Below are 144,179 nucleotides of genomic sequence, written 5' to 3'. Positions count from 1 at the left end.
CTGGATTGCAAATAGCATCTTTTATCCTTTAAAGGAGCAGTGGAATGTCCGCATAAACCTAAATTCAATAGCTACTCTGAAAAAGTGTATATTTAATCAGACTGTTTCTCTGACTTCATTCCTCTTGCTTCATTTCTCTGACTTCATTACTTAACATATACGGTTCTTCATTCTTTAATCCCTTTGTTGCTCACAGTAGGAAATGCAAACAATTAAGGTGTATTTATATTTGCATTCAAGGTTTTAATAGGCTTCTAGTTTTAATGCTACTATAAAATGTCAGACTTGATTCGCCTCAATGAGTGAAATCAACCCTACGTTAATTATAATCAATTGAATTCACATTTCCTGCGACTCCAGGACAAATATTTTTCTCCAGTGAAAAACGGTCTGAAATGAACATCCTCTCTCAGCAGGATGAAATCCCACATGAAAACGTTACAGTTGACCTAAATAAGGCCCATTCAGTTGGGTTGATTTGGGCTGGCTAAGTTCATCTGATTGGTTGTCAGATAGCCACATTCTTTCCCTGAACACCGCAGCCCTCCCTGTTTCTCTCTCACACACAACACACAAGTTTGTTGTTCTATCCTTCTGAGGACCTGAAAGCTAACCGTGACCTGTATGTTCCCTATCCCCTAGTTCATACCCTAACCTTAACCTAATTCTAACATCAGAAACTTAACTTTTATACCCAACTTAACCTAGCTCAACACTTAACCCTCAATAATCTCCCTAGCAGGGACTGTCCAAAACAAAACAAGCCACAGACAGACAAATTGTCTACAACGACACAGTAACTCTCAAGTCAACTGTCTTTTCAGGTTAGCGGGAATAAATGGGAGGGAGGGAGAAGGAGGTGTAAGGACAGAGAGACCAGGAGGAGATGGAGGGTGAGGAAGAGGGACAGAAATTATGTGAGACAGCTTTGAAAATAGACTGACAGTCACAAACAGGTCTGCAATTCGCTAAGCCCCTAATTTAAACAAACACGAGGACCTAAGAGCTGGGCTACAAATATACACAAATACAGGACTCAAGTAGAGTCTCTGGAACACCAGGACGTTTGTGGTTTAGCTGTACAAAACACACACTCAAGGTGCTCTATCGGTCTAAAGACTCAGTAGACTCTCTGAAGTAGAAGAAGGTTCGTGGTTTAGCTGTACAAAAAAGTTTAAACACTGAAAGGGAAGTATGGCTTCAACAGCTAATCAACAACATCGGCAACATTCTTTGGGGAAAATATTCCACACAACAAATTTTGTTACCAAAATAGTTGGGTCTATGTGGGACGCTAAACCAGTGGAAATGTTGGTACAACTCAAATCTTCTGCACTTGACATTAACGACTTAAAAAAGAAAATTGGCCATGCACTGTCAGGACAGTGATGCGTGGCAATCGAAGAGAACACATCGGAACCATGGCGACAGGGGTTAGGAGCCCCTCAGCATTTTACATGAATCTAGAACAAGTGGGCCATTGTCTGCCTTTCAGAGAGTTTGTATTAGTTTGTCTTCGTGGTGTGAGTGAAGGCATCATTCATCTATAACGCATGTTTGAACTGCGCATTAACGTGACATTGGCACCACCAAACTGGTTGTCTGCCAGTGGGTGTGGAATTTGTTAACCGACAAGCCGTGACAGAAGCCTCAAAGAAGTACAGTTACTGATGGATCATATGATGAGTTGAAAATGTTTCCCCAGTCAGTCTGTTTATTTAATAGTTAGATTATCCTTGTTTTTCCGATTCTCAGGGATGTTTTCCATTCGCGCTTTCTCCTTGGAAGTCTGGGCATCCCTGCTTAGACTGCTGCCCCCGCGACCCGGCCCCGGATTAAGCGGAAGATGATGCGATGCGATGCGATGCTTTCTCCTTGTTAGTCGCTATTTTACAGGTTACATTGTAAAACACTACAAATAACGTAAAGCATTTTCCCATCAATTATTATTTTTTTATTTTTATAAAACACCCGTATTTAATTCTAGAATATATATTTTAAGATTAATCAATTATAAACAGCTGTTTGTGGTAGACCTGACTGGATGCCCATAGCTAACAAATGCAGTTTCCTTTACTGCTTTACTGGCTGCCTCTGTCAGATCTGGTTGCATCACTGATTCAGTGACTAACTGACTGACTGATTCAGTGACTAACTGACTGACTTACTGATTCAGTGACTAACTGACTGACTGATTCAGTGTCTGATTGATTGACTGACTGATTCAGTGACTAACTGATTGACTGACTGATTCAGTGACTAACTAACTGACTGACTGACTGATTCAGTGACTGACTTACTGATTAGCTAAATAGTTAGCTGACTGACTGACTGACTGGATGCTAACCGCCTTGCTGGCTGACTAACAGACAAGTTTGCTTGTTGACAAATTAACACTCTAGCTTGCTAACTGGCTGGCTGGTTGACTGGCTGACTAACTAACTGCTGACTAACTTACGGCTGACTAACTAACAGCCAGCCAGTTAATCAGCCAGCCAGCTAGCCAGTTAATGAGAAAGAAGAGTGAGAGAAAAGAGTGAGAGAAACTGGAGACAGGAAGAGACATAGAGAGACAGTTGATGGTGAAGGGGCCCTTGGAGGGTGAGCACATCTGAGTGCATTAACACGCACACACACACACACACACACACACACACACACACACACAACCATTCTCACACACACACACACACACACACACACACAACCATTCTCACACACACACACACACACACACACACAACCATTCTCACACACACACACACACAACCATTCTCACACACACACACACACACACACACACACACACAACCATTCTCACACACACACACACACACACACACACACAACCATTCTCACACACACACACACACAACCATTCTCACACACACACACACACACACACACAACCATTCTCACACACACACACACACAACCATTCTCACACACACACACACACACACACACAACCATTCTCACACACACACACACACAACCATTCTCACACACACACACACACACACACACAACCATTCTCACACACACACACACACACACACAACCATTCTCACGCACACACACACACACACACAACCATTCTCACACACACACACACACAACCATTCTCACGCACACACACACACACACACAACCATTCTCAAGGTCACACACACGCACACACACACACACACAACCATTCTCAAGGTCACACACACGCACACACACACACACACACAACCATTCTCAAGGTCACACACACGCACACACACACACACACAACCATTCTCAAGGTCACACACACGCACACACACACACACACAACCATTCTCAAGGTCACACACACGCACACACACACACACAACCATTCTCAAGGTCACACACACGCACACACACACAACCATTCTCAAGGTCACACACACGCACACACACAACCATTCTCAAGGGGACACACACACACACAACCATTCTCAAGGTCACACACACGCACACACACACACACACAACCATTCTCAAGGGGACACACACACACACAACCATTCTCACGGTCACACACACACACAACCATTCTCACGGTCACACACACACACAACCATTCTCACGGTCACACACACGCACACACAACCATTCTTACGGTCACACACACACAGTGGTGATAACAGTGATTCAGACTAAAGACATGTTATCAAGGCCACCCACAGCCACCAGATGGAAACCACTGGAGGGAAAGACAGAGAGGGAGAGGAAGAGGGGGAGGAAGAGGGGGAGGAAGAGGGAGAGGGAGACGGAGAGGGAGAGGGAGAGTGGGAGGAAGAGGGAGAGATAGAGGAAGAGGGAGAGAAAGAGGAAGAGGAAGAGGGAGAGAAAGAGGAAGAGGAGAGGGGGAGAAAGAGGAAGAGGGGAGGAAGAGGGAGAGAAAGAGGGGGAGGAAGAGGGAGAGATAGAGGGGGAGGAAGAGGGAGAAAAAGATAGGGAGAGGAAGAGGGTGAAGAGAGAGGAAGAGCAGAAGGGAGATGGGGAGGAAGAGGGAGGGACGTGTGTTTTAGTTATTTTATTTGTGAATATTGATTTATGTTTTATATTGATCTATAAACGATATAAGCTGCTGTAAAAGGCCAGAAGAAAACAGGACTCTGATGACATATCTGATTTGTCTTTGTGACATGAGATGAGCTACAACTTTGTAAAATTGGTGAGTCACAGAAATGGGACATTGATTTTCCTCTCCTTCTGAATATGTAGGAAAGAAAAGTAAAAAAACAGGGAAAAAATGCAGAAGTCTCTGAGGTCATGGTCTTAAAATAAAATAATATTCTGAAAATAATTATAATTTCCTCATAATTTAAAATGGATAAATAACATGCTAGCCTCATTTGCAATAATAAGGAAAAAATAACAGTTTTCCTGTTTTCCCAATTTTGTCTCGAGCCAAAATGTCACTACAGATGAATTTAATAGGATGAGTAATGAGTTCTGGAATTGAAACTGCAAAGTGAAAACTAAATCAGAGATTCCCCTCGTGTTCCTGTTTTTCATTTGATTACTTCTTTCTCCCTAACTCTCCCTCGCTTTGCTTTCTCCGCCTCTTTTTTTGTCTGTCTGTCTCTTGCTTTCTGTCTTCCTGTTTCCAGTCGGACTCGTAACTTGTCGGGTTCCCCCAGACCTCGCACTGTGAAGAAGGTTCACTTCATCAAGAACATGAGACAGTACGACACAAGAGGCAGCAGGTAAGACAGAACACTGAACCTCTTCCTGGGTCCTAATCACTTCCTGTGTTCCCGTCTTACCCCATCACTTCCTGTGTTCCTGTCTTACCCTCGTACCAAGATGATCATCTCCCCATATTAAAATAGGAGCATCCACATAGAAAATCTATGATTTGTAAATTATTTTCATTATTTTTCTATTAATTTAATCCAGTCCGATTGTTGGAATCCTGAAGACAATATTTGCAAAGATGAACACTGAGATAGAACCCTAATAAATTACCTTTTTGGTTTCCCTGTGCCTTTTTTACCGGGCATTGTACATGTAACCCAAAACAGTTCCACATGGAACTTAAAACATTTCTCCAGTTCTTCCACAGGGACAGACAAAGAACGCTGAAAGAATTAAACCCACACACACACACACCCCCCCCACACACACACACACATCCACACACACCCACACACACACCCACACACACACCCACACACACACACACCCACACACACCCATACACACAAACACACCCCCACACACACACACACACACACCCCCACACACACACACACACACCCCCACACACACACACACAATCACAGACGCATATAAACCAACAGAAAACAAGACCAGAGTTATGCAACAACACATACTGGCTATCTGGAATCACAGTGCCTGTTTCCCCTCCAGCACTACACACCCACACATGCACAAACAAACCCCCCCACACACACACAAACACCCCCCCACACACACACACACACACACACACAAACACCCCCCCATACACACACAGACACAGAAATACACACACACAAATATTTGGCTGGACAGGACCTGTTATCAACACAGCAGGCTGTCTTTGCTGTCTTTGTTTTCACTGTTTTCAACTCTGTCCCATCCCTGCGGGGCTCGGTTCTGGGGGTTGTAGTTCAACTCTGTACCAATCCCTGCAGGACTCGGTTATGGGGGTTGTAGTTCAACTCTGTCCCATCCCTGCAGGACTCGGTTCTGGGGGTTGTAGTTCAACTCTGTCTCATCCCTGCGGGGCTCGGTTCTGGGGGTTGTAGTTCAACTCTGTACCAATCCCTGCAGGACTCGGTTCTGGGGGTTGTAGTTCAACTCTGTCAAATCAGTGTGTGAGGTCAAACTGCCTCGACCAGCAACCTCCGTTTAGGTATCCTAACAACCTGAGGTGGACTCTACAGCACAGGGGCCGACTGGCTGGTTGACTGGCTGGGTGGTTGACTGGCTGGCTGGTTGACTGACTGGCTGGTTGACTGACTGGGTGGGTGGGTGGGTGGCTGGTTGACTGGCTGGGTGGTTGACTGGCTGGCTGGTTGACTGGCTGGCTGGTTGACTGACTGGGTGGGTGGGTGGGTGGCTGGTTGACTGGCTGGGTGGTTGACTGGCTGGCTGGTTGACTGGCTGGCTGGTTGACTGGCTGGCTGGTTGACTGACTGGCTGGTTGACTGACTGGGTGGGTGGGTGGGTGGCTGGTTGACTGACTGGCTGGTTGACTGACTGGCTGGTTGACTGACTGGCTGGTTGACTGGCTGGTTGACTGACTGGCTCCCTCCCTTCCTAATGTTTTTCTTGTTCATTTCCAGGATCGTGTTGATCTGTGCGAAGCGATCTCTGTGTGCAGCCTTCTCAGTTCTGCCCTATGGAGAGAGCTTTCACATCAGGTAAAGTAGAACTCCTTCACTCCTCCTTCACTCCATCATTCCATCAATCCTTCCCTCCATCACTCCTTCCCTCCATCATTCCATCACTCCTTCCCTCCATCATTCCATCAATCCTTCCCTCCATCACTCCTTCCCTCCATCATTCCATCACTCCTTTCCTCCATCATTCCATCACCCCTTCCCTCCATCATTCCATCAATCCTTCCCTCCATCACTCCTTCCCTCCATCATTCCATCACTCCTTCCCTCCATCATTCCATCACTCCTTCCCTCCATCATTCCATCACTCCTTCCCTCCATCATTCCATCACTCCTTCCCTCCATCATTCCATCACTCCTTCACTCCAGCACTCAAACACTCTTTACCTCCATCACTCCTTCCCTCAATCATTCCATTCCTCCTTCACTCCATCACTCCTGGATGTGGCGTAGACATGATTTGACTCATCCTGTGTAACTGAAAGTTGTCCAGAAGTTTGTCCTGTGAGTAATCTGTCCATTCTGTCTCTGTCGCCCTTTCTCACATTCCTTTAATCACAGCTAGTCTGATCCTCACCCATCCTCACCCATCCTCCCTCCTCTCACCCCTCCTCACCCTGTCTGTATGTGGTCAGGCCAGTAACATCCCCATCCCTATGTCACGTCCACACACACACACACACAAACACACACACAACTACAAGGTCTCAGTGTCATGTATTTCTCCATGAAGCAGATTTTTCTCAGGCTATTTCTCAGTTGGAAGTTGTTTTTCCCACGTTCCCCGGTCTGCTTAGTCTGCCACACAATGGGCCCTTGAGGCACACACACTGTATACCCACCACACACACACACACACACACACACACACACACACACACACACACACACTGTATACACACACACACTCACTGTATACACACCACACACACACACACACACTGTATACCCACCACACACACACACACACACACACACACACTGTATACACACACACACACACACTGTATACACACACACACACACACACTGTATACACACCACACACACACACACACACTGTATACACACACACACACACACTGTATACCCACCACACACACACACACACACACACACTGTATACACACCACACACACACACACACACACTGTATACACACCACACACACACACACACTGTATACACACACACACACACTGTATACCCACCACACACACACACACACACACACACACTGTATACACACACACACACACACACACTGTATACACACCACGCACACACACTGTATACACACACACACACACACACACACTGTATACCCACCACACACACACACACACACACACACACTGTATACACACACACACTGTATACACACCACACACACACACACTGTATACACACACACACACACACTGTATACACACCACACACACACACACAGTATACACACACACACACACTGTATACACACACCACTCATACACACATCCCCACACTGTATACACACACACACTGTATACACACACCACTCACACACACACATGCACACATACCCCACACAAGGTGTATACACACACACAGAAACACGGAGGGGAAGTGGGATGACATCTGGCCAGCTGAGAGCGGAGACGAACAAATGTGTTGGTTCATTCATTTCAGTCAATCATCCTGACTTGATCAAACAGAGGAGCTTTTATGTTTGCTGTCCCAGAAAGTGACATCCAGGATGAGAGAGAAGGGAGAGAGAGAGGGGAGAGAGAGAGAGGGGAGAGAGAGAGAGGGGAGAGAGAGGGGAGAGAGAGAGGGGAGAGAGAAGAGAGGGGGAAGAGAGAGGCAGAGTAATTTGTGGCAGACATGTTTTCTGTTGCTGAGTTCCTGAGAGACAGACAGTATTGTACTCGGTCTACTGCCTCTCACAGATGAGTCAAACTAGTCTGTAGTAGACGTTTTCCACTGAAGAATGAGAACCTGCTAGGAGCTCTTCTTCCCAGTTGTTCCTACTGCACAGGCATTGTTGAGGCTGTCATCTCCAGACCTCACTGAGCCCCTCTCTGGAGACCCACTCCTTGATCTCAGCTATCACTGACTGTTAAATGGAATGGCACAGCTGAGTATCTGAGTGGATCTCATCTCTATTCTCCTCATCCTGCACATCTCACATTCCCTCCTTTTTTCCTTTTTCTTTTTTTTATCCTTGAGGTAATTTGACCAAAAACATTCTCATTTACAGCAACGACCTACAGGCAATTCCAGGGTTAACTGCTCGGAGATGGGTCACCAGATGTTTTTTCACATTCACACCTCAGGGACTCATCCTTGCAATCTTTAGGTTACTGATCAGATGCTGTAACCACTTGGCCAACCAGCTGTCCACCTCTTCTCCTGCTCTATAACATTATAACATTGTCTCTTACACTCCGCTGTCCTAACCCCCCCCCCCCCCGCTCTCTCTTTGTAGTGAGCCCAGGCTGGACAGGCGCAGACATTCCTCAGGGAACATCTCCACCACTCTGGAGATGCTACCAGGCCTGGAGGGGTTTGAACTGGAGGCCTACGGAAAGGTGCAGTGGACACACAGGACACACCCCTGTCTGTGCTACCTGTCAGCTTTTGGTTATTTCATTTATTAATGATTGATTGAATGTTTCTTTAGTCAATGGTATGAGATAGAGCCTTTCCCAACAGGTACCTTTAATTGCACTAGCTGTACAGATTGGTTGGTTAGTTGATTGGTTGATTGATTGATTGAGTGGTTGGTTGTTTGGTTAGTTGATTAAGTGGTTGGTTGGTATGTTAATTGAGTGGTTGGTTGGTTGGTTAGTTAATTATGTGGTTAGTCGGTTGGTTATTTGATTGGTTGGTCGGTTGGTTGGTTGGTCTGTTGGTTTGTTGGTAAGTTGATTGAGTGGTTGGTTATTTGATTGGTTGGTTGGTTGGTTGGTCTGTTGGTTAGTTGATTGAGTGGTTGGTTAGTTGATTGGTTGGTTGGTTGGTTGGTCGGTTGGTTTGTTGATTGGTTGGTTGATTGAGTGGTTGGTTGGTTAGTTCATTAAGTGGTTAGTGAGTTGGTTATTTGATTGGTTGGTCGGTTGGTTGGTCTGTTGGTTAGTTGATTGAGTGGTTGGTTGGTTAGTTGATTGGTTGGTTGGTTGGTCGGTTGGTTTGTTGATTGATTGGTTAGTTGGTTGGTCGGTTGGTTGGTTGATCGGTTAAGTGATTGGCTGTTCTTTCCATGACCCACATTACCATGTTAGCTGTCTTTCACCTGCCTGGGGTTATTGTCCAGGGGGGGTTGAACCCTAAAGCAGATCAGCCTCACCGTCAGAGATCCTCTGGAACTACTCCTGAGTACAGAATGAAACAACGTTCTCAGGGCAGGCCTGGCTTGATTGTGTCAATTTTAGCTTTTAAGTTATCTCAAACCTTTGTCCTGACCTTAACCTCTTTGTACTTACCTGTCCTGTTAACATTCATAATGGATTTCATCAACGTTATTGTCCTAGAAACATTCGCTGAATGAGAATGTCTCTGGTGCAGGCTACACAGTGCCCCGAGGGACATTTCCCACAGTCAGGGCAGCGGGGCTGTTGATGGCTTTCAGGTCACTGTTCATGACCCAGCCAACTTAGTGGGAACGCTCTGTTTCCCAATGGCACTGATTCTCCTCGCTGTGGTGTCCTAAAGGGCGTTGTTTTGATAGGCCTCGATCAAGACGTTCTCTAGCAGTTGGATAATGTATGTTCCCTGATGTTCTCCCTGCACAGTTCCGTAGCCAGCTGTCCCTTCCTTTAGAAACGACAGACACAGACTCTGACCTGATCCGACCCTGCTTTACTTCCCTGTACCAATAGCAAAGCATAAATAATATGCTTCTTGGTGGGTTGGTTGATTGGATTATCTTTGTCCATAGACGGTGTCATACGCCCAGTTTCTGTACCCAACCAACGCCCTGGTCCGGCAGAAGACCCCATCTGTGGACCACACCCTCCAGGTGCAACCCACACAGGTGAACCGGACCAGTACTCTTCCCAGAAACTACACCCCGTCCAGGCTGAGCAGCAATGTGGGACTGGACCTGGGTAAGTCCTGGCTCTGACCCCTGACCTTAACCCCTGACCCTTCTGACCCTACCCAAAGAAACAACATGTCATCCAGGCTCATCTCTGGCTTTAAAGCCACTAGATTCCACCTCCTTTTACAGTGTTCTGTAGTTGTCAGGACCAGGAAGTACTACAGCAGAAATAGTGTTTCATATCATTTCTCTCCGATCCTCTGGCTTCCTCGTCCTTCGACAATACTTAACTAAACTTCTCCATTTAATCTAAATAGAAGGCTTTAGAAACCAGGCTCAAACCAAGCTAGGAACTTTGAAAGTTTCTTGGCCAAACTGACTTTGAGGAGTAGTTTGGCCTTGTCTTGTCGTATTCGACTAGTCTAGTATGCATCCTTGATCTCTGGGACCAATCTGTGACTCCTGTGACATTGTACAGCTCTCGAATGCCACTACAGTGTGAGGAGGTAACCGAGGAGATGACGCAAGGCATGCTGGGAGCCCAAAGGTGTCATTCACCTACCTGTTCGCTCGGTTTGTGGCACATAGTAACTGTCAGTTTGATCTTGAATGCACAGACTACACTCACCTAAAGGATTATTAGGAACACCATACTAATACTGTGTTTGACCCCCTTTCGCCTTCAGAACTGCCTTAATTCTACGTGGCATTGATTCAACAAGGTGCTGAAAGCATTCTTTAGAAATGTTGGCCCATATTTATAGGATAGCATCTTGCAGTTGATGGAGATTTGTGGGATGCACATCCAGGGCACGAAGCTCCCGTTCCACCACATCCCAAAGATGCTCTATTGGGTTGAGATCTGGTGACTGTGGGGGCCATTTCAGTACAGTGAACTCATTGTCAATTTCAAATGATTCGAGCTTTGTGACATGGTGCATTATCCTGCTGGAAGTAGCCATCAGAGGATGGGTACATGGTGGTCATAAAGGGATGGACATGGTCAGAAACAATGCTCAGTTAGGCCGTGGCATTTAAACGATGCCCAATTGGCACTAAGGGGCCTAAAGTGTGCCAAGAAAACATCCCCACACCATTACACCACCAGCAGCCTGCACAGTGGTAACAAGGCATGATGGATCCATGTTCTCATTCTGTTTACGTTAAATTCTGACTCTACCATCTGAATGTCTCAACAGAAATCGAGACTCATCAGACCAGGCAACATTCTTCCAGTCTTCAACTGTCCAATTTTGGTGAGCTTGTGCAAATTGTAGCCTCTTTTTCCTATTTGTAGTGGAGATGAGTGGTACCCGGTGGGGTCTTCTGCTGTTGTAGCCCATCCGCCTCAAGGTGCGTGTTGTGGCTTCACAAATGCTTTGCTGCATACCTCGGTTGTAACGAGTGGTTATTTCAGACAAAGTTGCTCTTCTATCAGCTTGAATCAGTCGGCCCATTCTCCTCTGACCTCTAGCATCAACAAGGCATTTTCGCCCCCAGGACTGCCGCATACTGGATGTTTGTCCCTTTTCACACCGTTCTTTGTAAACCCTAGAAATGGTTGTGCGTGAAAATCCCAGTAACTGAGCAGATTGTGAAATACTCAGACCGGCCCGTCTGGCACCAACAACCATGCCACGCTCAAAATTGCTTAAATCACCTTTCTTTCCCATTCTGACATTCAGTTTGGAGTTCAGGAGATTGTCTTGACCAGGACCACACCCCTAAATGCATTAAAGCAACTGCCATGTGATTGGTTGATAGATAATTGCTTTAGAAATGTAACAGGTGTTCCTAATAATCCTTTAGGTGAGTGTATGACAATAATTACTCATCACATTGTCTTGAACTGGTGGTTACAAATCAGCAGTGGTACCCCTATTGTATTAAATGAATACAGGGAAACACTGGCAGTTATTGATGTTCTGTGGACCGCACCTGGTATATAGACACTGTCCTAAACTGTACTGAACTGTACTCTACTTTACTGAACTGTACTCTACTGTTATGAACTGTACAGAACTGTACTGTACTGTACTCTACTGAACTGTACTCTACTTTACTGAACTGTACTCTACTGTAATGAACTGTACAGAACTGTACTGTACTGTAATGAACTGAACTGTACTTTACTGATCTGTACTCATCTTTACTGAACTGTACTCTACTGTACTAAACTGTACTCTACTAAACTACTGAACTGCACTCTACTGTACCGAAATGAACTCTACTGTACTGTTTCTAATCTTGTATAAATGTTTACTTGTGTGTGTGTATCCTTGTCTATGATTATAATGGGATCGTTGTGTAATGCCATGCATTAGCTATTATGACAGAACTACATTTAATCAATGTGCATCCATCTTTCTGTTTGTATTAGTGTGTTTGTTTGTGTATTAATGTGTGTGCGTGTGTGTGCATTCATGTTTGTGTGTGTGTGTGTGTGTATTAACGTTTTTGTCCATTAATGTTTGTGTGTGTGTATATTAACGTGTGTGTGTTCCCCAGGTCTGGATGATTCATCAGACTATGACCCCAACCTTCTGAGTGACCCCCAGTGGCCCTGTGGGAAACACAAGAGAGTGCTGATTTTTGCTTCATATATGGTAAGACACGGAACTGCCCTGTTGGACATCCCCCTCCCACATGACCCATGACCTTCCACTAAAAAGAGTGTCTGGGTATGGCAATGACTCAACATTATTCAGGTCAGCCAAAGAAAACAAATGTTGATTGAGTGGCAATTTGCTGTATTTTGGACCACTCAATAAACCCAAGCCTCCTAGACCAGTTGTTGAATAATGTGGAGATTAAGCAGCTTGATGGGACTAAACAGTATTATCCCGGATGGCAGCTGACATGACAGAAACACAGAGATCCAACAGTCACTGAGAGAGGGAGAGGACCCTGTGGTGAGGGGGTCCTACAGACCACACCAAAATCTGTTGTATGGCACCTATAGCACCAGGAGTGAGAGAGAGAGAGAGAGAGGGAGGGAGTGAGAGATGAAAGGAGAGTGGGAGTGAGAGGGACTGAGAGAGAGGTAGTGAGAGAGGGAGGGAGGGAGTGAGAGGGACTGAGAGACAGGGAGGGAGTGAGAGAGGGGGAGTGAGAGGGTGAGAAAGAAAGAGGGAGTGAGAGGGTGAGAGAGAAGGAGGGAGTGAGAGACAGGGAGGGAGAGAGAGGGAGGGAGAGGGTGAGAGAGAGAGAGAGAGTGAGAGATGAAAGGAGAGAGGGAGAACAAGAGAGGGAGGGAGTGAGAGTGACAGGGGGTGAGAGGGAGGAGGGAGGGGAGAAGGAGAGGAGTTTTTTTAGCTGTGTATTTGACACTTCACTCTCCCTGCCTGATGACTGTGCTTTTGTTTTCTGCGTATTTCAGTCTGACATTCCTTCCATTATATTCATTTAGGTGACATGAAAATGAAGGGTGTTCATTAGTGATTACAAGTCATCTCTAATCAGAGGATCAATGCCACATTCTTGTTTCTGGGACCAATCAGACAACTTAGTTGTTTGTGACTCCTTGTTTGGACGGATTGAGGTGTTTATGTAGTCAGGAAAACACTCCCCGTCTTATCTATCCAAGACACATTTTCATATCCAAATCTCTTTCAATACCTCCCTGTCCACATGATTTTATCTTGACTTTGATAAATACACACTCTCTCAGACACACACACTCTCTCAGACACACACACTCTCTCAGACACATACACACACACACTTTCTCAGACACATATACACACACTCTTTCAGACACATAGACACACTCTCTCAGACACACTTACACACACTCTCACACAGGAAGTCATTATCCCACAGGCATGGGGTCAGGATTTAGGCTTATCCATTTACTGCGCTGAATTAAAAAGATTGCCTGTATACACACACACACACACACAACCGTGTCCTGTACCAGATTGAGAGAGTGACGTCACCATGACGGCAGAGAGCTTTGTCACTGAGAAGCGGTAACTTTCACACTTCTCTAACTGGCTCAGGGACCAGCTAGCTGTCAGGCTGAGAGACAATTCCCCTTCCCATTCCAGTCCATCCAGGAAGTGCAGTGAAATTCCATTTGCAGGTTCTATCCTCTTCAGTGCACATCTACCATACATGTTGGAAACATTGAATTAGGAATTTTAGTTCAGTGAACTTTTTGAAATGACTGGAATTTAATTTACACTTTCTCTTCTCCGTCTAAATATACATGCAACACACTCAGAGTACAGAAAGACATTTGTACGTTTTATACAAACCTTGTCCATGTATTTCATTTTGCCAATGAGAAATCTCTTTAGTGCAGGGACAGTACAGTGCAGGGAACCAGGCATATAAACCAGGAACCTGGTTGCCCCCTGCTGCAGATTGACCAGCATACATCCATCCTGTTCAGTATTCTGTACTGGGTCAAAGTCTTGGGATACCACAGGACACTTTAGTAAACTGAACTGGGATTGGCCGGAACTGGCGACGTCCCCAGATCACGGCTGCTATAGTCCGTCTGTAAAATTGGCCGGAGTTGTGCGTTCCAAGACATCGTTCTACACACCACTGTTGGACTGCGCTGTTCTACGTCTGTCTGTTAGCACTGTTCTAGATGTTCTACGTCTGTCTGTGGCCTGTCTGTTAGCAATGTTCTAGATGTTCTCTGTCTGTGGCCTGTCTGTTAGCACCGTTCTAGATGTTCTCTGTCTGTGGCCTGTCTGTTAGCACCATTCTAGATGTTCTACGTCTGTCTGTTAGCACCGTTCTAGGTGTTCTCTAGAACAGTGACTCGACGATTGGAAAAAAGGAGGTTGGAAGAAAAGTGCTAAAAATAGCCAATAATATTTGAAACAACGAGACAGAGTACCAGCACTAAAATCATATTCACTTAAATATTTACACGGTGTGTGTGTGTGCATCTGGATTTTATTATTTGAAAAAGTAACACCAGTCTGTCTTATCGAGTTCCATATATTCTGAGGAAGTATGGGCCTACGTTCTGTCACTGTTCATTTGACCAGAATACACACAGCAAAAAGGAACAATGACATGGTCTTACTTTCTAGGGACATCCTACCGACAATTATTTTTGCTTGCAGTACATAGTGTACCCTCCAGGGGTACTGATACCCTCCAGGGGTACTGATACCCTCCAGGGGTACTGATACCCTCCAGGCGTACTGATACCCTCCAGGGGTACTGATACCCTCCAGGCGTACTGATACCCTCCAGGGGTACTGATACCCTCCAGCCGTACTGATACCCTCCAGGCGTACTGATACCCTCCAGGGGTACTGATACTGCTGTTTACATGTAATTTAGGGACCGGCTGGTCGTGGTGTCAAATCTGAAGTTGATAAATATTTTCCCTCCCCCTAGACGACGGTGATTGAGTATGTGAAGCCGTCTGATCTGAAGAAGGACATGAACGAGACTTTTAAAGAGAAGTTTCCACACGTCAAGCTGACACTCAGCAAGATCCGGAGGTACGCCACTGGTGTGCGTGAGTGCCTGTGTGACTGTGTACAACACACGTTTAGTCTTTCTGCTTATCCTAACACCTCTCTTTCTCTTCTGTTTCTCTTCTTCCCTCTCTTCCTCTCCTCCTGCCTCTTTCTGCCTCTTCCTGTCTCTTCCTCTCCTCCAGTCTGAAGAGGGAGATGCGTTTGGTGGGTGATGACTGTGGCCTGCAGGCGGTGACTGTGGCCATGGCCTTTGTTTACTTTGAGAAGCTGGTCCTTCAAGGGCGACTCAACAAACACAACAGGAAGTTGGTGTCGGCAGCCTGTGTGCTCCTCGCCGCTAAGATCAGCAGCGACCTCAAGAAGCAGGATGTCACTCTACTCATAGATGTACTCATCCTTCACATTCTGCACTTTGTTTTTCGTATGAATTGTTTTGTTATTCCAGTTGGTTTAGCTGAAAACCCAAAGGGCTGTATAATGAAATAGGTCAGGTCTCATGGATTATTCACAAATTTAAGAGACCACTCCATCTGATCTAACTCCTCGTCTTCCTCTTCTCTGTTGTCTTCGCCTACAGAAGTTGGAGGAGCGTTTCCGTATCAGTCGACGGGACTTGATCCCGTTTGAGTTCACCATCCTCGTTGCCCTGGAGATGGCTCTCTACATGCCGGAGAGTGCCATCATGCCACACTACCGTCGTCTGGTTCAGAAGAACTAAGACCACACCCCCAAATCAGCAGGACTAAGAGCACACCCCCAAATCAACAGGACTAAGACCACACCCCCAAATCAGCACAACTAAGACCACACCCCCAAATCAGCACAACTAAGACCACACCCCCAAATCAGCAGGACTAAGACCACACCCCCAAATCAGCAGGACTAAGACCACACCCCCAAATCAGCAGGACTAAGAGCACACCCCCAAATCAACAGGTCTAAGACCACACCCCCAAATCAGCAGGACTAAGACCACACCCCCACATCAGCAGGACTAAGACCACACCCCCAAATCAGCAGGACTAAGACCACACCCCCAAATCAGCACAACTAAGACCACACCCCCAAATCAGCAGGACTAAGACCACACCCCCAAATCAGCAGGACTAAGAGCACACCCCCAAATCAGCAGGACTAAGAGCACACCCCCAAATCAACAGGACTAAGACCACACCCCCAAATCAGCAGGACTAAGACCACACCCCTAAATCAGCAGGACTAAGACCACACCCCCAAATCAGCACAACTAAGACCACACCCCCAAATCAGCAGGACTAAGACCACACCCCCAAATCAGCAGGACTAAGAGCACACCCCCAAATCAGCAGGACTAAGAGCACACCCCCAAATCAACAGGACTAAGACCACACCCCCACATCAGCAGGACTAAGACCACACCCCCAAATCAGCAGGACTAAGACCACACCCCCAAATCAGCACAACTAAGACCACACCCCCAAATCAGCAGGACTAAGACCACACCCCCAAATCAGCAGGACTAAGAGCACACCCCCAAATCAGCAGGACTAAGAGCACACCCCCAAATCAACAGGACTAAGACCACACCCCCAAATCAGCAGGACTAAGACCACACCCCTAAATCAGCAGGACTAAGACCACACCCCCAAATCAGCAGGACTAAGAGCACACCCCCAAATCAACAGGACTAAGACCACACCCCCAAATCAGCAGGACTAAGACCACACCCCCAAATCAGCAGGACTAAGACCACACCCCTAAATCAGCAGGACTAAGACCACACCCCCAAATCAGCAGGACTAAGACCACACCCCCAAATCAGCAGGACTAAGACCACATCCCTGCTCCTAACCATCTTTTGCTCACATGAGGAATTGGGACATATGCTATTTAATCCCATCAACTACAAGTTCTTCAGTCTTGCTTTACTTATAGTGGAATCCATTCGTTCTTTCTAAACATCTTAAACCTGTCTGTTGCCATGCATCCAATTTCCACTAGGGTGTGCTAAAGTTAAGCAGTTAATGTGAAGTCAGTTACTTTCTCCTGGGAATACTGCTAAGGCCTGATTCACACTATGGGCCTGAATCAGAATGTCCATTCCGCCTGGCTCAGATGTATTCTTCTCACGTGGTCCTTTTAGGAACCTGTTTTGCTCAATAGTGTGAATCAGGCTTTCAAACTGCAACGGCATGGATCTCCTGTTTCACTTATCTGCCAGTATCTTAGAGACACTGAGTTACACCACCAAAAAAATGCCATGACCTTTATTTATCTAACATTTTGAATATATTTTTTTAATATTTATTGTATTTAATCGCAACTTAAGGGATATTTATATTATAACCAACCAAAACCATTTAAATATTTTGCACTGCCTTGTAGCCCGACTCCAGGCCTTAGCCTAGCCCTCTATTCCAGCATTATACCCAAGTACCCGTTAGTGAGGTAGTGTGTCCCAAACGCCACCCTATTCCATTTTTAGTGCACTACTTTCAACCACACGCAAAGGCACTATCAGGGAATAGGGTGGCTTTTGGGACTGAGCCGAGACCCTCGTTTCCATGTGTGATATTCCATTTCAGCTGTTACTGTATGAATATAGAGTGATGAAGAGGATGACTGTCGTGATCTTCCACACCCTTTGCACGGAGAAACAAAATGCACAGATGTATTACTGAATCACACTCTATGTTAGAGAATACGTATGTACTGATCCAAGCACATTTCATGGTGCTTCTCAATCGTGATCCGACTTCTTCCTGTTCAACCTTGTGTTTGTAATGTTTGCCGATCGTTACGTGCATTTGAACGTGCCACTGTGTAGCTTAGTTAGTGTTGTGTCGCCCCAAAAACTAGTACACTATGAAGAGAATATGGTGTCATTTGGGAGTCCCATGTCAGTGTGTGTGTTAGATTTAAATGTGTTTATATACTTCAACAGTTTGTAATAGTTTGTCTTTTTGATATCCCTCTCCGACACAGTACAAAGCCACGAAGGGGCTGTATAGAACTATTTATTTATCAATATATATTTTTGTTTTCCATTTAAATATGCTTTTTTAACTTTTTGTTTAGCCTGTCACAGTGTCATAGCAAATGTGTTTATAACTGTGTGTTTATTGTTATAGCACCGTTAGGAACACTGTGATGTTATAAGGCTTCGCATGGATTACACTGTTTGTAAGACAGATGGGGACTATAATTACTTCTAATGTCTTTCCACTGGTACATTTGGCCCCTTGTGTTGTGAATCACAATTCAGCCGTTTTTGTGTTGTGAATCACAATTCAGGCGTTTTTGTGTTGTGAATCACAATTCAGGCGTTTTTGTGTTGTGAATCACAATTCAGGCGTTTTTGTGTTGTGAATCACAATTCAGGCGTTTTTGTGTTGTGAATCACAATTTAGGCCTTTTTGTGTTGTGAATCACAATTCAGTCCTTTTTGTGTTGTGAATCAAAATTTCAAGCATTTTTGTGTTTTTAATGAGAATTTAGGCCATGGTACAGTTTTGTCTTTGTGTCATTATCCTTAAAACGCATAAGGTGAAAATAATCCTAAATTTGAATTTAGTTGAAACAGTATGGTTGATTTCTTTTGACATGACATTGCTGGTTTGTTACACTTAATGTCTGCCTGACTGTCTGAGGTGGTTCAATTCATATAACTACATCCGTGTCGTATCGGATGTAAAGAGGGCCATGGGAAAACAGAACGACAAATGTTGATGCCACTGCCACACTGAATGCCAATGGACACTGTTGGCACCTAGCGCCATCTTGTGGGAAGAAAAGCAATAACAGTAAGAATTGAAATCTTCAGACTTGAGGACACTCAGAATGGACTCACGTCTATATAACATTATTAGTATTTTTTTATTGTGTCACGTCGTCTCACAGCAGTCTCAAAAAGGCCCAGAGGGGACCAAGTGCCTGAGGAGTATGACAGCATGTCTCTAAAACGTTTTGTATGTATGTATAAATGATTTATGTCCTACCGCCAACGCGTGACAACAATCACAAAAGACTGTCCACAAATGCTGTGTATCCAACTGTAAATCTCTCCTCAAAGTGGGCTAGTTTTGTTTTGTCACTTTAAAACACATACATTGTCCTGGCAAAATTGTTATCTTTGACTGAAGTGGCAGCCCATGATGCTTCCCCGGCCCAGATAACCCCTGAGACTGAACTCTGGTTTAGACAGAGACGCTATGGTCCTGATCGACTGCAGAGTGACCAGTCTAGTGACCTTTTTTCCCAAATAAATATTCAGTGTCACACATTGCTATGTACTTTCTATGGGCGTGTGAAAATACCATACTCAAACCTACATACTAGAGTGTTTTTACAAAAAATTACATTATAATTAGTAAGTAGCAGTATTGTATAGCATTTTCCAAACTATAGACTGGGGGCCAGACTGGTCCATGTGTTGCTGCCGTGACAGTTCCATAAGGAGTGGGACAGAAGAGAGAGGCTTGGGTCGTTTCCATGAATCAGTCAAAGGAGTCCTATAATTTGACTCTGGTGCGAAATGCCTCAGGTGGCAAAATTCTGTTAACATTGCAGAAATTCTACATTTAAAAAGAAAAAGAGTTGCAGTAAATCTCTGAGTCTTCGGAATAGATTTTCTTCAGAGCCAGGGAATTTTGGGAAAATAACCGGAATGTTGTAGCTTAACATACAACTGACCCAACTCTGAAGGGACTGTTTCTAGCAGCAACTGGGCATAAGTTATATTACTATATAATGTATTTCTAGTAGCTTGAGGACCACAGGGGGGAGCAACATGGATGACTTAAGCCAGGTGAAATACTGTTAATGGAGGACAGTGTTCACATTTGTCATCCCCTAAACGTCATTCATTTTAATGTTTTACTCTTTGAAATGACGTTGGGTCTGTGTTCGTCCGTGCTGTAAATCCAGTGGGCGGCCCCAATTGCATCCTATTCCCTATATGGTCCACAAAAAGCCCCTTGGGTCTTTCCAAAGAAGTGTACTATCAAGGAAATGTGGTGGCTACCATTTGGGCCCTGGGACCTCTTGTGTCACCTCTTGTGACTTCCTGTCTGCTGTGTGGACTTCCTGTCTGCTATGTGACTAGAAAACTGTTGTTGTGTTTTTCAATTGCAGAAAGAAATACACAATATATATTTTCTGACCCATGTCAATGTATGTGCTGTTTTCTTATTCAAAGTTCTCTTACTTTATACATATTTGAACGCATGGATGTTTGAGATAAATTCCACTCACATTCATTGATAAAAGTAACCAAGTTGAACACCAAAAAATAACTTTGAATTTCTGTAAAATTTTGTGGTTTCCACAAATGGTTTAAATTTCCCTTTATCCTCCCATAACATTAGAATCGGGTGTTTCAAAACATTTGCAAATCATTAGAGAGTAACTTGCGAGGATCCAACCTTCCACATAGAAACTTCTGCTTTGGTCTTAACCAAAACAAAACAAATGTAAAGTAGCCTACAGGTTGACAAGCCTCTGTTCTAACACAATCCTCTTATTCAGCCTTATGGTAACACATAAGACACATCAGTTTGAGAGGCTATTGGTGCCCATCAGTCTGAGAGGCTATTGATGCCCATCAGTCTGAGAGGGGTTACGAATTCCAAGGAACTGACTAGTAGATTATCAACAAATAGAGAAAATTCCAGACCACTGGCAAACTATATATGACAGGTTGTCCCACCAAATTTAGCCTAAGAACTGACCTTAACAAGCTCATAGATCACCGCCGTTTGCCAGAGAACAATCAAAACTATTGGAACAATGTGATCTGGAAAGACAAGTCAAAGGTGGAGTTGTTTGGCCGTAATGCTGGTGAAAATGACATGCTGCCTTTGAACAGAAGTGACCCAATTTCAGCCCATTCTGGTAGTCCTGTCGATCTTAACAAATGCTTCAGAGGAGGTTCAATAGCCCTGTGAAACCAAAGATCCACCAATATATTCTACTGTGTGTATGGGCATTTCTTCTGTTCATGCATTTTCATTTTCTACACAAAAATAACTCCTGGTGAGCCTGGTCACAGAGACAAATGTAGACATCTGGAGCTTAATAAACAGCGCTTACATGATCAGGAACACAGATGTCACAAAACAGCAGGTGTCAGTGCTCTGAATGAGGGAGAATCTATACAAGGTTGAGATTTTTGGTTTTATTTCAAATTGTACCTCAAAGGTTTGATTTCTCTGATATTTTGAGTGTTACATTAAGCTGATGAGCAACATTTTTACACAGGAGGCCAATAGTCATGGAGTTCACTGTATATTGTATATTAATAACATCATGACACAACAGATACTGTGAACTGCATACAAACAAACACAAACTGTATACAAACAAACATAAACTGTAAACTGCATACAAACAAACACAAACTGTAAACTGCATACAAACAAACACAAAACACAAACTGTAAACTGCATACAAACAAACACAAAACACAAACAGTAAACTGTATATAAACAAACAAACTGTATACAAACAAACACAAACAATGCCTATAACACTGGGGGAAGCCTGAAAAAGAGGATTGTGTTAAAACAGAGGCTTGTCAACCTGTAAGCTACTTTACATTTATTTTATTGGTCACATACCTGCAATTGAATAAAATGCCTCCTTTGTGTTTCAAGATGACCAGGGAAAGTGATGAAAATATTTAGGTGCTGCTTTAGAGCAAAGCATACCTTTATTTCCTGGCATGCAGTTGCCTTCGCAAGACCTTCTGCATCACCAACACGGTACAAGAATGTCCCACATGCAAAGAAACGCTGAGCTACAGTATGCAGACAGACTGAACGCTGGTCAAGGCTTGGCTACGTTGAGTGTGCTTCCATATGCGCGGTTCCAGCAGACTGCATAGGTAAACTTTGCTGAACCTGTACCTCTCCTACAGATACTCATTCTAGCCCAGTGGAGAACTTCTGTCTCTGAAGACCCTTGGGGCTGGTGGGGTAAATGCTTTTTGTAGAATCTGAGCACCTTCATCCACGGGGTTGTTGAAGAATGGACATGCAATATTTGGTTCCAACTGGCTGGTCTTTAGATACATTGCTTATACAGCGCTGGAAAAAATGAAGTGACCACTGCAAAATTATCAGTTTCTCTGGTTTTACTATCCATAGATATGTTTTTTATATAATTTTTCTTTTATTCTATAAACTACTGACAACATAACTCCCAAATTCCAAATAAAAATAAAAATATTGTCATTTAGAGCATTTATTTGTAGAAAACAACAACTGGTAAAAATAACCAAAATAATATGCACTGTTTTCAGACCACAAATAATGCAAAGAAATCAAATTAATATTCATTTACAAACAACAAAATACTAATGTTTTAACCTAGGAATAGTTAAAAAAATCTATATTTGGTGGAATAACCCTGATTTTCAATCACAGCTTTCATGCGTCTTGGCATGCCCTCCACCAGTCTGTCACATTGCTGTTGGGTGACTTTATGCCACTCCTGGCACAAAAATTCAAGTAGCTTGGCTTTGTTTGATGGCTTGTGACCATCCATCTTCCTCTTGATCAAAGAGGAGCCTGTTTTGAACGGTCCTCACTGTGCACTTCACCCCAGCTGCTGTTTGCCATTCTTTTTGTAGGTCACTTGATGTCTTCCTATGGTTGTTGAGTGATATTTGAATGTGTTTTGACGGTCATCTCGGTCAGTGGACAGTCGTTTTTGCCCTCTGCCAGTCTGTAGCTTTGTTGTCCCCAATGTCTGTTACTTGACCTTGTTCTTATGAACTGCCGTCTTTGAAATTTTCAGGATGGAAGCAATCTGACTCTCATTGTATCCCTCTGCCAGTAAAGCCAGAATTGAACCCTTCTTTTCCTCACTCGAAACTTTTCTTTACAACTTGTTTGTCATGCTGAATAGTTTCTTTTTATTCAAATTACCTTTGAGGTACTACTTGCACTGTTTTTGCCATCCAGCTGGTCCTATTGCAAGAGGATAGTGATGACCACAGCAGTGGTTTTTAGACTTTTCCTTGTTAAATTAGATTTGGTTCAGGTAATCACCTAATCAGTACATCATTAAGTGAAATGAGGTGTGCCTGTGTTGGAATTTAACAGACACTGGAATGGAATGGCTGCCATACATAAGAAAAATTAGGAGTGGTCTCTTAATATCTTCCAGAGTTGTGTAGGCTAAATCTCAAATTGCATACTTGCATACTATATAATATGCCAGATTAGTATATATAGCTTTGGCAGTGTAAAGTTTGTTTTCAGTCTCGCTAGCAATTGTTCAATTCTCTTAACTATTCTAAGCAGTAAGATACTAGTATTACTGACTTATAAAGAAAGTGAAAGTGGTAAGACATGCTTTTCTTAACTTGTTTATTTTTAGTGAAATGTTCTTTGGAACTAAATTAAACACATCAATAGTCTGAATTTAGTTTCGGAACACAGACAGGACAAAAGTGATGCGAGCGAGAAAATACACAGAGCGTTTTTTGGGCATTCTGTTTCTGCCTGTTGGGCATTCCTTGAAACACGGCTAAATTAAGCTTGAAAGTTAACCTGCGAGGGAGCAGTTTAGTTCAGATGTTACTTTGGTTACTGAGCAGGGACTCCTATAAGCCACAGGAATGGATAGGAACTCTCACTTAAATTAGCCAGAATTTTCCTTTATCTGCCTTGATGGAATAACCCCTGGACCTTATTGAGGCCTCTGTATATCTAAGATGCCTTATCTTGGGCAGTTTAGATAAGGAGGCAAAGAAAGAGGAGGTGAAGAGAGAGGAGGTGAAGAGAGAGGAGGCGAGACATTTGAAATTGAGAAAAAGGTCCATTTAATATTCAAAATGTAATTATCATTTCCAAACAACTGAGCAACCCCAACGAACTTTAGACAAGGTTAGAAAATTAACCCGGTCTCAAATCAACTTCTGATACAGATTGGATAAAAAATGGGTTAGGTCTATAATCTTTTTTTAAAAGCAGAAAACCGTTCAGTCATAAACTTAAACTTTTCCATATTAAGATATTCAACCACTGAAGATATATACAACTATATACTCAAACACACAATAACCAGATATTTTCTTCCTCAATATGACAATAGAAAAATATCTAAAAAACAAGAAGGTAATGTAAATTAAGTTGAGAATATCTCTAGAATTCGGCTACAGCACAGGGTATCAACCCAGAGGGCTGGGTCATGAGATGTACATCATACAGGGAATAGCCCTCTACAATCCTTTAGTACGAGGACAGGAAGCAGAAACTAGGCAGTGGGCTACTCTTTCACACAGTGGCAGCCCACATTAATTGTTTCAAGACAACGGCAAACTACCTGTTGGCCTCCACATTGTTTTTTGTAAAATACGTAGATGCTGTACTGAATCGGCGTTGCTTTCAGGCCCTTGATTTCCTTGTGCCCATTACAACCCAAGCAGACAACACTTTTGATGACATGTGGTTGTCTGGTGTCATCTTCAGTTCGTCTGAAATAGAAACAATCTAAAATTAGGGAAACAACATCCAGCATTCCAGACACGACTGCCCAGGAAGTCCTGACAGGTGCATTATTTCCAGTGCAGGACTTAGTCATGGCTGGTCTTGGTTGCACACTCTATAATTCTATAGGGAGTCGATGGAGAAGTTCCAGTTCTGTTATTTTACCTCGTGCCACATAACCAGACCTGTTTAAAGGACCTTTAACCCCCCCCCCCCCCCCCCCACACACACACAAATATTTTCCCTGTTTTTCTCCCCTCCCAGTGAGCACCTACGGCTTTGCCTGATTGTATCAATGCCCAGTCAAAGATCGTAGATCCCCCAAGAAAACATTTAGCATGACACTCGTTCTGAGGCACCAAAGCAACATGAGCTCCGTAGGCAACAACAGTAACTGGTAACGGGCACAGCCCCATTCAGGCCCTATGTGATTGGATGGTGGTCTGAGGGCTACTCACGTCACATTCCACTGAGCCAGGGGGATTTTTTTGGTCTTCATTTCTTGAGGTATCAGTTGCATCACCATCAGGTTTGTATTGTTGGGCATCTTACGGCACGTAAGACAGCAGGAGTGATGGCCCTGAACTGAGCTCAGCAGAAATGCCAGCAACAACCCCTACATTCACAAAACAGGCAACTCCGTTAGATCCAGAGCAGGAACAGCCACAGCCATAGAGTATAACTGCGCGGTTATTGGACAGTGGACTGTGGCAAAACACCAAAATCCCATTCACCACAACCCATTCACCAAATCCTAATTGCCTAGGGTACTCACCTGCAAAATGATGATCATCTTCATGTTGAGACCCGAAGCAGTGTCTTCTCAGTCCTTCCGTAGCAATTAAAAGGATTTTTGTTCAGATACTTCAGCTGCTGTTGCTTTTATTGACTTTGAGTTCTGGTTAGTTTAGTCTCCTGCAGATTCATACCTGACTATGCTTTCAAATCACTCATAAATAGTGGATGGACGTTACGTCATACAGAACCGCCTCCACAAATCAGCTATCTGATCAGCTCTCTCCATGACCACAACATATTTGCATAATTCTGTCCAATGTGGTCTCTTTATTATTTAAACTGGAGGTAAATCATGTACAGTATTTATTAGAAAAATGCTATTGAATCCTGATTGTGAATTTATTCATTTTTATTTATTTATAAGACATTTCAAATGGAGTATTATGTATTTTACTATGGTAGTAGTTTTCATATACAACGCAAGAGCAGTCAGTAAGCTGAAGGTTGGGGGAACCTTACAGTAAAGGATCTGACGGTTTGTTTCGTTTTTCTGTGCAGCTTAGTTTAGTGCACAGGTGAATGTCATCTCTCTAACCAGGTACAATGGGGAGAACAAGTATTTGATACACTGCCGATTTTGCAGGTTTTCCTACTTACAAAGCATGTAGAGGTCTGTAATTTTGATCATAGGTACAGTTCAACTGTGAGAGACGGAATCTTATTTTGCATGACATAAGTATTTGATCACCTACCAACCAGTGAGAATTCCATCTCTCACAGACCTGTTAGTTTTTCTTTAAGAAGCCCCCCTGTTCTCCACTCATTACCTGTATTAACTGCACCTGTTTGAACTTGTTACCTGTATAAAAGACACCTGTCCACACACTCAATCAAACAGACTCCAACCTCTCCACAATGGCCAAGACCAGAGAGCTGTGTAAGGACATCAGGGATTAAATTGTAGACCTGCACAAGCTTGGATGGGCTACAGGACAATAGGCAAGCAGCTTGGTGAGAAGGCAACAACTGTTGGTGCAATTATTAAGGAATGGAAGAAGTTCAAGATGACATTAATCTCCCTCGGTCTAGGGCTCCATGCAAGATCTCACCTCGTGGGGCATCAATGATCATGAGGAAGGTGACGGATCAGCCCAGAACTACACGGCAGGACCTGGTCAATGACCTGAAGAGAGCTGGGACCACAGTCTCAAAGAAAACCATTAGTAACACACCATCATGGTTTTAATTCCTGCAGCGCACGCAAGGTCCCCCTGCTCAAGCCAGCGCATGTCCAGGCCCGTCTGAAGTTTGCCAATGATCTGGATGATCCAGAGGAGGAATGGGAGAAGGTCATGTGGTCTGACGAGACAAAAATAGAGCTTTTTGGTCTAAACTCCACTCGCCGTGTTTGGAGGAAGAAGAAGGATGAGTACAACCCCAAGAACACCATCCCAACCGTGAAGCATGGAGGTGGAAACATCATTCTTTGGGGATGCTTTTCTGCAAAGGGGACAGGACGACTGCACCGTATTGAGGGGAGGATGGATGGGGCCATGTATCGCGAGATCTTGGCCAACAACCTCCTTCCCTCAGTAAGAGCATTGAAGATGGGTCGTAGCTGGGTCTTCCAGCATGACAACGACCCGAAACACACAACCAGGGCAACTAAGAAGCGGCTCCGTAAGAAGCATCTCTAGGTCCTGGAGTGGCCTAGCCAGTCTCCAGACCTGAACCCAATAGATCTTTGGAGGGAGCTGAAAGTCCATATTGCCCAGCGACAGCCCCGAAACCTGAAGGATCTGGAGAAGGTCTGTATTGAGGAGTGGGCCAAAATCCCTGCTGCAGTGTGTGCAAACCTGGTCAAGAACTACAGGAAACGTATGATCTCTGTAATTGCAAACAAAGGTTTCTGTACCAAATATTAAGATATGCTTTTCTGATGTATCAAATTCTTATGTCATGCAATAAAATGCAAATTAATTACTTAAAAATCATACAATGTGATTTTCTGGATTTTTGTTTTAGATTCTGTCACTTCCAGTTTAAGAGTACCTATGATAAAAATTACAGATTTCTAAGTGGGAAAACCTGCAAAATTGGCAGTGTATCAAATACTTGTTCTCTCCACTGTACAACCTATAGGGGTGAATCAAGTTCTGGAGATTGGTTGCAACCATGCCAAAACTTATGAATAATAGATGACAGAAAGTGGCCTTTGCGTTTGAACACTGTTTCTTAATTCACCTGGGGAGTGTTGCTGACGTGCTATTCCTTTAAATATTCCTTGACAGAGTATCCATGTCCAGAAGGAACTGTCCACCAAAGTCATTGAAGAACAGTTGGATGTGGTCTTATAATCAGTTACAATAACCCTTTCTAACTTATGACAACACTAAGCCAATATAATGTAATAATGTATTGATCTATCATACAAACACAAAAGCAGTGTTGTTTCCTGGTTCCCGCTCCTTTCAATCTTCTTTGTCCAGCAACGGACTGCTCAAAGGGCTAATCTGGCAAATGACCGACGGGCTGGGCCATCAACAGCACACTGGGGCTGTTTATACCGTACATGTTTTCTTGTGCAAAATTATACTTATTTCTGCAAATATTGGGGGGGGGCTTCCACGTAAAGGTGAAACGGACCCTGCATGGTCTTGTGTTCTCGGGAAAAACAAATGAGCCAGCGTGTAGGAAAGTTTTGGGCCAATCCATTGTCCGGGCCTGCTCCTGTCTTTCTCTTCTTGTTTGTTTACAGACCGTGACGTGTGGGATCTCCTAACCCCCGCTTTCCATATGGGCTGCAGACAATGGTCCCAGTGACACTTTTCAGACACATAGGGCTGCAGTACACACACTGAACCAATTGGGAATGCCAAGTTCATGGCGAGTGGAGCTTCTGAAAGCAGTAACAATAACTCCATACTGTCAGTGTGAAATGCAGACGTGGATGAAATGGAAACTCGGCGCAACACACAGACACTGACACACAATGTTGATGGTACCCCGACCACCCCCTACCCCCCCAGCCCCCCACCCCACCCTCCGCCCCCCCCTGGGGCGGTGGGACATCTGCCACCCCAATCAGAGTTATCCAAACCCTGCTGACATGAAACGTGGTTTCGCCTGGGACCAGAACAACAGTTACACCTCAATTAAAAGAAATAAATGATAGTGAAAGTTGAAAACTGTTTTTATGCACACAGCTAAACAGGTACCTGTGCACACAGCTAAACAGGTACCTGTGCACACAGCTAAACAGGTACCTGTGCACACAGCTAAACAGGTACCTGTGCACACAGCTAAACAGGTACCTGTGCACACAGGTGTGTCAGCAGAAGAACTGCCCCTGTGTACACAAACATTTAGAAAACAAACATGAGTAAACTATTTAAAACAAGAGATGTGTTGTTGTGCTGATAAGATGTGTTGAGATTGCGAACATTTGGTGTCTTTGGTTACATAGCTAGGCTGTCGGTTTTGACCAGCTTTCAACTCGGTACAGAGAAACAATATAGTATATTATATAATCACTATTATTATTATTATTATATAATGCATTACTGAGCAAGCACAATGCATTCCATACTGCCGCCATTCCACAAACAAATCGCCTGGGAAACTCTGCATCACACATGCGGCAGATCAGATGGAAAGATAGCGTCCCTTCTAGGCGCGACCGTGCTGTTGTCCCCCTCAGAAACCCACGCAGGGAATCCGCCAGTCAAATGAGACATGAAGGCAGTCGAAACAGAGAGGCTAGTGGCAGTGTGACTCTCAGGACTCACCCCCGCAGTGTGGGCGGTAGAGGGAATCCCTCCGGCCTACCTGCTGTAAGGGTTTCCATGTTGTAGTGAGAGTTGAGTCATCCCCCACAATGTTTGTTTGAGGCAACCCCCACAATGTTTGTTTGTAAAGTTCACTGAACCCACTGCTGATAGTGGAAATGTGGCATTGTCCTCTAACGTTTTGGATCACGGTGAAGCCACTACTGTGCACTTATCAGCTGAATTGATGCACTATTTTATATTACACATATAATATGTGTCTCATTTTAATGTCGCTCAGTCTCAAATGCGCAGGAACCAGGAATCAGATAAAACCCACTGGTCAAAACTGTCAAATGATGTTTGAACCATCAGTCTAGTAAATAGAAAATGCTAGCTATTTGGTTGTATCCTAAAAAAAATGGGGGACAGGGTAGGCTAATGGCCAGGAGCGTTGTGCCAGGATGAAAATAATGTGTTCTCAGCCATACTGTTACCTGATAAAATAACAGTTACAAGAACTCCACCATGCCTCCAAAGTAATTCACCAATTTATATATCACCAGTGATATTATATACCTCAAGATTTGAAATATAGGCTATTGACCAGACCACAGAAGGATTGCCAATGAAACATTCCCATGCTCTGGAGAATTGAGTCCTAATGAGTTAATATTACAAATGTAACTGACATGTACATTGTTTGTGCAACAATTTAGATTTGTATGGGTTGAAGTTATAACGTTTTTTTTATCGCTGACACAATTCTAACAGCTTTTAATGTAAAAAGTACATTTGGTTGATTGAATGCCCCTCTGTGCAAAATTATTCCTTCCCGTGCGATAAACCACATTTGGTCTAAGGACTGCAATCAAACACTTCCTTTAGTTATTAGTCTTTGACACTGCTCTCCTATGCAGAGACACTTCACCTCAGGAACATTCGTGAGTTACTAAGCATAAAACACTTGTCCTGGGTACAGTGGGTACAGTCACCTTAAGGCTATACTTTTTGAGTAGTGCCTTCCAGAAAATATTAACAAAAACTTTTTTTTTTATGTTTTCAAAGAATAAAAAATGATCAATAAATATTTTTCAAAGTAATTGGACTGAAGGTTCTGACTGATGGTTTCTGCTTCTTAAATATTAAAATATATCCGCAGGAAGAAACGGCAGGGTCCTTTCCTTCCAGGATCACCATGGCACCCATTTATTCTTATTCATTGTCATTCTTTCCCCATCAACTCCCATTCATTCCCTATAGACTCCCCATTCATTATCCTTGGACTCCTCTTGATTCCCAATAGACTTCCATTTATTTCCCATAGAACCCCATTCATTCCCCACTGACCTCCATTTATTCTCCATAGACTTACATTCATTCCTCATTGATTTCCATTCATTCCCCATTGGCCTCCATTCATTCTCCATAGACTTCCATTAATTTCCCATACAACCTCCTTCCTTTCCCATTGACTTCCATGTGTTCCCCATAGACTCCCATTGAATTACCATTCAATCCCATTCATTCCCCACTGACCACCATTCATTTCCCATTGACCTCCATTCATTCTCCTTTGGCTTCTGTGTTCCCCATAGATTCTAATTGAAACACCATTGGCCCCCATTCATTCTCCATAGACTTGCATTCATTTCCTGTGGAGCCCCATGCATTTGTTGATTATAGCACCAGAATCAGGCCAATCAGCTTGAAATGATGGGTTTATGGGTTCAAACCAATCAGCTTGAAACCACAAAATATATGGGCCCAATCCCAATGTCCACACTCACAGACATATAAATCAGGCAATCATTCTATTAAGTGCCTTGGCCGCGAAGAAAGCAAAAAACATTAGGTAAAAAGTACCAAACCCACAATAGTGTGCAACATGTTTCGGCGTCATCAAGGTAACATGATAAAGTAGCAAACTGCTGTCCCATTACTATTCATAGCATTTAGAGTCCTTACAGCCTCTTGCACTCAATCACTTACCAGGTGACGTCAGTTCAGTCTGTGAGGGTTCAGGGCTTAGGGTTTAGGGGGGACATTGGGACTGGGACATGACTGCAGTAGGCCTCACCATCTTGCAGTTATGAGCATTTGAATTGAGAGCACGCCCACAAGAATTTTCATTGGCTCATATCAGCCATTCTGTTAAAGATATCAACAATTCCTATTCTGAATCTTTAGATACTTGTCCCAAGATGCTTGAGACCGAGAGGCGTGAAGATCAGTGCAGAGCTCCAGTTGAAGATCACTTTTTAGTGTTTTAGACTAAATTCTAAATGGCAGAAAAATCCAAGATGGCAGAGTTTATGGGTTCTTGAGGCAAATTTGTTCCTTATTTCAGACCTTTTATGAGGTGGAAATGCCAATGTTGTATTTGATTGCTTGTTATTGCGTCACCTAGGGTTCAATTGAACCCATAGTCTAATAAATGAATTTGGCAGTGTTTATACACCTATTGACCATGGGGCATGCCAAAAAAAAAGGAATAATAACAATAATAATCCTCACAAAAATAACAGGGCTCCTGAGCCCCGTCAGGGCCTATAATAATGTGTCTGCTGAGGAGAAATGTAACTGGAGTGCAGAGCCTGAAAGGATTTTGTTTCTCCGTGATCCAAAACGTTAGAGAACAATATCACTTTTCCACTATCAGCAGTGGGTTCAGTGAACTTTACAAACAAACAGCGTGGGGGTTGCCTTATCATGACTCAACTCTCACTAAAACATGGAAATCATTTGATAGCTAGTCCTTCTGTAGTGTGGTTATAGCAGGTAGGCAACCCCGCACATTGAGAGACATGGCTTATAACTTCCTGTCCGTCTCATTTGACTGGAGGATTCCTTCTATGACGATGACCAGGTTACAAGACTCATATTTTGACGGATTATCTCGTCCCCATAGCAGACTTGATTTGCTTGAGCAAAATGTTACAGAAGAGATCACCTGTGTGAGTGAGAGCAGGCTTCTGCATCCAACACTTCCACACCACAGTCTGTAGCTAATCTGTTAACGACAACACATTGATATTCCACACTGACGTTCGTTTCATTTGCAGGGTTTGAATTTACACCGATTCTTGGGGGAGGCAGACTTATCCTTGGAGTTCAGAGAGGTTAAATTGTTATTGCATGTCAGTTTTAGTATTTAAACAGTTTACATTTTAGTCGTTTAGCTAAAATGCCTGTCCAGTGCAGCCTCCAATTCATGCATACATTTTAAGAAGCTAGACAGACCCTGCAAAGGAGTTTCCACTGATTAGTGAATGTATCCAACTCAACATTTTAGTGGACAAGTTTGTAATGAAGGTAGTAATCTGTAATCTAATGCTGTCCTAAAGGTCAGTGGAACACACATTTACAGCCCATATGGAAAGCAAGGGTTACGAGATCCCACAAGAAATGGTCAGAAGGAGAGAAAGACACAGGCAGGTTTAAACTGTTTTTCAGCATGACGTAATGTTCCTGCAATTCCAGATAAGTTTCACCGTATTTCCTTAATGAAGGGCTGGGGTTAGGAGACTCCTCAGCATATTGCAGGCAGCTTCTCTCCCAGTGGAATTCAACACGTCACCTTACGTGAGTCAAACATGACAGCTTAGGCTTTCCGTGCACACTGTCCCATTACTGTTCTGAGGCAACGAGAATTCTGTGGCATACGTGTTGTAACATATAAATACATTATTGCATTATATTGTCTACGAACCATCATACAGTACAACTGTATCCTTCGAGTGAAGAGATTAAATGATTAAATTAAATAAACACAAGCATAGCAATATTTAAATGATTGAAAGGGAGTGTCTAATGTTACCCACATGTAGTTGATGGGTAATCAACTAACGAGGCCAGATCCTTGTGTAGGAACTTGTTCAAGACAATAAAACGATAATTGAATCTTAGCCTGTGTCTATCTTTATTCTTTAGATACAGTTATAGAGTAGTATGTACTAAACATGGAGTCAGAAGTCATTCAACAACCAAACACTCGTCAAACCTATTGCAAGTACAGACTTGACGCAGTTAGGTTCCATTTGTGAATGGAGGTCATCTGCTACTGCTAGGTAAACTTTCTACCTCCATATCCTATGATTCTCACGAGGACTGGAATATTATCTGGCCCATTTTTAGGGATGAATTTGGATTTGGAACTTGCAAATGCAAGCACATCTGTGCTGTGGGCACTATTTGTGCTGTGGGAACTTTTATAAAGACTGTTCAAATGCTTTATTAGGATACTAACAGATCAGTGATTTTATATTTAAATACTTACAGATTTTTCATAAAAAGGGGTGTGTGACAAGGGTGCCCAATTTCTCCTTTCCTTTTTTTTAAGTAATTGAATTTTTATCTTAAAGCATCCTCAGTTATCCAGATATTAGGAATATACCAATAGGAAGGAAAGAGATGAGGATTTCACAACTGGCAGATGATACTTTGTTTCTGAAGAGCGGTGAGCAAATTTCTAAAACTCCATCCATCCATCCATCTTCTTCCGCTTATCCGGGGCCGGGTCGCGGGGGCAGCAGTCTAAGCAGGGATGCCCAGACTTCCCTCTCCCCAGACACTTCCTCTAGCTCTTCCGGGGGGACACCGAGGCGTTCCCAGGCCAGCCGGGAGACATAGTCCCTCCAGCGTGTCCTAGGTCTTCCCCGGGGTCTCTTCCCGGTGGGACGGGACCGGAACACCTTCCCAGGAAGGCGTTCCGGAGGCATCCGAAACAGATGCCCAAGCCACCTCAGCTGACCCCTCTCGATGTGGAGGAGCAGTGGCTCTACTCTGAGCTCCTCCCGGGTGACCGAGCTTCTCACCCTATCTCTAAGGGATCGCCCGGCCACCCTGCGGAGAAAGCTCATTTCGGCCGCCTGTATCCGAGATCTTGTCCTTTCGGTCATGACCCAAAGCTCATGACCATAGGTGAGAGTAGGAACGTAGATTGACTGGTAAATCGAGTTTTTCTAAAACTCAAGACAATTAATTCCTTTTCTAATGCTTCTGGATTTCTGGAGGTTGAACACTCCCAAAGGTGAATTACTGTCTAATTGATACCACAGAATCCTCCATTTGTGATATCCCAATTAAGGATTGTGTTAAATATTTAGGGATTCATGTTTCTATACTATACTGTTAGACAATACACAAACTTCTCTCCAAATCTGAAGAAAAATAATATAATTCTTTATCATTGGTTACAAAAAGACCATTCCATTTTAGGTCCTTTGGCAAGAGCAGAAGGCTTTTCAAAATGTGTATACCCTGCTCTTTCTTTATTTGTATATAGATCCACCAACAGAGAAATTAATAGAGCCTTTGGAGAAAAGAAACTTAGGAAAGACCAACGTCAACATCTAAAAAGGTCCTTGCTGTTATAGCACAGAAAACCAATCTGAAGGTGGTTTTGATAACAATTATTGGCAACCTGAGTAAAGATGAGTAAAAAAGGGTATAAAAAAGGAACCTTTTGTTAAATTAGCTTAATGTCACACTGGAAAGAAAGTTTGAAACCACCAACATTTAATTGAAGCAAATTTATTCTGAGAAAAAATTATCTGTCATCAAGAAATAATTCCAGTTAAAGTCCAGTTAAAAGCGCTTTTCCTTTGAAAACAAGGACCTTTCTGAGTGACTCCAAACTTTTGAATGGTAGTGTAAATATTTCCAAATGGAAGGATATTACCCAGGATTCCAAATTTTTGGCAAAAGAACCAGACTCAATAATTCACTTATTCTATGAATGTATCTTAACTACTGCATTCTGGGAGGATGTTAATTCCTATTTCTTTAATAATTCAGTACACAAGTTTATTCTAAAATGTAAAGTTGTAATTCTTTACTTTACTGTCATACTGTCATACAACAATTTTACTTTGAAAACTGTCATACAAAATATTTTTTTGTATGTAATGATTTTACATGATTTGGGTGAACTTCACATACACAAATGTCTTCTTTTTTTCTTTCTTTAAAAATAAAATATAAAGACACCGATATTCATGACCTTTATACATTAGTTCATCTTTCTCATGGATTCTCTTAAATTACATAACAACAAAAAATTATGCCTACTGTGGAATAGATTTGGTTTCATGTACTGTGCCAATTTTGTGTTTTATTTCTTAATTTTTTCTTCTCACATATGTGTTGGTTGCATGATTTCAAGGCAGAATATGAGTGATTGTTAAGGTTTTTCAAAGCCCTTAGGAACGTCATTTATGAACATTTTGTTTTTGGAAGCTGCAAACAGGAAGAGGGCGAGTCCGCACATCATTTTATAACTTGTGAGGAACAGTCGCTTCCTGTGAATACATGGCTTTGAAAGATTAACTCATTTGACACAAAATGTAACTGGGAATTTCAAATGATGACACATGCTGATGACCTTTACAGTAATAGAGAGTGACAGTTAACACTGGTAACCACCACTGAAATATGCTGCTCGAATGAAATCACAAAAGAAGAATTAGAGCAATGGAATCAGAAAACCCACAGCCCAAAAATGTTGATGCCATTTTCCACGCAAACCTTTCAAATAAAACCAATCAAGGATGAGTTACTGCGAATAGTGAGCACTGACAACAGCATAGCGTACAAGTACTACTGGCATACACTCACCAGAGGTAGCTAACTCAGTCCTGCCCATGACAAACCATGCAACGCCTGTGGATGAATGATCACTTTGCAAATGGGCGAGTGAGGAAAAGTTTCACTGTGTTGATGAGTCACTTACCGTTCAGTGCCAAACAGTGGCCGTGATATTTACAGGCGTTCATCCACTGTGCAGTCAGGAGGAAAGAAAAGGTTTGTGACACTGCATCTAGAGAAAAAGGGGCAACAATGTCAGTTGAATTCGGGTGCCACATGCCAGGTAATTGGCTACAAAGACAAAGCCAATCAACATCCTCTCCTCTCAGGTTCTACATGCAAACGTCTGGGACCGATGCAAGTCCTGAACGTCATTGAACATGTCCAGCACGGAGATCTGTCCAAAGAACAACTCCTCAGGAGATATCATGATGTGTTCAACCGGTCCGTTAAATTGGTCCCTGGGGAGGGGCACTTTGAGCTGGATGAGAGTGTCACTCCAGTTCAGTGTGACCCTCACAATGATCCTGTTGTGATTAAAGTGGCTGTCTTGATGGATGTCTTGATCCTGTCTTGATCCTGCGCAACTACATCCCCCCCAACCCCTCGGACGTGGCAGGGAGTGTCCAGCCCCCTCTCTCAGTCCCTAGTTTTAACCCTACAATAATCTATAATTAAGTTTATTTTTAACTTTCCCGGTGTCTTGTTTGACCTTAGAAAGACAGGAACCCTTGGACCACACCTCAGGACTACCAGGCCCAAAGGACTCATGTCTGTTCCTGTCCAAAGTCCTTCTGGATGTGTTGTTGTTCGGGTTGCTTACTGATGATTCTTGCGGCCACTGCCCACAACCCACCCGATTATCCCTGGTTGTCCCTGTTTGTCCCTGATTGTCCTTGTCCACCTGGTTATGCAGCTGTCTTGAATTCTGTTTAAAGACCCTGAATGCAGCACTGCATGCATATAATTAACCTGGATGTCATCTGAATGTGTAAAACCATTGACGTGGCCCAAAAGGTCATGTACTCTTATGAACTTCACCCGACACAGCCAGAAGAAGACTTGCCACCACACAGAGTCTGGTTCCTCTCTAGGTTTCTTTCTAATGTTGGACCCTACTAGGAGGGTTTGCCTGAGCCACTGTGCATTAACTTTTGTTGTTTGCTCTTTTGGGTTTTAGGCTGTGTATCTGTAAAAGTGCTTTGTGACACCTGATGATGTAAAAAGGTCTTTATAAAATACATTTGATTGATTGATTGGAGGCCCAGCTGGACAAGTATGAGACCGACACAAATCTGGACATCCGTGACCGAACCCAGTGACTGGATAAGCAATATGGTCGTAGTCAGAAAGACAATTTACCTGCATAGGCCCAACGCATCTGAAACTAGCACTGAAATGTTCCCACTACATAACGCCAACACTGGCGGACATACAATACAATATTTCTAAGGAAAGGATTTTTACCTTTGTAGATACTTGAGATGCATTATTGCAATCTAAGCTGGATGACGAAAGCAGCTTCATGACTACTTCCTGGTGTTGTAAACGATGGCTCAAATTTTCCTTTGGTGTCTCTGTGAAGCTCCTGGCACTGATGGAATGGTGAAGATTGGCCAAGTAATGTAATAATATGGAAATTGCCCTGAATAGTATGGGCCACATACCATCTTGGCCATCGACTCATCCCCTTGTATTCTCTTCCCTGTAATTTTAGTTTAAATAATAATAATTGTGAGGTAACAAAGCATAGAACTTAGTCCTCACTAAACATGAACTGTGACGTCTGTTTCTCTGGTTCAGTGATATCACCCACGCTTTGTCAACCTAAACATTTAAAACCTCTGGCAGAAACTCAGTGTTGTTGAAGGAGGACACCTGTGTAATGACGCACTCTGCTAGTAGTCTCCATCAAATACCAAGGAAAGTTGGCAAAGTGGAGGACAACGGATTACATTTTTTCCCCCTCGCTTCTCTGACAGTCACGCTCAGAGTTTAGTTTCGTGAAGTACATGCGAACACAGAAGTGCAGGTGTAGGATTAACAGGTGTCAATGTTTCCCTAGAATCAGAACCAATTGCTGTACGTCCCGGCTTGACTCTCTCCACTAAGTTCTTCACTTACAAACAATAAGCGAGTTTTTTAGGACCAATGACTGATTGGTCAAGTCAATCTCTGGATACAACTGTAGTTGTCCAAACATCAGAATGGGCTGAACGCTTGTTCAAAGCCTCTTCGACTGTGGTACAGCTGATGTTTCCGCATGTGCTGGTTCAAGCATCTAAGAAACAGCTTAATCCACTACAGTCGCTTTCACCGTTACAAAGAATGGTGCAATTAAATACATCTGGTGAGCGGCGAAGAAGAACGGTGAAGCCAAAGAAATGCTGAGACACAACAGTGGTGTGCAGAATGTCACATCTGAATGCACAGTGTTCAAACACTGAAGCGCATGGAGACAAAAGATGGCCCTAATCAACTCTAGATGCACCTAATAAAGTGGCCGTTGACTATTGGTGAACAAGAAATATTGGTCCTGTGTTCCATGAGCTGAAATAAAATATCCGAGAAGTTTTCCATACAGAAATATATAATATTACATGACATTTCTCCTATCCATCCACCTGAATAATTTGAGAAAATACTGCACATTGGGTTTATACACTGAACAAAACTATAAACGCAACACTTTTGCCCCCATTTATCATGAGCTGAACTCAAAGATCTAAGAATTTCTCTAAAAGGCCTATTTCTCTCAAATATTGTTCACAAATCTTTCTAAATCTGTGTTAGTGAGCACTACCCCTTTGCTGAGATAATCCATCCACCTCACAGGTGTGACATATCAAAATGCTGATTAGACAGCATGATTATTGTACAGGTGTGCCTTAGGCTGGCCTCAAGTGGCTGGCCACTCTAAAATGTGCAGTTCCATCACACAGCACAATGCCACAGATGTCATTAGTTTTGAGGGCACGTGCAATTGGCATACTGACTGCAGGAATGTCCACCAGAACTGTTGCCCGTGAACTGAATTTTCATTTTTCTACCATTAGCCGTCTCCAAAGGCGTTTCAGAGAATTTGGCAGTACATCCAACCAGCCTCGCAACCACAGACCACATGTAACCACAACAGCCCAGGACCTCCACATCCAGCCTCTTCACCTCCAAGATCGTCTGAGACCAGCCACCCGGACAGCTGCTGCAACAATCGGTTTGCATAACCAAAGAATTTCTGCACAAACTGTCAGAAACCGTCTCAGGGAAGCTCATCTGCATGCTCGTCCTCCTCATCAGGGTCTCGACCTGACTGCAGTTCGTTGTCGTAAACGACATGAGTGGGCAAATGCTCACATTTGATGGTGTCTGGCACTTTGGAGAGGTGTTTTCTTAACGGATGAATCCCGGTTTTCACTGTACAGCGTGTATGGCATCGTGTGAACGGTTTGCTGACGTCGACGTTCTGGATCGAATAGTCCGTGGTGGCGGTGGGGTTATGGTATGGGCAGGCGTGGGTTATGGTATGGGCAGGCGTGGGTTATGGTATGGGCAGGCGTGGGTTATGGTATGGGCAGGCGTGGGTTATGGTATGGGCAGGCGTGTGTTATACACAACGAACACAGGTGCATTTTATTGATGGCATTTTGAATGCACAGAGATACCGTGACGAGATCCTGAGGCCCATTGTTGTGCCATTCATCCACGACCATCACCTCATGATGCAGCATGATAATGCACGGCCCCAAGTTGCAAGATCCATTTTTAGGGATTTTCCTATTTTCTAGTGATGGCCAAACGAGGCTTCATTAGCGTTATCTTAGCAGCAGGGTATTATGCTGGCAGCACTCAGATTTTCTTTATCACATTAAAAAACATCATTGAAATTTATGAGGCAATATACTTAATCTAGTCTGACACAAACAATATTGAAACGGACACTAAACATAAAATGTACAAGACAAGCTAACTATATTACCTTATTTATGGCCATCGCTACTATTTTCAGTGATTTACCGTCGCTTTGCATACGTTTTTCACATCACCTCTAACATGTGCAAAATAATAAGTGCATTTCTCAGAACAATTTGTACAAACTGCAATATACAATAGATATGTTTCTAAAGCTAGTCAGTCACTAGAAACCCTTAGTACATCTCTCAAAAGTAAATATTCATGCCAATGATCATGTCAGTGTCATCAGAGTGATCAGTCATGGAGTCATTGTTCACCAACAACGTTGTCAAAATGTTTAGGCATGTTGTCAATGCAACTGTGTACTTTGACAGTATTACCTGATGTAAACTTAGGCTACAGTTTGGATGACAGTTACTGTATTGAAAATGCACAAGGCTGAAATATATCAATTTCAACAGTACTATTTACATATTACTGTATGTGGGTTATTGATTGAAAGAGACTGGACAGGATTTTGTTTTTCACAGCTTTTACTAGTGCTACTTTATGAAAGAAAAAAAATAAATAATAATTTACATTAAGAAAAAGACATGGGGCACAAAGGAAAAAAAACTAAATTAGAAAGAAACACAGGAAACACCCCTAAGGCACAACTTTGCCCACAACACTGTTCTAGTCTCTACACATCCAGACGTTCCTGTCTGTCGGCCCACATATTCTCATCCACACCGGATATTTTCCCTTGCAATGCAACGTGGAAAGAATCTTTTGGAATGCCTCATCCATCCTCTGCAGGGGTCTACTGTGATGTCCTCACATGCTGCATCCATTGCAGCCAGCAGGGTCATCTCTGTGTGTGGCTGACGATTGTACACCTTCCACCTCCATGCTGAAAAGAACTCCTCAGTTGGGTTAAGGAATGGTGAATAAGGTGGGAGGAATTCTATGAGAATCCTCGGGTGGGTCACAAACCATTGCCTTAAGATGTTTGATCGTTGGAAACTCACATTATCACAAATGACCACATACTTTGGCAAATCCTCTCTAAACAGACCCCTCTCATCATCAGGGCTGAGAGCCCTGTAGAGAGTCTCTAAAAAGTTGAGTAGATGCTGGGTGTTGTATGTTGTATAAAATGTTGCTGTAAAGTAGTTACAGAGATACATGTTTTACCTGTACGTACTGGTAACATAGCAAAAGGTCTAATAGAAATGTGTAAAACTATGCTTGACAGTTCATGACAAATAGTTCAACAATTTTGCATGTAATGGCATATGCAAGGAACTAATGCCTAGATGTTCTGAGGGGTAAGACTATTCAACAGACGACCATCTACTATATTTTAATCAACAAGACCTGAGCGATTGAAAATGTGGAAAAAAGCTGACAATTGTACATTTTCAATTGCAATATGTTCAAAAGCAATTGCAATTTGTTCAAAGGAATAAGAAATTGCTTTAATGATATGCACAAGTGACTAGATGATTTGGAATTTGTACAAGTAGTATCAAGAATTGCACTTTTGATCTAAAAAATGCACCAAAGCGACTGAGAAAAACTGTAATCACTTCTTTAAGAAGTGAATTAATGGTGCTACATCACTGTCACCTTGTGGCATCCCATGATATTTCCATTAAATCTAAGGTAATGTGTATGTATACTTATTATCTGAAGATGTGAGATTCTGAAAGCCTGAAACCAGTTGGATTAAGGGCTGATATTATGATTGGATAGACAGACGTTGTTTTCAACTCAATTAGCATAATATTTTCAGGGATTCTCATAATAATTTATTAACGGTTAACGGTTTTATGTTTTCTGTTTCCGTACGGAAGTAATTGTTTGCGACACCAAACTGAGTGGTTTAACTTCCGATAGCAAAGCTCACTCTTTCCTGTCAGCCATTTGTGAAAGACGGTGAGGGAGAGAATTTCTCTGTTCTACATATACAATAAAATTGTTCTTTCATGTAGGACAACCGACTTTTAAGTGAAGTAATATATTTATAAGCAACTCCGCTAGCGGTAGTGTGTTGTTTGGTCCGAATGTTTTCGTTATTTTAGCATATTTCTGTAAAAAATTGGGGATGCTACCACAGTACTGGACGCGCCACATGCTGAAAGCCATCTCTGTCTATGCATATTTTCACATGGCTTCGTAGTTGCTCAATGAGAGTTCTCCGACGGAGAGTTATCGAAGAAAACACATGCATGTCTATTATATTCGGATAAAAAATCAGAAGTGTTTTCTCTTAACATTAAAGTAGAGTAAATGTCTAGCTTTCCTATTAGTAGTATTAAGTACCGAACTTCCGTATAGAGTTACAGTAATTGATCAATACCCAATCTCTAATCTGCTGCTCACAGATCGTGTGGACCGATCACCACCCAAAATCAGAATGCAGAACGACGCCGGTGAATTCGTGGACCTGTACGTCCCACGTAAATGGTGAGTACCACAGTGTCAATCCTGCGACTTCTTACTTAGCGCTGGGTACGTTGCGTAGTTAACATGTAGTTCGACCTTTTTGCAAAGTTGAGTTCCGTTTCAAGATATTGAATGAAGTTAAAATATTTGAGCTGTAATTATCCTAAATAACGAAAGATTCAGACCTTTTTCATGGGGTCTTTAGCATTATATATCTGTACATTTTCACTCCCTGGGAAAAGTCTTCTAGATGTACTGTGGAGGCGCCCCAGAACTCAGTGGTGTGAGTTAACTTTTGGTTAACTCACTTAAGTTATTTTCTGGTTGTGCTTTTTAAAACACTGTGAGCAAACCCTTAAGTGGCCCAATTACACTTGATGCAGTATGTCCTAAATATGTGTATGCATAAAAAAAGCCTTCCTGCCTGTATTCACTGTATATCCCGTCATGTGACTTGTGATAGGCTGCCTGTTTGAAAGAAAATGCATTTTAAGAGACATTTTTTTTTTAAAAGAGCTCTTATCTGGAATTTCTAATGATACATGCTAAAGCATGAAAATGCCTTTTCTCAAATCTCTTATCACTTATCCTGTGGAATAAAGATGCCATATTCAGAAGGACAGTAAGTCTGTTGAACCATGGTTTCACCTAGACCGCTGTCAGGACACGCACTACAAACAACTTTAGTTATCAACAGTTTTGCCGAAATCCAGATATGCCCCATGTCTCCTGATTCCGTCAGCCCTCCAACCTGGACTTCTGAAACGTTGAGTTATGGGGCGAGTTACTGAAGTTCTTCATGCCTGCACAAGGCCTTGGTGTTGCAGGCTGTTGTCAGTGAGGTGTAGCCTGTTGTGGCTCTGTCTCTTCCTGACTTGTCTTCTAGCGCGAACTGAGAGTTTGGGACTGTAGTGTCGTCTTTGTGGTAGGCTTATAGGTAATCTTCAGACATTACTTCTGATATTATTTGCTAAAATTACATGACAAAGATGTTACTGAAGTCCCTACCACAAAGCCGGCTACAGATGGAAGTTCTTTGAGGCTCAAGCGGTGGCCTGGTAACTAGGTTACTGAGGTTACTTTATAGTAGATTCTGTAGCACACAGGTATTGAACTCTAATCCTACCAGGTCCAGTGCCTGCTGGTTTTATGTTCTACCCCATTGTTAATGTCACCCCCCTCATGTCCCAGGACTAAATAAGTTCTTGCTTGGAGGGTTCTAATGAAATTATGGAGTGGTGCTGGCCTTGAAGTCCGGAGTGGGAAACCCTGGGTTGTAGATTTACTCATAGGATGACTGTATTTTACTTGGTTTCATTCCGAAATACTTTCTCTGTGGTCTGCCTTGAATTGGGTACCGGGATTCTTCATACAATAGGCCCTTTGAGATCATTTCCCTGGTTCATACCATGTCCTGCGGCTGCCCTAACAAGCTACCATGTCTTTCAGCTCTGCAAGCAACAGGATCATTGGAGCCAAGGATCATGCCTCCATTCAGATCAACATTGCTGAGGTAACGAACAACGTGCCGTCTAACTCCGAAGGCCATTTGTCATGCTGCACTTGTTTAGTGGCTTCAGCCACTGCAGGTCCCATATGCCTGCCGCGCTAAGGTTGTGTGGTCGATGCCCACGGACAACCAATGCCAAAGAAATGGGGCCATATAAGACACCTGGTGGTAGGCTCAGGCACTCTTATGGTTTATTTTTTGCCGGCCAGGAAGAGTGAATGTCACTGAGTAACTGACTACCCCTTGTTAAATAGCGTAGTGGCTAGAGATGCGGACCTGCAACCATTAAGTCCCGCCTTCGAATCTCGTCAAAGCAAATTATGCATTATGTTTTGTTCCAGATGGATAAAAACATTGCTGGCTACAACCTTCAGTAGCTGTTATATTAGGCTTAAACTGTTCACGCTAATGTGCGACTGTTTCTGGTGGATTTTCAAAGTATGCATGCTTGATTTTGGGGGTAATATAGCCTAGCTAAAAACCCCTTGGGCAGTAAAAGAGTAGGGGTTTCAACTAATCTCATCTTTTCACTTGTCGAGAAGGTCAGTTATCGCCACCTATTTTGACAGTTATTGTCGTAATGTCAATCACATATGAAAGGGGGTTTAGCTCCACTTAAGAAATCTTAGTCAGTTTAACACACTGCTTAATGGCGTCTAATATTCAAACTTGGCGCAATGTCAATGCGTGACAGAACGATCTAATGTGGAGATGCTATGCAGACACTGGGAAAGCGTACATCACATGGTGTAGTGGTTAAAGACACAGCCACTCACCTGGGAGACCTGGTTTCGAATCCAGTGAAGGCAACAAAATGTACATTTAATTGCGTGCCGGCTGAACTAGGCTGGTCTGGTTCCTTTTTTGGTTTATCCAATTCCATTCTGAATGTTGCTCACTGCAATGTGTTCAGGTGGAATTGGAATATAAATGGTGAATTACCCCCCAACAACAGTAGGGATTTCGTTGGTGTGTTCTGCACACTGGTCCCCTAGCTGCTGTCTAACTGACCAGCCCTGTACACATTGCCAAACAGTTGTTCGTTTTCTGTTGCAGGTTGACAAGGTAACTGGGCGCTTCAACGGCCAGTTCAAGACCTACGCCATCTGTGGTGCCATCCGTAGAATGGTAGGTTGGTGTGGCTAGGATTGTGTGTTCAGGTGTTTTACCCAAATACGTTGGTATTCCTGGAATCCTCTTTGGAGTTGTAGATATCTATGCCCCATGTCTCCTGATTCCGTGAGCCCTCCGACCTGGGTTTGTGAAACAGAATTCTGGGGCGAGTTACTGAAGTTCTTCACGTCTGCACAAGGCCTTGTTGTCGCAGGCTGTTGTCAGCGAGGCTTAGCCTGTCGTGGCTCTGTCCTTTCCTAACGCGTCTGCTAGAGAGAACTGATATGGTTTGAGGCCCTGCTGTGTTTCCTCCATGGCAGGGTTATAGGTAAACTTCAGACATTACTTCAACTAGAAGAACGACATGTTAGAGCGTCCGTTTACAACTCTAACAGTATATTTGGGTACCTAGCTTCGTATGTACTTTTTTCTTTTCTTTTTTGTTAGTGGCCTAGTCAGAGTTCCCATTGTTAATATGTTAATGAATATAATATGGTTGGTTTGTGGTCCTTATGTCTCCACTTCGTGGCTCAGTTATACATGCTGTTTGACCCACTTCTACTAGTTAACTCATGACTTTTTTCGGGGGGAAATACTTTGTGTTTTCTGACTTAACGGACCGTGTCTTGTTCTGCAGGGCGAGTCGGACGATTCCCTCCTGAGGCTGGCCAAGGACGACAGCATTGTCTCAAAGTAAGTGGATGAGTGACTGTTTGATGGGACTAGAGGAGGCGAACTGGGAATGCCAAATTACATTTCCCTCTGCAGGGCACTACATTTGCCCAGAGCCCCATAGGCCCTGGTGGAAAGTAGTGGACTTCATGAGGGGTCTGGGTGCCATTTGGGATTCGCACCATTATAAATGACGTGTGTCCCCTGTCAACTGGGCAAGGCGGTGTCCTGTAATGGCACTGAGTCTTACATCTGTCAGGGGTAGATAAACCATGTCCACGTTCATCCCAGTCAGCTCTGCTCCGTGAGGAATAGGCTGGTTCATGCTGTGGATACAGAACCGTTAGCCAGCCGGCGGTTTAATTGGCGACCGTTGTTTGGCACTCGTTCCCATTTCACCTCGTGCCGTTATGTGGTGAAATGAAACACTTTGATCTGGCTCTAGCACAACAACGACGCCGAGCGTGCTGTAAACTCGGTCGCTTTCATAGCTGTAAATTTGGATTCATTCATTGGAATGCAAGGGTCAACTGGGTGGGTTCATTGAGAAGTAATACACACTGTGAAATGTGCAAATGGTTCTCTGGAGATGAAGCTTTTCATGGACGGTGCCTTTGTGCCTTTCAATTCAGTTGAATGCTTTTGCAGTTGATTCTGAGTGACAATGAAACGTGATATAGAATGCACTTCAAGCCAACAACGCCACTGTGATATTTCTCTAACCACCATCTTTCTTTCACAGGAACTTCTAGGTTGCGGTGGTGCTCCAGAGTTACTTTGTAAAATAAAACCACTTAAAAATGAAATCGTTTGAAGTCTCGCTTTCTTGTGCAAAAAGGTCGTCCTTCCTCCTGTAGTCCTGGGTTTCAGGAGGGCGAAGTTAGGTTTTGCAGCCTTTTGTCTGTGCTTGTGCCCTGGATAAGAAACCTGATCAAGATTGATCCTAATTGCCTATTCTAATCCAAACCCTATCTGGACATGGCAAAACATCTATAGGTGATTCATTGGATCGGAGGTTACTGCTAAATGACCAATGGAGAGTTAGCATGTTGGGCTACAACAAGGTCAATAATTGGAAATTGTTGAATGAGTTTGTGCGTCAGTTTCTATTTTGGTTTTGTTGTGAATGCTACACAACCCCGAGGGAGGCTGGAGATATTGAGACCGAGTGGACCATGTTCTCCACCTCCGTTGTCGAAGCGGCCGCTCTGAGCTGTGGCCGTAAGGTCTCCGGTGCCTGTCGAGGCGTCAATCCCCGAACCCGGTGGTGGACACCGGAAGTAAAGGATGCAGTCAAGCTGAAGAAGGAGTCCTATCAGGCCTGGTTGGCTTGTGGGACTCCTGAGGCAGCTGACGGGTACCGACAGGCCAAGCGGACTGCAGCCCGGGTGGTTGTGGAGGCCATGGAGAAGGTGAGGCCATGGAGAAGGACTATCGGCTTGCTTTGAAGAGATTCTGGTAAACCGTTCGGCGCCTCAGGAGAGGGAAACAGTGCCCTACCAACGCTGTTCACAGTAGAGGTGGGCAGCTGTTGACCTCAACTGGGGATGTCGTTGGCCGGTGGAAGGAGTACTTCGAGGATCTCCTCAATCCCGCCGTCACGTCTTCCATTGAGGAAGCAGAGGATGAGGGCTCAGAGGTGGACTCGTCCATCACCCAGGCTCAAGTCACTGAGGTGGTCAAGAAACTCCTCGGTGGCAAGGCACAGAGGGTGGATGAGATCCGCCCTGAGTACCTCAAGTCTCGATGTTGTGGGGCTGTCTTGGTTGACACGCCTGTGCAACATCGCGTGGCGGTCAGGGACAGTGCCTCTGGGATGGCAGACCGGGGTGGTGGTCCCTCTTTTTAAGAAGGGGGACCGGAGGGTGTGTTCCAACTATAGGGGGATCACACTACTCAGCCTCCCCGGGAAAGTCTATGCCAGGGTTCTGGAGAGGAGAATACGGCCGATAGTAGAACCTCGAATTCAGGAGGAACAGTGGTTTTCGTCCGGGCCGTTGAACACTGGACCAGCTCTATACCCTCTACAGGGGGATGGAGGGTTTATGGGAGATTGCCCAACCAATCCACATGTGTTTTGTGGATTTGGAGAAGGCATTCGACTGTGTCCCTCGCGGCATCCTGTGGAGGGTGCTTCGGGAATATGGGTCCTGGGTCCTTTGCTAAGGGCGGTCAGGTCCCTGTACGACCGAAGCAGGAGCTTGGTTTGCATTGCCGGCAGTAAGTCAGACTTGTTCCCTGTGCATGTTGGACTCCGGCAGGGCTGCCCTTTTGTCACCGGTTCTGTTCGTAATTTTTATGGACAGAATTTCTAGGCGCAGCCAGGGGCCGGAGGGTGTCAGGTTTGGGGACCACACGATTTCGTCGCTGCTCTTTGCGGATGATGTTGTCGTGTTAGCCACTTCTAACCAGGACCTTCAGCATGCACTGGGACGGTTTGCAGCCGAGTGTGAAGCGGTGGGGATGAAAATCAGTACCTCCAAATCCGAGGCCATGGTCCTCAGTCGGAAAAGGGTGGCTTGCCCACTTCAGGTTGGTGGAGAGTGCCTGCCTCAAGTGGAGGAGTTTAAGTATCTAGGGGTCCTGTTCACGAGTGAGGGAAGGATGGAACGGGAGATTGACAGACGGATCGGTGCAGCTTCTGCAGTAATGCGGTCGATGTATCGGTCTGTCGTGGTGAAGAAAGAGCTGAGCCGCAAGGCGAAGCTCTCGATTTACCGGTCAATCTACGTTCCTACTCTCACCTATGGTCATGAGCTTTGGGTCATGACCGAAAGGACAAGATCCCGGATACAGGCGTCCGAAATGAGCTTTCTCCACAGGGTGGCTGGGCGATCCCTTAGAGACAGGGTGAGAAGCTCGGTCACCTGGGAGGAGCTCAGAGTAGAGCCGCTGCTCCTCCACATCGAGAGGGGTCAGCTGAGGTGGCTTGGGCATCTGTTTCGGATGCCTCCGGAACGCCTTCCTGGGAAGGTGTTCCGGTCCCATCCCACCGGGAGGAGACCCCGGGGAAGACCTAGGACACGCTGGTGGGACCATGTCTCCCGGCTGGCCTGGGAACGCCTCGGTGTCCCCCCGGAAGAGCTGGAGGAAGTGTCTGGGGAGAGGGAAGTCTGGGCATCTCTGCTTAGACTGCTGCCCCCGCGACCCGGCCCTGGATAAGCGGAAGATGATGGATGGATGGATGGATAGTGCATGCTATTCTGGTCTTCATGCTGGGTTTTAAGTGATTGGAGATTCCAAACTTCAGAGACATTTGAGAATGAACATCGATTAAACAAACCGACTGATTTAAATGTGGAATTCTGGCAGACGCGGGTTACAGTGAATGTATTAAACTAAGCCATCAGCCTGTTCATTTAACCCGATGATTGGTTTGTGAGTACCCCTCAATGAACCATGGTGAGATTAAATATCAGTGTAAGGGAATTGGAGTGAACTGCTGCTGTCACCTGACGGTTCTGTAGACTCGTCTGGTGACCAAACCACCTTTGATGCAGGATAAGTACAATGCTAATGTATAACATCAAACATGATATGAAGCTGTCCCAAATTACAAATAATTCCAGTAATATGTGGGTTGTTGACTACTGCTCAAACTTCTCTTTCAAACATCAAGATTGTTTTGTTAAAACAAAGTTGTCAGTTTATTTGTACCACTAGATGGCAGTCTGAGATCACATCTATCTCAACCTAATCCGTAAAACATTTCATTACCCCAAGCCTTTATCCTTATGTGCTTTTTCAGAAACGTTTGATTGGTGTTCATTTATTTCAGTGTTTCAAGTTTGAATGATTTTCTAATTCTGTCCACCTGTAATCAAGCAAATGGGAATAAATGTTGTGTCCCAAGTTTCCTCACACACACTGTATTTGCACCGACATGCCCGAAATAGGATGGCATTTCGTGGACACAGAATTAATCTTTCTCATCCCTGTGTTATAACGACTAATCTAACAGCTGTGGGCAGCTGTTTAAAGCTAATTCCCATGGTGTGGTCTGGATCTGTCTGTGTTTAAATGTGATAACGGGTAGTATCTAGCTGGTCATCAGTGTAAACACACAGTGTTAAGTGGAGCAGAGGAGCCTCTCCAGCTAATGGCAGACTGTTTTGACTTCAGGTTCTCTTGCCTGTCTTCTCTCACTTGGGTGAAATGAAAGGACTGTGTTTGCATTCTTTCTTTCCACAAACCATCTTCTACCCCTCCCCTTCTGTCCTCTTCTGTTCTCTCCCAGGTGAAATGAAAGACCCAGGCTCATTGAAGCCTTTCATTACAGACTATACCTGATTACAGCATTACTTCCTGTTTGTAAGCTCTCCCACAGCCAGCTGCATCATGGGAGTTGGTTCTCTGAAGTGTTCACAGGAGCTCACGTCTCTCCTTGATGTCCCACTTCCTGGTCTGTTTGGTTAGGGTGAGACAGTTGGATATCAAGGTTGCAGACTATAGCTACCATGTTCCCTTTGTAGTTAACTATTGACCAGAACCTGTGGGGTTCTGTTTAGGGAACATGGTGCTGATTGAAAAGCAGCTCAGGGTTACAGAGAGACGGTGTCTGTGTTATAAAAATCCAACTTATAGATCAGGTTCCTAGCCTCCTGATGGTTGGGCTTCTGATGTTACCGGTCGTAAATTCTCTCATAGACAAATTTGGTTGGTAATTCAGAACATTTGGGTAACTGACATTACTTAAAGCAGGAAGCAGCTTGTTAAATTCCCTGTGGAATTTCTGAGCTGTGCTTTTTCTGACTCAGTTAGCCATGGAGCTTCGACTTGGATACGTTTAGTGGCGTTTGTCGGTTGTGTGGCTAAAGTTCAGGGCCAAAGAGCTGTGAGGGGATAGGACTCTTGAGGCAGAGTCTTAATATACCTGGTTCATATGTTTTGAGTGTCACACAAAGACAATAGCATACCCCTGTGTCCTTTACTCCCTGGAGTAGACTTGTCGATTTGGTGAAAATAAAACTTTCATTCTATCTTCTGATGGATAATGGCTCCTGGGTGCCAGGAGCATGCAGCTGGAGTCTCTCAGATGGGGTGTGTTTGTGTTGCTTCTGATAGGATGCTAGTAGCAGGCGGATGGAGTCTTTCAGGTGGGGTGTGTTTGTGTTGCTTCTGATAGGACACCAGTAGCATGCAGAGCGAGTCTTTCAGAACGGGTGTGTTTGTGTTGCTTTTAGTGTCAAGATATCTGTGGTGGTTTTATGTCTGAATGTGTATTCACAGGGGGATGACAGCCCCTGAATCTGGAGTGGTAACTCCTGGGGGCGCTTATTGTGCTTAGAGGAAAACGCTTTAAATCTCTACAAACGACCTCTTACTCAAACTCAACGGCTGCCGGAACACGCTTCTTTATTCGGGGGGTTTTCTCGAGTCTTTTACCTCATTTTCTCTGGCTGTCCCTCTGACTGACTGTGTCTGTGAGGATCATTTGAAATCCCACACACAGTATAATATCTGTCGAGCTTTATTGTTTCAGCGCCAATTGTCTATGTAGTTCTATTGTTCCTTCAGTGCCGAGTTTAGTCACTCTCCAGACCGAAGCATTGAATGGGGGCTTCTGTCCTGGTGTCCTTGTCTGTTGGCGCCTAGAAGAAGCCCTTCCCTCGCATTCACTCTCCTCTCACAGCCTCAAAGCAGGTGAACAAAACGAGAGACTGAGAAACTAGTCTTTAAATGTTATTCTACCATTTGTTTAATAACATTTTGACCTGCCATTGTACCGTGTGTGTTAAAGGTTTCATGGCCGACTGCCCTGATGGATTAATTAAATTTAGCAAGAACGGTTAGACGCAGAAGTGGGTGGGAATGCTGCGGTCGTGTAGCTTAGTCACAGACCCAACAGGAGCATGTAGGCACCTGCCCTCAGTCAACCATAAAAAGGTTCCCGCCGTCTCCCCCCAACCCCCCTCCCCTCCCCTAACCCCCACCCCCCAGACCTTCAAACACATCCCTCCAGAATGCAACAGGAGTTTCTCAGACAGACAATCTGATCAGGGCATGTGGGACAGCTTCCCAGGAATGCTGCTCTGAGTTCACAGTGTATCTTTATGCAGGACCGCTGATCTACGATCAGATCCTGCCTATTTCATACGCTCTCCTATTTGTTACAACGTAGAATGCAAAACTGACCCCGGACCAGTGGCAGCTTATCATTTGACCAGGTTTGATAATGCAGACCCTAATCTCAGACTGGAGTGGGTTCAGGCCAGACAAGGTGTTGTCGGGTAGACCTTGGTATTGTGTTTAGCGCATTGTCACTTTTCATGAAATCCCTTTTATTTTATTTATGTGGTTTTGTCTGTAGGAGGATGTGTTGGCGAATCAGTGCTTGGGCAATCTTCTGTAGTGGTCTCCTACAAAAGAGATGCAGGCAGCTGAATACAGTGTATTTCCTTACAATGGGGGGGGGGGGGGGGGGCGGGGGTTGTTGTTGAGACTCGTGTGAGCTTCGTTTGCCCCCAAACACATGACGATGTTTCAACTCATGAAATCTTTCAATAAGAGAATAATTGTAATTTCTATGCAGGCGTCTTTTGAATGTCTCCTCAAGTGCCTGTTGAAACTCCTCCCTCCCCAGGTAATGTACAGTCAAGCGATGGGTTATTAGGGGGACGGGTTGAAATACAGACAGTTTATGTGCCTGGAAATTGGCACAAGGTATATTGGCCATATACCACCAACTCCAGGCATGCCTTAGTTGTGTTTAAAAATAAAAAACATGTTAACAATGTAGTTAGTCAAACCTGTGATGTACCACAATTTAAAGCAAAACAGCTTATAAGGTTTGAACCAGCCAATTTATAATGAAGCCATAAGGGGGTGTAATACTGCTTAGCTAATATACCACAGCTAAGAGTTATTCTTAGCTATCATGTGTCGCAGAGTGATTGGCAAAGTACCACAAATGCTGAAGGTCACTGACTGCTATAGTGAATCGTGGCTGCCATGGCTCAATGAAGGTTCAGTGATGTAACTCTGAAAAATCAACCCTGAAGTTGTTTGATGTCATACCTGCGGGATATGGTCTCTTATAAACGGTGTGATTTAAATACAGAATGCTGATTGGCTGAAAGTCATACTATATGAGACCGTATACCACTGGTATGACGTTACATACGTTTTCATTGCTCAATTTACAATGGTTTAGCCAACCAGCATACAGTGTTCAAACCACCTGGCTTATAGGAGGCTGTATACCACAGGGATCACATCCTTATTTACTGCTCTTACTGCATTGGTACCTGTTTTAAAAAAAAAAAGCCATAAGGCCCCAGGGGGTGTGGTATATGGCCCCCCCAAAAAAATGAATATATTTTTTCAGTGATTTCTTTTTTTCGTCAACCGTTCCATCGCATCTAAACTTCTTACAAATTGTGTACAAATATTATAGAATCGTGTTCATTTGGCAGCATGTTCTTTTAGAGTTTGATGCTTTGAACTCGCTCATCTGAAGCGAGCAGTCTTCTGTAAAGAGTAGCTAACGTTTCTAGTGGTCGTTGAAGTAAATCCTCTCAAGTTCAAAATGGAATCGTACTGGAAAGCAACGGTACGTTTTGCTAATTAATATGTTCTTTGAGCTAGCCCACTACCATTTTTTATAGAAATGTATGGAGGTTAAAAACATTTTGAGGTCTTAAAAATTTCATGCATAGAAATTGTTTGAACAAGTTGCAGTTCGTGAAATTCGACTTGTGCGACAGACTTTTTTAATTCCCCATTCTTTTCTGTTTAGGCTCTATCCCTCTTTTTTGCTCTCTCTTCCTCTATCTGTCTCTCAGCCTCTCTAGGCCTGATAGAAGGAGCGAAGTGTGATTGTTGCAGCATTTCATGTCCTTTTCATCAAGTCACCATCTCTTGACCCCTTTTTCAGTTATAATAGGATGACCAGAAGCTTGTGTCAGGGCTCAGGAACCGGTGTAATTAGGCCTCACTACTTGCTGATGATCACTGTCTCCCTTTCTCACTTGATCTTTTCTATCAAAGTTAGTCGACCTATCAACATTAGTCTTATCATGCTGTGGCACAAACAACTTACATAAAGGCCTTTGTCAATGGCAGCCATGACAGTAACGTCTTTATCTTTCCTCATTTGTGTGCCAGACATATCTATGTTCCATTTTTATGTCAGGTTAGGTTAGCTAGCTATTTTCCACACCTCTGACGTTAGCTTACTAGCCGCCAATACCTGAGATTACGCAACCGTGGTCACGGATTGGTCAGTACTAAGAATCTACTAGGGAATCATGAAACGAAGCTCTGCCCTGACCTCTTTCCTCTTGGCATCACTCTGTGCTTACTCTCACTCTCCACAGTTCCTCAGTCTCTCCACAGTACCTCAGTCTCTCCACAGTACCTCATTATACAGTAGGTCTCAGTCTTCTTACAGTACCTCTCTATACAGTAGGTCTCAGTCTCTCTACAGTGCCTCATTATACAGTAGGTCTCAGTCTCTCTACAGTACCTCTCTATACAGTAGGTCTCAGTCTCCCTACAGTACCTCTCTATACAGTAGGTCTCAGTCTCTCTACAGTACCTCATTATACAGTAGGTCTCAGTCTCCCTACAGTACCTCATTATACAGTAGGTCTCAGTCTCCCTACAGTACCTCTCTATACAGTAGGTCTCAGTCTCCCTACAGTACCTCATTATACAGTAGGTCTCAGTCTCCCTACAGTACCTCTCTATACAGTAGGTCTCAGTCTCTCTACAGTACCTCTCTATACAGTAGGTCTCAGTCTCCCTACAGTACCTCATTATACAGTAGGTCTCAGTCTCCCTACAGTACCTCATTGTACAGTAGGTCTCAGTCTCTCTACAGTACCTCATTATACAGTAGGTCTCAGTCTCCCTACAGTACCTCATTATACAGTAGGTCTCAGTCTCTCTACAGTACCTCTCTATACAGTAGGTCTCAGTCTCCCTACAGTACCTCATTATACAGTAGGTCTCAGTCTCTCTACAGTACCTCTCTATACAGTAGGTCTCAGTCTCTCTACAGTACCTCTCTATACAGTAGGTCTCAGTCTCTCTACAGTACCTCATTATACAGTAGGTCTCAGTCTCTCTACAGTACCTCTCTATACAGTAGGTCTCAGTCTCCCTACAGTACCTCATTATACAGTAGGTCTCAGTCTCCCTACAGTACCTCATTATACAGTAGGTCTCAGTCTCCCTACAGTACCTCATTATACAGTAGGTCTCAGTCTCCCTACAGTACCTCATTATACAGTAGGTCTCAGTCTCCCTACAGTACCTCATTATACAGTAGGTCTCAGTCTCCCTACAGTACCTCATTATACAGTAGGTCTCAGTCTCCCTACAGTACCTCATTATACAGTAGGTCTCTCTCGCCTGGTGGCCTCTGGTTAAATTACCTCATGCTGTCTGTCATGTCTTTCAGCACACAGCTCCACTGTTTGCATCCCTTCATACCAGTGTTCTGCTGTGCTTTGAGTACCTCCTTTGTTGGAGATATAACAAATCCCTCTACTGCGTTCCCAGTAGCAACCCAGTTTGTATGTAATGCGCTTATGTTTTCCAACTAAGGTCTAAAGTAGTGTACGACGTCCTTCAGAAATATAGGGTGCCATTTAGATACCAGGCACTGTTCATTCAGCTCTTATCGGGGCATCTCTGTGACATCGTCTGACTTGAACAATGTTGGATATTTGTCTCTATGGTAACAGGAAAAAATGACAATGTTTTTACAGTGTATGCAGGAATGGGAATCGGTGTCTTTGTGATTGTAGTTTCTACCTGCCTACATTGTGTGTGCGTGCGTCCATCTTAAGAGGAGGCCTGCGAAACAAAGAAACAAAACTTCACGGGGGAAGACGAGCTGTTGAGTGCGAGTGGAGTTCAGCTGGTAGGTCGTTGCTACGACAACAGGTGGCTTATTCTTTCCAACCCTTTTGTGTCTCTCTTGGCAACCCACCTGGAAGTCACCCTGTTCTGGAGGTCTGAGACACAGATGAACAATCTAAATGAAGAGACTTAAGAGGCTTCCTTTCCATTCTCTCTTCATTCCCTATTTTCGCACACCTCTGACTCCTAAATGGCACCCTATTCCCTTTTTTGTGCACTACTTCTTGCCATTGGGAATGCCCGGGTGCCCCTCCCCCTCCCCCTGAACTGAAGTTTACTCTCTAAACATTAAAGTAAATTGTGACATGTCAGTGACATTTCCCTCGTCCACATGTAGCGGGACCTCTGTCTTGGCCCCATGTTCCCTTTAAACATATATCCTGCCTTCCAAATGGCACCCTATTCCCTGCCTAGTGCACTACTCCATACCAGTGGCCCAATAGACCCTGGTCAAAAGTAGTGTACGACCAAGGGCGGAGTGTGCAGTTTAGAGTGTCTGTATCCCTGGTCAGGAATGTAGTTGTGTATTAGTGGATGAGTCTATAGTATTAACACATTGATGGGAGACTTCCTAAATCAACCCTGCTGGCCGACCTCTGGCAGTTTGCTTAGACTGGGGGCAAAGGTCAACGTGTGTGTGTGTGTGTGTGTGTGTGCGTGTGTGATGCCAACAGCAGAGAGGGATTTCCTCTAATCCCTATAACGTTGACTGCTTGATTGCCTCTCAAATGATTTAACAGGTGGAAGATGTATGGTAAGAAGTCCCTCCTGACCAATCCACTATGTCTAAATCCTGAAAGGAAGTCAGAAGGGGGAGGAATTCCAGGAACTTTAAATAAATTCCCTGGTATTCCGAAAGCCCTTGTTGGAGGATTGGAGATTTCCTGCTTATTTCCTTCTGATTCCCAAAATACTGAGATTTCTAGGAAACCAGGGTATGTGTTGAATGTTCTTGGAGTTTTGCCACCCTGAAAGTCAAAAGGGGAAGAGGGGATTATTATTATTTAGGTTGTGTCTTTTGTTCCCAGGGTCTACAGTACTGTCTGCCTGTCTGTTTTCTATAGTACTGTCTGCCTGTCTGTAGTCTATAATTCTGTCTATCTGTTTGTACTCTACAAGTACTGTCTGCATGTCTGTAGTCTATAGTACGTTCTACCTGTCTGACTATAAGGTACTTTCTACATATCTGTGGTCTACCATATAGTCTACCTGTCTGCAGTCTACCTGTCTGACACCACAGTACTGTCTACCTGTTTGTAGTCTACAGTACTGTCTACATATCTGTGGTCTACAGTTCGGTCTACATATATGTGGTCTGCAGTACAGTCTACATATATGTGGTCTGCAGTACAGTCTACATATATGTGGTCTGCAGTACAGTCTACATATCTGCGGTCTACAGGACTGTCTAGATGTGTGCGGTCTACAGTACCCTCTACCTGTCTGTAGTCAACTTGTGTGACCCTACAGACTGTTTCTTGGGGCGTGTCTTTATTGAGTCTTATTTGCGAACTACCTGTCTCATCTAACATCTGCTTTCCAGATGTGGTCTATTCTAAGGGAGGTCTGGGACGGGAAACACCTGGGAGGGGGGAGGGGGCAGCCCTGCTCCAAGGCCAGCCTCACTAGGGAGAACAGGAATGAACAGGACAGAGGCTGGGAGATGGGGGGGGAGATTAGGTGGGATGTAGTAAAGGGGGAAGTGGGTGAGAGAGTAGGGGTGGAGTTTGGAAAGGGGGAGGAAGACGGAGGTGGAGAGAAAGAGCAAGGGAGATAGAAGTGGGAGAGAGGGAAGAAGAGGAGCATCAAGTGAGAGGGATACATAAAGAGGGGAAGGAGGAGGGAGCGAGATATGGGGGGTGGTTACAGGAGCGAGGGAGATCAAAGTGGGAGAGAGGGAAGGAGAGGAGCAGCGAGTGGAAGGGATACGTAGTAGTGGAGGGTGGAGAGAGATATGCAGGTGGAGGTACAGAACTCCCTACTGTAGATTGAAGTGGGAGAGAGGGACAGGAGGGGCGTATCGGAAAGGGAGGGATTCTAACTTCTCCTCAGGGAGTTGAGTCGCTGTTGCTCCCTCTTGACAACATTGGTGGTCTGTGTGAACGTTGTGGGTGTTATGTCTTGTGGGGACGTCAAGGAGCTTCATGATGCATTATAATCCTCCGTTGTAATGATGGTGGTGATTGTAATTTCTACTAAGCTAACATGGAATTGTTTTAAGACATACAGTGGAGAATTTAACCATTGTATTTAGAGTGTTGGAACTTGCATAAGCTTTCTCAAAAATGTATTGAAAACTATGGTGCATAGAAACATATAGTAAAACGTATCTAAGATGGCTGAACAGATAGTCCCCCAAAAACATTTAAGGAGGGTTATTTTGCGGTGCATTTCCTACATCTTTAATAGACTTTATTTAATTGCACCAACAAAAAAAATTCTGCATTGACATTTTTCTATATTTTTATGTTCAGAAAAGGGGTGAATATTTTTTTGACACATCAGCGAAGCCAAAACAGTGCTCCCTTGAAACCCAAAACGCACCTCAAAGGGTTACAGAAACTTTTTGTTGATCTTTTTTCCCCTAAGAGAGTAGCCTTTGGCCAAACTCTGGGTCTCAATTGAAGAATGTTGCCTTGATAGGATTTCAGACCAACCAAACAGTGTGACTGGCCCACGGACGATGTTTGCCGACAGGGGACACAAAGCTCCTGTGATACAGTGACAGCTCACAATGTGAGAGAAGAGATTATGGAGTCTGAGGATTAGACTGAGGAGTTCTCCCTCCCTCTCTATCTCTCCTGGGTTTTGAGCTGATAAACACAAAATACCGAACAAAAGCCTTAACAGTCAGGGCCCAGGAGAAGGTGTCCCTTGGCTGTCCATTGTTTCCTGTCTTGTTTGTCCAGTCCTTGGTTTGGACCATCCCCAAACACCCACACACACACATTTACATTTACACACAACCTCTCTCTCTCAAAAGGTTGACACTTGTTCAAATACATCTGTACATGATGTTTTTTGGTTTTTTTTAAACAATTTTAATCAGTCACAAAATTCCTGTGTTGTCTCAATCTTATCTGTTTCAGTTTTCCTACTGGAGAAAAATCACGTTTCACGGCAGCTTGACGGGACCCATAGTCAGTGCCGTAGACGGCATATGTGATCGCTTCTATGGGGCCCCAGTCCGACCTCTAGGGGGCCCCAGTCCGCTAGTGAGCCCCGAACCAATAGGGAGGAGCGGGCCCCCAAATAAAATGTTGCTTAGGGCCCCCAAATAAAATGTTGCTTAGGGCCCCCAAAAGGCTAGGGTCGGCCCTGCCCGTAGTCATGAGAAAAGGCCACCATAATGAATGTAACTAATATTTAATATCTCTTTATTTTCCACTGACGTTTATATTTGAACTATTTACACATTGTTACGAGAGTGCATGGGCAAGAAAATGTACATTTGAAATGTCAGATAAACCGACCAAACAGGATAGCCAGTCAGAGATAGATGGAGAAAGATAAAATAAATCTGAGACAGACTGTCTGAGGGGGAAGCCGTAGAGACGAAGGTGTAGTGGTATTGCTGGAGTAGTCCCAGAGGTGACCAGTCTGTCGTCCGGGGCGCTGAGACACCCCTGCTCAACCACAAGGGCAAAACGATAGAGAGAGAAACCAAATAGGAGCACAGCGCAGAAAGGTGCCCGGCTCGTCCCAGCCAAAGACTCATAGGCTACCACTACAGCCGCAGCACAGCGCATGGACTGTTCCGCACCGCTCCGTCGGGCAATAAACTCCGACAGTTTTCACATCGCTTTTAACTCCGGTGGTGGTTTTTAAACAACGGAGTAAGGCTATTATCTCGGCTTTTTTAGAGTCCATTAGTTTGTTGTCATTCTTGCTTGGTAGCCACTTTGTCCGACGAACCGCAGCAGACTACCGCAGGTGAATTCACGATGGCGAGGGGACCGGTGTTGGGGACTCGATCCCCGGCGGCTGGTGGCCCAACACGGTTTGTGTTCCTGCTGTCATGTCTGGTAATCTGCGGCCTCTCGGCCCAGGGTCAGGAGCTGCCTAGCAACGGGGTTAATGGCTACAGCCTGCACCCGCCTTATTTTAACCTGGCAGAAGGGACCAAAATCACGGCGACAGCGACCTGTGGAGAGGGCGACAATGGACGGTCAATACACGATTTGTACTGCAAGCTGGTAGGGGGGCCGGTTTCAGGGGACCCGAGTCAAACCATTCAGGTAAGCATTTAGAAAAGCCTACATCGTTTTTTTTTTAATGAAAAATATACCATAATGAACGCCTCTAAATACCTAGGCATTAATAAAAAAGTTTTTAATAAATAAATGTATATTAAAGTTCGATTAAAACAAGCTCATGTCTTATTACTGTAGCATTTAAAATATCCTTAGGGTATGTAATTTAATGCACTTTGCCTTCCACCTGTTTCCACATTCCTCGGAGGGAGTGAGCGGTGGCCATGTCGTCTAGGGGCGCGCTGTGTGCAGAAAGCACGCGCGGTGTAGTTTCCTATAGAGTTTATTAATGTGTTAAAGCGTGAGTTATTAACTAGTTACAAACCTATTTGTAGTTTTTGAGAGCGTTGGGGTTTTAAAACACACGCACGCACGTGTGTGTTTCCACGGGGAACGACTGTGCTTGTTGGCAAGTCAGTGAAATGTGCAAACATAGAGTAAAATGCGAGCCTGCGGCAAAAGTATTCGGAATGCATTTTCTCCAAAGGAATTTCTGGCATTTTCAGGGTACGTTTTTGTCCGAATTGCCCCCCTGTTTTCCATGTAGTAGCCTACGCTAGGTCAAACCCTCTTTGGCTCTGCCCCTGGTCAAATATGAACTACAAAGAGAACATGGTGCCGTTTGGTATGTAGCGTAGTTCGGGATAGATGGCCTTGAGGCATGAAGCAGGGGGAATGTCCTACCGCCCAACGGTCACCAGTCGGGCATCGAAGTCCATTGTAATCCGTTCTGTATAGGACATCAAAGGACATGCATATGACGGAGAAAACAAACTGTCCTGTAATAATGTAGTATTCTAGAAAACGTTCCCATTTACGCATTTCCATGTGACTGAGAATTAATATCGGTTGGAAAACAAGTTCCTGTGCAAGTGAAATTATCGTACTACAATGAGGAAATATGTAGATTAGTTGGCAGGCTCGGCTTGGTTTCCCCCTGTGCTCTTGTCACTTTTATTTTCAAGGAATGGCTTAACCACTTAATGAATTTTGCGAAGAAATCATTTCTAACCCCTCAATATACACTAAGGTTCTCCCTTTCATGCACGCACACACAAACACACTGGCCCCACTCAACCCGCTACCTCTAATCCGGTTTTTGTGTTCGAGAGACATAAATGTGTTTTTATTAATTAAGAACAGCAGGTGAAGGAGTCAGGGAGTGTGTGTGTGTGTGTGTGTGTGTGTGTGTGTGTGTGTGTGTGTGTGTGTGTGTGTGTGTGTGCGTGCGTGCGTGAGAGAGTGTGAGAGAAGAGAGCGTGCGTAAGTGGGAGTGACAAGAACATTAAATCTCTCACATTGTTTTCACTGGAATCCCTGAAGGCCCCTCACTCCTCTCTCACACACACACACACACACACACACACACACACACACACTCCCTCACTCCTCTCTCTCACACACACACACACACACACTCCTCACTAGTGCATCAGTGCTTTTTGGTCCATAATGGTTTCAATTAGAGTTTTTACTCCCTCTTCCTCGGTATTGCTTGTCCACCCCCCCCCCTCCCTCGCAACGTTTCTCCTCAGAATGTGTGTTACACAGCAGCTTTATGAAATAGGAGTCATTTTAAAGAGGAGAGAAAAGGGGGTTTACTCAGCAACAGGTGCTCCAGACTGGCCTGTGTGTCCCAAATGGCCAGCCATTCCTTTTATTAGAACCTTACTTTTGATCAGAGTCCATGGGCACCGGTAAAATGGTACCGGTAAAACGGTATTCCACCCAATGAAGTGCTTCTCTGCTACAGCAGATTGCAGACACAAGTCGACAGTATTAGTTGCTCCTTTAATATTCTCTTTATAAAAACACACTGGCTACAATTTTAATTTGAGCTCAATATTTATTCTGCCAGGTTCCCCCGGTGGTGTCAAAAAGGCTAGTACACATTTTTCACGTCTTCAGATGTGCCTCCATGACAACAGGCATAGCATAACTTCTTAGGAAACTGAGATAAATGTCATGACGAGCCATGGTCTGTATCTGAACTTCACCGCGCCCTGAGCTTTCAGTGAAATAAGGCGCGAGAGGAAAGTGGTTGAGAGAGGGAGAGAGAGAGAATGATTTTGTAAAATAAAATCTGTGCTATCAGAGGAATAACCTCTGTGGAAATGTAACAATCTGCTGATTATGGATAATGTTCTTGTGCTGCTGCTGTAATTTAGACATCGATGTAGGTATTATCGCTGGAGCGGAAGGATTGAGATACCGCGGTGGTGCAGTAAACAGTTTTGGGAACTGTAATTCATTGAGGATGAATTTTAAATGCATATACACACATGGTATAAATGTCCCCCTGGAGACAGCCGGGTGAGACTTCGATGCAGAGATGATCTCATGAAGGGAGGGTGGTTAGAGAATTGTGACAATCTGACTGTTTTTATTCTGTTGCATTTTTTCATTTTTCTTTTCTTTGTAAAGCACGTTAAACTTCTATGAATTGTGCTAGGTTATATAAATAAACTTCCTTGCTTGCTAATTATTGTATATTCTGCAATAAAACAAATATGTTAATTTTCCCATCGGTGGTGTGTCTTAACCACTGCATAACTAACATATTGTTGTACCGAATTAAGACCATTGTTCAATGAGTTCCCATCGCTTTTCAACATTAACGATAGTTTGGAACAAGATCATTATTGTCAAAAAGTAAAATGCGCCAACTCTATTTTTGCACCTGCTCTCTAGTGAACAGCTCCCAGATAACTGGGTGGATTATCTTCCTTAGGCTAAAAGATGAGGATTAATATTATGTAGATTATTTTCAGTCATCCTGTCACCACTGTAAGACATCTGTAATTATTTTAAAGGCCGTTTTACTGTTAGTAGGCCTATGTCAGTTCTCTACTCTGTAAAGTTCTTCATAGCTCTCCCTCCTCAGCAGCAACCTATGCTTTCCCGTGTCATAGTGAGAGGACAACACAAACCATTGAGCAAATTTGGTAGCCTGTTAGTATTAGGCACAACGGCGCGTACTGCTCGGCTTCTCCCTCGCAAGGACCCCTCCATTTAATGCAACCAAATTGCCTGTCGACATTCATTAATTCGTGCCGACCTATGCGGTTTGACCTATGCTGTATCCATCGCTAGGTCGTGGCTTTTCTATGCGTCAGGGAATTAATCTGCGTGAAAACGTCGGATAGGAATGTGGTCAGAGAGACCGAGAGAGAGAGAGGGACAGAGAGAAAAAGATATAATACCTAACTCATTGGTTTAAGGCTAAATAGTGATGCTGATAAAGCCGGACTTGTTTATTTGGCCATCAGAGGGTTTAGATGAGGGTTTAGATGAGGGTTTATGGTGAACTGTAGACCTGCAGTCTACTAAAGGTCCTCTAACGTGCTGTTGGCTGTGCTCCTCAGGGCCAGTACTGTGATACCTGCGCCATGGGAGACAGGGGTCGAGCCCACCCCATCACCAACGCCATCGACGGCACGGAGAGATGGTGGCAGAGCCCGCCCCTATCCCGCTCCACAGAGTTCAACGAGGTCAACGTCACTCTGGACCTGGGACAGGTAGGGAACAGAAATACACAGCATCTCTCCATCTCCCTCTGCCTCACTCCAATTTATGTCTACATTCAAGTCATTTAGCAGACGCTCTTATCTAGAGCTATTTATGGTAGTGAGTGTGTATGTCTTTATACTTTCTTATACACTCCAACACTCTTAACCTTACCGTTCTCGCTTTCACTCTCTCACTTTCTTTCTCTCTGACTACACAGTGCATGCACCGCATGTACACACACACACACACACACACACACACACACGCGCCTTCTCCCATCCCCCAAACTGTACCTTTTCTCTCTTGTCTGCCTGTGTTCTCCTGTATTCTGACACCTGATACACCACACAGAGTTCTGTCCTTTTGTTGTTTCTATGGTGATTTACAGTTCCACAATGGAAGCAGAGCTCTATTCTAGAATGTCAGGTTCATGTTCTTATATAAATATAGTATAAAGTGTTCTTTACTGGAACACCAAGTCATGCTTCTCTGCTCTCTTCTGTTCTACAATGTCAAGTTCAAGTGCTCAAGTATAATGTTCTTTTTATTTGAAGGTAAAGACATGCTACTCCATTTTTCTTAGCTCTCTTCTAGAATTTCAAGTTCAGTTTTCTTTGCATATATGGGTTGTCTTTGAAGATATCTGGTCTCAGTCCTGCGCAAAACGTGGGTTAGAGCTGAGAGATGAGGATGTATGATTGTGTGAGGCAGGAGAGAATAAGAGGAGTGACAGTGAGAAAAGGCAGCTCTCTGACACGTTTCCTATTGATCTAAGGCATTGAAGTGTGTCTTCAGTATTAGATATTAAAGCCAGGTGCTTCTTGGAGAGGGCGAGGGATGTTTGAATTTTTCCATTTCATTCCTTTCTAAGTTAACAAAAAAAGTATTCTAAAAAGAGAGACATGTTTCCTGTCAAAATGATGCTAACCTGTGAGGACAGAAGGCACACACACTTAAAACCACACAATCATACACACACATGCACGGACACACACACACTTCTCTGTCCATGGAGCCTAATAACTCTGGAGTGTCCGTTAAAAGAGCAAGTTTGTTGAGTCTTGATGTCTCTCATGAATTCACCATGCTATTCTATGGATGCTGTAATATAAACAGTGTATTTTTGGCACGGTGGTGGTGTTCAGGAGGAAAGACAGGGAAACACTCTGACTTTGCAATCACTTGAAAATCTACTGTTTTCCTTGTGTTACCTAGTGGGCCTTTCTGATATAATGGGGTGAATATTTAGGAAGAGCGTGTTTGAGTCATCAGGACTCCTCCCTCCCTCTCCCTGTCCCCATTGTTCTTTATGGGAACAGACTGACAGGGGAACTGACACGACTGTGTGTTTGTCCAGTGTTTTACATGGTTGTTTGAACACATTAACCCAATTGCGACCGGGTCATTTGGCCGAAATAAAATTGCAGGCCTTTGATTTGATTATTCAAATCTCTCCGATTTGAATAATAGGCGGCAAAAAGTTGGCAAAGCTGGCGGGAAACAACGTTTTGGTGTCAACTGTCTATTGCCGGTAAGAAGAGGCTTACTTTAAATCCTAGAACTTGGGGAAACGGCGTCAAGGTTATATCAGCAGTGTTCAAACATTGGGCTGTAGGAGGGCTGGCATTTTGGCGAGAATGTATGTGCAAGCAAGTTTGTGCGTGTGCGCTATGAAGCCAGCATTCGTCTAGAGGGAAAGAGCAGAGAGAGGAGTGGAGGGGGAAATAAAACTAGAGATAGAGAGAGAAAACGAGGAGGGGTCTTTTGACCCCCCAGGGGATAAGAAAGAGATTGGAATGTGAGTTAACATGATCTGTGTCTTAACCTGCCCAGGGACCACAGATAAATTACCCCCTCTACTTTAACCTGCCCTTTTACCGCCACCTGTCTCCCTCCATCACCCTCTTCCATAAACTGTCATATAGACAGACTGAGACAGACTGCCACAAACTGTCATATAGACAGACTGCCACAAACTGTCATATAGACAGACTGAGACAGACTGCCACAAACTGTCATATAGACAGACTGCCTCAAACTGTCATATAGACAGACTGCCACAAACTGTCATATAGACAGACTGCCACAAACTGTCATATAGACAGACTGCCACAAACTGTCGTATAGACAGACTGCCACAAACTGTCGTATAGACAGACTGCCACAAAGTGTCGTATAGACAGACTGCCACAAAGTGTCGTATAGACAGACTGCCACAAACTGTCGTATAGACAGACTGCCACAAACTGTCGTATAGACAGACTGCCACAAAGTGTCGTATAGACAGACTAACGCAAACTGTCGTATAGACAGACTGACACAAACTGTCGTATAGACAGACTGACACAAACTGTCATATAGACAGACTGACACAAACTGTCATATAGACAGACGGACTGCCACAAACTGTCGTATAGACAGACTGCCACAAACTGTCGTATAGACAGACTGCCACAAACTGTCGTATAGACAGACTAACGCAAACTGTCGTATAGACAGACTAACGCAAACTGTCGTATAGACAGACTGACACAAACTGTCGTATAGACAGACTGACACAAACTGTCATATAGACAGACTGACACAAACTGTCATATAGACAGACGGACACAAACTGTCGTATAGACAGACTGACACAAACTGTCGTATAGACAGACTGACACAAACTGTCGTATAGACAGACTGACACAAACTGTCGTATAGACAGACTGACACAAACTGTCGTATAGACAGACTGATAGACACAATGCTTCTTTCACATGTTTTGATCCGTGAACTGATGAACAACTTTATCCAGAGCAGTGCATCATGGGAATGTGAGAGAAAGTCCTCTTCAGACTAGTACAGAACAGTATGTGATGAAGATGCAGGAGTCCAGTCTCTACATAACATGGATTTCTCTGTCTGAAACAGAAAGATTTACCTTGAAACATTCCTGGGAGACGAAACGAATCAAACCTACATCACTGCAGTGTGACTCAGTTTCTATCATCTCTTCTTTTCCTCTGTGTTTCATGTATTATTATTTTTTCTCTTTATATCTTTTTCTCTCTTTATTTAGGTACTTAAAAGCTTTCACAAACATTCTTTCCTTAAAATACAGTGTTATCCAAAGATAGAAATTATGAAAATAGGTTTAAAGTGAATGGTCTTCCATAATCCACTCTGCACAGGGGATTTTGTTGCACATTGAATGACAGAGCACCCAAGCTCATTTTTCTTATTTGAGAGCCTTTCCTGAGCTGTGTAATGCCGACATCAATGTCAAATCAAACCGTGTCTGTGTGCTATATACTGCAGGAGCTAAATACTAGATGACACTGAAGAAGCATCCATTCTGTTGTTCACGATCTTTTCATGTGTTATAATTCTGGAACAATAGGCATTTTGGTACAATACAGAATATGGTCTGTCTAAAACATGCACCTGCTGCGCTTGTGGAAGGAATAAAAACAAAACCTGTACAATTTTAATGTTGTCTTGTTACATCTTCAGTGAAGTGTATTTGTTGAACGACAAACATGAGCCCCAGAATAGTCAAACTGCCAGACGGAAGTTTGTTTCGTTGTTTGCTAGTGGAAAGCACTTTAAACTTAAAGAGTGAGGCAGGACACCCGGCTCTGACCAACTTTCTGTTCCTATTGGACAGTTTAGTTCAGTGCGGTAATTCCCTCTTTTATAGACTGTAGTTTCCTCTCTTCAGTCCCTTTCTTCCTTCCTCCTTTTCTCTTCCTCTCTCTCTGTCTCCCTCTCTCTGTCTCCCTCTCTCTGTCTCCCTCTCTCTGTCTCCCTCTCTCTGTCTTCCTCTCTCTGCCTCCCTCTCTCTGTCTCCCCCTCTTGTTCCAGATACTCTCCTTCTATCTTCTTCTCTCTTTGTGAAACGGTTAAGTAAAGTGGCAATTGTTTGGCTTGTGCAACAGATGGCCTGATTCCAATACGGGTTGGAACTCAGTGTTTCCTGGCATTGATATGGACTTGAAGTGTTTTATTAATACTGGATGTCTGTAATCACTTTGAGGCCAAAGGGCTCATGTCAAAAGTACTAACATGCACGCACGCACACACCCACACACACACAATCACATACACAAACACACACACACACATACGCGCACACGCACACACACCCACACTTGGTATGAATGTGCTGATTAACAATTGATTACCACAAACCCTGACACCAAAAAACCTGATCTCCTTAAGCTACACCTAGCCCCAAACCTAACTCTCACCTCTAAGCCTAAACAAGATATTGTCCTCTGGCAAAGGTTTCATGGTTTACCACACAGAAAAACCTAGCAAATGAATAAGGGACGGTTAGCATGTTAAAGGGACTGTCAGACCCCAAACATGCAGTGTTTTGTGGACAAAACATTTCTGTCTGATGTCTGTTGTTTGTGTTTAATTAAGTTACAAACACATAAAAACTCACACAGGCTCTCCTAGGCCTCAGGGCAGGCTAGATTGACATTCATTTTCTCATGCTAATCCTTTTCTCTGTTCATTGAACAGAGTTGGTAGATAGACCAACAGATCTTAATCTAGATGGAAACAGTGTGTGTTTGTGTAATTATTTCACAGTTGATTCCATATACGGTCTCAGCTATGTCCTCTCTGTGTGTGATTGTGTGTGATTGTGTGTGTTTGTGTGTGATTGTGTGTGTGTGTGTGTTTGTGTGTTTGTGTTTTTGTGTTTGTGTGTGTGTTTGTGTGTGTGTGTGTGTGTGTGTGTGTGTGTGTGTTTGTGTGTGTGTTTATGGGTTTGTGTGTGTGTTTGTGGGTTTGTGTGTGTTTGTGGGTTTGTGTGTGTGTGTGTGTGTTTGTGGGTTTGTGTGTGTGTGTGTGTGTGTGTGTGTTTGTGGGTTTGTGTGTGTGTGTGTGTTTGTTTGTGGGTTTGTGTGTGTGTGTGTGTGTGTGTGTGTAAGGGATTCCACTGTTGATCTCTAACTCTGTCTCTCCCCCTTTCTCTTCCTCTCCCAAACACTCCCTTTCTCTCTCCCCCTTTCTCTTCCTCTCCCAAACACTCCCTTTCTCTCTCACCCTGTTCTCTCTCTCCTCTTCCTCTCTCCTTCTTCCTCTCCTTTCTCTCCGGTGTATCTCTCACAAAGACCCCACTGAAGCCTGGCTGAATGGCCAACAGGGATAGTGGAAGAAAGTAATGTGTAGATAGAATGCAGGGGAGGTTATCAGCCATGTTCCTCCCAGTTCACCCCTCCTCCCTCCCCAGTTTGACCTGGATATGGACTGAGTCTACTCCCCCATACTCTGTAATATGGGAATCTCTCTCTCCCCCTGTCTATCTCACACACACACACACTCACACACTCACACACACACTCTCCTCTCTGTCTTTCATTGTGTCTAGTGAGCAGGAAAATGAGCCAGAGAAGCAGAGGGAGAGAACAAGAGTTTGCAAAAAAAAAAAGACAGGGTGGGAACGAAATAGAGATTGCCAGAAAGAGGAGGAAAACAGAGAAGAGAGGAGAAACATTAGCAAAGACAGGGGGATTGAGAGAAAGTGATAGAAGAACAAAGTAGAGACAGAGGCAGCAGCAAGCCTTGACCTTAATAGGAGAACGACAGACCCAGTAAGAGGCTTGGGGGGGCAGAGATATGGAGAGGAGACATAGAGAGAGGAGAAAGAGGGAGAGAGGGGAGAGAGGAGAGGGAAATGAGAGAAAGAGGGGAGAGAGGAGGTCTAGTTCAGGGTGGGCTGCATGTTGGGCGAGCTGTTGTATGAGGGAGGTATTCATTTGGGGGGGCAGAGCAGACAGAAATAGGCTACTGGCGATGTTTTGGAGTTGTTTTTTTTCTAGGGCTGTTCTTCTCTGTTGAGTCATAGTGATGTGATCAGTTCTTGGTGTGATCTATTGAAGTGTTCAGTCCTACTAAATGAACGAAATAAATGCTTTCCATTACATATTGTTCTGGATTTCCACGATGGGAGTTATATCTCAGTAGACCGCACAAAACAACAGCCTTTCTGATGCTGGAAGTGTGGGACATTTCCTGTGACTCCTTCACAGACCACATGAAGCCGAAGGTCAGGCCTCTTCATTGCTGTTGATGTGGACCGATATCTGCCCATGTCCACTGGGCACAGAGACTGTTCCTGGCAGTGGCTGAGTGATGTGCTTGGGATCAGATAAGTGGTTTTGACTTCCGCTGACCAGTTCTGACCAGCTTATGACAATGGAATCCTTGGCTGCCTCTTGGCTGCTTTTTACTGTGACAGTCCGAACAGAACCCTTCTAGTTCTGCATTCACAACCCTTTAGAACTCTGCTTCTAATTCCAAGGTTGGAACACTAGAACGCTCTGTCAGAAAAGAACCATTCTAATTACATGATTACGAAAGTCTAGATTTCTTTTCTACTCTCATGTTCAGAAGTTTAGTTTATTAGGATTCCAATAAGCTTATGTTAGGAACAGCTTTATGGCAGTTAGTTATTCTGGATCGTTTCCTACAGGAGATTTGTTAATTAGTCAGTTAGTTGTATGAGACTCTTCTGTGGCCGTGTTATTATCTGAATGGACTGGCCATTCAATAACAGAACAAAAATGATTCCTCATGCTTATTTCTTCTGAAAAGCATAGCTTTCCAGGTGCCAAATGGTGCTCATGCCAACAATTACTAAATCTAGCTGTTAGCAAGCCAAGTAACATTGTTGGCGAGCTGTAGCGAGCTAGAAATGTTAACTAACCTTACAAGCCAATGTGACTGTAACATTGAATGTGTATCAGTTAATCAATCAGTAAGATAAACAATCAGGTAGTAAGTCAGAGAAAAACGTACAAAAATAATATAATTAAGATTAGTCAGATACAGAGTTAGAAAAAAGTCAGTAAGGTAAACAGTAATTAAGATAAACTGTCAGAAAAAAGTCAGTAAGATAAACAGTCATTAAGATAACAGTGAGACAGGCCAACAGTCGGCAGATAAAAATTCAGTCAGACTAATTTAAAGAACATTAACAGAATATATAAATAAAATCTTTGATTCACTCAAGAAACGAGAAACTCTGGTTACACCATGAGTCTGAACACGTGTACCACCGACCCAGACGGACCCAGGCGGACCCAGGCCGACCCAGGCCGACCCAGACGGACCCAGGCGGACCCAGGCGGACCCAGGCCGACCCAGGCCGACCCAGGCCGACCCAGGCCGACCCAGACGGACTGAACTCACTGACCATGTTGTTTACATGCCGCTCCCAGGCGAAGGGATGGTGCTGGTGATAATGGAAGTGTTTTGGTTTGAGATGCATGTAGTTGCTTTGTTACAGCTTGTCTTTGTCTGATTCTGTCTGTGGAGCCGGAGGGTCTCTACTGGACCAGGCTTTCTGTGTCACCGCTGCTTCACTCCAACACACACTGAGCAAGATGAACTCTGCAGACTTCCGTAGCCGTGGGGGGTTCTGCTGGAAAAGTGTCCTGAGTTACCTCAGAAAGTGACGTGCCTGGACATTTTCCTCCATTTGAACTAATCTGGCAATAAGTCTTGTCCATCTAAATTAAGCTAAAGTGGTGTAAAGATACTGTAAATAGCCACTCACTATTCAAGAGCCATTGTGCTTCTGTCCATCCTTGGAATAGAGGAACTCTAGAGCGAGGTAACGAGGAAAGGAGGGAATGATGGAGGGAAGTCAAGAGGGAGGGAAGGAGTGAAAGAGCGGGAGGAAAGGGAAGGATTGAGGGAGGGAGGACAGAGAGGAGAGGAAGCGAAAGAAGGTTTCCAGCTGGGAAAGTTTATAAAGAGGGCATTCATGTTCTTGCTTTGATGGAAATGTCAAATGCATTGGGAGTGACTGTGTGTGTGTTAGGGTCTGTTAATGCCCAGCTGGGAATCTTTTGAGAAGGAGCCACTTGAGAAACAAAGAGGAAGCTGGTCCCCCTGCCATCAGTGTGTGTGTTTGTTTGTGTGTATGTTTGTGGGTCAGAGTGTGTAACAATCTGTGCATTCCTGCACTTTCATGTGTGTGTCAGCGTTCAGGTATGTCACGTGTCCTTCTGGCACCCTGGCTGACACCCTGGCTGACTCCCTGGCTGACACACTATACTGTATAATGGATGGATTTTTTGTGCAGTTTGTTTAAAAGTTTGCTTAACAACTGTTCTGATACCACCTTCTAATACCAACTGCTAGCCTACAGGTGTTCCGATCCGACAGAGTAACTGTCAGCATGTCAACAACGTGCGATCCGATCTTGCGATCCGATCTCGATGCTTCTGCTGTACACATTTCCTTCGCTGATAATGACTTGTGAGACGGCCTGTACACAACTGAAGTAAATATACCGTGTATTATGGAGACTGGTGTCCATTCTTCTATTGATTAGGTCAGTATTCTTGTGTTGAAAGGGATTAGGTTAAGTCCTAGCAATTCTCCACACACTTCCTCCTCATTGACTCCCCTCTGTTCTCGGAATACCTCCTTTGATAATAATTGACCTCTAGAGAGTTTCTCATACTGTGGTTGAAAGAAGCTGGTTGGCTTAGCTCCCTGGTCATGCATGGCTGTTCCTCTCCAACAGAGCCTAAAGTTCAAGGGTCACTTGCTCTGGTCTTTTTCCCTGTATAACCCCTTCACCCCCCCACCCCTGACACACACACTACCCCTGCTGGATCCCCCAGTAGCCCACATCCTCTTCTCTAAGGGGGTCCATTGGTCACAAACCCACTGCAGCACCACCACCCCAGACTTTTGGAACGAACCCTAATAACCTTCTCCAACTGCCCTGTAACACCTTGACCCCACAACCTCCCAGAACCCCAAGGTCCAACACACTACACACATTACATTCCACGTCAACTTTTTCGATCAAGACAGCTGCTTAAAGAATAAACAAGTTGTGTGCTACATTGATTCCCTGTCCAAAGTAAAAGTGTGAGATGCTGTGAGAGTAGCTTCATAAAGCACCAGGCGTGAGATGCTGTGAGAGTAGCTTCATAAAGCACCAGGCGTGAGATGCTGTGAGAGTAGCTTCATAAAGCACCAGGCGTGAGATGCTGTGAGAGTAGCTTCATAAAGCACCAGGCGTGAGATGCTGTGAGAGTAGCTTAATAAAGCACCAGGCGTGAGATGCTGTGAGAGTAGCTTCATAAAGCACCAGGCGTGAGATGCTGTGAGAGTAGCTTCATAAAGCACCAGGCGTGCAGCAGTTTGACACCCGTTGCTCCTTCTTTCCCTCACAGTTTCTTATTGCACTCTTCTGCTACCAGTTCACTAGTCTCTTCTCTCCTTACCCCTCCTCTCCCCCTCTCTTTCCCCCTCCTCTCCCCCTCTCTTTCCCCCTCCTCTCCCCCTCTCTTTCCCCCTCCTCCCCCCTCTCTTCCCCCTCCTCTCCATCTCTCCCCCTCTCCCTACCGCCGCCCATCCGACTCCATTCAAATATTGGATAAGTAGATCCATTGCATTTCTCTTAGAGGCCAAACAGAAGGAAAGGGGGAAAAAAATTGAGGAGAAAAGGAGCACTGTTAGTTAAAAGGAACAGGAGGAGAGGGTGAGTTGTGGAAGGAGGTGGTGTGGGTGAGATAAGAGGGGTGATATCTAGGAAGTAAAGGCGTTGTAAGGAGGGAGGTAGTGTAGGGAGATGTGAGGGGGGTGAGGAGGAGAATAGCAGAGGAGAAGGGGAGGCACAGTATGAGAGGGGCTATTGGCTGACATTCAGTGCAACCCGCCTCAACGCCTGTTGAGACGCGTCCCGCTAACTCCTCTTTTCCCGGGGCCCGTCAAGTCATTCACAAGGACAGGAGAAACAGCCGCCACAAGAAACCCAGCTCCACTTCACTGTTTGGCTGTGTGTGTGTTTGCAGTGAAATACTTCTCTGATGAAACACAAGTCCCGCCTGTTTTCACGGGCCTGATGAAGAAAGGAGCACGAGCATCTGAACAGAGGCTATGACCTTATCTGGCCGCTGTAGCAGTGACAGCATTCCTCCTGCCAGAGGAGACAAAGGCAGGCATGAGAGCAAACACACGTAGGTGAACCCACTAGTTGACTGATTGAGACGAGCCGTGAATCAATCAAAACTAAGTTATGTCCACACACAGAGTGCTGTGTCTGTTTATTAGGGTGTACATTTAATAGAAAATGTCAAATGTGCCCCCCTCCACCCAATAGTTAACTCCTACATCCTTGTGTGTCTATATGGCTGATAGTCAAATCTGTATTCTCTGTTAGTTCCTGAGTATCTGGGCTGTTTTTGAATCAAGCCTTTCATCGACTTCAAAAGCAGATTTGTCAAAAGAATAGTTAGGGTGTTAACCAGAAAGCAAATGGCTCTTGCTCAACAATGCAGTTTATTGTCCAATCAACATGAAACAGTTAATTAAATTTATTAAAATGAATGAATGGATTTTTGCTTTTGGTTTAAATATACATACAGTGGGGAGGACAAGTATTTGATACACTGCCGATTTTGCAGGTTTTCCTACTTACAAAGCATGTAGAAGTCTGTCATTTTTATCATAGGTACTCTTCAACTGTAAGTGACGGAATCTAAAATGAAGATCCAGAAAATCACATTGTATGATTTTTAAGTAATTAATTTGCATTTTAATATATAGCCCCCTATTTTTCGAGTGACCAAAAGTAATTGGACAACTGACACAAAAGCTGTATCATGGACGGGTGTGGACTATTCCCTCGTTATTTCCTCATCAAGGTCTGGAGTTGATTCCTGATGTGGCATTTACATTTCGAGGCTGTTGCTGTGAACCCACAACATGCGGTCAAATGAGCTCTCAATGCAAGTGAAACATGCCATCATTAGGCTGCAAAAAAAGATCCATCAGAGAGATAGCAGGAACATTAGGAGTGGCCAAATCAACAGTTTTGTGCATTCTGAGAAAAACAGAACGCACTGGTGAGCTCTGCAATACAAAAAAAAAGGCTTGGACGTCCACTGAAGACAACAGTGGTAGATGATCATAGGAACCTTTCCATGGTAAAGAAAAACCCCTTCACAACATCCAGCCAAGTGAAGAACACTCTCCAGGAGGCAGGCCTATCATTATCCAAGTCTATCATGAAGAGATGACTTCACAAAAGCAAATACAGAGGGTTCACCACAAGGTGTATACCATTCATAAGCCTCAAGAATAGAAAGGCCAGATTAGATTTAGCCAAAAAACATCTAAAAAAGACATTCCAGTTCTGGAAAAGCATTCTTTGGACAGATGAAACTAAGATCAACCTGTACCAGAGTGATGGGAAGAAAAGGGTATGGAGAAGGTTTGGAACGGCTCATGATCCGAAGCACAACACATCATCTGTAAAACACGGTGGAGGCAGTGTGATGGCATGGCCATGCATGGCTTCCAATGGCACTGGATCACTAGTGTTTATTGATGATGTGACAGAAGACAGAAGCAACCGGATGAATTCTGAAGTGTATAGGGATATATTGTCTGCTCAGATTCAGCCAAATTCAGTGAAGTTGATTGGACAGCGCTTCACTTTACAGATGGACAATGACTCAAAACATACTGTGAAAACAACCCATGTGTTTTTTAAGGCAAAGAAGTGGAATATTCTGCAATGGCCGAGTTAATCACCTGATCTCAACCTGATCAAGCATGAATTTCACTTGCTGAAGACAAAACCTAAGGCAGAAAGACCCACGAACAAACAACAACTGAGGACAGCTACTGTAAAGACCTGGCAAAGCATCACAAAGGAGGAAACTCAGTGTTTGGTGATGTCCATGCATTCCAGACTTCAAGCAATCATTGCCTGCAAAGGATTCTTGACAAAGTATTATAAACGAACATTTTATTTACAAATTTGTCCAATTACATTTGAGCCCCTGAAATAAGGGGACTGTGTATGACAATGGTTGTAATTCCTAAATGTTTCATAAGATATTTTTTGTTCTACCCCTTAAAGCTCAAAGGCTGCACTCCAATTGTATCTCGGTTGGTTCATTCCAAATCCACTGTGGTGGCGTACAGAGACACAATTATGAATATTGTGTCAGTGTCCAAATACTCTACATGATGTGATTGTTTGTCCATCAAATCAAAGTATAAAATGAGTTAATATGCATTTATTATGGCCCTCAACTATCCTCTCACGAAAAACCATCCTGTAGCTGAATTTAGGTGTTTTCCTCTGCTCCCGTGTGTTTGGTAGTCCGGGTGAACCACTCAGTTTGGTGTAGGTTAAACTCTGACAAAGAGCAATGTCCACAGGAGCCATGAATAACAGACAAGCACAGTGTGTTAGATAGTAGCTGGAAATACTTTGTGTTGGTTTTAGGAAGTTTACAATTGTCAAGGTCTGGGGGCTGTTGAAAGAAATTGTTCATGTTTTTTTCTTTTCTTTTATTACTTTCTAAAACAGCTATATACTCTACATTTTATTTCTATTTTTTTTTTACCTCTTCCAGGAATTTGATACTAATGCCGTTTCCACTGGTGCCAAACACTGGTGTTCTACCCTACAGTCCAGATTTTTTTTTCTGTTTCCACTGACACGGGCCAGCGCTAGTCAGCCACTAGGCCAAGGTCTAAGGCCGGGTGTCTCTGTAAAAGCACTTTGTGACAACTGCTGTTGTAAAAAGGGCTTTATAAATACATTTGATTGATTGATTGATGGTCGAGTAGCCCGGCTCTCCCGGTTGGTGCCAAGCCCCGGACTTTTAGGACCTAGGGCGGGATTTGCGGATTGACGCGTTACGTGGTGTGAAAACGCGGGATGTTGGTTTATTCGAATGGCGATGGGTTGCTTATCATTTGCTTAACCATTACGAGGAGCCTAAAGAGTTTAATCCGATCTAACAAACAGATCCCTGATAAAATATATAAAATAAAGCAATAGTACAGGGAAGCAAAGCCTCACAATGGAAAGAGTTGGAACGACCGAAAGTGATACTCATTGACTCAATAGAATAACGGAGCGCGGAGACTGAGACGTAGCCTGCAGAACCTATAACAGCGCAACATAACCTCAGAATTCTCCCAAATCCTTCTATTAAAGGTAGATAGTTTTGACAAAATACTTATCTAAACTAAATTATGAATACACGCTTATAGTTGCAGTGTTACGTGTGTAGGTGGAGAAGGAGCCGGTCGCAGGAGTTTGAGGAAGAAATGTGTTTTATTACTCAAGTTCAAACGCGGTATTGTGAACAAACTGAGCATGGCGTTATATTGTTCATTTTATTTTAGTACCAAAACAATATTGCCTTTTATTTTTTGTAAACTTAATCGCGTTGATAGTTTATTCCTCCCTCCCCATCTGAGCCCCTCCTTAAGTCCTTGGTACCAAATGTACAGTTGAAACAGGAATGTCTGGAGCCAACATTAGCATAAATCACCCGTGTGCACCAGTAAAGCACCAGTGGAAACGCGGCATATAGTTGAACCTTGATCTACTTAAGGCAAAGATACGTATAACACATATTGGAGGGTTGTCCTAAATAAAGATTTTGTTTGTAAATGTAAAATATTTTGTGATGCCACCTAGGATACATTTTTAATTGGCCAGATAATGTATTTGTTATGCATTTGGAAATGTATATTTGGAAATGTATGCCTCATTAAGGCTGTTTCTTTGTGCGTTGTTGCCTCGTCCTCAAGAACATCCGCACATTACATTCCAAAACAACGGAGTGCTCCAAATACATTTCCTATGTTACATTTCACTAGTAAAAATAAATATGAAAAGAATTGAATGTAGACAGAATTAGTCAAAAACTGCATAGAAGCTTAAACGGTCAGTTATTAAGTTGTTCCCGGACAAAATCCATTGACTGGAAAGGCATCTGTAGAAGTCTGCTAATTATAGTAGCATGCTAATGTTAATTACGCCATCCTCAAACAATGGATTCATTCAGCTGAGGGCAGACCAGGAAGTAAAAATAGAACGATGACATTCTACTTTGTTGACACGTTTCTATTCCAAGATTTCCACCAAACCTGAATGGTGTCTTAGTGCCCAAGTCTTGTTAATTTTTCAAAATGGCTGCCTATGTGTGGTCGGCTGTCCACATTCCATATTGGAGCCTTTCTGTTTGTCAGCGGTGACCTGTTCCATGAATAGAGCCACAGGCAGACACCTGGAAATGTGAGAAAGAGTTAGAAACAAGAGAAAGACCGGAAGAAAGGCCCTGGTTAATGCAAGCGCAAATATTGGCCTTTCTACGCGTCAACACAGGCTGTTGTTTGAGCTCCAGCTGCCTTTCATCATTGTCTCATGGAACGGCGGGCTGGGAGTGTGGATGGGAGGGAGGGAGGGAGGGAGGGGGAGATGGAGTTGGATGTTTAGGTGGGTAAATATTACCTTGTTCCCCAGTAGGCAGGAAGAACATAGAAGGAATGAGGGAGGCAGGCAGGGGTTAGGGCCTGGCTGTGGGTCCTTCCAGGGAAGTGGGGACCCTGGCCTTGGGTCCTGCCGGGGAAGTGGGGACCCTGGCCTTGGGTCCTGCCGGGGAAGTGGAAACAGGACCAGTGTAGGGTAGGACCAGGCTGGGAACATGAAAGTAGGCTCGGTTACGACGAGGGATTGTCTGTGTGACATCGTTGTCAGGGGTCAAATTCTGAGGTCCCAGAGAAGGTGGGACGGGTTAGGGCAGTCGATTAAAAACTCTCTTGTGACATTCTAGAGTTGAGGGAGGGAGGGGGAAAGGTTTAGGGCCAATCCTCCTTTTGAACTCAAGCCTTCAGTTGCTGAGCAACTTGTTGTTTGTTGGTTAAATACACACACACACATACACACACACAAAACAGGGCATTTGAAACTAGTCAAATTGCTTTCACATCTTGGTACCTACTGATTTACCAACTCAAAGTTATTCCTCTTTACCTTCCGAGGTTTGATATGTTTCCTTCGGGGTTTATGTACTCCGTCTCCTTCTCCAACACACTCAGCTAAACACGCTTCTCCATTCAGGTGCCTTCAGGAACTCCTGTGGAGGTTCTCAGAATCACACAAAGAGCCATTTCGTTTGGGCCAGCGGAACATAATGTCAGGTTCACCAGCCCCTCCCTCATCTTCATCGCTGCCAATGTCCCAAATAAAACCCAAACACATACACGGACCACTGGGTTTGACCAGGTCCCAGACTCAAGTGTTGCTCTGTGATGGGAAAAGGGTGTGATTTGGGATGAAACTCGGGCCTGTGCTCCTCAGTAGTTTCCTAACCTGGCGGGTCTAAGTCACATGGCTGTAAGAGTCCACAGGTTAGTCCAGGAAGGGGAGGTCACAGGCAGGTCCTTGGACACACTCAGCAAAACCCACAAGCCGATTCTCATTTACAACCTCTCTCCCCTGTCTCCATAGCAATGCTGTCATGCTTCAGGGGGCTGGAGGTGTGTGCTACTGTACTGGGGAGGAGCGGAAAATGTGAAGATGTTAGGACGTTTGTCCCGTCGTGACTGACAAAAGAGGCTAGGGCTTGGGATTGAGGTTAGGGGTAGGGTTAGGTGGTAGGTTTCGGGTTAGGCGTTAAGTCTAGGTTTGGATTTTGGGTTTGGGTTAGAAGTAGAGTTAGGAGTTAGATGAAACATTATTCTGTGCCACCCCCTGAAAACACAGGGCATACCTGTCTCCCTCTAGATTCCAGTCTCACTCTACATACCTGTCTTGCTAGATACCTGTCTCGCTCTACATACCTGTCTCCCTCTAGATCCATGTCTCCCTCTAGATACCAGCCTCACTCTACATACCTGTCTCGCTCTACATACCTGTCTCCCTCTAGATACCTGTCTCGCTCTACATACCTGTCTCCCTCTAGATACCAGCCTCACTCTACATACCTGTCTCGCTCTACATACCTGTCTCCCTCTAGATACCTGTCTCCCTCTAGATACCTGTCTCACTCTACATACCTGTCTCCCTCTAGATACCTGTCTCACTCTACATACCTGTCTCTCTCTAGATACCTGTCTCACTCTCACTCCACTGACTCCATGACCCCTGTCTGTTGTTCTCATCACCTCCCAGGTCTAATTCTGGGTGTTTCTCTCTCATGGCTTCTGTTTCTCAAGCATCACTTCAGAACCCTTGTTAACATTCTTCAGAGGGGAGTTTCCCTTATGTCCAATATTCTCAAGGCCTCCCGAGTACTAGAATGCATCTCCTCCCACTCCTCTCTCTCCTCTCCCTCGTTTCTCCCCTCCTCTCCTCTTTTCCGAGCTGCCTGTGATCTCCAGTAGGCAGAATAGCCATGTGTGTCCTGTCAGGATCCCAGCTGGGACACACAACGATAAAACTCTGCTCTCTGACCGACAGATAGAGACAGATAGAGACCGACCGAGACAGAGCGAGACAGATAGTGACCAACAGCCAGAAACAGATATCCAATTAGCCTCTTAGACATATCGACCGGAGAAAACATCCACTGCTTATCTCTGTGAACCAGGAGTCTAGGAAGAATCAGAGATAAACACATACACACACATCAACATTAGTGTTGAAATTCAGTAGATGGTCTTTGATCTACAGCCAAAGATTTAGCTGTCAATCTTGCGCTCTCTCTGTGTAGGAGGACACAGCCTTGAGTTGAGTGGATGGACAGGAACCTTCTCTGCTGACCAGGGAACAGGAATTTTAGAAGCGATTGGGGGATAACTAGTTTTAAAGTGAGCTTTCTCCGCAGGGTGGCTGGGCGATCCCTTAGAGATAGGGTGAGAAGCTTGGTCACCCGGGAGGAGCTCAGAGTAGAGCCGCTGCTCCTCCACATCGAGAGGGGTCAGCTGAGGTGGTTTGGGCATCTGTTTCGGATGCCTCCGGAACGCCTTCCTGGGAAGGTGTTCCGGTCCCGTCCCACCGGGAGGAGACCCAGGGGAAGACCTAGGACACGCTGGAGGGATTATGTCTCCCGGCTGGCCTGGGAATGCCTCGGTGTCCCCCCGGAAGAGCTGGAGGAAGTGTCTGGGGAGAGGGAAGTCTGGGCATCCCTGCTTAGACTGCTGCCCCCGCGACCCGGCCCCGGATAAGCGGAAGATGATGGATGGATAGTTTTAAAGTTTAATTTAGTAGCTAGTGATACGTTTCTACTTAGTACTTGCTAATAACTGTAAGTAGTGTTAACCTTCATGATGGGACGAAGAATTAGGAAAGAGAGAGAGGGAGCAGGAAGATGAAGGTGGGTGGAGGAGGAAGTGGAGATAGAGGAGAAGGGGGAGGTAGAGGAAGAAGAGGAGATAGAGGTGGAGGGGCGGAAGGAGAGAAGGGGGAGGTAGAGCAAGCGATGGAGGTCGAGGAGGGGGGTAGAGGAGGAGTGTCCTAACAGGAGGAGTGTCCTACAGGAGGAGTGTCCTAAAGGAGGAGTGTCTTCTATGGGGAGTGTCTTCTATGGGGAGTGTCTTCTATGGGGAGTGTCTTCTATGGGGAGTGTCCTACAGGAGAAGTGTCTTATTGGAGGAGTGTCTTCTATGGGGAGTGTCTTGTAGGGGGAGTGTCCTATTTGTCTTATTGGAGGAGTGTCTTCTATGGGGAGTGTCTTGTAGGGGGAGTGTCCTACAGGAGGAGCGTCTTCTAGGGGGAGTGTCCATGCTTCTGGACATCACATCTGTTCTGTTAACACTGGGCTGTTATAACCACAGTTTACTCAGGGCCCTGCAATTAGTCTGGAACTGCTCTCAGTCTTGTTCTCACACACACACACACACACACACACACAGAACAGCTGGCCTCACCTTGGCCTGAAGTATAGGCACCTCTGTCACACCCACCTCTCTCCTCCCTCTCATCCTCTCCGCTCACTACCTCAGCCCTCACACTCCCTCACCATCCTGTCAGGCCAATTCACCTCAGGAAATGGAACGCTGTTTCTCCAGTCCACGGGGCCTTGTTTCGTGAGACAGAGCTGTTCTATAACTTGGCCAGATGTATGACCATACTGGTGCCATTAATTTCCCTCAGATCATACAGACCCATTAAGAATTGAAAATCAGGTAAACATCGCAGGATTTTATGAGGAATGAGCAAACAACACTGTCAACATCACCCATATTCATGCCTTTATTTTCCCTTTTCATTTTCACCCGTAACTATTTGTACATTTTCACTTCACTGTACATAGCCTATAATATAACATCCAAAATGCCTTGATGCTTTTTAAAACCTTTGTCATTTACTATAGATTTTTTATTTTCCACTTGCTTTGGCGATGTAATTAAATATTTCCCATATCAACTAGGGATGCAAGGGAACAGTGGGCCCACGGTTCAGGACGTATCGTGGTTTGCAGGTCACGGTAATGGTACAGTTTTGGTATGAATGTCACCATGTTAGTAAGAGTTCCCACTAGAGTAGCCGACGGTGCTTTTGTTTACGGTCTTCTTTGCCTCGCCATCGTATTGAACGCTGAATCCAAAATGTTCCCACGCAGCGGATTTGAAAGACGGCAGTGTCTCTTCAAATTTGCTTCTCTCTGAACACATTTAGAGAAACCACGATTTCGGTCAGAATGTTAAGACACTGGTGACAGTTGGCTGCTTAGGTAGATAGCTAGCTAGTATCAAGATATGTCATTTAGCTAGTTACATAGTGGACATTGGCTGTTAAACTTGGGAATGTGCAAATTCAATCAGAAGTTGTTGGTCAACAGCACCTTTGCTTTGTGGTTGACATATTTTGAAGGGAAAGAAAACTAAGCACATTGTGTTTTTTGCAGGAAGTCTTTCAAACTTGGCACATTTATGGGAACTACATCTGTGGAATCCCATATGAAGTGGGAGAAACACAAAAACAACAGAAATGCTGCGAAAATCCTCCAACAAACTCCCAACAAACACCATTTCTCCGTTTTGTTTGGTCGTATCACAGATCACAGTCCCACAAAGTACAGCCAGTAACGTTGATGTTAGCAGTAGGTTTGCTGCTCTAACAACAGTGGGTACTTCAGTCCAATTGGTGTCCTTGTGTATTTTTTGCATGGGGTGTTGTTGTGAAATTGGTCTTAAATTGAATTCTTAGTGGCATTAAAGAAGTCTTAAAAGGTTTTAAACTTAGCTTCCTGAAACCTGTAGATGCCCGGTGGAGCGCCTTTAGGGAGGTTTCCTACTGAGATGTCACTGCAAATTGTCCATCGGTTGTTTAAGGGGGAGGGGGTTGGGGACCCCGCGATTACCACATTTTGAGACATTGCTGTGGAGTAAAGTTTGTCGGCCCTCAGGGGCCCCTTAACGGCCTGGGGCCCCAAGCAGTTGCCCGTCTTACCTGCTCACAAGCTACACGTCTGGTTCTGTGGATCTGAATCTACAACGTGTGTGTAGTCTCCAGCCCAATAAGCATGTTCTGGAGCTTATATGAAAATGTCCGGCATACCGTAACTCTGCAGTTGACGTGTGCGTGCTGAACCGTAGGGGGCGTAGCTAACGGTTCGATAACACACCGTGAAGCGCTGCATTCCTACTACCAATAAAGGCCTCGCATTAAGAAACACCCTTAAAAAAAAGACCAGGTGCCTGCAAAGTACGCAGAGAGAAAATCCTGCTATGGAATTCTGCTCCGGGCATGACAGGTCATTGATGAGGGAACGTTGTGGCATTCTATGGCCTGGAGATGGGAATTCTTGGACCCCATGGTGAAAGGCACGGGAGTGGATATCCATTTGATATTCTGTAGAATGTGGAATGCTAGAGGTACCCTTAAGATGTCACTTGTCCAACTCTTCCGGAATGCCAGGAATGACCCAACTCTCTGTGATCTCACCTGGTGCATACCAGCATACCAGTACACTCCAATCCTCTCAACCTGGGAATGGCCTGTCCCACCGAGCAGCCCAACCATCCAACTCCACGCGGCCTCCAAACCCGGGCCCAGTGAAGTTTACTGCATAGATGGCAGTGAGTCCACTAAAACTCCAATCCTTTTTCATGAGTTAAGCTGGTCCATTCCCCCAGAACCAGTCATACAGCAGAGTGAAGCCGGTCCATTCCACCAGAACTGCTCATGCAGCCGAGTGAATCTGGTCCATTCCACCAGAACCACTCATACAGCCAAATTAAGCTGGTCCATTCCCCCAGAACCACTCCTACAGCAGAGTGAAGCTGGTCCATTCTACCAGAAGTGCCAAGCATTGGAAGGGGTTTACTGCAGGGTGGAAGGGATTGAATCCCTAAGACGTCCTTAAGACCTAAGCAGAGCAGAGGAAAGCCACTTCTACTATATCAGCTGTTCTATCTGTGTGTGGTTAAATCAGAAAAAATTGGCTCATGGGTGCATTTTCCCCCATTCTGAAGTGTTTGGGTTGAGGGTTTAGGTTTAGGCATCATGTCTAAGTTAAGTTTATTCATAAAAGGTCTAGGCATTATGTCTAGGTTAAGGTTAGTCATAAATCTTAGGGTACTGAGGTTAAGTTTCGGTTTAGATTAGGGTACTGAAGTCTCGCTGGCTCCCCACACAGTGCCCCCCGACATGGCCGTCACCCCCCCCCTCTCCATCTCTCCCTCTGTCTGCCTCTCTTCCTTTCCCTCCCAGCTACCCCATCCCCACTCCTCCCTGTGGCCCTGCTTCTCCCTGCTAATTACCACGGTAACCTGGGGCGATTCAGGAATGCACAGCCAATTCCTCATGGAACGTCTACAGCTATTAACCTGTTGGGCCTTCAACTGGGCGTGTGTGTGTTATGTTCACAGGTCCAGTCTTTTATTCGTCATTGGCGTTTCAAAGCCTGTTTAGTTTGTCCGGTTCAAGGGAGCTGAACTCTGGTAAAGGGTGAATGTATACTTGAAGCTGTGTTTTTCTTAGATAACAGTGAGGATTTTCAATTATATATTAACCAGCGGTACGTTCCAGCACCTCTTTACAATCCGAAAAGCCCTAACCCTCACCTCAACTTAACCCTAAACTTAACCCAACCTTAACCTCAATAACCTAATATTATTGCCTAAGCTTATTGGCTTAGCGCTAATGCCTAACCATAACCCCAATTTATTTAACCACAGTTTGGGGACATTTTTATCCTCATAATATAGTTAAGCTAGAAACACACATATTCACACACACACACACACTAGAACAGTAACCCTATACCCTATTGGATTAGAGCAGTAACCCCACACCCTATTGGTTTTAACTTTTAGAAATTAAAACATTTTAAGAATAAAAAAAAAAAAAAGATATATATTTTTATTAATTATAATTGGAGCTAACCATTCATTGGAGTGAGTTGTTGAACATTTGGCAAAGTTGTGGGCATGTTTTGTAAATGTTGCTGGTTTTATCTACATGGATGTGAATACATAGTCATTACCCTCTGTTCTCTTGCTTTTGTTTTCTTTAGTAACATGTATTTTGACACAAATACACACACATACACACTCATGCATGCAGACCTTTTGCCCTTAAATGTATTAAACTTGATGAATGATTGGATGGATGATGTACGGTTCGGTTGATTGGCTGCCCTAGCTTTCCTTGTATTGGATCCAAAATCCTTGCAACCCTTTTCACCCTTGACCCCAACCCTACTCTGTCTATCTACCTGATGCTTCTCTTTTTATAAAGACATTTTCCACAGATGGGTACTTGTTCTGTTGTGACATGTACAGCATTCCCCTGTGATGGATATGGAGTGCTGGTGGTGTGTGTGTGTGTGTGTGTGTGTGTGTGCGTGTGAGTAGTAAAGGAAGGTGGCTCTCAATCTTCCCTGTCATTGAGGAAAAGCGTGTTTTTTCCAGTTCACCAACAGAAAGATGCCTGAATATGGTCATTCAGGCCTACCGCGGGAGTACGGTGTCGGCCGAGGCGGTCACACGGCCCGGTTCATATCCCAAATGGCATCCTGCACCCTCAATGTGTCATTTATTGTATCACCTGTTTTCGTGTTTCTCAAAGAATTAATGTCGACTGGATTTTTAACCGCGTATTTCCCTTCTTCCCCTGTCACAGCTTTTCCATGTGGCTTATGTCCTGATCAAGTTTGCCAACTCTCCTCGGCCAGACCTGTGGGTGCTGGAACGTTCCACCAACTTTGGAGAGAGCTACCAGCCCTGGCAGTTTTTTGCCTGTGAGTAGAGAACCCTAAACACTGGAAGATTTAATTAGATTTTTTTGGTTTGTTTTTAATTGATCTTTCTTATTTTTCTTTTGGTTTAACCATGAAAGTGCTCAAAATTCAAATATTAATCCAGATGTGCGGCCCTTTGCGAAAAAAGCGCCACCCGTTGCAATTTAATTTCCACATTTCCACTGTTTCTCTGAAGGCGGGGTACTGTTTAACGTGCCCACCGGAAATAGCTAGGCTACACTCATAGATGTGTGGGTGCCACAGGCTGCAGGGCTAGTGCAAGAACTGTTGGACTTCACAGACCATCCTGAAAGCAAACTGATTTCCTGGTCAGACGCTCATGACATAGTAGAAGCGATAATTGAAAAAGTAGCTGAATTCCCTGCCAATATCACTAATAATGATATTGACCCGCTGGTGTTGGCAAATTGAAGAGAAACGAAACAACTTCCTCTTGCCGTCACAGTGACACTGTTTATCAGTGTAGTTTAACAGCACAACATATATGATTACTGTCTGAGTGTTAAGAACTGCTTCCTCTGCCGTTTCCAGTTGACACTCATTTCAGGACTGGGCGTCTAGCGTTACTGTGTTATCGGTGGTCTGAATTCATTGGCTGGTTCATAATGCAGGCAAAAGTGGAAAGGGAAAATTCATTGTGGGATTGCATTAACATTTGAATTAAGTTAACTATACCCCTCCACATGCGAATGAAAGGATCTGTACATTTAAAATAGAGCGAGGGAAAGTGAAAACAAATAGGAGAGATTTTGAGAGAGAGGAAAGTAAGAAGGCAGAGGGATTACATCTTTGTTGCATTATGTTCACCTGTGGCTGTTTGTGTGAATCTGTGTCCCTATACGTTTTATTCCTCTGTTTTTGTTCCCCTTTACTGCGTTCAGTACTGTTTGTGTGTGATTCCTAGAGGTTATTTCAAAGTTCCCGGAGTTTGGTTTGGAAAAACCCTGAGGGCAGTGGGAGGGTGGGCTCTCCCTGGGCTGCTTCCACCTGGACTGGCGGCAGCAGCTGTCAATCAATAGGTGGGAGATTGGAAACATTCCGAGCATTGTTGCCAGTCCACCTCAGCGTTGGTACAGGCCCTGGCTGGATAGTATTCAGCCTCAACCCCTGAGGCAGACATACAGGCAGGGAAGGAAAGGGGCCCTTGGAGATGCGACATTTTACATTACCGTGAATGTTATTTGTAATCTTTCTAATGTATGGCTAACCAATAATAACCTATTCAACGTTCGCAAGCAGTACCAACAGTAATATGATTGAAATGTCTCTGGGATGAATTTAAATCCTTCCCAATCCCGAATCTCAGAAATAGTGTTTGCACTGCAGCGGGGTGAAGACTGGATGTGCCGGTTAAATTCTTCCCCTTGGCCATCCTGTAACATTTTCAACGAGCCTGTCCAGCCTACAGTAAGGTAGCCTGGCAGCTGACTGTAATAGCATGTGAAGCTGCGTTGCGCAGGTCAAATTCTTCCCTTCCTGCTGTTATTGTTACCATGTGTTTCCATATCAGGCCCTGGACCGATAATCCCCTCATTACTGGGTTCCAGGAGGCAGCAGAGCACAACGAGAGAACAGAGGAAATTCTCCTCATTATCACAAGATCCCATCGTCCTCTCGAAGCTTATGATTGTAGAGGTCATGCTGTTAGCTAACAGGACTTCTTATGATGATATCATGCTACTGGCTAACAGGCCTTCTTATGATGAATGGAGGTCATGCTGTTAGCTAACAGGACTTCTTATGATGATATCATGCTACTGGCAAACGGGCCTTCTTGTGATGAATGGAGGTCATGCTGTTAGCTAACAGGACTTCTTATGATGATATCATGCTACTGGCTAACAGGCCTTCTTATGATGATGGAGGTCATGCTGTTAGCTAGCAGGCCTTCTTTTGATGATATCATGCTCATAATGGACATTAATGCGAGCTAACAGGCCTTATAGTGGACATTGTTGCTAGCTAACAGATCTTCTTATGGTGGATATCATGTTGCTAGCTAACAGGCCTTCTTATGGTGGATATCATGTTGCTAGCTAACAGGCCTTTTTATGTTGGATATCATGTTGCTAGCGAACATGCCTTCTTATTGTGGATATCATGTTGCTAGCTAATAGGCGTTCTTATGGTGGATATTATGTTGATAGCTAGCTAACCGGCTTTGCGATCCCATGAGTAGTGGAACAAACTGGCAGGGAGAGACATGGTTGCCTTTACATTTGGTAACCTAATTGCCAAGGACATGGGCTAGGCTAATCGTGAATGTCATGTTGACTAAAATGTTTCTAGCCGACAAGCTATTACCACACTTTGGATTTAGTGACCTGAGGAAACTCCAGAGAAAATCCAGAGAAAAACAGAAACCGGGCAGCTCAGAGTATTACCACGATCAAATCGCCTCCTTTAGTCTGCTTATTATGACAAACAAGCGAAATGTAATGCTTCTAGGTAACAAGCTGTTGTCATACCTCGGGCTTGGTGATGTGAACAGAAGTACAAAGACTGTGTGTAATATCCTGGGATTTGAACCAGGGTTTGAACCATGGCCTGAGTGTGCACATAGAACTTTTCATAGACATTTTTGTCTTCATATTTCACGTCTAATCAGGGACAGATAAATGACTGTCAGTCCAGGTGTGTGTTATTCATTATCAGGTAGAACCCTCTTGGCCTGTCTGCAGGGGAGTCCTGAGCTGAAAATGTTTACGAGCCCGGTTGTTTTGTAACATTTTCTTCGCTAAAAAGACACAGCATCACCACATCTGCCTGTTGACCCGCTCAAACTGAGGCGACTGCAGGCCACATTTTGCTTACAGTCATGCACAATAACATTCCCTGAATATCTCAGGGCTGTTCTGCTTCTGTCTTAGAAAGAGGGAAAAGGTCAATATCCCCCAAAAGAGAGTTTAAGACAAAAGACAGATTTCTATTACGCATAGAGACTTCTGCATGAGCCCAAACTTTACTTTGGAAAGACATTTACAGCTGCTGGTAAAAACCTTAGACATGATTTATGGGTCCCTTATTGACACTAATTTGCTCCGCTGCTACTTTTTACAACTGTGACTGAAGCGGGCTTATCTTCCACCAACTGGCCGCAGACACACATACATGCAGACACAAACACACAGGCAAACACGCATGCATACACAAATGCACAAAGATTGTTGACACAAGTGTGCAAAGATGCTCAGACGTAGATCAAGCGGAAGAGGTCAATGTGGATGGTTGGAAAATTACAGAGATGGGTATTGACAGAGGGTTGGTCTGAGCTGCTGGGAGCAGTCTGTATCAGTTCTTCCTCTAGCCACCTCACTGTAGAGATGAATCACCTCTCTGTATTATCAATTAATCACCTGTCTTTAGATTAACCATCTCTCTGTATAGATGAACCCCCTTAGTGTAGATTATCCAGCTCTGTATAGATTAACTGCCTCTCTGTAGATTAACTGCCTCTGTGTAGATTACCCCCTCATTGTGTAGATTAACCACCTCTGTGTAGATTAATCACCTCTCTGTGTAGATTAACAGGTTTTGGTTCTAGATAGAACCCTTTTGTTTCCAGGTAGAAGTGTTTTGTCTACAGGGAATACTAAAAGGGTTCTACCATGAACCAACCATAGTTCTCCCATGGGGAGGAACCTTTCTGAAACCACTGTGTAGCAGCAAAACTATACCTTTAAGTTGAAATGAATAGGATAGACAGTACCATTTGTTTTAATATTTTTTATTTTTCAGAATGGTTGAAACGCAGTGCGGCAGCAGACTCTTTAGTGAGCCTGAATGCCTCACCTGTAGGATGCACTCTATGGTGCCTTTTAAAAAGCAGGAAGGATGAATGCCAGAATCAAACCCTGGTCTCCAGAGTGAAGTGGTAAATGGCCTGGGAATGCATTCACGTCTGTGTGTTTATGTGTTTTGCGTGTTTCTGTTTTCAGCTTCTAAGAGAGATTGCATCGAGCGGTTCGGTCGACAGACCATCGAGCGCATCACTCACGACAACGATGTGATCTGCACCACTGAATACTCACGAATCGTACCCCTGGAGAATGGAGAGGTACTGTGTGTGTGTGTGTGTCGGGGAATGCTTATGTGGTTAACTGCATGTGGTTAACTGTTTTTGTATATGTGTGTGTGAGCATATGAACGTTACAATGAAACACAAAGTGATATTACTGTGTGCATCAAATTGCGTGCGTGTGTGTGTGTGTGTGTGATGTGTGTATGTGTGGTGTGTGTGTGTTTTCCTCCGTCTCTCTGGCAGGTGGTGGTGTCGCTAGTGAATGGGCGTCCGGGGGCGATGAACTTCTCCTACTCCCCAGTCCTGAGGGACTTCACCAAGGCCACCAACATCCGCCTGCGGTTCCTCAGAACAAACACCCTTCTGGGTCATTTGATGGGCAAGGCCCTCCGTGACCCCACTGTCACACGCAGGGTGGGTACTGGGTAGAGGGTAAGGGTCTGGGTCAGAACCAACACCCTACTGGGTCATTTAATGGGCAAGGCCCTCTGTGACCCCACCGTCACATGCAGGGTGGGTACTGGGCAGAGGGTAAGGGTCTGGGTCAGAACCAACTCCCTCCTGGGTCATTTGATGGGCAAGGCCCTCCGTTACCCCACCATCACACGCAGGGTGGGTACTGGGTAGAGGGTAAGGGTCTGGGTCTGGGTCAGAACCAACACGCATCTGACGGCCCAGGCATTATTCACATCTGTCTCTCAGCAGTTAATATAGAACCACTATCATATGATCAGTCTCTCAGTAGTATCTGTTTTCTGCAGTTAATATATTACTGCTACAGTATTATTTGGATCTATGCAGTTAATATATTATTACTATAATATTATGTTTCTCTGCAGTATTACTATATTACTACTATAATATTACTATACTATCTGTGCAGTATTATTACAGTATCAAAGACATCAGTATTGGGGGACGGTGTGTGTGCAATGGACATGCGGAGGTCTGCGACCCACGTGACCCCAATGACCCCTACAGGTATGTACAATACCAAATGTATTGATCTACCTTAAGTGTTTCGCTTCATCTTCATTGTTTTTCCTCCTGACTGATTCAATGGGGTTAGGTCATGCTGTCTACTCATCATTTAACAGAGGATACCTGTTACTCCTCATCTAAAAGAGGGTACCTGTTTTTCCTTATTTATGAGAGGATACCTGTTACTCCTCATCTAACAGAGAATAATAATAATAACACTGCAATATGATGCCAGCTAACATTACCATGCATCCTCATAATGATACCACTACTATATGATGCCAGCTAACATTACCACACAGCTTCATAATAATAATAAGACTGCAATATGATGCCAGCTAACATTACCACACAGCTTCATAATAATTATAATAATACTGTATGATGCCAGCTAACATTACCACACAATTTAATAATAATAATAACTACTGTATGATGCTAGCTAACATTGCCACACAGCATCATAATAATAACACTACGGTATGATGCCAGCTAACATTACCACACAGCTTCATAAAAATAATAATAACACTGCAATATGATGCCAGCTAACATTACCACACAGCTTCATCATAATAATAATAATAATACTGTATGATGCCAGCTAACATTACCACACAGCTTCATAATAATTATAACTACTGTATGATGCCAGCTAACATTACCACACAGCTTCATAATAATAATAATAATACTGTATGATGCTAGCTAACATTGCCACACAGCTTCATAATAATAATACTGTATGATGCTATCTAACATTACCACACAGCTTCATAATAATAATACTGTATGATGCCAGCTAACATTACCACACAGCTTCATAATAATTATAACTACTGTATGATGCAAGCTAACATTACCACACAGCTTCATAATAATAATAATAATACCGTATGATGCTAGCTAACATTGCCACACAGCTTCATAATAATAATACTGTATGATGCTATCTAACATTACCACACAGCTTCATAATAATAATACTGTATGATGCTAGCTAACATTACCACACAGCTTCATAATAATAATACTGTATGATGCTAGCTAACATTACCACACATCTTCAAAGACAAAAGAGGAGTGAGAGGTGAGACAAAAGTGGAGAGGGGGAAGGAAGGAGTGAGAGAGAGAGGTATTAAGAATTGATGGACTGGGTGTTATAATGTAAACCAGACTTTTTAATGAAGTGTTTCCTAAAAACAGAAAACTACCAGGAAACCTATTTAAAGTGTTAAGTCAAGGTGTGGTAACATGCACGACCGCACAGACACACACACACACACACTTACTTATGGCAAACACACACCTAGCGCAAATGTTTTTAATAGGCTAGCATCTGGAGTTTGGTGCAGCTGTCTATTGGACAGGAACCAGGCACGTGTCCGACAGGTGGTTTGTTTAAGATAGCAGGAATTTGTTATGACTTTTCACGGTTTTGTTTAACAGGCGGTAAAAGCTTAGTAAAACACTTTAGATTGGTGGAGGCTTTGTTTCTCTGCCTGTCACCATTCTTAACATTCCACTGCAGTTAATGTCCAGATATAAGAATATTAATAGCCATCTGTTAATGTCCAGATATAAGAATATTAATATTGTTGGGGTACGCCTGGTTGTTGGGGTACGCCGGGTTGTTGGGGTACGCCGGGTTGTTGGGGTACGCCGGGTTGTTGGGGTATGCCTGGTTGTTGGGGTACGCCGGGTTGTTACGGTATACCAGGTTGTTGGGGTACGCCTGGTTGTTGGGGTACGCCGGGTTGTTACAGTATACCAGGTTGTTGGGGTACGCCTGGTTGTTGGGGTACGCCGGGTTGTTACGGTATACCAGGTTGTTGGGGTACGCCGGGTTGTTGGGGTACGCCGGGTTGTTGGGGTATACCGGGTTGTTGGGGTACGCCGGGTTGTTGGGGTATGCCGGGTTGTTGGGGTACGCCGGGTTGTTGGGGTATGCCTGGTTGTTTGGGTACGCCGGGTTGTTACGGTGTACCAGGTTGTTGGGGTACGCCGGGTTGTTGGGGTACGCCGGGTTGTTACGGTGTACCAGGTTGTTGGGGTACGCCGGGTTGTTGGGGTACGCCGGGTTGTTGGGGTACGCCGGGTTGTTGGGGTATGCCTGGTTGTTTGGGTACGCCGGGTTGTTACGGTATACCAGGTTGTTTGGGTACGCCGGGTTGTTATGGTGTACCAGGTTGTTGGGGTACGCCGGGTTGTTACGGTATACCAGGTTCTTGGGGTACGCCTTACTTCCAAATGTCACCCTACTCCCACCATAGTCTTCTTCTTTCCATTAGCCCTGGTCACAAGTAGTGCACTGAGTCTGGAATGGAATTGCACTGTTGGGACGGCGTGTAAATATCCAGCCTGTCTGACCTCTCATGAATGTCCAACGCATTGCAGTGTTACTGAGGGTTGTCCCCTGAGAATATTACATAGTTAGTGGACTTTGGAAGAAATACACTACATATTACATTTGTGAGTCATTAGTTTGTCTTTAATTGGATGGATCGTTGCTCTGTGCAAATGAGACATCTATCGCATAGTTTAAACACACGTTATGTTTTGAAAGCAGTCTTTAATGCCGTTCGGTGGAATGTGACTCGCTGTGGTCTTGCGTGGTATGTGATGTTTTTTTCACATATGTACGCTGATGCCTGACACACATACACACACACACACACAGCTTTTCTTCACCGTTCTGGAGGAGTTTAGTTTCACATGGTAATCAAATAATTAAATATATGAAAATGTAGTAAATCTAGGATTACAGGCTTTACTTACCTTATCAAATCACAGTTTTCTGAGTTACATTTGTCTGACTGTACTTCACCATAATGAAATATCAATGTCAGATATGGTTTGTATGATACATTTAAATGTCCTAATCCCCCACACACACACACACACAACACACACACACACCTCATACACACGTGAAGCCAATTCGAGATGTAATCCCTAACAGAGTAGGATGTCAATCAGTAATCAGGAAGTTTGTCCGGCTTGGTGAACCCCTCAGAAGTAGAAATGCTCCTGTAGATTTCCTGAACATATCGAATATATCGGATAAAGAATGAGTCGGAAAACACAACACTTCTGGTATCTATGATCAGATTCATCCTGATCACGTTTAGATAGTTTTCTTGGAGAGATCCAATGGGCTCCTAGAATAAGTCCTAGAATACTGGGAGTTTGGAACCTGCGGAATCCCTTCCAGAATGTTAATACTTTATATTACCTTTGTAAGTTCTAATGTTATTATATCAGCTTGTGCCGCTTTTCTTGAGGCTGCAGTGTGACTGTCAGCAGGTTTGACAGACAGATTAATGCAGCAGGTTGTTGGTTCTCTTTAGGTTACAGTGTGAGTGTCAGCAGGTTTGACAGACAGATGAATACAGCAGGTTGTTAGTTCTCTTTAGATTACAGTGTGAGTGTCAGCAGGTTTGACAGACAGATTAATACAGCAGGTTGTTGGTTCTCTTTAGGCTACAGTGTGACTGTAAGCAGGTTTGACAGACAGATTAATACAGCAGGTTGTTGGTTCTCTTTAGGCTACAGCGTGACTGTCAGCATGTTTGACAGAAAGATTAACGCAGTGGGTTGTTGGTTCTCTTCCCTTCAGGCTACATTGCGACTGTCAGCATAACACTTGTGGTACGTCGTGTGAGAAATGTTGTCCTGGATTCAACCAGCTACCATGGAAACCAGCGACCACTTACAACGCCAACGTGTGTGAACGTAAGTTTCAACACTCTTACCACCCGTACACACTTACCTGACCCCCACCAAACCCCCTGAGAGTGGTATCTGGAAGAAAGCTTGAGGCCTGTAGTATTTTCATGTCAATAATACAGTTGTGCAAGATAAAACTAATGTAGACATGTCCACTAGACAAGAAAGTGGGCCAGTCCATCTTCCATTTGCCCGGAATGCCAGATGGCCAGTCCACTGGTAGACAGTTTCCTCCCGTTCCTCCCTGATCTTAAGGATCTCCCTGTCTGCAAGGTGTTACAGTATCACCAGGCAGGTTTTAGCAGACACTGGCAGAGTTAACATACTGTATTATTATTACACGGGATATAGTTACTGGTAAGGCCCTATCTACCACTCCAAGAATACTGAGGTCATGAGTCACAGCCCCCCCCCCCCCCCCCCCCCCGCCCCAAAAAAAGATGTTTGAAAGGAAGAAAGTTGAATTAATGATCTTTTCATTAAACAACATCCATAGTGCTTTATAGCCTTTATGATTCAAATGTTACATTTAAACCCAGAAAAAAATGCTTCTATTCTTTGCTCACTTGAATTACAGGTTTTTTTTTTACACTTTGCTACTATTATAAATAGTATGGTGCAGTGTTTCTAAACGACTATACCAGAATACTTCCTGGTACCAGCAGAATATTTCCTGGTTGAGCACTGTAGGGGGATTTTTATTGAAGAGGTACATCTCAATCTTTAAGAGACACATACATCTATAGCCCCTTGTGTCTAGGCATAGATCTGGGAGAAAGTTATGAAGAAACTGCTAAAGCTTTGAAAAAGCACTGTGTACTCCATCATTGTGAAATAAAAGATGTTTGGGACCACCAAGACTCTTCCTATAGATGGTCATCCAACCAATCCTGAGCATCAAGGCATAAGACATGTCGCCTGAGGGAGCCTGAGAGCACAAGGAAAAATATTCTCTGGTCTGAAGAGAGCAAATTGTAACTATTAGGTCTGAAAGCCTAAATACTATGTCTGGTGAAAACACGGTACTGCTCATCACCTTGTCAGGATTGCAGAAGATTCACCTTTCAGCACAACAACGACCTGAAGCACACAGTCAAGACAATGCTGGAGTGGCTTTTGGACAAGTCTGTGAATGTCTGTTAGTGTACCAGTCAAATCCAGGACTCAATCCCATCGAACTGATCTGTAAGGAGACCTCAAAATTGCAGTTCAACAATGTTTCTCATCCAATCTGACACAGCTTGTGAGGCTCTGCAAGGAATAATGGGAGAAACTGCTGAAAACCTGGTGTGCAAAGCTGCTAGAGGCCTACCCAAGAGGACTCGAAGCTGTGATAGCTGCCAAAGGCACTTCAAATAAGGAGTCTGAATACCTATTATACATGAGATATTTCAATTAATTACTTTCATTAAATTGGCAGAAATGTCTATATACATGTTCTTAATCTGTCCTTGTGATGTGTTGTGTGTAGACTGATGGCAAAAAAGATAATTTCAGCCCAAAACGCAAGAAAAGGGCAAAATGAAGGGGTCCGAGTACTTCCTGAATCCCCCGTGCATGAGGGAACCACTTATATGGAACTTTGGCAGAGAACAAAAGGGTCCCGCACAGCCATCGTGTTGTTTCAGCACACAGCCTGATGAAAGCCCCGCGCTGAGTGAAGCGGTGCCAGTCCCCCCCACTCTGAGCCCATCAGACATCAGTGTGGATAAGGCTTTGTGTTGCGTGTGTATCTGTGTGTGTGTGTTTTCTGTGTGTGTGTTGTGCAAAGGGTGCATGATTAAAGCGTCTGGCACCTTTCTGTCGCTGCCGGTTGATAAGGACAGATAAGACCTGACCACTCAGACTCAGTAAAAAATAGTCTCACCTAAAGTCTGGATTGGGTCAACCGTGGGTTGTGGGGGGGCGGGGTTCTCTGCTTGGCTCAAGGTTGTAACGTCAGATATTCGCCTCTCTCTCTTTATATCTGTTATCTTTCATTCCGTAATCTAATCTGAACGCTCAGAACGCTGTTTTTCTTCCGTTGCTCGGTCCCACGTGATCTGCTATGGATCTGTGTCGCTTCCGTTGTGACCTCGGAACATCTGCTGGTGAGAGAACCCAGAAAGATGAAGCCACACAATATTTCTCAGGGTTTTCCTCATTAATCCCGATGTTATGGTCCCTTGATGTCAACCCCTGGGTGCACGAGGCTCATGAACACATCAAGGTCACCGTCGGTCTTTGAGAACCATTTGTGGGTTCAAATCAGTTTATATTTAGTCACTAAAGGAAGCTAACTGACCGGGTGGATCCCTTAGTTTCTCAATGGATTTATTGAATTGCCCCTCAACTCTGCTGAGAAGTTTTTCATTTCTCTGTGGAACTACTGAATAAGCTCAGTTTCATTTCATTTCCAAAGGACCCTCCCCCTGTTGCCCTTTCAAAAGACTTTGACAAGACTTGTCGTTAATTGGCTCTAGACTTCTCTGCAAATTATAGTTTTGGTTCGGATGAGGGCTGATCTTTTTATCTTTTTAATTTGTTTACAATCGTCTCTTCTTTCCAAGTCTCCCATCTTCTATAATCAGAGCAGAACACCTGTCAAGATGGCCAACTACGCCAGGCTTTTAAAACACACACAGCCATCCACACAAACGCGCACACACACGCACACACACAAACACTAACAGCCATTCACAGAAACACACTTTCACACAGCCCATCCACACAAACACACACATGCACGTACACACCGACACACATATACATGAAAGCCGTAGATATCCCGCACACTATATAAGTAGTAATTATTGTGCTGTTAATTATTGTACTGTCTGTTTCAGCTGGGGAATGTAGCCCAATGCTATGTCAAACTCAACCTTGTGCATCTACAATTAAATGACTTGGAAGTACTGTCAGCCAGAGATATGATTTTTATTTAGATGGTGTTAGTCATGTCTTGTCTTAGCATGTTTCAGTAGATTGATATAGCACAATACGTACTTTCACTTTATTTACATTCAAGAAAAGTAAAGCTGGTTTAATTTAGTTCAAATATATACATGAGATCCATATAACCCAGAAAAAGACGTAAGTGTGGCTTGGACTGTTTATTTATTTTTCTACTCTCAATATATAACAGGGTGTCTTTCTGTATGTGTATTTCTGTCTCTTTTTTACTGTGACTGTCTCCACTGTGATTTTCTTCTGTGACTGTCTCTTTTTCTCTACTGTGATCGTCTGTGACTGTCTCCACTGTGATTTTCTTCTGTGACTGTCTCTTTTTCTCTACTGTGATCGTCTGTGACTGTCTCTGCTGTGACTTTCTGTCTTCCCAGGTGTGAGAGTTGACTGTCAACCAATATTGAAAGGTTGTGACTCTTCTTTTTTGCGTTGCCATCTTCCAGCGTGTAACTGCAACCGCCACTCGTACGAGTGCTACTACGACCCTGAGGTGGACCAGCGGGGGGCGAGCGTGGACATGGAGGGACATTCACGCGGGGGCGGAGTCTGCATGGAGTGTCAGGTACCTCTACATTTGGTCATTTAACAGACACCTAGCGGGTGCTACTGGCCTTCAGTCAGGGATCATTTTATCACACTGTTATAAACTCGTCATGTCATACTGTCATTAACTCGTCAAGTCATACAGTCATTAACTCGTCATGTCATACTGTCATTAACTCGTCATGTCATACTGTCATTAACACGTCATGTCACACAGTCATTAACTCGTCATATCGTACAGTCATTAACTCGTCATATCGTACAGTCATTAACTCGTCATGTCATACTGTCATTAACTCGTCATGTCGTACAGTCATTAACTCGTCATATCGTACAGTCATTAACTCGTCATGTCATACAGTCATTAACACGTCATGTCACACAGTCATTAACTCGTCATATCGTACAGTCATTAACTCGTCATATCGTACAGTCATTAACTCGTCATATCGTACAGTCATTAACTCGTCATATCGTACAGTCATTAACTCGTCATATCGTACAGTCATTAACTCGTCATATCGTACAGTCATTAACGCATCATCATCTTCCTCTTCCAGCACCACACCACGGGTGTCAACTGTGAACGCTGTGTCCCCACCTACTACAGGTCACCTGACCATACTTTGGACTCCCCATTGGCTTGCTCCCGTGAGTGACAGATGACAGTCTAACAAAGACATGTGAATTGGTCTATTTGAAAGAGAATAATATATGTTTTAAGCATGTTCAAGTTAATTTGTCATGTTTTTCCATTAGTGAATGTTTTCACCTTTGACCTTGTCTCGCCCTGGGTGTAGCGTGTGTGTGCCCGTCAGACTTCAGGGACGGTACCTGTGAGGATCTGACCGGCCGTTGTTACTGTAAACCAAGCTACACTGGGGAGAACTGTGATTCCTGTGCTGAAGGATATACCAACTTCCCTGACTGCTACCGTAAGTAGACGAATGCATTTGAGAGCAGTGTGTTTGGCTCCCTGAGTTACCATACGTCTCCTGGACTGGAAGAGAGAAACCTAGAGAGGAGGTTTAAAGGTGCTTTTCTTTTTTACAGCGATTCCAACCCACTCAAACAGCAACGGTGAAGCTAAGAATGCTGAAGAAATTATCAGTAAGACATTGTATAAATATTTTTTAGACCGTTATCTTTTCAAACCGGAATGAGGTCTGTGAAAGACTGGGTAAGACAAGGATCACATTTTTCCTTGTCTTAGTAATCTCATCCAGTGTTTTAACAAACACTCATTCTCTGAAAATGAATTTATCACACACACCTCATCAACATCAGGTGTAGAATAACAGTGAAATGACTACTTTCAGCCTGAAGTTTCAACGTGTATAATATCTCTGTTTTCTCTAATTTCCCCTCCTTTTGGTTCTCTCCGTCCGTCCAACTCTGTGTAGACTGCGAGTGCAATGCCGCTGGTACTGAAGGCAACTCCTGTCGCCGTGACCCGCAGACGCGTAGCTGTGTTTGTAAGCCTGGCTTCACTGGAGAGCACTGTGACAGCTGCGCCACGGGTTACTACGGACTCAACTGTCAGGGTAGGACAGCCGAGAGCCTGGAGATTCACACGGGGCTGCACCAGCTAAAAGGCCCGCGTTTGAATCCCAGAGCTAACAAAGTGAAAAGTCTGTTGTACCCTTAAGCAAGTAAACGTCACCCTAATTGCTCTTGTACAACTGCCTACTAAATCACTAAAATGTTTAGAAACCATCAGTACTAACGATACTGTAATTCGTCTTTAAAATGTGTTTTTTATTGAACATACACACACCATTGTTTGATTCCTGTGCCTTGTGCCGTGTCTCTCTGCCAGCCTGCCGGTGCTCCGGTCCAGGGTGCCAGGAGGGCAGGTGTGACAGCCTGACGGGGCAGTGCCAATGCCGCCCGGGCTTCCAGGGCTACTCATGTGACCAGTGTATCACTGGCTACTTCAACTATCCCGTCTGCCAGCGTGAGTTCACGCGCACCCACACGCACGTGCACGCACCCCACTGCACTTCCTGACACCTAGGTGACCCACTGCGCCTGCCTGTCTGCCGTGGTCCGGGAAACGCCTGGCTCTTCAGGAAGCTGGCATGGAGCCATTCGTGCTACAGCCTGACAGCTTCAGCTTCACTCTGCCATCGGGTTGGGCGGGGGGGGGCTCTGTCTGGGTGGATCAGCCATGCCTATCCATGGGAATTTATCCTTATCCCTGTGGGATGTGTTCATGCACAAAAACATAAAAAGTACATCAAAGACAGAGTGAAAATAATACGCATATACAACACACTATATACCGTAAAATGAACTGAACTGCATGTGTAAAACTCTTCTGCTCTCTCTGTCCCACTCCCCTCTCCCTCTCCCCCCTCTCTGTCTCCCTCTCCCCTCTCTCCCCCAGTGTGTGGCTGTAGCAGGGTGGGGTCTCTCCCTGAGGTGTGTGATGCATCAGGCCGGTGTCTCTGTCGACCGGAATTCCTGGAGCCGCGCTGTGAGCAGTGTAGATCTGGCTTCCACTCCTTCCCCAACTGCCAAGGTACACACCCCTGTCCAAACTGCACACACACACACACACACACACACACACACACCAGAAACAAGCATACACTCCATAACACGGATACCACAGATTTGTCTCCACTTTTGCTTATTAGCCACTGAGCAAAATGGATGCTTTCCCTGAAACGAATCTCTCCAAATGTATATCTTCCTGCTTACCCAGGGTGCACCTGTGACCCTCGGACCTCCCTCGACTCCAGCTGCAGTGCGTCTGGTCACTGCCACTGCAGACCCTCTTACAGTGGAACCTCCTGTAACCGCTGTGCCCCCGGGTTTTACGGCTTCCCCAGCTGCACCCGTGAGTCTCACCACTTTACAGGGCCTCTTTACAGGGCCACTTTACAGGATCCGCTTCAAGGCTTTTCAAAATCACGTGGCCCGAGGGATCGAGGGACTGTTTCTGACGCTGCTTCCAGGGAACATGTCCTGCTGGAACATGGGTTTGAATCCCTCCCGGATTCTGGCAATTTCTGACTCTGAAATAGTCTTTACACAATCCTTTAAAGTATATATATGTAATACACAGTGTTGTGGAACATTCACGCCTTCCTCAGCCTCAATATCCCCAGTTAATTTTGTTAAAATTAAGAGACCACTGCAAATTGAACCCTTCTGTTCCTCACTCAAAACTTCCCTTTCCAACATTTGCAGTGGTCTCTTTATTTTTTTCTGGAGCTGTATATATCCCTCCCTTCTCTCCAGTTAATATTGTATGTATATATCTCTCCAGTTACTATTGTATGTATATATCTCTCCCATCTCTCCAGTTAATATTGTATGTATATATCTCTTCAGTTAATATTGTATGTATATATCTCTCCAGTTACTATTGTATGTATATCTCTCCTATCTATCCAGTTAATATTGTATGTAGATATCTCTCCAGTTAATATTGTATGTATATATCTCTCCTATCTATCCAGTTAATATTGTATGTATATATCTCTCCTATCTATCCAGTTAATATTGTATGTATATATCTCTCCAGTTAATATTGTATGTATATATCTCTCCAGTTACTATTGTATGTATATATCTCTCCCATCTCTCCAGTTAATATTGTATGTATATATCTCTCCAGTTACTATTGTATGTATATATCTCTCCCATCTCTCCAGTTAATATTGTATGTATATATCTCTCCAGTTACTATTGTATGTATATATCTCTCCCATCTCTCCAGTTAATATTGTATGTATATATCTCTCCAGTTAATATTGTATGTATATATCTCTCCAGTTACTATTGTATGTATATATCTCTCCCATCTCTCCAGTTAATATTGTATGTATATATCTCTCCCATCTCTCCAGTTAATATTGTATGTATATATCTCTCCCATCACTCCAGTTAATATTGTATGTATATATCTCTCCCATCACTCCAGTTAATATTGTATGTATATATCTCTCCCATCACTCCAGTTAATATTGTATGTATATATCTCTCCAGTTAATATTGTATGTATATATCTCTCCAGTTACTATTGTATGTATATATCTCTCCCATCTCTCCAGTTAATATTGTATGTATATATCTCTCCCATCTCTCCAGTTACTATTGTATGTATATATCTCTCCCATCTCTCCAGTTAATATTGTATGTATATATCTCTCCCATCTCTCCAGTTAATATTGTATGTATATATCTCTCCCATCTCTCCAGTTAATATTGTATGTATATATCTCTCCCATCTCTCCAGTTAATATTATATGTATATATCTCTCCTGTATCAGCCTGTCAGTGTTCATCTGAGGGCTCTCGCTTCAGTAGCTGTGACCAGGTAACGGGTCAGTGTAGCTGTCGTCCCAATGTGGTGGGCCAGAGGTGTGACACCTGCAGTTCAGGGTCTGTTACATTCCCTCTGTGCCAAGGTAAGACTGTCCGCTTCCACCTTTAACTCAAACTGCTCTGGAATTACATTTGTTCTGCAGAAAGACAAAGTAAAAGAGAGAGAATGGAATACGTAAAATAAAAGACATAATGAAAAATGCATAAAAACGAAAGTAAAATAATGCATTTATTGTTTACATTCTAATGGATTTACACTGCCTCAGCCTGTCCTGTATGGCAACACACCTGTTTCTGAAACTAGTGTTGCTGTCCTTCACAGCTGGAACATGTGACCCAGCCGGCTCGGTTCAGAGTGAGGTTCTGCCAACCATTGTAAGTAGCCTACATCCACTGCAGGGTTACCAACTACATTTCATTAAAGGTGTACATACAGTGTGTTGTTAAATCACAGAGTGTCACGGCCTCATCAGTGGGGTGTAATTGATTGAAATAGGCAATGTGCCATAATCCCCTTAAAACAAAGTGACAAAGCGCGAATGCCGTTCGTTTAGCATTTTCACCATTCATTTATCCCATAAGGGATGTTCTGACCTACTTTAAATAAGGTCTGTGTTCCCGTAAGGTTTCACAGCAGCTCAGTGTTTTGATACCTGTGCAAAGACGTATTGGACAAGGTGACTTTTGTAAAGATCTTTGTGTATATTTAGCCAACAGTTGTTGTGTGTAATGAATTGATGCAAATACACTGACAAAATGTGACCTCGTCCTGACGAGATATACACAAGTATGAAGCACTAGGTTGGGGTTAACCTGAAGAAAACACAGACCTTGTTACTATGCCACTAGGTCTTATGGGGATTTTGACTCATACAGTGTTTCAGTCAACGGCCTTGCATTGCCCCCAAGTGAGGGTGTGCGGTTGAAGCATTGGTTGGCTCGCTAGTGACTCCCTGAGGTGGCTCAGACACCTGCAAGCTGACAGCGGTTTAATCTTGGTTGAGGTGAATGTGTGGGCAACGCTGCACGGCCTGGTGGTCATGTCTCAGGGGACATGTCTCGACCTGTCAGGGCTTGGCGGAGGGTGTGGCTGCTTTCTGATTGGTCCACTAACCTGTCCTTCTTTCCGGTCAGGGCTCCTGTGTGTGTCGTCCCTATGTGGAGGGTGTGGCCTGTGACAGGTGTAAACCCCTGTTCTGGAACCTGTCCCCTGACACCATCTACGGATGCTCCAGTAAGAAGGAGTCTTCTTACCATTATTCATGATGACAAAATCGAATTAAGACCAGTGGGTTTATTATTAGCACATACAGTCACTCATCTTTGTATGTTTCATGTCTCCCCTTCACCCAGACTGTGAATGCAATGTTGAAGGTACAGTTGGCGGTGTGGCTGAGTGTGCTCAGGTACGGAGTTGGGTTTCTTCTTGCTGTGTACAGGGCAATTGTGAATGGTGTGCTATTGAACAGCGTGATAGTGAATTCCCAACATCCCTTGTCTATCGGTGTGTTCCAGAGTAACGGCCAGTGTCACTGTAAACCCAACGTCTGCAGTGGCGTCTGCTCCGTGTGTAAGGATGGCTACTACAACATGCAGGGCGACAGCTTGTTCGGCTGCCAGGGTAGGTCTATTGGATCCAGCAGGACTCGAACCCGGGTCTCCTGCTTGCCAGCCAGACGTGTTCACTGATAGATAGTTCAAGTGTGACAGCTGGGCTTACGTGTAGGGGGGGGGGGGGTAGTTAAGGACGTTGTTCTCTTGTGAGATATATTACATTTCATAGTTGACAGGCATGCAGACCAGACAGATGTCCTAGGGAATCATTTGGTATGATTCCATAATTTTCTATAAACCAATTTCCTGGTGAATCTCATTTGTACTTGTTTTCGGTCATAATGTGCCTTTTGGGTACAGGAATCAGATATAAGATATTTAGACATTTAAAGTGTAGGGTTTCAGTAGACAGACCATATTTGGCCAAACTTCCAGATGATGAACTTAAGCATTACCTCAGTGTAGGTGACATACCAGGGTAGGATCCGTTCCTCAACCTTGAGAAAACGACTCCCTCGATAAGACTCAACGGTCTCTCACAAAGATGTTATTAACTTCAGAACCACCTGCAAGATGACCTCACAGTCTGCGATAACACTCGGAGAAGGTCACACACCAACAATGCTGTTTAGTAGGTCAGAGTAGAAACATAAAACCAGGATGTATAATTATGAAATAGAGACGTACATTCCTAACCAGTAAGTTGAGCATTACACATAGCTGTACTATTTATCTCTTCATTTTATAAATCACTATGAGTCTCCCTCTATGTCTGAGTATTCATAGTATTTCCTGGCAGTGGGAGCAACGTTCTAAAGATGTCCAACCACACGACCCGAACAACGTGTTGATTGTCTGCGACGGTACATCCAGTCTCCTGACCTTGTGTGACCTTTGCAGGTTGTCAGTGTGACATTGGGGGGTCGGCAGGTCAGTCCTGTGGGGAGAGGAATGGAAGGTGTCGCTGCAGACCCAACGTGGGAGGAACCAAGTGTGATGTGTGAGTAGAACACGGTGTGACCCAGTCAATACATCATCATCCGTGTGAGTAGAACACGGTGTGACCCAGTCAATACGTCATCATCCGTGTGAGTAGAACACGGTGTGACCCAGTCACTACGTCATCATCCGTGTGAGTAGGACACGGTGTGACCCAGTCAATACATCATCATCCGTGTGAGTAGAACACGGTGTGACCCAGTCAATACGTCATCATCCGTGTGAGTAGGACACGGTGTGACCCAGTCATCATCCGTGTGAGTAGAACACGGTGTGACCCAGTCAATACGTCATCATCCGTGTGAGTAGAACACGGTGTGACCCAGTCAATACGTCATCATCCGTGTGAGTAGAACACGGTGTGACCCAGTCAATACGTCATCATCCGTGTGAGTAGAACACGGTGTGACCCAGTCAATACGTCATCATCCGTGTGAGTAGGACACGGTGTGACCCAGTCAATACATCATCATCCGTGTGAGTAGGACACGATGTGACCCAGTCAATACATCATCATCCGTGTGAGTAGAACACGGTGTGACCCAGTCAATACATCATCCGTGTGAGTAGAACATGGTGTGACCCAGTCAATACATCATCATCCGTGTGAGTAGAACACGGTGTGACCCAGTCAATACATCATCATCCGTGTGAGTAGAACACGGTGTGACCCAGTCAATACATCATCATCCGTGTGAGTAGAACACGGTGTGACCCAGTCAATACATCATCTGTGTGAGTAGAACACGCTGTGACCCAGTCAATACATCATCTGTGTGAGTAGAACACAGTGCGATCCAGTCAATTTATCATCATCCGAGTCCCTCTGACCAATCGTATCACAGCGGATAGTTAATTTCCTGTTCGTGTCCCAGGCCTCGTCCGGACCATTATTTCCCGGACCTCCACCACCTGAAGTTTGAGATAGAGGAGGGCACCATGCTGGATGGGAGACCGGTGCGTTTCGGCTACAACCCCCTGGAATTTGAGGGGTTCAGCTGGAGGGGGTATGCCCAGATGTCCCCAGTACAGGTACAACCTCAAGACCACATTTATACTGTTATAGGTCTTTATGACTCCATCGTCCAGTGCTAGGGTCTGAAAATACGAGACAGGACCCAAAGTGGGCCCTGGGGTGTGTGAGAAGAGGGTTGTGACTTCTGAAAATGAATCTCTCAATTTGGGTCGTAGGGGTACAAAATTGGGTCAGGGGAGGATGGGACATTTCTCATTTTGATATGATGCAGGTTAACTTTAAGAACCCCTGCTCTAGCCTGATACAATGGGCCAGCGTTGACACCAGTTCTAGCCTGACACAATGGGCCAGCGTTGACACCTGTTCTAGCCTGACACAATGGGCCAGCGTTGACCTCTGCTCTAACCTGACACAATGGGCCAGCATTGACCCTTGCTCTAGCCTGACACAGTGGGCCAGCATTGACCCCTGCTCTAACCTGACACTATGGGCCAGAGTTGACCCCTGCTCTAGCCTGACACAATGGGCCAGCGTTGACCTCTGCTCTAGTCTGACACAATGGTCCAGCGTTGACCCCTGCTCTAGCCTGACACAATGGGCCAGCGTTGACCTCTGCTCTAGCCTGACACAATGGGCCAGAGTTGACCCCTGCTCTAGCCTGACACAATGGGCCAGAGTTGACCTCTGCTCTAGCCTGACACAATGGGCCAGTGTTGACCTCTGCTCTAGCCTGACACAATGGGCCAGAGTTGACCTCTGCTCTAGCCTGACACAATGGGCCAGAGTTGACCCCTGCTCTAGCCTGACAAAATGGGCCAGCGTTGACCTCTGCTCTAGCCTGACACAATGGGCCAGCGTTCTAGCATCATCTGACCTGACTGAACCATATATTAAATATTCTCGTAAAGCAATGACTTGTTGAAGATTTTAAGAATATTACATTTATATATTTTGTATGGAAATGCTTATTCTACTGAAGGTGTATGATTGTAGCCCTGCATGTACAACTTCAACATATATCATATGTGAATAAATCCATGCTTCCACATGATCTCCACTGTGTAGCTTCAGTGCATTCAGGTGCTTGCGTTTTGCTTGGGACATTGCCTGGAGACTTTGCATCTTGGGCTGCTGCTGTCTGTTATTGAGTGGGCGGGGAGGTGAGCGAGACGTAGAGACGAGTAGAGCGGCACACGTCTGAGGTGCCACCAAGCCTGTTTCAACATTTGCAATATGGCTAAGTGTTTCCAAAAATGTTGAGGTAGTCAAGCAGGTGGTATATTCTAATATTGAGGTAGTCAAGCGGGTGGTATATTCTAATGTTGAGGTAGTCAAGCGGGTGGTATATTCAAATGTTGAGGTAGTCAAGTGGCTGGTATATTCAAATGTTGAGGTAGTAGAGTGGCTGGAATATTCAAATGTTGAGGTAGTCAAGCGGGTGGTATATTCAAATGTTGAGGTAGTCAAGTGGCTGGTATATTCAAATGTTGAGGTAGTCAAGTGGCTGGTATATTCAAATGTTGAGGTAGTCAAGTGGCTGGTATATTCAAATGTTAAGGTAGTCAAGTGGCTGGTATATTCAATTGTTGAGGTAGTCAAGCAGGTGATATATTCAAATGTTGAGGTCATAGAAACGGTCCGTCTTCCCGTCTCTACGCTCCTGGGTTGGTTTGCTATGGCTGCTGTGGTGATGGTGTTGGTATTAAGGAGGGACCTCCCTTCTCTCGCTGCTTTGTGCTTCGTTTTGTCCTCCCTTCCTTCCCCCTTCCTCCCCCCCTCCCAGTCCAAGGTGGTGGTTCAGGTCTCGGTCAGCTCTCCGGACCTGTTTCAGATAGTGTTGCGCTATGTCAACCGCGGTGGCCTGGACATGAGGGGCCGGGTTTTCGTCCTGGAAGACAGCAAGAACTTCCTGTGCGGAAACTGTAAGTTGCGGATTCCATGGTATTCCTGGTTACATCACCAATGGATCCATATTCCCTATTTAGTGCCCTAAAATGGGAAAAAGGCCATTGGGGATGCTGCCTTAACTCCTCCTCTGCCAGGTTCTTCCCTCTCCTCTCTTTCTGCTGTCCTCCTTTCGCTCCTTCCCTCACTCCCTCGTTCTCTTTGTATGGACAGAGTCGCTCGGTGTGGGCGTGGTCAAAATTCAGTGGTGGCTGGTGATTGGCTGGTGGAGGGATGCTGAGACGGGGTCTAAAGATGGCTATGGTTGCACTTCCTGTCAAGGATTTCTGTTGATCTGAACCCTGACCCTAGACATCACCCAGCCCCAACCCTCCTAGTACCCAGCCATCCTAACACAGACCTTTATGATTTGCTATACTTCTTTCTCTACCTCCCCCTCCCCCTTTCTCCACCTCCCCCTCCCCTTTTTGCACCTCCCCCTCCCCTTTCTCCACCTCCCCCTTTCTCCACCTCCCCCTCCCCTTTCTCCACCTCCCCCTCCTTTTAATCCTCCACCTCCTCTTTCCTATCCCTCTGTTTACTTGTCTACCACATCGCTTTTTCTTCCTCCACCTCCTCTTCCTCTCCCTTCCACGTTTTCGTCCTTTAGAGCACAGTCAAACTGTCGGTGCTCGTGAGTGAGGCGGATGTCTACCTCATGAGGTTCATCCTCAGATACGTAAACTCTGGGGCTGCTGTCTCCAATGGTAAAATCACAGCCTATCAGAACGGCCGTAGAGGTATGTGCCACAGATCAGCTGACCAGCAATTACCAGACCTGACACCAGCATCTGATACCGAAACAGTAAAGAAAAAAGACACCCTACTCAGAGCCACGCAGAGTGAAATGGAGGATGTGGCTTTGAGTAGAGTATCTTGCTTTCTCGACTGTTTCTGTCTGGTTTTGTTCATCGTGAATTAATGTTTTAAGGAAAGTCTTTGCAATCTTTGTTAGTCTTTATATTAAATGTTGGTCAAATTGATATATTTTGTTGTTTAAAAAAAATACTACATCATGCTCTTTCAAATTTTTCAGTCTGTGAATGTTCCTAATTACAAAACGATTTGCTAAAAAACAATGTTCAGTGAACTCTTTCCTGCATCTCATTGTCCCTTCCCGTTCTCCTTCTCTGTCCTTCAGGTTCTGAACAGTCCAAACAGATTGTGTTTTCCCCCAGTTCCGAACCTGCCTTTGTCACTGTACCTCAGAACAACTTTGTGGTGCCGTTCGTTCTGAATCCTGGCACATGGAGCGTGGTCATTGAAGCTGAGGGCATCCTGCTGGTGAGAACCATGTCTGCAACACATGCGCCTCTCATCCACGATGAATTTAGGAAAAAAACTTTGAGGCTTGGGCCTACTGGTTAGAGTTAGGGGTAAGACCTAATGTGTGTGTGTGTGTGAGAGAGTCATCCATCATCTGACCCGTAGGTGAACCTGTTGTTACACGGGGCATAAAACATGTGATTAAAACGGACGCCTCGTGATTAATGTGAAGTCTTTTGTCACTGTTCTGCCCAGGACTACTTGGTTCTGTTGCCCAGTGCATACTACGAAGCCCCCATCCTACAGATCAAAGTGACCGAACCCTGCACCTACAGTCCTGCTCCAGACGCCGGCAAGAAGTGAGTTCTGGACCAACGGGCCCACCAGAGGACGAAACCAACGGGCCCGCCAGAGGACTTAATTTACAATCATTTTGTTTTGCCGTGATGAGTCTGTAGATCTAATGTGGCACGCACCTGCTCCCTTCCCCTCGTTAGCTGTCTCCTGTACCGGTACCTGTCTCTGGATCAGTTCCCCTCCGTGTCGGGAAACGACGCCAGCTGCAGGTTTGACAACCACCTGCCCCGTCCCTGTCAACAGGAGCGGATCACTCAGCGCCATCCTGACATGGCCATCTGCAGTGGAACCGACGTGAGTGGGGAGGGAGTGTGTGTGTGTGTGTGTGTCCATTTAATAATCAGCCACTAACCACCACTGTCTGTGAAACGGCGTCTCCTCTCCCAGCTGAACGTCCAGATGCGTGTGCGTGTGTCCATTTAATAATCAGCCACTAACCACCACTGTCTGTGAAACGGCGTCTCCTCTCCCAGCTGAACGTCCAGATACGTGGACGTGTGTCGCACCCTGGCGAATATGTTCTGGTGGTGGAATACGCCAACGAGGACGACGCACCGCAGACCGTCTCCGTGGCTGTCAACGCACCTGGTGGAAGGACACACCAGCACTACATTACAATTCTGCCCTGCAAATACAGGTGTGTGTGTGTGTGTGTGTGTGTGTGTGTGTGTGGTTCTTTATACACGACCGCCCGACCACTATTATGAGATACAATTCATTTTGTTTCTCAGAAATAAGCGATTGTCACATTTCATTTGAAGAAGGACTCTAACCCCTGACAGATTGAGAAAACACATTTAAATGATTAAAACGCAGCATCTGGGGTGAAAGTGACACCATGGGGAATACAGTGGATGTCACGCTCTTGCAATACGTCGTGTTCTTTGTGTAGTTTCCTGTGTCGAGTGGTGACCATCGATGAGATGAACCGTGTAGCTGTCTTCACCCTCTCTACCGACGCTGAGGTTCAACTGATCGCTGACAGAGCAAGCTTCTTCCTGGTAATTCCAACTTCTTCCTGATCATGTCAACTTCTTCCTGATAGGTTTAGCTTCTTCCTGATAGGTTTAGCTTCTTCCTGATAGGTTCAGCTTCTTCCTGATAGGTTCAGCTACTTCCTGATAGGTTTAACTTCTTCCTGATTGGTTTAACTTATTCCTGATAGGCTAAGCTTCTTCCTGGGAATAGTTTTCCTGCTTGTCGCTAAGGGGTTCATCTGCCTACATCTAACATCATTAATTTTTTTGGATCCGAAAGTTATAAAATCTATTTAACATCGGATGAAATTTGCCATTAGCCAACGCATCTTGTCTCATACACAACAGAGCAAAAACATTTTCTGACAGTGTGACTGTGAATACGTGACAATGTGTGTATCTTTCATCCAGCACCAAGTGTATTTGATCCCTCGTGAAGAGTTCACCATGGAGTACCTGGTTCCTAAGGTCCACTGCATCACGACCCACGGACACTTCTCACCAGACAGGTAGCCACCAGAACCATTATTACAGTACACACCTACACCTTCAGCTGGACCTCCTGTGGGTACACTGAATCAATGCAGACACTTCCTGTAGGTACACTGAATCAATGCAGACACTTCCTGTAGGTACACTGAATCAATGCAGACACTTCCTGTAGGTACACTGAATCAATGCAGACGCTTCCTGTAGGTACACTGAATCAATGCAGACACTTCCTGTAGGTACACTGAATCAATGCAGACACTTCCTGTAGGTACACTGAATCAATGCAGACACTTCCTGTAGGTACACTGAATCAATGCAGACACTTCCTGTAGGTACACTGAATCAATGCAGACACTTCCTGTAGGTACACTGAATCAATGCAGACACTTCCTGTAGGTACACTGAATCAATGCAGACACTTCCTGTAAGTGTTTACCTAAAAGCTACAACTCTTCTTCCAAGAGCCTTATGTAGATGTGAAGGGATGTTAAGCAAAATGGCAAAACTATACCTAGCCAATCATAAGGTGAGGTGAAACAGGAAACGGGCGCCACTTCGGGATGACAGTGTCCTCTTCCTCCTCCCCAGTTCTTCCTGTATCCCCTCGAGGTTCCAGACCCCATCCGACTCCCTGGTGCTGAAGGAGGGTCAGTGGTCCTCCGTGCTGCAGGCTGACTTGCCCTCCCCAGCTGACCTCCCCCTGGGGCCGGCCGATGCCCCTAATTGGGCAAACGAAGGCCGTCCTCCCACAGCTGCAGATAACGTGGACCACGTCCGTCTCGACACCACTCAGGTACCAACTTGTACCTTGTCTAGATGCTGTGCTTTATCTTGTTTAATCTCTGTAGATATACTGCAATTTCAAAACATTCCAAAGATTTCCTAGAATCCCGGAGTATTCCTGGAATTAGGGAGGAAAAAGAAGGAATTCCAGTATTTATGCAACCCTTGTTTACGTGACTATGAAATCGTATGTTTTTCGGTAATCATTCACTCATGATAAGATAACCTCCCGCTTTCCAGCTCATCCTATGTTTTACCTCAATATAAAATAAATAGATTTTTGACAAAACCTTTCAGCTCGACTCCTTAACCTCACAAATCTTTGGGTTTCAAATCCATGTTTTGCCAGTCATCACCCATGGTCACATGACGAATCTTTGTCTTCCGCCCGTATTCCAGAATGCAGCGGTGTACTCAGCCCGTGTCCACACCCCGGGTCGCTATGTGTTTATCCTCCACTACCACCAGCCGCTCCACCCCACGTACCCCATTCAGGTGTTCATCAACGGGGGCCGTGTCTGGCAGGGTGAGCAGGGCGCCGTAAATGCCACCTTCAATACAAAGTCAGTGTCACTACGTTTCCCAATGACCCCGTGAATGGAGAAAATTAGCACCAGGAAGGAAGTAGAAAAATTAACACAATTTGAATCCTTTGACAGTTACATTAAAATCCTTTGACAGTTACATTTAAATCCTTTGACAGTTGTAATTTCATCAATCTTCCGTTTCTAGGCCATGCCAATGCCTCCTTTTGTCCCCATGGTTACGGTTGCCGTAGCGTCCTGATCTCAGAGAATCAGGTCATTCTGGATATAACGGACAACGAGCTCTTCCTGACTGTCCAGGTCCCCGATGGAAAAACCCTCTGGCTGGTGAGTTGCTCTAGAGACACTTTAACAAAAGACACATGAGAATGAAAGTAAATAGATTTTTGTTTCTCTTGCCTACTGCTCAAATGAGCTGACTGCTTACAGAGCTGCAGTCCTCTTACAGTTAGCACAAAAGACCACTGTGGGTGTAGATACCTCAGACAAATAGGTTCCAAAACGCTTCTCCAATTTTATGGTTCCCAGAAGAAATGTTTTGGTTCCTAGCAGAATCCTCTCAGATAAAGTTAAGTATACGTGCGGGTGTGTGTTTTCTCAGGATTATGTTCTGGTGGTGCCCGAGAGCAGCTACAGCTCCAGTTACCTGTCTGAAGAACCTCTGGACAAATCATATGAGTTCATCAGCAACTGTGGGCTGAACAGCTTCTACATCAAGTGAGTCTGGGACATAAATTACTGCCGTCGACTGTGCAGGACAAGCTAGTTGTAGTTTATTATTGTGTAAATTCACAAATGTACTTCCTCAAATCTAACTTCACAACCTTGAACTGTCAGCCTGCAAAGCTAATCACCCATCACGACAGACTACCCATGTCCAATAACAACCCCCTCTTCGCCCTTGCCCCGCCCCCCAGTCCGTCCACGGCCTCTCCGTTCTGCCGTAGTTCGGCCGTCTCTCTCTCTGCGTTCTTCAACAACGGCGCCCTGCCCTGCGGATGCCATGAGGTGGGCGCGGACAGCGATACGTGCGAGGCTTTCGGCGGGCAGTGCCAGTGTCGACCCAACGTCATTGGCAGAGACTGCTCCCAGTGTGCCACTGGCTACTGGGGATTCCCCAACTGCAGGCGTGAGTCACGCTGCTGATGGAACCGTTGGGGTTGTGGGTTGACTGTGTGTGTGTGTGTGGGTGTGTGTGTACTGTGTTTGTTTTGGATTGGTTAGCTTCCAGATCCTGTGTTTCTGTGCTTCAAATGCACCTTGTTGTTGTTGTTGTTGTTGTTGTGTGTGTGTGTGTGTGTGTGTTTCTACATGTACTGTATGTCAAGTGTAACCCTGCACCCCCCCCCGTCCCTCAGCTTGTGCGTGTGGAGTCAGGCTGTGTGAGCCTGTGACCGGACACTGCATCTGCCCTCCCAGGACCTTGCTGCCAGAGTGTACCCAGTGTGAACCGCAGACGTTCGGCTGCCATCCTCTAGTGGGCTGTGAGGTGTGCAACTGCTCTCGACCAGGGGTCGCGACCCTCGATGTGGGCTGTGACACCGACAGCGGACAGTGCAGGTGAGGCACCAGGAAGTGGTCAAGGGGGTGTTCAAGCCGGCGCTGTTTGTCCATTGGTCAGGGTATTGGTTTAAAAAGCCCACTCAGACCAGCTCTGGGAAAGGGTTTTGGCAACTCAATGAGAGAAGTGGATGCCCTTCTACCCTAAACACACCTAAAATGGAAGTGATTCCCTTTCACTATACCGAACACGGCCCACTGAGACATTCTCTTATTGCTGTCTTGTTTATCCAGCTCCACCTGCCAAGTCATGAGTCTTTGCCTTCAGTTACCAGACCGTTCCAGCCTGTATAAATACCTGGTCAAAGGAAAATAAAACAGTCGTAGAAGGGAATCTGTTAATGTCAAAGTGACATCAAAAGTGACACATCTATCCCAGATGTGGTCCTGTTCGGACCACATCTAGAATACGTTTTGCACTTTAGCTAACCCCTAACCTTTAACCCTTTTCCTTAACCTAACCTCTCCTAACCTGCGCACCTTCCTCACATGACCTACGTAAGTCCTACTAACCCGCTAATAAAAGTCCCATCTAACATGAGCCTCGGCCAAAATAACAGACATAATGACAATGCCATCGGCTCTAACAAAAGGTCTGGGAAAGACACGTAATTCTGTCTGGAACGTATTATGTAACTTAGCTAAATCTAGACTAGGTTGGTCTATTTGTAGGTCTCTGAAAAGCCAGTCTTGTACATGACAAACCGGAGCACTTGAGGAGCGAGTAAACAGACACTTTAGAGGGCGATGCTTGAGTGCTTCTTGTTAAGAGAAACAAGTAGACAGACAGCTTGAGGTGTCTGAGGTTGAATGGTGTTATATATAATCAGGCCACTTTGGAAAGTTGGAAAAAACGACTCTGGTGGTCGGACCTCCCTGAAATAGTGCAGTGCCCCTCCACAAATACTGGCCCATTTGGTAGAGATTACCAAAGAAAAAGCTGTTCAGAAATGTGATTGTTATCAGCTTGATCTTGCAATCAAAATATGACAGAATTTTTGCATTTATGTGAGGTTGAATTGTTCATAGCAAACAGGTATTCTTAATCAGAAAACAGATTCATAATCTTAAAAAGTGTTAATGAATATTTTGGTAAAATTACATGACAGTTATTTGCACCCCTGCATTTAGTACTTGGACTTTATCTTCACCTCATTCCACACAGAATCACAACAGAGGCAGACAGATCTTCCTCTGAAATCTCCTGGTTCTTGACAGATTCCCTAATGCCATTTTGTGATCTGGTTCGGGGAAAACATGGGCACTTTTTCATTCAGGTTTTAGAGCTGAGATTGGAGGTGGAAGCGGTCCACCTGGTCATCTTTCTGCCTTTCCACTGACAGCATCCAGACATAAAGACATTTTGTGTGCTACATTCCTCAGCTCCATTCCCAATCACTGGAGGAATCTAGCAGCTCTGTCAAGACAGCATTTTAAAACTGCTGTCAGCTGTCTGTAGTTTCATAATATATACAGTATCTCACAAAAGTGAGTACACCCCTCACATTTTTGCAAATATTAGATTATATCTTTTCATGCGACAACACTGAAGAAATCCCACTTTGCTGGCAGCACTCATACGTCTATTTCCCAAAGACAACCTCTGGAAATGACCATGTGCAATCAACTTCTTTGGTCGACCATGGCGAGGCCTGTTCTGAGTGGAACCTGTCCAGTTAAACCGCTGTATGGTCTTGGTCACAGTGATTCAGCTCAGTTTCAGGGTCTTGGCAATCTTCTTATAGCCTAGGCCATCTTTATGTAGAGCAACAAAAAAAATTATCTGATCCTCAGAGAGTTCTTTGCCATGAGGTGCCATGTTGAACTTCCAGTGACCAGTATGACAGCGATAACACCAAATTTAACACACCTGCTCCCCATTCACCTGAGACCTTGTAACACTAACGAGTCACATGACACCAGGGAGGGAAAATGGCTAATTGGGCCCAATTTGGACATTTTCATTCAGGGGTGTACTCACTTTTGTTGCCAGCGGTTTAGACATTAAAGGCTGTGTGTTGAGTTATTTTGAGGGGACCGCAAATTTACACTGTTATACAAGCTGTACACTCACTACTTTACATTGTAGCCATTTCTTCAGTGTTGTCACATGAAAAGATATAATCAAATATATGCAAAAATGTGAGGGGTGTACTCATTTTTGTGAGATACGGTATGTCCTGCTGCCTGGAGAACAGACACCTGCCTCGGATGTTTTCATTCGATATTACACCACATGTTTTAATTTGATATTACACCACATGTTTTAATTCAGTATTACACCACATGTTTTAATTCAGTATTACACCACATGTTTTAATTCAGTATTACACCACATGTTTTAATTCAGTATTACACCATATGTTTTAATTCAGTATTACACCACATGTTTTAATTCAGTATTACAACACATGTTTTTACCTGCTGCCAAAATGCTGACAGGATCATTAAATAGACATGCTACCTACAAAGAATGTGTAGCTGAGATATTATGGAACGGAAAACATCACCCATTTCTGTCTTAATTTGTTGCTTTTTGCCACTGCAGGTGCAAGAGCAACATCATTGGTCGTCAGTGTGATCGCTGTGCTCCTGGTTTCTACGGTTACCCAAACTGTAGGCCATGTGACTGCAACGAGGCGGGGACGGCGGAGGACGTGTGTGACCCGTACACGGGACATTGCCTCTGCAAGGTCGGCTCACCTGCCCGTCCGTCACTGGGTTTGGATTACAGCCACTCGTTCTGTCGATCCACCCGCTTTGCGCTTTCTATCTTGGTCGTCCGATATTGGGACTACCACAGGGTGACCACAGATGTGTGTGTGTGTGTGTGTGTCTCATACCCCGCCAACAGGAGAACGTCCAGGGAGGTCGTTGTGACCAGTGCAGAGTCGGAACCTTTCACCTGGACCCCACCAACCCGAAAGGCTGCACTTCCTGCTTCTGCTTTGGGGCCACAGACCGCTGTCGAAGTTCAGAGAAGCGACGCACTGAGGTAATAGAGGCCTCAAAATCGCTGTCGAAGTTCAGAGAAGCGACGCACTGAGGTAATAGAGGCCTCAAAATCGCTGTCGAAGTTCAGAGAAGCGACGCACTGAGGTAATAGAGGCCTCAAAATCGCTGTCGAAGTTCAGAGAAGCGACGCACTGAGGTAATAGAGGCCTCAAAATTCGCTGTCGAAGTTCAGAGAAGTGACGCACTGAGGTAATAGAGGCCTCAAAATCTCTGTCGAAGTTCAGAGAAGCGACGCACTGAGGTAATAGAGGCCTCAAAATCGCTGTCGAAGTTCAGAGAAGCGACGCACTGAGGTAATAGAGGCCTCAAAATTCGCTGTCGAAGTTCAGAGAAGCAACGCACTGAGGTAATAGAGGCCTCAAAATTCGCTGTTGAAGTTCAGAGAAGCGACGCACTGAGGTAATAGAGGCCTCAAAATCGCTGTCGAAGTTCAGAGAAGCGACGCACTGAGGTAATAGAGGCCTCAAAATCGCTGTCGAAGTTCAGAGAAGCGACGCACTGAGGTAATAGAGGCCTCAAAATTCGCTGTCGAAGTTCAGAGAAGCAACGCACTGAGGTAATAGAGGCCTCAAAATTCGCTGTCGAAGTTCAGAGAAGCGACGCACTGAGGTAATAGAGGCCTCAAAATCGCTGTTGAAGTTCAGAGAAGCGACGCACTGAGGTAATAGAGGCCTCAAAATCGCTTTTGAAGTTCAGAGAAGCGACGCACCGAGGTAATAGAGGCCTCAAAATCGCTGTTGAAGTTCAGAGAAGCGACGCACTGAGGTAATAGAGGCCTCAAAATCGCTGTCGAAGTTCAGAGAAGCGACGCACTGAGGTAATAGAGGCCTCAAAATCGCTGTCGGAGTACAGAGAAGCGACACACTGAGGTAATAGAGGCCTCAAAATTCGCTGTCGAAGTTCAGAGAAGCGACGCACTGAGGTAATAGAGGCTTCAAAATCGCTGTTGAAGTTCAGAGAAGCGACGCACTGAGGTAATAGAGGCCTCAAAATCGCTGTCGAAGTTCAGAGAAGCGACGCACTGAGGTAATAGAGGCCTCAAAATCGCTGTCGAAGTTCAGAGAAGCGACGCACTGAGGTAATAGAGGCCTCAAAATCGCTGTCGCAGTTCAGAGAAGCGACGCACTGAGGCAATAGAGGCCTATGTTATTGCAAGGTTATTGTAATGTTATTTTACAGCCATGTTATTGTAATGTTATCGTACTGTCATGTTATGGTAATGTCATTGTACTATCATGTTATTGTAATGTTACACCAGATGATGGAGATGGTGGGCTGGGTGCTTCTGAGCGCAGACGGACAAGAAGTGAATGTCTCAGTGTATCCAGATCAGGACCTGGTGGAGGCGGACCTCAGTGACATACCTGATGTCTACCAGGACCTCCACTGGCACGCACCTGGAACATACCTGGGGGACAAGGTACACATACACACACCGTATCATATGTCTTATCTAATTCCCCTAATCCAGGTCCCCTAATCCAGATCTCCTCTAATCCAGATCTCCTCTAATCCAGCTCTTCTAATCCAGCTCCCCTAATCCAGGTCCTCTTATCCAGCTCCTGTCATCCAGCTCCCGTCATCCATTTTCCCTAATCCTGTACTAATGTGCAGCAAACAACACCTGTAGGCTAAACAAAAGGACACTTTACATTAGACAAAGACATGTAGGGAAAAGACCAGTGGCTGTTTAATAGTAACTGTTATCTGCTGGGTGAGAGCTGAGCTGCCAGTGGGAGGAGGAGTGTCAGGATTGGTTGGGGAGATATGTGATTATACAGATGGGGAGGGTTACATAAAGGAGACCGATGGAGAGCTTGAGACTGTGCTGTTGTTGTTCTAAACCAGGAACATGCTGAGTACATCCTCTGTGATTGTCTGTCTCTGTCTCTCAATCTATGTGTGTATTTCTGTCTTTCTTTCTTTCTCTCTCATCTCTCTCCCTCTTCTGTTGTCCTTTCTCTCCTCTCTTTATTATTCTCTCTTCTTCTCTATCCCTGTCTGTCTTTCCCTCTCTCTCTCTTTCCCCTTGCTCTCTCTCCATCTCCACCTGCAGGTGTCTTCATATGGAGGCTACCTGCATTATCGTCTTGATACTCAGACCATGAGAGGAGATGTTCTCTCTCTGCCTGCTGAGGCCTCTCGTCCCGACGTCATTCTCATGGTACCCAGTTGACCACAGGGACATGGGGTCACATTCAACACACTGCAGTGATGTTTATATCTTTATATCACAGGGACGTGGGGTCACATTCAACACACTACAGTGATGTTCATATCTTTGTATCACAGGAACATGGGGTCACATCCAACACACTACAGTGATGTTCATATCTTTATATCACAGGGACATGGGGTCACATCCAACACGCTACAGTGATGTTTATATCTTTATATCACAGGGACATGGGGTCACATCCAACACGCTACAGTGATGTTTATATCTTTATATCACAGGGACATAGGTTCTCATCCAACACCCTACAGTGATGTTTATGTCTTTATATCACAGGGACATGGGGTCACATCCAACACACTACAGTGATGTTCATATCTTTATATCACAGGGACATGGGGTCACATCCAACACACTACAGTGATGTTTATATCTTTATATCACAGGGACATGGGCTCACATCCAAACAGCAGTGTTATTTATACCTTATTATTAAAACACAGGAATGTTAATGTCTTTGTTATCCTTAGATGAAATCAAGTATAACACATTTTACGGTTGCTTGTTTTTACAACAGGTTTAGGCCTGATAATTCTGCATATACCTGTTGTATGTTTGATAAAGACGTTCTATTTAAAGGTTGTGTATGTTTCTATTTTAAGGTTCTCTGTGTGTATTTGGTCATAAATAATGTGTATATTGTGTCTTCACAGGGAAATGAGATGACCCTGGTGTTCATGGAGAGAGAATACTCTTCCCCTGATGCCCCTCACCTGGGGATGGTTCACATGGTGGAGGTAGAACACTGACCAGACCATTGCCTGTCCACTGACCAGACCACTGACCAGGACACCGACCAGACCACTGACCAGACCACTGACCAGGACACCGACCAGACCACTGACCAGACCACTGACCAGGACACCGACCAGACCACTGACCAGACCACTGACCAGACCACTGACCAGGACACCGACCAAGACCCTGACTAGACCACCGACCAGGACAGGATATTGACTGCCTGAATTGATAGACATCTTTGATAGTCACTATACTCACCATTGAATTTCACATCAAACATTCAACTGGTTTAGAAGAAGATATCTTTGGAGTGATGTATTCATATCCCCTTCATAACTCTTACATAACGTGAGGTGCAAGGGAAGCAAGTGCGTAAAAGTAGAGGCAAAAATGAAAACAACAAAACTTAGAATCAAAGTCTTATTTTAATAGGTCTGGCAAAAAGCAGCATCACACGGTCAGGCGAACAGACACAATAACCTGTGATGTGCTGGTGAAAACCAGGAACTCAAATAGACAACATAATGACTCATTCAAAACATGTGTGTGTGGGGGTGCATTTGCCATCGTCTTGGCCGGCAGTTAGTACACCAGCGAGGTAGAGTGCCGGAGAGGGAGAGAGCATGCTGCGCCACACGGAGAAACTGTCATAACCTCTAAATAATTCCTATATAACTCCTACATAACCCCTACATAACTTCTACATAGCCTCTACATTATTCCTACATAACTCCTACATTACCCCTGCATAACTCCTACATATCCCCTACATAACTCCTGCTTAACCCCTACATAACTCCTATATAACCCCTGCATAACTCCTACATAACCCCTACATAACTCCTGCGCAACCCCTACGTAGCACCTACATATACCCAATACAACCACAACATACCCCCATTATCACTCCCATTCCACTTTGCTTACTCTCGCCACCCCCAAATAATTGCACTCCGAGGTACTGTTCTAATTCAGCCAATCTTTTTACCATTCCATGTTTTTTTAACCCTTGACCTACGACCCCCTACAGGGAAGTTTCCGCCATGCCCAGACTGGCAATGTGGTGTCCAGGGAGGAGCTGATGATGGTCCTGGTGCGTCTGGAGTCCCTCCAGATCAGGGCTCTCCACTCCCAGTCTGCCCATGGCGTGTTGCTACGCGAGGCCGTGCTGGAGGGGGCACAGACTCAGTCCACCGGCCTCCAGGCCAACAACGTAGAGATCTGCCTGTGCCCCGCCAACTACCTGGGAGACTCCTGCCAGGTTGGACTCGTCACCGGGTTCTCCCGCCAGTTATTAATGGGCACTTATGGTTATTGATTGGCTATGGGTGTGCGTGAGTTATGAATGTGTTGTTTGTGAGTCGTTATGGGATATTAATGGTTATGTATGTGTTGTGAATGGGTTAATAATGAGTTATAATGGTTACTAATCAGTAGAGATCCTTGCTAGTGTCATATGTGTTTATAGTACATGATTAGGGTTAATAGTACATTATTAGTGTTAATAGTACATTATTAGTGTTTGTCGCTTGACCAATTAGCAGTGTTAACCCTATCAGAGCCTACAGCAGCCAGCCCATTGTTTATTATCCATCTAGGTGTTTCTGTATGTCATTATGTAGCGTTACACTGGACGGTTGTTAGCGTGATGGAGGAGCCGCAAATACTTTCTGAATGAGCATCCCCCCCCCCCTTCCCCCCTGCCCCACCCCCTCCCCCCTGCCCCACCCCCTCCAGCAATGTGCTCCTGGTTACTACAGAGACACCAAGGGCTTGTTCCTGGGGAAGTGTGCTCCCTGTACCTGCAATGGTCACTCTGACCAGTGTCTGGACGGCTCTGGCATCTGCCTGGTGAGTTCCGCTCCTTTCCACCCATCACAAACGCGCTGCTGTGATTCGCTTTCCGATTCACTCCCGGATGGACCGGTACACCGCGTCACCACAGATGAACCCCGCAATAATTTTACTGAGACCAATGTTTTGGTTTTCCACTTGAATAACAGTCACTGGTATAACAGAACGGTAACAGTTGTCAGATCAGATCTGTTTGCATTTGGTGATTTCTTAAGAGATAATGAGCCTGTTGTGAGACCCAACAATAGTGGGTCTCACAACATCTTAACATCAGATCTGTCAGCAAATAGCCCTGATATGTTATATCGTGTCATGCTGTGTGCTCCTATGTCATGTTGCGTTGTGCTAAGTAATGCTGTGTCCTGCTATGTCATGCTGTGTCCTGCTATGTCATGCTGTGTCCTGTTATGTCATGCTGTGTCCTACTATATCATACTGTGTCCTATTATGTCATGCTGTGTCCTACTATATCATGCTGCATCCTGCTATATCATGCTGCATCCTGCTATGTCATGCTGCATCCTGCTATGTCATGCTGTATAATGCTGTCAGTTGATATATTGAGTTTTTTCTTCTTCTCAGAGCTGTCAGCACAACAGAGCTGGGGATCACTGTGAGAAGTGCCAGGGAGGTTTCCATGGTAACAACTCTTTGGATGGCCACGCCCTGTCGTGTGACAGCTGCCCCTGTCCACTGCAGGTGGCCTCAAACAAGTCAGTCTCCTCCTCTCTTGTCTGCCTGTACTCTCCTCCTTCCAGTCTTCCTGTCTGCCTGTACTCTCCTCCTGCCTTTACTCTCCTCCTTCCAGTCCTCTCCTGTCTGCCTGTACTCTCCTCCTTCCTGTCCTCTCCTCCTGCCTTTACTCTCCTCCTTCCAGTCCTCTCCTGTCTGCCTGTACTCTCCTTTTTCCAGTCCTCTCCTCCTGCCTTTACTCTCCTCCTTCCAGTCCTCTCCTGTCTGCCTGTACTCTCCTTTTTCCAGTCCTCCTGTCTGCCTGTACTCTCCGCCTTCCAGTCCTCCTGTCTGCCTGTCCTCTCCGCCTTCCAGTCCTCCTGTCTGCCTGTCTTTAAGTGCTCAGTGCTTGTGAATTAAATGAGTCATCAATGTCACGTCTCTCCTGTGGTGTAGTTTTGCAGTGGGATGTTTGGAGAAACCCAACAGGATGCAGTGCCTGTGTATGCCTGGCTACTCTGGACCTAAGTGTGAAAGGTGATGATGTCTCCATAATATGTTTCAATGCCAGTACAGGAAATGAAAAGTTGTTTTACCATAATATATGCCCTAACTAACATTGTTAAACACCCGTTACTAATTTACCCTCCTGTCACCTGACTCCTCCTCCTTGCCCTGACTGCTACTCCTGTCACCTGACTCCTCCTCCTTGCCCTGACTCCTACTCCTGTCACCTGTCACCTGATTACTGCTCCTGTCACCTGACTCCTCCTCTATGCCCTGACTCCTGCCACTGTTGCCTGACTCCTCCCTGGTTTCAGGTGCTCTCCTGGCTTCTACGGCAACCCAATGGTGATTGGCAGCACATGCCAGCCCTGCAACTGCCATGACAACACAGATCCTAACATGCTGTTCAGTGACTGTGACGGGCTGACCGGCGAATGTCACAGCTGTATGCACAACACCGCCGGAACGCACTGCGAGATCTGTGCCCCGGGTTTCTATGGCGATGCCATCACTGCCAAGAACTGCACCAGTGAGACTCGCAACGCACGCACGCACGCTCTTTAATCCAGGTTCTTCCTAGTTGCAGGCTAGTTTTCCAATGATATGGTCCCAGCTCTTCATCTGTCTCATTTACCCAGGATGCAGCTGCTCTCCCTGCGGCACGGCGTCGTGCGACCCCCACACCGGACAGTGTCACTGTAAACCTGATGTCACCGGCCCACGCTGTGACCAATGCATTGTACGTACCCGACCCACTGGTCATCCACACAGACACCCAGGGAGTCTTGATGTTTAAAGTCCTCTTAACATGATGTGTTGTGATGATGCCTTATGTCCAACCAGTCAGTCTGTCTTGGCAGATGGTCAGCTGGTCCCTCATCCTGCCAGTCAGTCTGTCTTGGCAGATGGTCAGCTGGTCCCTCATCCTGCCAGTCAGTCTGTCTTGGCAGATGCCCAGCTAGTTGTAAATTATGTTGCCTGTAACTAGCGTAGCTCGCCCAGGTGTACTGCATCACGACAGACGCAAAGTCCTATTGAAGACATGTTACGTGGAAGGTGTGTCGTTGTGGACGTTTTGATGCTCTGAGTCGTGGCTTGTTGTTAGATATTTGTTGTATAATTCATATATATAATTAGATGTGCTTGATTGTTTGTCAATATTAGATTAGATTCAACTTTATTGTCACTGAAAAAGTACAAGTGTAGTTGGCATCTAACCAGAAGTGCAAATAGAAGAGGGCAGAAAATGTGCAAGTATTAAAGTGTATATTACGAGTGGAATGTATAGATGGTTAGTAGGTGTGTTATATTATTAGTTCATATTAGATGGGTTATATTATTATTATGATATTGTTAGGTGTGTTATATTATTAGTTGATAGTTTTAGATGTGTTATATAATGAGTTCATATTAGATGTGATATATTATTATTAGATGTGTTATATTATTGTAGTCATTGTGTTTCCTCCCAGGATGGCGCGTTTGGCTTTGAGACGTGTTCCGGGTGTCGTCGATGTGACTGCGACGCGGCGGCTGCGCTGGTCCGAACGTGCAATCCCAGGAACGGGGCGTGTTCCTGCCAGCCGGGCGTGAACGGCCCCAGCTGTCGCCAATGTGCTCCGGGCTACTGGGACTACAGGCCAGAGGGGTGCAAGAGTGAGTGGCTCGACAAGTTGTTGGCCTTTGCCCGTGGTGTTGTTTAGTGTTTAGTCCTGTGTTTGTAGACCAGGCTGGTGTTTTCTGCTTTTTCACTCTTTGGCACGTTCCCCTCAGAGTGCGACTGTAAACACGGGCGCTGTGACCCCCGCACGGGGGAGTGTCACTGTGCGGAGGGGCTGACTGGGAGACAGTGCGACACCTGTTCCCATAGATACAGCGTTCCAGTTCAGCATGGACACGACATACGCTGTGAACGTGAGTACTGACCTGGCGACGGGGAGAGCAGGGCTGGGGGGCAGGGGTGGGCAGGGCTGCATGGGGGCTGGGGGGCAGGGCTGGAAGGGGACTGGCTGTGGGGTGGTTAGTGCTGGATGGGTGCAGGGCTGGGGGGTGGGCTGCAGGGCTGGGTGGGGGGTTTGTTGTGCGGCTGACCAAGTAACGCATTTCTACTTCTGTGTTTCAGAGACTTTTCTGTTACATTGTGCAGTGAATCTCATGTTGATGTTTACAATGTTTGCATAGAGAAGAGACTATCTGCCAGGTCGCATCTTGTGTCCATGGAAACAGCGGGACCTTTTCTTTTAGAAGACATAACACGCAACACATAGAATGTCTAATGAAAAAAAAATTACATTACCTATTCAGACAAATTAAATAATAATAATAATTAAAGCGACAACAGTCTGTCCTGGATAAGTGAAAATATTTAATAATTAATATTCTTACTTCAGTATGCAGCAAATCAGGAATAATTTAAGTCAAGATCTTACTTTGAGATCTTACTTCTGTCACTGACTTTGCTTTTAGGTCATTGAGTTACGTGTACTTACTATTACTGAGTTACGTGGATGTCCCATCTGGCTACATTAAAAGAAATGTACTAGATAATGACACAATACCGTACCATCGCAGGATCACGACAGAAAGGAGCGTGTCTGAGGCGTGTGCAGGGCCCACAACACGGAGTGTATGTCATAAACAATCAGGCGTGTTGTCTGTGTGTGCCTGCAGCGTGCGACAGCTGTGTGATCGTGCTCCTGGATGATCTGGACAGGATGAACGAGGACTTCAGCTCTGCGGCACAAGTGCTGAGAAACCTCAATGCCTCCTCCATCGTCTGGGTTCAGCTGCAGAACCTCAACAGATCCATTCACAATGTCTCGGTGAATACACACACACACGCGCGCGCACGCACAGAAACATGCACCGCAAAAGCACATGCCCACACATTTATCTAAAAACACTGGTTTGATTGTTTCCCAGAATGCCCTATGGAACTACAACTCTAGTCTGGAGGAGAGCATGAACGGAGCGGACATGTTGGAAGGAGAGATCATGACCATCAACTCGGACATTAATGACTTGGAGGAAAAGGTACAATTACCGGGCAGTTTGTCCTCGTCCTATGTCCATACCTTGACATTTTAATTATGACATCAGTCAAATTGAGTTTAAACATTTCTTTTTACATCAGCAGATATCACAAAGTGCATATCAACATTCATAATGTAAAATCCCAAAAGAGCATGCAAGCACAGTGGCTTGGAAAAACTAGTAAGCGCAGTAGCTTGGAACCTAGGAAGAAACCAGACTAAATATGCCTTTCGATTTCAAAGGGATCAGTAACTTTAGGATTATGTCTGTATTATTAGCTGCAGTATCTAATCAAACTCAATAGTAATTGAATGTTATGTCTTACAAAGTCTGGAAGCTTTACTGATGTTATGTTGTCCTCTGGCCAGATGGTGGCAACAGCAAACAAAACGGACACTCTGGAGAAAAGCATTGATAACACTCATGAAAGGGCCTTGGATCTGCTGTCACAAATCCAGAACATTATGAGAGACGTGGAAGGTACAGCCCGTAATGTATACATTGAATCTATGAGTGACAGCTTATACCTGCCAATCCAAATGCACAACACTCTGCTTCTTAGTTGTCTGAGCTATCAGTACTGGTTAGGAACCATTACTTGAAATCAGCGCTTGACTTGGGATAAAATAAGCGCAGGAACTGACAAATCGCACATTAGACTAGGTTCATCAAAATGTATGTGTTAGGTTTGTTCCATTGAAGTAGCCTATCCCAGACGTTCCAGACAGCTCTTTTGCCTAAAAAAGGAGCCGCCTAAAATTAGACGTTCCAGACAGCTCTTTTGCCTAAAAAAGGAGCCGCCTAAAATTAGACATATCCGAACGCCGTTCCGGACCATTCCAGCCCAAGTCAAGCACTGGTTGAAATTATATGGATCACTAGAAATTACTATAATATGATGTATGACTTGCATTGATATTGTTACACTTTTATACATTTTCTTTTTGACCATCACATGATCTGAAGTACTGTGTTTTTTTGTGTCCAGACCTCGTGCAGCAGGTGAACCGGACGGGTAACAACAAGACAGAGGTGGACCAGGTGTTCGAACCCCTCTCTGAGAAGATCCGACAGGTGGAGGCCATGCTGAGAGAGATGAGGTTCCGGAGCTGTGTCGGCCAGAAGAAGATAGCAGACAGAGAGCTCTCCGAGGCAGAGAAGCGTAAGTATCACCTCGAGGAAAGGTTGTTGGTTAGAATTATTAGTTGTGCCACTTTTATGTATAACCCAGAACGTTACTAATTAGTATTCAAGGCTCTTGTTTAGGAGGACACCTGATTCGAAAAAGTCAAGGTGTGTTTGTTTTTCTTTAGTGCTGGCAAAGGTGAACAACTTGTTGGTGAGTCGTGTCATGGACAACAAGGCCTTGGTGAAGGACATCCGGGCGCGCCTGGGGAAGACCCATGACGAGCTGATGGACCTGAGAGACGCTCTGAACCAGGCGGTCAATAATACGGCCCGTGCCTCGGAAACAAACGTCATCAACGAGAAGCTTCTGGAGGAGACCCAGGTAGGAATGGATTGTACCCACAATCACACACACACACACACCATCACACACACACACCCACTATCACACACACACACGTAAATACAAACACACAGAATGTATTAACATACATAAAAAGGCAGTATGGAGCACTGACAACCCAAGGGCCGGTTCAAGTCATGAGAGACATAAGCGGTCGATTAGGGCCCCCAATCACTAGGGGAAATGGGGGCCCCAAATCAAATTTTGCTTAGGGCTCCCAAAAGGCTAGAACCGGCACTGGACAACACTATTTACCTATTTGACTCTGCTCCCACTTCAGTACTTACATTCCTTTGTGTTGTTTCTCTTTTCTCAGCGGAAGCTGGATGAGCTGAATGGGAATAAAGTGGAAGTGGAAGATCTCCTGCAGATGGCGGAGGAGTCTGTGGCCATGGTTAACGACATGCTGTCAATGCTACACGACTCCAAGGAGGTGATTCTCAAACCTCTGTTTAAAACACCCCACTTCCCTTCATCAAGACCATGACAGTTTTAACACTGGGGGTTGTAAATGTCTTGTCTTGTTTCGCTCCATTGACTTCAGGTGGCTTGTAGCGCAAATGTGTTTTAGGAGAACACACCCTTTTCCCCAAGCTTGTATGTACCAGTGGATGCTTCATGTTGTGCTCACACATATTTGACTCTCTTGAACCTGCTGAGGACTCCCAGTGAGAAGATAAAGACATTTTTTGAAAATTTGCAGAAATAATAAAATCCTTAGTCCCTAAGCAAAGAAACTTCAAATCTCTATGCAGTCTTAAAATTCAAAGGCACCTGTTGCTCAATGAAATCCCCTTCCTGATTTAAAATCTGTTGTCCTATTTAAACGATCCCCGTTCAGGAGTATGAGCGCCTGGCTGCCCAGTTGGACGGTGCCAGGATGCCCTTGGCAGAGAAGGTTCAGAAGTTTGGCCTCTCGGCCACCAAGATTCCTCTGGTGGAGGCAGCAGAGAAGCATGCTCAGATGCTTAACGAACTGGCCATGAACCTCTCCAGGTGAGGAACATGCTCGCTTTCTTCCTCCCCCCTTTTCACTCTCTCTTAACTTAAACAAAATAAAAGTTGTCCTATACCCGATAATGATAGTGTTGAGGTATGACTGGTGGTAATTTTGAGGTATGACTGGTGGTAGTGTTGAGGTATGACTGGTGGTAATGTTGAGTTATGACTGGTGGTAGTGTTGAGGTATGACTGGTGGTAGTGTTGAGTTATGACTGATGGTAATGTTTCAGGTATGACTGGTGGTAGTGTTGAGGTATGACTGGTGGTAGTGTTGAGGTATGACTGGTGGTAATGTTTCAGGTATGACTGGTGGTAATGTTTCAGGTATGACTGGTGGTAGTGTTGATGTATGACTGGTGGTAATGTTTGAGGTATGACTGGTGGTAATGTTTGAGGTATGACTGGTGGTAATGTTTGGGGTATGACTGGTGGTAATGTTTGGGGTATGACTCGTGGTAATGTTTGGGGTATGACTGGTGGTAATATTTGAGATAATGACTGGTGGTAATGTTTGATGTATGACTGGTGGTAATATCGGAAGAATTTCTGGTAGTAATTTCTGAGGTAATGTTTAAGGTATGACTAGTGATAATGTTTGAAGGAATTACATTGACTTCATGACCTTTCCTGGTTTCTAGTATTATCTCCAACTCCAATGAGAATGGTTTCATTCAGCGAGCATTAAATGCGTCCCAGGCCTACAACAACATTATTGATGGAATCAGAGAGGCTGAGATCGCTGCCAAGAAGGCCAAAAAGGCTGCGAATGATGCCCTGGAGGTATAGCCTACACACACACACACAGTACATACATGTATTTCCTAGATTGTGAGGACCATCACAGAGCACACATATTTTAATTGCTTGACTTGGGCAAGAGCTCTCTGTAAATATTCTGCTGCTCTCTTTCCTCTTTAAGTATTAGCTCAAATGTATTGTGGCACTTCTGCTGTTCTTGTTTATGTTGTTGTTGATTGTAATGCTGTGTTGTTGTTTATGTCATTGTTGTTTTTGATCATGTTGTTCATGTTGGTGTTGTTCGTGTTGAGGTTGTTAATGTCGTGTTGTTGATGTTGTTGTTTATGTTGTTGTTTACAGGTCGTGAAGGGACAGGACATGGGCCAGAGAGCAAAGGGTCTCAGGAACCATAGTGTTGAACTAGTGGCTGAGGCTGTCAAACTACAGGAGGAACATTCTAATGGTGAGTCTTGATGCCCTCTGTTTTCTTCATACCCCAGGGCCTGTATTCACCCTGTCCCAGTGTCTGTATTCATCCTATCCCAGGGCTTGTATTCTTCATACCCCAGAGCCTTTATACCTTATACCCCAGGGCTTGTATTCCTCATACCCCAGGGCCTTTATTCCTCATACCCCAGGGCCTGTATTCCTCATACCCCAGGGCCTGTATTCATCCTATCCCAGGGTCTGTGTTCATCCTATCCCAGGGCTTGTATTCCTCATACCCCATGGTCTTTATTCCTCATAACCCAGGGCCTTTATTCCTCATACCCCAGGGCCTGTATTGCTCATACCCCAGGGCCTGTGTTACTCAGACCCCAGGGCCTGTATTCCTCATACCCCAGGGCCTTTATTCATCCTGTCCCAGGGCCTGTATTCCTCATACCCCAGGGCCTTTATTCATCCTGTCCCAGGGTCTGTATTCCTCCTATCCCAGGGATTGTATTCATTCTATCCCAGGGTCTGTACCCCAGGGCCTTTTTTCCTCATACCCCAGGGCCTGTATTCATCCTATCCCAGGGTCTGCATTCCTCATACCCCAGGGTCTGTATTCATCCTATCCCAGGGCTTGTATTCCTCATACCCCAGGGCCTTTATTCCTCATACCCCAGGGCCTTTATTCCTCATACACCAGGGCATTTATTCCTCATACCCCAGGGCTTGTATTCCTCCTACCTCGGGTTCTGTATTCCTCGTACCCCGGGGTCTGTATTCATCCTACCCCAGGGCCTTTATTCCTCTGTCCACTGCTGAAACAGTGCCAGCGTGGATTTAACAATATTACATTATTGCAATTTCAATGACCTGGACAGGGGACCTTCACCTTAGTTCTCCTCTCCTAGTTCTCCTACTCTGAGAGACTGTGTGAGTCAAGGCTTTAGACAGCTGTTACACTGTGAATCAACTGTGCTGAATTCCTGTTGGCTTTCTCTTAACACCAAGCCACCATGCTGACATTCTCTCCTGTTAGAAGTGAAGCCCAAGCTCCAGGATGCTAAGACTCATCTAGACGAGGCCAAGGCAAAACAGAAGACACTACTGAAAGACCTGAAGATGGTGCAGCGTAACCTCACCTTTACTGGAGGTAGGCTCAGGCACACACGTAGGACACCTCTAACCTCTGATCTTAATTAAAATGTTTAAATGTTTAACCTCTGACCCCCAACACCCCTCCCTCAGATGACACAGCTGTGGACATCCAGAAGGCCAAGGCTGCTGCGGAGCAGGCCAACCGCACGGCGGCGTTGGTGGAGGACGCCTTGGCTCCTATCAGGGAGAAGCTGGACCAGTGGCAGCAGCAGTATGGAGATGTCAACACCACCAACGAGGACATCAACAACGCCCTCCTAGAGGCCAACAAGTCTGGTAGGTGGATGTTTGATCACGCTGGTGCAGGAGAACTGTCGTACATTTTCAGGACGACATAGGTTTAGTTGTCAGTGGTCAAATGGCAAATTACTTTCTACGGTGATTGAGTCCCCGTCTTTATATCTGACAAAACTTTTTGCTCCCTGGCATCAACTCAAACTTCCTCCAGAAGCTCCAGATGGTGCTAAACATTTCAGCCCCACTTTCCACCCACGTTTAAGTCCACCAGCTCCTGGTGATGACAAGAACCTTCTTCTAACCTAGAAAAACCCCTCGACCACCTAGCCTCCTCTTACTTCTCAGCTCTTGTTCTTCCCTACCAACCACGGCCGGCCACTTCTCCATCCCCAGGTCCAAGCTCAGGAGGTGTAGCGACAGGGCCTTCTCTGGGATTGCTCCCACGCGCTAAGTTCTTCAATTTTGTGAAGCAGCTTTGGATCTAATGTGCAGCTTAATAAATTTAATGTGTTATTGTTATGCCAGATGTGTCTGCATGAGTCCGCCAAACACGATAGACTGACCACGTAATTTGTTTTGCACTTGTCCAGTGGGAATGTTAGGCGAGGCCATCCCAATGCTAATGAAGAAGCTGGACAGCCTGCAGAACCACTCCGCCCAGATGCCCAACATCTCGGAGAACATCCTCAGGATCCGACAGCTCATTGCTGAGGCTCGCAAAGCCGCCAGCAAGGTACGGTGTTCCACGTAGGACATACTTAGCCCCAGGCCACGGTATGAATATGTTTACAACCTGTGGGTAGATTTGGATGAAAGTGTCTGTAAAATACAATAGATTTTTATGAACATCTGTCTACTGTGATTACATCAGCCAGTGGTTCCTTGTGTATCCAGAACCTTTACGCTGGTTGACTTTGGTCTCCTCTCCCTCCCAGGTGAGCGTGCCGGTCAAGTTCAATGGATCTTCTGGGGTTCAGGTGCGCACCCCCAGTAACCTGGCCGACTTGGCTGGCTACACCTCCCTGAAATTCTACATCAGCTTGTCCAAAGCCTCGCGCGCCCGCCGTCAGGACCAGACTGACAAACAGTTTGTCTTCTACCTCGGTAACAAGAATGTGAGTATTTTATTTCTCCTTAAAATACTATAATACTGAGATAAAAGTAAATAACGCCTACTGTCTAATGACATGTTAAAAAGAAAAAAAAAGAATACCCCAGATGTTATCTTACACACATATTGTGGGGCAGAGAATAAGTACTGTACTTTATTTATTTTTTTAATTTGTTTTTATTTGTGTATGATAAGAATTAATGGAAGACTCTTGAAAACATTATTCATCCTTACTAGTCTCATTACTATTTTTATTAGTTAGTGTCTGTATTGAAAATTTCCTGTCTATGTTCCTGTAATGGTAATGTGTTTCCTATTTCCTGTCTGTAGTCCAGTAAAGAGTTCCTGGGCATGATCCTTCAGGGGCAGAGACTACACTGGCTCTTCAACGTTGGGGGAGAAACAGCCGAGGTAGAAATGCCGGAAGACGTCAGAACAGACGGAGAATTCAACAGCGTGGTCCTGGAAAGGTGACTACTAGCGCTGTGATTGGTTGAATTGGCTTTCTCTCAAGAATATGGACCAACATTAAAATCATCTGTACAAGTGTCAGACAGGCTACTTAATCACAGGAATACAATTAGAAATCAACCCTCAATACAATTACAAATCAACCATCAATACAATTACAAATCAACCATCAATGCCAACTCTTCTCCCTCTGTCCCTCTCTGTGTCTCTCTCTTTGTCTCTCTCTTTGTCTCTATCTCTCTCTCTCTGCCTCTCTCTGTCTCCCTCTTTGTTCCTTTCCCTCTCCGTCTCTGTTTGCATAGGATCCTTCAGTATGGTCAGATGGCCATTTCCTCAGAGACCAGCGAAAGGCGAGTGACCAAGGCAGAGGTGGAGGCCAAAGGTGACAGCGGACTGCTGAACCTCCAGACTGAGGAGACTGTGTTCTACGTAGGGGGGTACCCTGACTCATTCACGGTGAGACCGAAGTGTGTGTGCGTTCATGTTACTATTCTTGGTAGGTAGACGGCTGTAGACTTAGGGGTTAGGATACAACATTATGGAGGTAGGGTTAGAATTAGGGGTTAGGATGCAACATTATGGAGGTAGGGTTAGAATTAGGGGTTAGGATGCAACATTATGGAGGTAGGGTTAGAATTAGGGGTTAGGATGCAACATTATGGAGGTAGGGTTAGAATTAGGGGTTAGGATACAACATTATGGAGGTAGGGTTAGAATTAGGGGTTAGGATGCAACATTATGGAGGTAGGGTTAGAATTAGGGGTTAGGATACAACATTATGGAGGTAGGGTTAGAATTAGGGGTTAGGATACAACATTATGGAGGTAGGGTTACAATTAGATGTTAGGATGCAACATTATGGAGGTAGGGTTAGAATTAGGGTTGGGGTAAAAAGTTTGGTTTAGAGTTTGATTTAGAGGTAGGGTTAGGTGTTTTTGTATAAGGTTAGGGTAGGAACTGCTGTCCTCTATATCTCCTTTATCTTAAGCTCTCCTTTATATCTCCTCTATGTAAAGCTCTCCTCTATATCTCCTTTATATTAAGCTCTCCTCTATATCTCCTCTATGTTAAGCTCTCCTCTAATCTCCTCTATGTTAAGCTCTCCTCTATATCTCCTCTATGTTAAGCTCTCCTCTAATCTCCTCTATGTTAAGCTCTCCTCTATATCTCCTCTATGTTAAGCTCTCCTCTATATCTCCTCTATGTTAAGCTCTCCTCTATATCTCCTCTATGTTAAGCACTCCTCTAATCTCCTCTATGTTAAGCTCTCCTCTATATCTCCTTTATGTTAAGCTCTCCTCTAATCTCCTCTATGTTAAGCTCTCCTCTATATCTCCTCTATGTTAAGCTGTCCTCTTAAACATGTTCAGTATTATCCCATATATTCAGCAGTCCTCTTTAATAGGTCCAATAGGATCCCATATATTCAGCTGCCCAAGTCAACATGCCCAGTTGTAACCCATGTTTGTGCTCTCCTCTCAGCCCCCTCCCCCGCTCCTTTTGCCTAACTTCAAGGGCTGTATTGAACTAGAGACCCTGAACGAAGAGGTGTTAAGCCTGTATAACTTTGAGGCGGTATTCCAGCTCAACACCACAGAGGAGATGCCGTGTGGAAGGTGAGAGCGCTACAGATTTCTCTTTGGTCTCCATTTGATGCTTTTTATTTCTGATTTGATTGGCCATTTACAAAGAGTGTGTCCACCTATACCAACATCTCCATTAATTATAATCCACATAACAATTCCCATTTCCTGTTGCTGTGGGATTATTTTCCCACTGTGAGAGAGCAGCTCAGATCTAATCTACACTGTTACACTGTCACTGTATGAATGGAGCACTGAACAGTAACATGAGCTAGAAACTACATTCCTGTGGACCCTGTTTGTCTGGGAATGATGCTTTTAGTCTCCTACAAAAAAGATCACCATGGAAACCGGTGAATAAAAATGACCATGATGTTATTATTGGCTGGCTGTTGCAAAGTTCAAAGCCAACGTGCAATGCATTTGACACAAAGAACCTGATAGAGTTGTGATATCGTGCCCATGTTACTGAGCGGCTCCTCTGTCCGCCAGAGCTAAGCCCGTGTTGACCCAGCCATGGGTGAATGATGCTGCCTACTTTGACGGGACGGGTTATGCCGAGGTCACCTTTAAGGAGGATTCGGAGAAGAGGATGTATCGCTTTGAACAGGAAGTGAAACTAAAGAGTCATAATGGAATACTGCTCATGCTGCAAAGCCAGGTTAGTGATATCACCACTACTACAAACACTGATGAGGGGCAATCAGCCACTGGAAACCATAAGAATGTTTTCACCATGATTTCAATTAAACTGCCCGTGTATTTATGCTTTGTTGGTTTGTTAATCTTTCTGCCTGTTTGTCTTTTTGACTCCTTCCGAAGTTCCTGTGCTAACCTGTCTGTGTGTTTGACCTGTTTTAGGAGATGTTCCTGTGCTAACCTGTCTGTGTTTTTGAGCTGTTTTAGGAGAGGTTCCTGTGCTAACCAGTCTGTGTGTTTGAGCTGTTTTAGGAGAGGTTCCTGTGCTAACCTGTCTGTGTGTTTTATCTGTTTTAGGAGATGTTCCTGTGCTAACCTGTCTGTGTTTTTGAGCTGTTTTAGGAGAGGTTCCTATGCTAACCTGTCTGTGTGTTTGACCTGTTTTAGGAGAGGTTCCTGTGCTAACCTGTCTGTGTGTTTGACCTGTTTTAGGAGACGTTCCTGTGCTAACCTGTCTGTGTGTTTTACCTGTTTTAGGAGAGGTTCCTGTGCTAACCTGTCTGTGTGTTTGAGCTGTTTTGGGAGATGTTCCTGTGCTAACCTGTCTGTGTGTTTTACCTGTTCTAGGAGATGTTCCTGTGCTAACCTGTCTGTGTGTTTGACCTGTTTTAGGAAATGTTCCTGTGCTAACCTGTCTGTGTGTTTTACCTGTTTTAGGAGAGGTTCCTGTGCTAACCTGTCTGTGTGTTTTACCTGTTTTAGGAGATGTTCCTGTGCTAACCTGTCTGTGTGTTTGACCTGTTTTAGGAGAAGTTCCTGTGCTAACCTGTCTGTGTGTTTGACCTGTTTTAGGAGACGTTCCTGTGCTAACCTGTCTGTGTGTTTTATCTGTTTTAGGAGATGTTCCTGTGCTAACCTGTCTGTGTGTTTGACCTGTTTTAGGAGAAGTTCCTGTGCTAACCTGTCTGTGTGTTTGACCTGTTTTAGGAGAAGTTCCTGTGCTTGGTGGTGCAGAACGGACGTCTCCAGGTCTTCTATGACATCGCTGGTACTCTAGAAGAACTGAAACCTAAAGACCCAGAGTCTTCTTACCTCAAGCTCAGTGATGCTGAACCCAAATCCGTAAGAAGCATTACACTGTACTCTTTAGTTGACACGCTTGCTATTCAACTGTTTGCATCCTAGATGCTGATTGGATGTTTGTACTAGCAATATGTCACCTTTGGGAGTTGTTTCACATGGGGGTGTGGTATATGGCCAACACACCACGGCTATCAGCTGTGTTATTAATATACATTAGGCTAAGGCCCGTATCCAGGGACTCTGCACTGCCTAACAACAGCAGATAGCTGTGGTATTTTGGTGATATACAAATCCACTATAAATATAGCGTAAACAAAATTGTTTAGTGTTTACTAATTACGTTGATAACCTGTTAAATCAAACCCCAAGTCATTGCAGAATCAGGATAGTGATGCTCTTGGACATGCAACTATCCTCATTACAACACAGTCAAACACATGACAATACAACAATATACAATACAATTAATTATAATTCAGTAATACAATCTGTCCTTTGACAACAAGTAGTAAGAACCGTCATAGCAATGTGACGACGGTTTGAAGTTTGAAGGAGAAAAAAGTGTCCTAACTTCAATATGTTTTCTGCTGGAAGGAAAATGATAGTGACTGTAATTGAATGTAGTGACTGTAATTGAATGTAAGTGGATGACATTTGGATGTCGTTTCTGTGTGACCCTGGTCTCCTTTTGATTGGCCTTCCTCTGTAGCTGGAGATCATCATCATCTACGATTCGACCACCCGGGTTGTGGTGAGAAACAATCGCCAAAACCTGTTCAATTTCATCTTCACCACACCTGTGCCACGCTTCGATGGTAGCTACTACCTGGCGGGAGTCCCAGAGGAGAAGATGCCAGAGACGTAAGACGCATCCACACATGCGTATATCAATCCCTATCTATATACAGTAGATCTATATTATATATCTACTGTATCTCTATATCTGTCTGTATCTATCTATCTCTATATCTACTTATATTTAAGTCAATATAAATATATTTTTTATATATCTATCTATAATGTCTACAAACAAACATACAAACACACAAACATGCATACACACACACACACACAGGAACCTAAGCCCACACACACACCTAAAACCGTTTTTTTCTCTTAACAGTGGCATTCATGTGTTCATGTTGTCTTGTTTCCCTGCATTCAGCCTGAAGGCCATGTTCCCTCATCAGGGTTCTCTGAAGGGCTGCTTCAGGAATGTCAAGGCCATGACATCTCACATTGACCTGAAGAGGATGACCAGCTCTGGAATCAGCTACGGCTGTGCCAATGACCTACTGGTTAGTAAAGAAAGAAGGTTGTCCACAGCATGGAAACCGTGACACTCAGTCTCCACCATAGAGACTCATTCGGTGAAAGATTCCCTGACCAAGATGGCCGCCTCATGTTAGTCACATGGCTGATACGCTGATGTCCATTCTATGGTTATGATTCTATGCTGTCTCTTTATGTCAGGTTGCCCGGGAGGCTCATTTCTCTGGCCAGAGCTACCTGGATCTGGCTACAGACAACATCCCTAATCTTGAGAACAACTTCTATGCCGGGTTTGGGTTCCGTACGGACCAGAGGAACGGAATCATGTTTTACCACCAGGCTCAGGTACTGATGACCTCTCTCATGTCTCTCTTTTCGTCCCCTGCTCTCGTTCATCTCCCTCTTTCTTTTTAATGTTCTCACTCTTTGTCCCAATCTCTGGATATCTTTCCGCCAACGACAAATTATCAAGAATGCTTCCAGAATGATTTAGTGGTAATTCTGAGCAACTGAAATGTGTGTTCCTGCTCCCAAACAGCTCTGTGTTTGTCTCTGGTCAGGACGGTGTGTTAAGTAAAGTAATGTGTTTGTGTTCTCTCTGTTCAGGACGGTGTGTGTCAGGTGTTCCTGGATAAAGGTCATGTGGTGGTGAAAGCGGGTAGAAATGAGATGAAGACCCAGAAGACCTACAGCGATGACAAAGATCATTATGTAGCTTTCTATAGCAACGCCAACGGGTACGCCTTAACACTGTCTCAGCACGCCTTAACACTGTCTCAGCACGCCTTAACACTGTCACCCCACGCCTTAACACTGTCACCCCACGCCTTAACACTGTCACAGTCCACCTTTACACTGTCACCCCATGCCTTAACACTGTCACCCCACGCCTTAACACTGTCACCCCACGCCTTAACACTGTCACCCAACGCCTTAACACTGTCACCCCACGCCTTTACACTGTCACCCCACGCCTTAACACTGTCACCCGATGCCTTAACGCTGTCACCCCACGCCTTAACGCTGTCACCGCACACCTTAACGCTGTCACCACAAATGAAGAACACTAAGCTTCTCTTTACCGATTTGGGTCTTTTCAGGGAACTATAAAGGAACATCTTTTTGTGTGATGTTTATGTGGAACAGTGAGATGTTTAGATTTCACAGTGAGATGTGCTTTAGCAGAGGAACCATGTGAGTGATCAGGGTGTGTTCTGGGGTGTGGGCAGAGTGCGTCTGTACATGGATGATGTCCTGGAGAAGATCGGGGATACGGGTCGTGTAGGAGCTGGCAGCCCAACAGCACTACCAGCTAAAACCATGTACCTGGGAGGAACACCCTACCAAAGCCGCAACAACCACACCGGCTGTCTTAGCAACCTGTTCATCAAGAGGTTAGTAACCGTAATATCTGTAATATCTGCATTCAACTATTAACAAAACTGTAATGACTATATTCAATGATTAACAACACTGTACAGACTGCATTCAATTGTTAATAACTCTAAAATAAGTGTATTCAGTAGTTAACAACAATGTAATGACTGTTTTCAATTCCTAAAAACACTGTAATGACTGTTTTCAATTCCTAAAAACAATGTAATGACTGTTTTCAATTCCTAAAAACACTGTAATGACTGTTTTCAATTCCTAAAAACACTGTAATGACTGTATTCAATTCCTAAAAACACAATACAGACTGTATTCAATGACTAATAACACTGTAACGACTTTATTCTACAGAGACACGTCTTCTCAAGTGGTGGTGGATCTGATGAAGGCTAACGAGAACATCAACGTTCCTCTTGAGTGCCCTGCCGCCAAGAAACCTCAGCAGATCCTGGCCACGCCCCCACGGCAGAAGAGTCCCAAGGTATTGTTCATGTTTTGTTGGTAACACTTGGGATGTCTCCGTCCTTTCAGCTGTTGAACTCCATGAAAATTTAATGTATGTTTTCGATTCTTCATGAAACCTTGGCACACTCTTGGCATTGCATGGTCTGGGAGACTGTCTGTGTGTTTAGAGCGTCCTTGGAGCCCAGGGTGGATTATGGAAAGGGACAGAAGAAACGCTGTTACACCTCCATAATTAAGTTGTGTTCCTATCTCCCCTCTCCTCCCTCCCCCTCTACAGGGTAGATCCAGGAAGCCTGCTGGGGACAGTGGTTCTGCAGGGCGGAGCCGCAGTTCCAGGGAGTCATGCCAGGGGGATCTGGCCAGTCAGGAGGTTGGAGCTCTGCACTTTAGTGGCTCCTCCCACAGCTACCAGCGTTTTGACGTGCTCCCTGCAGCCTTTAGCAGGACGTGAGTGGCCGTATAACAGCATAACACAACCCCCTAATACACCATACACTCCTAGACCAAAGGCTTCCAAAGGGTTCTTCAGCTGTTCTCTTAGCAGAACCTATTTTTGTAGCAAATGGGTAGAGCACTTTTTTGCGTTCCGTACAGAACCATTTGAGGAAAGGGTTTTACCTGGGGTCTTTGAGGACAACCAAATAACCCTTTTATAGTCTAGATACAACCTTTTTTTTTAAGTGTACTTGAGTAGCTATATGACCTATATGATCACGCTGTGTTGGCGTTAGTGTCACCTTCATGTACTTCCTATCCTATTCCTGATCGGAAACGTTGCCTGTTTAACCCACCCAGTCCGCACATCTCAATGGGCCTGCGGCTGAACTCTTCGGACGGCCTGGTGTTCTTCCTGTCGGGATCGGGAGACGGGTCTGTCTCTGGGATGAGCCTGTCCGTCTCAGACGGTCACCTGCTGCTCCTCATCCATGGGGGGAGGAGGAAGACCAGCGTCCGCTCCCGCAGGAAATACAATGACGGCCAGTGGCACACGGTGTGTGTGTGTGTGTGTGTGTGTGTGTGTCATTTTTCCTGGTCCTCTGAGCCGATCCTTGGTGCTTCAGGCTGTCTGATGCGCTCTGCGTCTGTGTGTTCCTCCAGATGTTTGTGAAGAGGGAAGGAGAAAAGGTCAGCCTGATCATGGACGGGATCAATGCCCAGTCAAAGAGGGTCTCTGGTGGTGAGAAGAAGCCCCTAAGCCCGCCTCTCTACATCGGAGGAGTACCTTCAGCAATCACCAGCTCACTACTTACGGTAATACAGCCCCCCCCCCCCCGTCCTGAAATCATCCTTGATTCATTCATTTAAATGTTGCAATACATTTAGCAGACAGTTGAGCAGACTAGAACTGTGATACTCAAATATGGCCCTCAAAGCCTGTTCTACTCCATGTTTCCAATGCAAACCCCTTTGTTTTCTGTTCTGCCTCATCATTAATTGCACCCACCTGGTGTCCCGGGTCTGAATAAGTCCAAGATTAGGGGGTGACAGTGAAAAATGGAGTGGACGTGGCTTTCAGGTTCAGATTTGATTATCACTTGTCTAGAAGAATAAGACCAAATCCTATTGCTGTTAACGGTGTTTGTTTTGTGTCTCTGCGTGTCAGATTTTGTTTAGTAATCTGTTCTCTGTGTCTGTTCCTGCTCGTCTGTTCCTGCTCGTCTGTCCGTTCTCATCTGTTCCATAGCAGCCAGATAGAGGGGGTTTCACAGGCTGTGTGAGGGACCTGAATCTGAATGGGGAGAGCCTCGCCAGTCCCTCCTCCAGCCTGGGTGTGGTTCCCTGTTTCCAGAACCCTCTACAACCAGGGGCGTACTTCTCCCCCCAGGGAGGACACATGACTATAGGTTAGACCATTTAAAATACATAATAATAAGAAATATGTACATGTGCCGAACAAACTATCATGAGTATAAACGCAATAAATTCTAAAGGATTTTTTCCGTTGTGGTCCTTGTTGAAGGGAAGGGCATCAGGGCATCAGGGCAAAGGACAAAGCTCTGTTATTCTTCTCATGTTCAACTGTTAATTTTGACACATTAATTACAACACAATGCAGTTATCTTGCACACATTTTTGCAATGCGTTATATCCATCAGACATACCCATGTTTTAGCAACCTTTGAATCTAGATGTGTTGACCGTGTCAGCTCTGGATGTGTTGACCGTGTCAGCTCTGGATGTGTTGACCGTGTCAGCTCTGGATGTGTTGACCGTGTCAGCTCTGGATGTGTTGACCGTGTCAGCTCTAGATGTGTTGACCGTGTCAGCTCTGGATGTGTTGACCGTGTCAGCTCTGGATGTGTTGACCGTGTCAGCTCTAGATGTGTTGACCGTGTCAGCTCTGGATGTGTTGACCGTGTCAGCTCTGGATGTGTTGACCGTGTCAGCTCTGGATGTGTTGACCGTGTCAGCTCTGGATGTGTTGACCGTGTCAGCTCTGGATGTGTTGACCGTGTCAGCTCTGGATGTGTTGACCGTGTCAGCTCTGGATGTGTTGACCGTGTCAGCTCTGGATGTGTTGACCGTGTCAGCTCTGGATGTGTTGACCGTGTCAGCTCTGGATGTGTTGACCGTGTCAGCTCTGGATGTGTTGACCGTGTCAGCTCTAGATGTGTTGACCGTGTCAGCTTTAGATGTGTTGACCGTGTCAGCTCTAGATGTGTTGACCGTGTCAGCTCTAGATGTGTTGACCGTGTCAGCTCTAGATGTGTTGATAATACCAGTCCTCTGATAATACCAGTCCTCTCTTAATACCAGTCCTCTCTTAATACCAGTCTTCTATTAATACCAGTCTTCTATTAATACCAGTCTTCTATTAATACCAGTCTTCTATTAATACCAGTCCTCTGATAATACCAGTCCTAATAGACAAGATATCCTTTTGTTTTCGAATTTGAGACATGCTGCTCCAGATTTGATAGAAAAATAGTTTGAAAATGGAATGTTTAAAAGAAAATGATTCTGTTATTTATTTTAATGTTGAGTCATCAACATAAATTATTATGTAAGTTAAGTGGAAGGTCCTTTGGAAAAACAACCCAGAGAGCCACCCTGTGGTTCATCACAGAGGATCATGTTCGTCTTCCAATAACAAGACACTCACTTTCCTTTCAGAAGACTCACTGGGGTTGGGTCGGGACCTGGAGATCCTGCTGGAGGTTCGGCCCGTGTCAGATTCTGGTCTGCTGCTGTATGCTGGCGCTGAGTCCGAGTCGGGGGAACAGCTGAGCCTCCACCTGAACCAGGGAGAGGTGACGGTCACTTTAAATAGTGGCACCGGAGAGTTCTCCACATCCTTCACACCAGAGGAGTCACTGTGTGACGGGCGCTGGCACACTATCACAAGTGAGTGGTATAAACACACACACACAAATACACACACGTAGATATACACACACACACCCACACGTAGATATACACACACACACCCACACGTAGATATACACACACACGTAGATATACACACATACACACACACGTAGATATACACAAATACACACACACGTAGATATACACACACACGTAGATATACACACACACACCCACACGTAGATATACACACACACGTAGATATACACACATACACACACACGTAGATATACACACACACACACACACGTAGATATACACACATACACACACACGTAGATATACACAAATACACACACACGTAGATATACACAAATACACACACACGTAGATATACACACATACACACACACGTAGATATACACAAATACACACACACGTAGATATACACAAATACACACACACACACACATAGATATACACACACACAAATACACCTTCAATTCACCTTCATCTGACCTTTAACTTCCCATCATTTCCGATGTGAAACACAAAGCTCTCTTGGGCGTTGTATAATTTTAATGTGGTCTCGTCCTTGTAGTCGTGAAGAAAAGCAACGTGCTCCAGCTGCACGTGGACGCGGCCAGTGAGCACAGTGTCGGCCCGCGGCAGGGCCGCTCCCCAGCTGGCAAGGTGACCGTCCACCTGGGAGGAGCGCCAGGTGAGGTTACCATGGGAATTACGTACACTGACCGAAGCCATGCGTTTCACAGGGAGTTGAATCGCTTCGATCATAGCATCGATGAACGCGCGCCGCAGAGGCCATCTTCATTTTTCTTCTTCTGAAGTATAATTATTTTGTCTGATCCTCTCCTGATAACCAAGCCGATGATATCAAGCGGTCCTCCAGTGATCTTTAGGAAGCCCCAGCCACTGCTTTTAATGGCCCTCAACAGTGACATCCACACTAAAATACATCTCACGACCACATCCTCTCATTTCAACTCACCCAACATGTTCCTCCTCTTCTTGTCCCCACCAGATGGCGACAGAGTGCCTGGCCTCCCAGCCGGCCTGGCCTCCTTCCATGGCTGTGTAGGCAGAGCAGTCATCAACCAGCGACCAGCCATGCTGTCTAAACCCCTGTCGGTTCATGGAGCTGTGGGCACACAAGGCTGCCCGGCCATGTAGACTCAGTCCAGCCCAGTTACACTCGACATAACCCAGTTACAACCGGTTTTAGCTCTGTTAAACCGGGTTTAACCTCTGGGTCTTGTTCTGCAGGTTGTAACATTAAGAACTTTTGTGTAGAAATATGTAGAACTGAGATGATTGATTGTCATACAGAATAAGAACGAATCCGCTGTATTTGTTCCATTTTAATTGGCAAAGTTGTAACCTCTGGGCCACATTCGGGATGAAAACACTACATATAGAAATATAATTAATAGAGTTGACATGCCACGGTGTTCTACAGTTAAACGGCAGAAAGACATGTTCAGTCTATATATTTATTTCTGAATGGTGTGAAACATTGCAGATAAAATGTTTATTCACAGAGCTAATGACAATGAATTGTGTATTCTATGTGTCAGAGAGACATGTATGTTCTATATGATATATTTCTATCTGAACGTTCCACATGTTTATTCCCAGCTAAACACAGCCCTGCCCTAATGTTGCCACTACACTTATTCAACTGCTAAAAGGATAAATATGTCATACATTCATGTACGCTTTGTTTGTCTATGATACAGTCACTGGTGGTGGGTGGTATACATTATATTTTAGTTAATTTAAATATATTTATTTTTTATTTGACAAAATGTATATATTTTTTGTTGATTTCCAGGATGCAAACTTTGAACCACAAGTGCTAGAGTAGAGGAACCATGAAAGCCAGAACTGGTTTGTGCTAACAGTCCGCTGTCACGAGGTGTTAGCTGATTGCAAAGACTGACCCGAAAACAGAATGATCTACTGTAGCGGAAGACGTTTTGTATGTTAGTACTGTGACAATAAT

The 144,179-nt window shown here is 44.7% G+C and overlaps 3 protein-coding genes and 1 non-coding gene across 10 annotated transcripts in view; all 4 read left to right on the top strand.

Moving 5' to 3' along the window:
• cables2b (Cdk5 and Abl enzyme substrate 2b) overlaps positions 1–20,103 on the top strand; it is a 32,039-nt gene extending 11,936 nt beyond the window's left edge. For 2 of the 3 annotated variants that reach the window (XM_013136282.4, XM_034295950.1), the window contains exons 2-10: positions 4,629–4,724; positions 6,312–6,389; positions 8,836–8,938; positions 10,288–10,456; positions 11,589–11,645; positions 12,898–12,995; positions 15,757–15,863; positions 16,025–16,229; positions 16,420–20,103. In XM_013136282.4, the coding sequence (XP_012991736.1) occupies positions 4,629–4,724; positions 6,312–6,389; positions 8,836–8,938; positions 10,288–10,456; positions 11,589–11,645; positions 12,898–12,995; positions 15,757–15,863; positions 16,025–16,229; positions 16,420–16,560 (1,054 nt within the window). In that variant the 3' untranslated portion in view covers positions 16,561–20,103. The remainder of the gene's footprint in view (positions 1–4,628; positions 4,725–6,311; positions 6,390–8,835; positions 8,939–10,287; positions 10,457–11,588; positions 11,646–12,897; positions 12,996–15,756; positions 15,864–16,024; positions 16,230–16,419) is intronic. The other variant, XM_010900354.5, reaches the window with a different exon arrangement.
• A 22,052-nt stretch (positions 20,104–42,155) lies between these two features.
• On the top strand, positions 42,156–46,851 carry rps21 (ribosomal protein S21). The gene is made up of 6 exons (XM_010900351.2): positions 42,156–42,240; positions 42,690–42,771; positions 44,200–44,263; positions 45,317–45,388; positions 46,011–46,066; positions 46,788–46,851. Exons 2-6 carry the CDS (start codon positions 42,722–42,724, stop codon positions 46,795–46,797), a joined length of 252 nt encoding a protein of 83 aa, XP_010898653.1. The 5' UTR covers positions 42,156–42,240; positions 42,690–42,721; the 3' UTR covers positions 46,798–46,851.
• Positions 45,582–45,718, top strand: LOC114840606. The gene has a single exon (XR_003782729.1). It is a non-coding gene; the product is annotated as a small nucleolar RNA SNORA9 (small nucleolar RNA).
• A 12,570-nt stretch (positions 46,852–59,421) lies between the features above and the next one.
• Positions 59,422–143,886, top strand: lama5 (laminin, alpha 5). Of its 5 annotated transcripts, none has more exons than XM_034295995.1 (79): positions 59,422–60,153; positions 63,534–63,686; positions 85,526–85,643; positions 89,603–89,721; positions 89,929–90,099; positions 90,569–90,666; positions 94,286–94,401; positions 97,785–97,903; positions 98,445–98,535; positions 98,685–98,819; positions 98,938–98,994; positions 99,288–99,428; positions 99,704–99,841; positions 100,274–100,408; positions 100,595–100,729; positions 102,168–102,305; positions 102,545–102,597; positions 103,357–103,456; positions 103,576–103,628; positions 103,738–103,843; positions 104,677–104,776; positions 105,651–105,807; positions 107,535–107,673; positions 108,837–108,979; positions 109,217–109,320; positions 109,459–109,612; positions 109,792–109,955; positions 110,211–110,319; positions 110,707–110,804; positions 111,376–111,580; positions 111,970–112,096; positions 112,303–112,442; positions 112,717–112,832; positions 113,033–113,244; positions 113,474–113,675; positions 116,224–116,368; positions 116,530–116,670; positions 117,949–118,110; positions 118,747–118,854; positions 119,580–119,663; positions 120,698–120,928; positions 121,405–121,518; positions 122,104–122,234; positions 122,650–122,730; positions 123,015–123,229; positions 123,339–123,439; positions 124,173–124,356; positions 124,474–124,614; positions 125,371–125,522; positions 125,623–125,733; positions 126,102–126,213; positions 126,722–126,895; positions 127,047–127,243; positions 127,581–127,697; positions 128,106–128,260; positions 128,905–129,046; positions 129,365–129,467; positions 130,476–130,589; positions 130,685–130,870; positions 131,422–131,564; positions 131,767–131,946; positions 132,273–132,412; positions 132,716–132,869; positions 133,896–134,029; positions 134,489–134,657; positions 135,623–135,757; positions 136,428–136,579; positions 136,884–137,016; positions 137,192–137,335; positions 137,597–137,727; positions 138,220–138,384; positions 138,734–138,863; positions 139,125–139,294; positions 139,643–139,838; positions 139,946–140,098; positions 140,535–140,691; positions 141,962–142,192; positions 142,758–142,877; positions 143,199–143,886. In XM_034295995.1, the coding sequence occupies exons 1-79, from the start codon at positions 59,860–59,862 to the stop codon at positions 143,345–143,347; spliced, it is 11,127 nt and encodes a 3,708-aa protein (XP_034151886.1). In that variant the 5' UTR covers positions 59,422–59,859; the 3' UTR covers positions 143,348–143,886. The 5 variants fall into 5 exon arrangements, with proteins under 5 accessions (XP_034151886.1, XP_034151887.1, XP_034151885.1 ...); XM_034295996.1 differs by lacking the exon at positions 107,535–107,673 and adding an exon at positions 108,306–108,435 and having other exon boundaries at positions 59,423–60,153; positions 140,532–140,691; XM_034295994.1 differs by having other exon boundaries at positions 59,423–60,153; positions 140,532–140,691; positions 141,965–142,192.
• The last annotated feature ends 293 nt before the right edge of the window (positions 143,887–144,179 follow it).

This window comes from Esox lucius, chromosome 12 (assembly GCF_011004845.1).
Source record: "Esox lucius isolate fEsoLuc1 chromosome 12, fEsoLuc1.pri, whole genome shotgun sequence".
Taxonomy (NCBI): domain Eukaryota; kingdom Metazoa; phylum Chordata; class Actinopteri; order Esociformes; family Esocidae; genus Esox; species Esox lucius.
This window is presented reverse-complemented; position numbering and strand designations above follow the sequence as displayed.

Bases quoted from the DNA above. Each gene is read 5' to 3' on its own strand.
- rps21 (XM_010900351.2), top strand. From the start codon at position 42,722: ATGCAGAACGACGCCGGTGAATTCGTGGACCTGTACGTCCCACGTAAA. The intron at 44,264-45,316 runs GTAACGAACAAC...TTTCTGTTGCAG, and splicing joins TTCAGATCAACATTGCTGAG to GTTGACAAGGTAACTGGGCG. The intron at 45,389-46,010 runs GTAGGTTGGTGT...CTTGTTCTGCAG, and splicing joins GTGGTGCCATCCGTAGAATG to GGCGAGTCGGACGATTCCCT.
- lama5 (XM_034295993.1), top strand. From the start codon at position 59,860: ATGGCGAGGGGACCGGTGTTGGGGACTCGATCCCCGGCGGCTGGTGGC. The intron at 105,808-107,534 runs GTACAACCTCAA...CCCCCCTCCCAG, and splicing joins CCCAGATGTCCCCAGTACAG to TCCAAGGTGGTGGTTCAGGT. The intron at 138,864-139,124 runs GTATTGTTCATG...CCCCCTCTACAG, and splicing joins CACGGCAGAAGAGTCCCAAG to GGTAGATCCAGGAAGCCTGC.